Raw genomic sequence first — 133820 nt, 5'->3', positions numbered from 1 at the left:
AATTTCCTCCTTGATGGTGAGAATGCGTTTGGGAACCGTGTGGATGCTGATTGACAGCTGAGAATGTACTAAAGGCTACTGAAGCGTTCACTTCAAAGCTTCAAAATGCTTTCATTTCACAAGGATACAAATGCAAATCAGTGCAAATCCTGGGATAAATTTAAGGATGGGAGACAGATGAGAAGGAAATGTATGAAATAAATGCTCTGAGGAACTTTTTCCCCTTTCGCAAACATGATTTCTGTTTTTAGTTGTTGGAGACCAAAAAAGTTCCATTATGGAATATCTTAAGATCCAACCTCCAGTTTCAGGGAACAGGAGCACCCAGGAGCTCAGGCCTACAATTGTGTTGCTAATGCAAGCAAGTCTGCTATTGTATAGCATTGCCTCATTGTAGAATGCCTCCTAGTTTGCATCTCTACAGGACTAAGCATTTGAATAGGCCTGCACCTGGGAGGGAGATTATATGTGAGTAACAAGTGAGGAGAGTTAGGAGAGACCGGGGTCAGAAGGAGAGAAATGACCTCCTGGCCATGGAAGCATGGTTAGAAAACAGCCAAGAAAATGCTGAATAAACTAGAGACTCCAGTTTTGCAGCATGGAACTGAGAGCTCTCTAAAGATGACAACATGCTCATGTTTGGTCTTTATCAAATTGGGTTGCTAGGAGTTTCCAAGTCCACGCTCCCCCACTCAGGCAGAACCTCATGGCTACTGTGGCTTGGAGCTGAGACAGGCCGGGCCACGACATTTAGTGGTATTTCCCGTTATGTGAAAATTCAGTATGGGAAGGATTTCTGCAGAGGGAATAAAGCAGGTTTAGCCACCACAGGAGATCTTGTGTTATATAATAATCAGGAAGCTCAAGCATGGTCTGGATGCTCACCTGGTGTCAGCTGAGACATGGAGACAGAGTCGAGACAGTTCTTACACCTGCTACTCAGCTTCCCAGCAGGCTGGTGGTTTCATTCTTGTCCTCACTACTTCACTATGGAGCAGGGGCTGGACAACTCATAGCCCTCAGGTCGATAGATGTAGGATATTTGGCATTTCTTATCAAACTTGTTTTAAAAATAAGAGGAGGGGTAGATGTTCTCTAGATATAATATATGAACACACACACATACAACTGTAAGACCCCCGGAAGCTCAGGCCTCCAGGATCTCAGCCCAGGACCTCGGTCACCCCAATCACCAGGCAGATTCGAAAGCTTGATGCAAACTGCATGAGGCTTTATTGTTGTTTAAGGAGCTAACCCCATGTTAGCTCGGGTCTCTCACCCACACGCCATGGCGGATAGCTAGAAAGACAGCTCGATCTTATAGGGAGGGATAAGGGGAGTGTCTGGGGGTATGCATAGGCTCAGGATTGGTGTGGCTCCAGGCTTGGAGGGTTTGCCCTGTGTTGATTGGTCAACTGGTTGTTATAGCCCATAGGCCCTCTCAGGGTGGTTGCTATTCTCTGCGCGTCATTGCTGTGCGCTTGTCCATAAAGCACACTCAGAGCTGTAAAGCATAGCACCACCAGCTAACTTCTGATTGGTTCTGAGTGTCAACCAGGCTGGCCTTGAACTCACAAAGATCCACCTACCTCTGCCTCCCAAGTGCTGGGATTAAATGTGTGTGCCACCAACGCCCTAAACTTAACTTCTGAAAACATAAACTGTAACATCTCATAATAGATTAGCAGCTTTTATAAAACAAGAACTTTACATTGTCAGGCTTTGCTTAACAATGATTCTAAATTGAAGCTCTTTAAGTATAAACATTAATGAAAACATTTTTTTAAAAAAAGCATAAACATTTAGAAATCTGGTTTTAAAAAGAAATTTAAAATCCCTTAATGTCTTTCTGTAATATATAGAAGCATTAACATTTTAAATCTTAATTGAAAAACTTGTTTCTAAAATGGTACCTCTAATTTCCATGTGGTCTTTAGTCAAGATGGCAGTTTAAGTATCTTTTTTCAACTTCAGCAAAATGGCTACCAGTAAGCCATGTGACCAGTTTGCCATGCAGCTGGCTACAAAATGTCGGTGACCTGCACCATTTGTTTTAGCTGTATGCTTGTAACAGAACTTAGGTTATGCCAGGAAACAGAATATTTTTAAAACAAGCATACATAAATTACTTGAGAAATAAACAGGACTTTTAAAGCAGAATTAACTTAATATGGCTAAAATTTTAACATATTACCAATTTTTAAAATTTACTATTTGTAGACATGACAAACCATAGCAAACAGTTTACATTTTTCTCTGACTTTTAACAACCTTTCCTCTGACCTTCTACAACTTGCTTTAATCCTTTATAACTTTCTATATACCTTTAGTTCATTTCTCTGATTTTCTTAGACATTCTTAGACAAATTTCTCTTTCCCTTTCCCTCTTTATTACTTTAGTCTCCTACATTGTCTCTCATTTCTTAGTCAACATAAAAACTCTTATCAAAGTCCTTTTTATAGTTTTTAATAACTTCAAGGCCATTTCTTTAAAACGTCTGGATCAGGCCAGATAGTTCATCCGCCTCAGCTCCATGTGCTCAGGGCAGAGACCTGGGGCGGGGGGGGGGGGGGGGGGCTGCTGCTGGTAATCCCAGACCTTCTGCCAATGCAGGGGTGGGAAAAAGACCCCGGTGGTTTCCTTGCATACCACGTGTGTGGAGCACAGAGAAAGCCAGGCAGCCAGGCAGCCAGGCAGCCAGGCAGATGGTGGCCTTGCAGCCATGTGCTCAGGGCCGGGAAACTCGTGCCGTAAGCCAGGACCCATGGCAGGATGGCAGTTGTGGCAGAGACACCCCCACTTCGCATGCCTCATAGACCAGCAGGTGAGGATAGAAAAACAGACTCACCTACAATGGCCAGGCTCAGCTGTGAGGGCCGCAGCAATGGTTGGAGTTCAGAGTAGCAGCCTCAGGGGACTCTGCCGCAGCACACTCTAACCCATGGTGCATGGCAGAGGAACTCCGATCCCATGCCACATGCTCAGTGCAGCAAGAAAAGACCCCTGACCCATGCAAACCACATGTGTGGGCAGTAAGGACAGAAAGAGATGCTTAACAAACACACAGCACAAATGTGACAGACCTGAAAATACAGAAACAAAGACTGGAAAAGAAAGTTACCTAGTGTGGTGCCACATGACTCAATGAAAAGGGTGTCGTGGTGGATCCTGAATTGAAAACCAGCGATAAAAACACACAGAGACAGAATAGACAGAAAAGAACAGACGCCAACCCAATCCATCCCTGCCGCTTATAAGGCAAAGGCGTCGGGAAGACGGGTGGCAGAACCAGGTGGCTACTATCGCCGCTAACTGAGGAGGGTCTAAGCATCTTTGGCCCCTGTCCGCACCTCCTGGGTGTCCTCAGGGCAGCAGTCTGTGATCGGCAGAACACATCTGCCGATCACAGTTGAGGTGGAATCTGGAGATGGGGGTGATTAGTACAGAGACAGACACAAACAGCAAAAACAGAAGGACAGACACAACAGACAGGACAAACTGCACGGCGGACCAAATTACAGACACAGACATGACCAAACCAAAATTACAGAGCGGGAGGGAAGTGGAGTCTGGGGGGCCAGTTGCCCCTTGGAGAAGCGATGCTTTGCATCCTTCCCTTCCCCAGGCACCTCAGACTTTTGTCCAGGGCGGACTCAGAGTCTCAGGACACGTCTGTCTCCCCCTGAGGTCCAAATTACCAAACACAAGTCCTGCACAGGCACAGATCAAATCCAAGTTTGATTTGGCACCAACCCAACAAAACAGCAAGAGACATAACAAGCAAACATGGACATAACATTGAACATAGAAGTTTCGAGCTCGATTGGTCTTACTTCCAAGATCGAATCCACTCAGGTGAGGGGTGGTCACAAATCCAGGACTAGCCCCCAAATGTAAGACCCCCGGAAGCTCAGGCCTCCAGGATCTCAGTCATCCCAATCACCAGGCGGATTCGAAAGCTTGATGCAAACTGCACAAGGCTTTACTATAGTTATTTAATGAGATAACCCCATGTTAGCTCTGGCCTTTCATCCATCCATCATGGCGGATAGCTAGAAAGACAGCTTAAAGTGTCTGCATAGAGATCTTATAGGCGGCATAAGGGGAGTGTCTGGAAGTATGCACAGGCTCAGGATTGGTGTGCCTCCAGGCTTGGAGGGTTTGTCCTGTGCTGATTGGTCAACTGGTTGTTATGGCCCATAGGCCCTCCCAGGGTGATTGGTATGCTCTGCGCATCATTGCTGTGCACTTGTCTGTAAAGCACACCCAGGGTCGTAAAGCATAGCACCACCAGCTAACTTCTGATTGGTTCCTTGCCACAAGGCAGGAGCCTAACCTCCTAGTGACCAAGGCAAGGTCGTGGCAAGCACGTGTTACTGCCATGGCTGCCAAAATGGGGGAGCTTGTCCCTTCACAACCACTGTGACAAAGGTAAAACAGCAAGCAAGTTATTTAACGTCTTGGGGTTTTAATTTCTTCATCTATAAAATGGGAATAATAATAGTATCTCCTATGGAAGATGTAAGGGCTATGTGAAATGAAGATTTGAAAGTGCCCAGCATTAAGTGTCAATAATATCACAACCATTTATTATGGCTTGGATAGAAGTTCCCAGCAAACACCTATGTGTTGAAGACTTTTTTCCCAATGTGGTAGGACTACAGAGAAGTGACTGGATCAAAAAACTCTAATCCAATTGACAGATTAATTCACTGATAGTTCCTGCTGGATGTGCGGCTAGGAAGAAATGCTTAGCAGGAAGAAGTAGGTTTCTGGAGGCAAACAAAAACACTGAGTTCTCTATGGCCATGTGCTTATAGAAATAGCCGCGGTGGTAAGCCTTGAGGGGTGGCATTGTCCTTGGTCCCTCCATTGCTGCCCTGCCACATGCTCCTGTCACCATACTCTGCCTCACTAAGGAACCACATGACCTGGACTGACACCTCTGAAATTGTGAACCAAAATAAAATTTTTGTACTTTAAGTTTTTTTCTCAAATAATTTACCACAGCGGTAAATTGATCAATATGCCACTAAGTACTCTTGAGTATGCAGTGCTGTGGTGTGGACGTTTGTGTGTCCTTCCCCATTCATACGCTGTAGTCGTGACCCCTACCCCCCACCCAAAGTGATGGTTGGGGAAGTAAAGCCTTTGAATGGTGGCATAAAGACAGGGGTCATGAAGGATTAGTGACCTTGTAACAGACATCTAAGAAAGTTAGCTAGCCCCTATCACTATGTGGGGCACAGACAGACAGGAGCAGGCTGCAGTCAGTCTCACAAAAGAGAAGACCTGCTGGCATTCTCCTATGAAGGCTTACAAAGATAAGAAGGCTTTCTCAGATTAAAAAAAAAATTGATTTTTATGCCTCCTGAACAAAAGGGAGAGGAAATACCATGAACAAAATGAAATTATTACTCTGCATGAACAATGATGCTGCCTAACTCTTGCTCAGCCTCTGGCTCTGCTTATCTTGGAGACCTGGGGACCTGGAGGTACACCCTTCAATCCCCATATGTGGGAGGGAACAGAAGGGTCAAATTAAGGCCATATTTTGCTCCATTTTGAGTTTGTGATCAGTTTGAGGTATAGAGACCTTGTCTCACAAACAACAAGAAAGCTGTTCTTCTGTAGAAAGGAATCCACATCTACCAACATCTGTTAGATAAACAGCAACTGCAGCTTTGTTCTCTCGTGCTTTTATGCCCTGGGTTTCTGCCTTATTACATCCCAGAAGTAAAGGAATCAGTGGCTATGGACCCAAAACTCTGAAACTGAAGGGACCAGCTCCCCATTTCGGCAGCCATAACAGCTGAACACGTGCTTGTCTGACCTTGCCTTGGTCACTAGAGGTTAGGTGTCTGCTTCGTGGCAAGGAACCAATCAGAAGTTAGCTGGTGGTGCTATGCTTTACAGCTCTGGGTGTGCTTTACAGACAAGTGCACAGCAATGACATGAGGAGCATAGAAACCACCCTGGGAGGGCCTATGGGCCATAACAACCAGTTGACCAATAAACACAGGGCAAGCCCTCCAAGCCTGGAGGCACACCAATCCTGAGCCTGTGCATACCCCTAGACATTCCCCTTATACTGCCCAATAAGATCTCTATGCAGCTGCTTTGAGCTGTCTTTTCCAGCCATCCGCCATGGCGGGTGGATGAAAGACCCGAGCTAGCATGGGGTTAGCTTGTTAAACAACTATAATAAAGCCTCATGCAGTTTGCATCAAGTTTCCGACTTTGCATGGTGATTGGGGTGGCCGCAGTCCTAGGCTGAGATTCTGGAGGCCTGAGCTTCCAGGGGTCTTACAAAACCATGGGCCCAGATAACCCTTTGTTTCCTGAGGCTGTTTTTCTGGGTGTCTGTCTATCTAATGGCTACATACAATTGACTAACACGGTTATCTTAACCCCAGCTGGCTATCTGCTAGTACCCTAGCAAATCCCTATTCATGCCTAAATAGCCACTGCCTACCCTCCGGGACTGCCAAGGTTCCATTTGACCCATGACTTTCTTTTTCTTTTTTCCTGTCTCTCCCTCAAGAGAAACTGAGTAAACTAACACATTTCAACAACTTCTGCCAGTGAAATGAATCATTACAGCATAAATGCATTCTCCTGTTGCTTATTCAACCTGATTTTGCAACATGCAGGAAGGTGGACAGCACTGACATTTTGTAATTTACTGGCATTGCCTCACTGAGTTGAAAGCCATTCCAAAGCAACCCAAACCTCATTTGCTTCTACAGACTACATCTGGAGAGGACAGGTTTCATGTCAGAACATATCCTGAAAGTTCTGTTTTTAGCCACTGACCTGCCTGTCAGTCATTCCTGGTTCCCCATTCTCGTGCAACATCTAGTCCCAGCAGGCAAAGGCATTTTCTCTCCTAGACCTAATCCCAAATCCTGTACCCCCTGAAGGGCTAGCCTTGAGAAATGTTCTGATGCCACAGTGTTTTCAGCAAACTCACTTTCCTTTTGCTTCCAATAGATGTGAAGCTGGGGAATCCCAAGCTGGGGTTAATGGGCTATGAGCCTGCATAGGTACCAGGTTTATTTGTGTTTCAGTTTCAGCTTTGCTTCTAATTGGCCATATGCTGGATTGCTTTGACAACCTGTCTGTATCTATTTTCTCATTTGAGAATAGAGATAGACCATCATCTACACAGGGCCATGGGAGGGTTAAATGAAGCACAGCAAGTCAGTCCACTGTTCAGCCATGTTTATGGGGAGATCATACTGTGTAGATATTTGCTGTTAGCTAGTTATTGCCCCCCCCCCCAGGGATCAGACCCAGATAGAGCACTAGGCAGGTTCTCTACATTGAACTACAGCCCTGACTCGTGGTTTGTTTGTTTGTTTGTTTGTTTGTGGGGCCAAAAGGGGCTAGAGAGATAGCACAATGGTTAACACCTCTTCCAAAAGATCTGGGTTCAGTTCCTAGCACACGTATGGTAGTTTAAGACCATCTGCAACTCTAGTTGTAAGGGATCTGATGCCCTCTTCTAGCCCCCACAGGTACCGGGGACACACATGGTGCACAGACATGCATGCAGGAAAGACACTCATGAATATAAAGTTTTAAAAAATGGGGCCTCAATATGTAGCTCAGGCTGGGCTTGAATTTGAGATCCTCCTGCCTCAGGTTCTCAGGAGGCAGGATTACACCACCTAGGTCTCTTTACTTTCTCCTCCTTCTCACTGGCCCTTCATCCTTATTGTTAGGTTTTGCTTAAATTAGAAACAAAGAAGGGTCGCAAGATGAGGCATGAAACTAAGAAAGTACATTAACCAGTTTATTATATCATGGAGAGCGAGTAAGAGCAATAGAAGAGAGGAGAAGAGGCAGACAGAGAGGCAGAGAGAGAAGAGAAGCAAAGAGAAGAAAGGGAAGAGAGAGTAAGTGGGCAGGGGTCTGTCTTTTAAAGGGGTCCTCTACACCTGTATGCAGACTTAGTTCCCATGGAACCCTGGGCTGACCAGGGTACTGCCTGAGTGGATTCTGACAGGTAACAGGGGCAGGCCAGCATAATGCCTGAACCTTTCACTTATCCCCACCTGTACCTCACCCTCAACACCCATTCAGCTAGTTAGAAGTACTAGCTTAGCAAGCATAAAGCCCCAGGTTTGAGTCCCGGCCTCCATATGGGGAAAATACCAGGCTTGTTGCTTCAAGAGAGGAGAGGGACAAGGCAATTTTTTTTTCCTTCCTCAATTTTTATGTTTTGAAAAAGACATCATCCTTATGTGGGGGGAGGGGAGAAGAGAAATGAGAATATCTAGAGATTCTCTTAATCTAGAAGAATTCTAAAGCAAAATAAAGACAAGAGGGGTGTGTGCATGTGTATGTGTGTTGTGGGTGCGTGTGTGTCTCTCTTTCTCTGTTCTCTCTGTCTCTCTCTCTCTGTCTCTCTCTCTCTCTGGAGGTGGGGGGCAGTGGTTCCCCTAGTCTAGGTGATAACAAAAACAAAGATGATAGTGGGAAGCCACTAGGAGGCAGTAGAGAGGGCTGTGGACAGACTCAGAAATACCTCCTCTGCCTTAGCATGGAGTGTGTGTGTGTGTGTGTGTGTGTGTGTGTGTGTGTGTGTAAAAAAAGTGGCAAATAAGCTCTGTTCCAGTTGGGTTTTAATTTTTTTTGACATTTATTTTCTGTGTATGAGTGTTTTTGGCTACATGGATTTTTTTTGTACCACTCTCGCGCCTGGTGCTCTTAAAAGTAAGAAGAGGGCATCAGATTCCTTGGAACTGGATTTATTGATGGTTGTGAACTGTCATTCGGGTGTTGGGAATCCAACCTGGATCCTCTGCAAGAGCAATAAGTGCTCTTAACCAATGGGCCATCTCTCCAGGTTCCACAAAGAAGTTTGTAATACCTCACTTTGGGTCTATTTGCAAGGGAGCAAGGGAAGAGAAAATAAATTTTTCCTATGGATCTTGCATTGTTTAGGGCAGTAGATACATTAAAAACGTTTATAAATAATATATTTAAATTATTAAGGCATGATGGAACATCTTATAGAACATCTTTAGGTAACAATAGGGAAACCTAGTTGGAAAATGCCTTGGTCCTGAATTTATCACAAACCAAGTAAGTCCTAGGATTACTTGCATTCTTTTTAGGCTCTTGAAATATTAAAATTATAAAATATTAAAAAATATTAAAATTATAAAACACGGTATTTCAGTTTTTCAAGTGTTTGTGTGTGTGTGTTTGTGCTCACACTGCAAGGCAATAGGACAACTTTCAGGAGTGGTTTTCCTCTTCCATTGTGGGCTTTAGGGAACAAAGTCAGCAGGCTTGCTTGTACAGCAATCATTTTTACCTGCTGAGCCAGTTCACTGACTCTTCATGGTGTTTTTTTATATCTTACAGTGCAACAAGTCACCCCAATTTAGTAACTTAACACAGAGTCATTTATTTACTGGTCTTCACATTTATATACAGGGATAGCTGATCACCTCTCCCATGGGGCAGAAGGCTGGATTTATCTGGGAACTTTGCTGAGGCTGACATCCATGATGGCCTCTTCCTCTCCAGGGCCACATGGTGTCTCACCATTCAGTAGTCTAACCAAGCTTCTACCACAGTGGTCTGATCCCAAAGAAGGTAATGAAGGGAGCTGGTTCCTGTTGGGTCTGACAGCCTCAGAGCTATGTTGGCTCTGTTGCACTCTGCTGATGAAGGCAGGGGAAAATGCCAAACCAGCTTGCAGGGTGGGGGGAGGGGAGGTTAAACTACTTTCAGTGAGAGCAGCGTGGACCTTCAAAAAGAACAAGACAGATTGGCAGTGGCATTGGAAGCTCTGCAGGGTTATTTAAAAGTGTGCTATATCGCTGGGTGTAGCTCGGTGGTTGAATGCTTGTCTAGCCCATGTGAGGCCTTGGGTGTACAATAAATGTTTATAGAAAGTTATACAATGACTGTGTGATTGACCTCATGAGTGTGACACAATCTTCTAAACTTAAGGTGGAACCATGCAAGACACAAGGATCTTGAGCCCCAGGAAGGCCTGGGCTATCCAGCAAGTTCCTGACCAGTCTAGGCTACCAGTGATACCCTGCCCCCACAAATCAAAAAGTGATGTTAAGACAGCATTTGAAAGTGTTCTCTTCCTCTCCCACTCCCGCTCCTGCCCTGCAGCCCCAGAGAATTCTTCGTTTCTGGGTTCTGAATTGTGAGATATCAACAAGCAGCACTGATTACTCATCCCTGGGTGTCCTTGTTCTTCTTGGATGAAATATTCTGATTTTAATGGACAGAGAGTCCATCAGGACCTTCTGTTTCCTTTTCAGGGTATCAGCCTCTCAATTGTAGGGGTGCTGAGCTCGCCCAAGTACCTGCCTTTGCCAGGGCTATTTGACTGCATGCCTGGCAAGCCAGGGCCTCACTCTGGACTGGAGGGTGGCATTTCACCTGCAGATGAGATGATTCTATGGCAATTAAAATAATAGATCTGTATGTCTCATAGGCCAGAAATGAGGAAGTTCCAAAGGACATTGAGAAGCTGATCAGAATCAAGCCCAAACTTCATGAAAGTCACTGCCACATGGTAGAGAAGAAGGAACTGAATAAGAGGGCATTCAGGCCAGGTTGTGCCAGGCAACGGGGTAAGACAGAAATTACCATCGGATTATAGTGTGTTATTTTGAGAACACACATTGTTTTTTAAAAGCTGTTTTTATTTTCTGTAATTAGGGCATTCTTGTTCTGTCATTGTGTTTGGTCCGTTTTTAAAATCCTAGTCTGGTCAATTGTGCTAAAAGGAAGCAAAAGGTTTTTTTTTTTTTTTGGGTTTTGTTTTGTTTTGTTTTGTTTTTTTGTCCAGCCCAGGCCAGAGATTTAAAGGGGAAGCAGACATAGAAGAAATAGAAGAGTTCATTGGGAAGGTAAACTGAGGACATATGGACTGGAAACTCTTGTGCAGACACTGAGCCATGTTCTCACCTCTGGCTCTCTCTCTTTCCATCTTCACAGTCTATTACTATTGCAGTGACTCAGACAAAGACAGGAAGGGTGGACCTCACGTGCTTGACATTATGGTACATATCTGTGATCCTAACCCTGGGGAAACTGAGGCAAGAAAATCTTGAATCTGAGCTTGGGCTATACAGTGAGATCATCTCAAACAATAAACAAATGAAGCAAACTGGACCTTAATGTGCCAGGCATGGTGGCTCATGCCTGTAGTCCCAGCACCCAGGAGACTAAGATGGGGTGGAGTGGGTGGGATAGGGTAGTTGTAGTGAATTCAAAGCCACCAAATGACATGCCGACATGGATGGAGGAAATCTCAAAAGCTCCTACCCCTAGATGTAGAGCTAGAGACAATTAACGACGAATGAGAGAGAATCAGTCTTCTGCAGGGATAAAGCCACTGATTGGTTATCTAGTACCAAGCAGTTGGTCCTAATATATGCAACACTAAATGGAAACAGTGGGTTGTATTGATATAGTTATTTGAATATATACAATAGTAATTTAAAAGGCCATGATGGGTAGGGAGACAGGAGGGGTTGAGGGAGGAGAGTGAGAGAAATAATGTAATTTAGCACACATATATGACACTGAAGAAGGCGCCGTCCTGAAATTAGGGATCATGGCTGGAATGGCTGGTAGTTTGTTATCTATGGAGTTTGTGCTCCAGGATAAACCATCCAATAGAATCTGATTTAGAAATCAGAGGTGGGGATAGGAGTCCTGTGAACATGAACCTGGGAGAGATAAGCACTGAAGGCTACTTAGAAAAGCCTACTTTTTCCTAGTTAGGGAAAGAAAAGATACAGAGTTTGCAGCAAAATCCCAACCCATGCCTGAGAAAGGGGGAAAGTGAGGATCAGGGACCTAACAATGTCCCCTTAAACAAACTGGGGCACAGAGCAGAGCAGTTGGTGGGTAGAGACAGGAGGTTCCGTAGTTCAAGGCCATCCTCCTATATATAGAGTTCCAGGCAATCCATGTGACAGTCTCAAAAGTTTAGACAGCAGAAATCGGAAGCAGCTGCTCCCAGATGCAGTCATTCCTACTGTGTTCTATTGGTCTAACAAACCATGGTGTCTGCCATAAACCAAAAGGAGAAGGAAGCGTCAGTTCCTCTCAATAGAAGTGATAAAGAGCCTGTCACCATTCTTATGCCACTACTCCACCTCACCAACTCCTCAGCAAAGCCTCTTATCCCAGCCCTACTCTCAGCAGTCACAGAATAGAAATAGTAAGGGCTTTGGAAGCTAGTGGCCCTGCATCTTGCATCAGTCAGGAGCTGCTGCCACTCAGCAACTGGTTGGAGCTGTGAAGTGATTCACTGTTCTCCAGAATCCATAACAGATAGGGTCTAGGGCTTCTGTAGATGCCCCAATCCCTTAATAGACGATGGTATAATAGGGATAGGGGACATAACCCCCATAACTGCAGTAGGTAGAGTGCTTGCCTAGTGAGCCAGAAACCCTGGGTTTGATCCCCAGGACATCCTAAACCAGAACCAGTGAATACCTGTATTTGTATTCACAAGTGGTTTACAAGTAGAGGCAAGAAGATTAGTTCATCATTCTCCTGTGTAGCAAGATTGAGGCCAGGCTGGGATACATGAAATCCTTTCTTAAAATTGGAAAAAAAATAAACAAAAGAAACAAAAACAGCTTAGAAAAAGTAAAAGAATAAAAGGGAGAGAAACTGTAAGGTGTGTGCAAAAAACCTACACACATCTTTCCTTCTGCCTCAATTTTTAGGTCGCTTACAACCCTTAGTACAAAGCAATGCTGCAGAAATAGTTACACTATTGTTTAGGGAACTGTAACAAGAAAAGAAATCTGTGCAGGTGCAAAGGTCCTGAGTATGACTCACTGCATAGTCCATCGGCAACAGTGTGACTTTCATTTGAGTGCTTTGCATCCTGGTTGATTGAATTCTTAGTGATAAGGTGAACAGACTGGCAAAAAAGAAAAAAAAAAAAAAGAAAAAAAAATTCCTCCCGGATCTTCCCTGCAGATGGCATTAGTGACTGATGACAGTCTCAGTTGCTGGGCACTACTGAAATCTATCCCCTGGTATTTAGCTCCGGGTCGCTAATGACCTACTTCTCAAGGTTGCTCCCAGTCAGCCGACTAAGCACAACAGGGACATTTAAGGCAGGCCTGCATCTGTGATGTGTCAGAATTTTGGGACATGCCAATTTGGCTCAAGGACCACCCTCCTCCCATGGCTTTGCCAAACTTGCAGTACAGTGCCAGGCACTTCTTTCCACCCAGCCTTCCGTGCTGCCTCTTCTCATCATCGAAAATCACCGCGGCATCCCAGTTCCGGTTCCCCTTATAAACCTGTACAGCACTTTTCTCTGGCGTGGACTCTGGAGAACTGGGATAGCTAACCGCTTGTGTGTGTGTGTGTGTGTGTGTGTGTGTGTGTGTGTGTGTGTGTGTGTGTGTGTGTGTGTGTGTGTGTGTGTGTGTGTGTGTGTGTGTGTGTCTGTACTACTAAAGGCCAGGCACGGAACTAACCCTCATTCAACTAACATTTACTGAGCTCTTGTGCATGCCCTGGTCGCGGTACCTGGGCAAAATGGCAACCAAAGAAGATAATAAACACCTGTCAAACTTCCTTCTCTGCTAACGCCCTTCATTAGGACTCAGAGAGCCTTCCAAATCTGGTCTCTGAGGGCTTGGCACCAAATACCCAATACACATGAGCCTACTCAACAGGAAAGCACTTCTTGCCTTCCAGGGTTTTTTCTTTCACTCCTATTGCCTTTGCCCTCGGTCGTGAAACGCCTTCTCCCTTTCTTGGGGACACACTCATACGTTTTCTTGGAGACCAGGTTCAACCCAACGAGGGTAAATGTCCCTGCTGGCACAGATTAGCATGCAGCTTGCAAAAGCACTCGTTACACTGCGCTAAAATCTTCCAACGAACCCCGGAGCTCCCCTGGAGCAAGGCAAACGGCATGTCCATCCGAGTTACCCAAGCTTGGCCCATAGTAGGCCTGCAGCACGGATCCGCCCCATAAAGAAAGCAGATGAGCGAACCGGGAAGGGCGAGTCAGTTCCCGGGACGACCGCGCCGCCTGCAGGGAGAGGTTGCAGGCACAGCGCCCGCCGAATCGCTGGAGCCGCTGCAGGGCACATGACTGGTGGCCTCCGCCTGGCCCCGCCCGCTTCCCCAGCGCAGTCGCCCGCCGCTGCCGCTGCCGCTGCCGCCGCCACTGCTGCGGGTTACTGGCAAGCCCCACCGGTCCGCGTCACCGCTCTGCGCGCCCCCTGCACCTCCCAGGCGGCTTCACCTCAAGAAAGCAAAACGCAGGCGGCCCCGGCAGCCGCGATCCCGCCGGTCGGTGCTCCGAGGGCCGTGCCCACCCCGCGCTCGCCTGGCGCGCACTCCAGAGCTGGGCGCACCGCGCGGGCGGCGGCTGAACCGGCACCGGGAGGGCGCGGGAGCCGCAGGGCCTCGGGGCTTCTGGTGGCTACTGCGAGGCCTTGGCGGCCTCTCTTTCCCGCTCGCAGTTAGGTCGCGGGCCCGACCCGTGAGCCTCGCGCAGTATGGGCAGATGTTGCTTCTACACGGCGGGGACACTGTCCCTGCTGCTGCTGGTGGCTAGTGTCACGCTGCTGGTGGCTCGAGTCTTCCAGAAGGCGGTGGACCAGACGATCGAGAAGGTGAGGCAGGCACTGTGTGTGTGTGTGTGTGTGTGTGTGTGTGTGTGTGTGTGTTGTGTGTGTGTGTGTGTGTGTGTGTGTGTGTGTGTGTGTGTGTTCGTTCGCGCACGCGTGTCGTTCCGGGCCATCCTCCTACTGCGGACTCTTGTGTGGGGAGAGTCGTGCTGGTGCTGACCCTGCAGAACACAGCCCTTGTTTGGCCCTGTGTCCCAGGCTTGGCAGGATGCAGGAGGCTTGAGGTGACTGTTCCCTTTAAATAACCCGTAAGTTTTCAGATCTTGACTTTTAAGAAAGCCTTGCATTTCTCCCTACTCCTCTACGAGCCTAGTCTATGTTGAGCCCTGTTTTCCGTGCACTTCACGAAGAAACAGAAATGCATAAAAGCACCGCAGAAGAGGCAGGTTTTGCTGGCTGTCCGCCCGGCCTTTGAAGTGGAGTGGGGCTGATGATGAGAAACCGGTGAGAGGTCTATTGTGTTCTTGACTTCCTGGCCAGGGTAGGGCAAGGCAGTTGGCAAACAGGCTAGGGTGGGTGACATTTTACCCATCACAGTCGGCGCTTAGCGGCTTTGTGTCTAGCAGTCAGCCTTGTCTCCTTGTCTCTGTTTCATCCTTGCTCTTCTCAGACGTTAGTTGGGGGGGTGGGTGCCTTTAGGCTCCTTAAAGGATCTGGCCTGTCTCTCAGAGTAGATGATTGGGGCTGCAAAGCTGGTCATGTGGAAGACTCCATCCTGAGACCGCCCTGTCTTTTCTTATACCCTTTCACCCACATTCACCAAACACAGTGGAAAGAGGAACAGGAGAGAGTTACTAGGATCACTCTTGCCTTTAAAAATAATTAGATACACAAATAAATCACTAGAGTAGTGTTCTCATTGGCATACCTATACATAATGCTCTGCTGATCGGTATTGCTGTCACCCAGGTACAAAAGCTTAGGCTTGGTCTGCTGGAAACCAGAATACTCCAGTTATTCCAAATGGCCGTAGGTGAAGTCCCTAAACAGATTTCCACCAGTAACCAGTTACTTGGAATCTGGCAATAAAGACTTTCTTTTAAAGTATCAAGGCAAAGCTCCCTTCCAGTTTTAATTAGATGGCGTAGCCAAGAGAAGACCAGGCCCACTGTGTAAGCTTCTCAAAGACCGTCCGTGTCCCCCCCGTCCCCCCCCCCCGTCCCGCCCCCGCCCCCAGCGAGCCTGTGTGTTCAAGGGCAAAAACAAACCCTTTCTCTATGCTCCACATCCAAACTCATGGCTAGTCTTAGACTCTTGCTTTGGTGGCTTGAGCTAAAAGATACAAAAGTCAGGATATTTTTACAATTTTTTTTTGGGGGGGGGAGAAGGGTCTGACAGGATAAGTGGTTCTCTCAGCACCCCAGCTGTAACCACTCCTGATTCTTTTGAATTCGGTTTCATCCACGGAGGAGTATGTGGGAGGCAGCGACATAGGACCTGAGTTTCTGTCGGCCACAAGTGGGAAGCGACCTGACTGATAAGTTACAGTAGAGAAGACTTACAGACCTTCACGACAGACCACAGATACAGAGCAGTGTGCCCTGTGGTGTCTGGTGGGAAGGAAATGGGTTAGCTTCAGCAGATGGTTCTGAGGATGTCTTAAGTCAACTAGAGGTTACCAGTGTGCACTTGCCTAGGCAACCTATAGGGGCTCACCAGCTGGAGGGAAAGACCAGGAAGGATTGCACAGATAGATGAGAAGTGCAGGGAATGGATGTTGACTTTGTGTGGAACAGCTGAGTCATCGGGGACTACTTGTTGAATCTTTCTTGTAGTTTTTCCTTTTCCCACATTGTCTGACTATGTAGCTCAGGCTGGTCCTTGAGCACACAGCCCCTGTCTCAGACTCCCAGGTGCTGGGATCACAAGTATGTACTACCACACCTGGCTCTGTTAATCTTTATTTTTTTTTCTTTTGAGGGGAGGGAGCCTCATGTAGCCCAGGCTGGCCTCAAACTCACTACAGAGCTGAGAATGACCTTTGAACTCCTGACCCTCCTGCCTTCCTGTCCTGAGTGCTGGGGTGACAGGTGTGCTTTGCCACACCTGATTTATGCAATGCTATGATCATACCAGAGTTTCTTGCATGCTAGACAAACACTCTTCACCTCCAGCCTATAATATTTGTATTCATGTTTCCTTGTCTGTAGGCACTGACAATAATGACCGAGGTATGTGGAAACATTATAAGAGTTTCTAAGAAAAAGTATGCCCCTCCCATATAGTCAGTGTTTAAAGGAATGATAGCAGTTGTGTTTTTATTAGAAACCACACAGTGAAAATGTATGAAACTACAAATCGTACACCCTGTGTTCAAATCCTAAATGTGCTGCTCTTCACCTTTAACCTTGGGCAAGTCACTTAACTTCTCTAAGCCTCAATTTCATTCCTTGTGCAAACAGAGATGGGAAATGTAAGCCACCCTGAGCAGCCACATGCATGTGGACATGTGCACATGTAGTCATACATATAGCCCTGTACCCCTCCCCCCCAAAAAAAACCCAAAAAGCCAGATGTATTTCCATGAAGCTCATGAAGTATATATAAGCTTGGGTCCTTTGCTTGCTTACACAGGTCCTTCCAAAGCCTTCTGCTTCAGGCCTCATAAAACCTGGATCCTGCAGGCTAAGTATAGAGCGCTTAGACATCTCACAAGGACTGGGAGATCACTACGTGGCAGCCATCATTATTTCCAATAGTATTTCTATGGGGTGATTGACTCATAAGTTGACTTTAATGTAGTTGTAATATAAGCCACTCAGATATGCCAATTCTTAACTGTTTTCCTTTGAAAATGTTCTGTGCCCCAACTTGTATAACATGAAAAAGAGGAATGGAGAAAAGGTGGAAATTCAAACGCACCAGTTTAGCCAATTGAGGGAACTTAGTAAGATAATTGCTATACAAATTGATCGGAGATGTGGAGATGGCTTAGTAAAATAAAGTGTTTGCCACACAAGCACAGGGACCAGAGATCTGCATCCACATAAAAGGCTGAATAGGTAGCATGCACCTGTAACCCCAGCATTCTGAAGGCAGATCTCTGGGGCTTCTGGCCAGCAAGTCTGGCCAATCAGTGAGTTCTAGACTCAGTGAGAGACCCTGTCTCAATCAAACAGATAAAGAGACTTGGTTGAAGAAGAGATTCAACATTGACCTCCATCATCCCCATGTGTGTGGACGTGTACACAGTGTAGTCACACATATAGCCCCGTATATCCGGTTAGTGAATATAGTGGATAGAGTGGTTATTGGAACTAAATATCCCAGTTGCCTGCTGCTTGGCACGAGCAAAATTTAAACACAAGTGTTGGTTGGAAGTAATCAAGTTTATTCAAAGCCAGTCTTGAAGAAATTAGGATCAGCATCTCAGTGGTCCATCTTGGGGGTTTTTATGGGAGATAGAGGGGATGCAAGGGACAGTCAGGCTGCAGCTGAGCAGGGTCTTTGAAGGTAGAGCCTGTGTTTTATCCAGAACTTCACAATACATCTTGAAGCGTGTGTGTGTGTGTGTGTGTGTGTGTGTGTGTGTGTGTGTGTGAGAGAGAGAGAGAGAGAGGGGGGGGGTCTCATTATGTATCCCTGGATGGCCTGTGTCTTAGTTAGGGTTTCTCTTGTTGTGAGAGACACCATGATCATAGCAACTCTTACAGGAAAACATGTAATTGGGGCTGGCTTACCGTTTCAGAGGTTTAGTCCATTTTTATCATAGTGGGAAGCATGGCAGTGTGCAGGCAAACATGGTGCTGCAGAAGGAACTGTGAGTTCTACATCTTGATCCACTGGCAGCAGGGAGAGACTGTCCCACTGGGTGTGACTTGAACATATATGAAACCCCCAAAACCCTCTTCCACAGCTGACACTTCCTCCAACAAGGCCACACCTACTCCAACGGGGTCACACCTCCTAATATTGCCACTCCATATGCCTCAAACACATGAGTCTATGGGGGCCATACCTCTTCACACCACCTCAGCATACCAGTAAGCAGTGTTTCTGCATGCTCTCTGCTCTAGTTTCTGTTCCAGGTTCCTGCCTTGGGTTCTTCCCCCAACTTCCCTCAATGATGGACTGTGATATGGAAATATATGCCAAACAAATCCATTCCTTTTCGTCAGAGTCTTATCACAGCAACAGAAAAGTAACTAGAACAAAGAGTTTCTTCAACCAAAGGATTTCAGAGGGCTGAAAGGGCAAAAGTCAGGGTAGTTTCAAAGGAGCGACTGTTAAGGGACCCAGGCATGCCTTATCCTGGGACACCGTGTAGTCACTGGTTCAGTTCTTGTTTGCAGATGAGGTGTAGAAGCATCTTGCTCTTCTTCAGCCTCCATACACTCCCTGGGGGTGCTAAAGCATCAACAAATCCTTTGGCAAGCATTTGAGGCTTTCCGAAGACAGATCTGCAGAGACCTGCAGACTGTTTTCCTTGAGAATCAGGTGTCGTGATTGCACTGTCAAACCAGCACTTAGGAGGGGGAAGCAAGAAGATCAGAGTTTAAAGTTATCCTTAGCCATATAGGAAGGTCAAACCTGACCAGAGCTGAATGAGACTCTGTCTCAAAAAATAAACACAAATGAACAAACCACTTTTTTTCCCTCAGAGAGCCCAGAAGGACTTTACTTGACTTGTATTTATTCCATAGCCTAGTCCATCACTTTGATACCTAGCATAAAGCCTACTACATTGTTGGTGCATGATAAATTAATTTTCTTCCTTGCTGGGGTCCTAGAACACACTGAACAAGCTATCACTGCACTACACCTCCAGCAATTAATATAATCTCTAAGGACCTTTTCTTGCATATTGACCTCATTTCCCTAGTTACCACCATTCAAAGAACATGGAGCTGGGGCTATGACTCTGTAGTAGAATGCTTGATTGGCATGGTGAAGGTCCTAGATTCAAGTCCCATACCAGGAAGGAGGGATCAGTACTTAGTACTAAGAGCTCCAAGTATAACAGTAAATGAGACAGAGTCTCTGTCCAAAGTTGAGAAGACTTAGACTCTTAGTCTAAGTCTTTTGTTTTGGTTTTATTAAAAACAACAACAACAAACAAACAAACCACTGAGATCGCTTTGTTATTTCTCCTTCCGGGAGTCAAGTGGCTTGTCTAAAGCCCAGGGGAGAGGTAGGAGTGCCAGACATTGACTGTTTTCCCACATTCAGGATGACCACATTCCATTTCCTAGGATTGTCCAGCCTGGTTTATGAGTACTTGTTACTCTGGAATAAGGAAGCAGCCTCTTCCTCCGAAATACTGTGGATTGGATAATGAATGCTGTGACTACTTCTCACCTGGCCCCATGCTACACTGTTTTCCGATAATCCTGCTGTCTGCCACGTCTTGTTATGGGAGAAGGGGGCATACTTTAAGGAGCTGAGCCTTTCAAGCAAGAGGACTTCTGTTTTTCTTTCAATAAAGCTGCAAGGGGAAGCTCTTTGAAACTGGGGTTACAAATGGCCCTGTCAGGTGTCTTGAGAATATGATAGAAACTGGGAAGGCAGAAGGAATCCAGCTTCCTTTGCTTACTCATGGTGCCCAGGCTGTTTACTGACCTGGCTGGGGCTTCCCACACCTGGAGTGGCTTTCCAACTGCCGAACCTCCCAGGGGCATGAGCATTTCTCGGTTTCTTCTTTGCAAGTGATTGGCTGTCTACCCAGGGAGGACTCAGAGCTATAAACAGGCAGGGAGTTCTGACTGAGGACATTGCTACTAATACTGCCATTACCTGTCACATTTACATGAAAAGAAATAGAGTTGTAGGAGGGTTCTTAGCTGTGGGAGTCACTTTGCTTTACTGTTCAATAAAGTGCAAAGTTTCGTTCTGTCAGGCCACAGCCAAGGGGCCATCTGGTCTGCCAGACATTCACTGGCTTCATGGAGAAGAGTGAGCAGGTGGGAATTAGCTCATTAATGGAAACTTGGGATGTTGGCCAAGTGAGGAGGCATTTACAACCCATATCGTCAAATGGGTTACACACACACTCACGGTACGTAGAAAGGGCCTGTTTTTAGTCAATGCCAGTAATCCATCAGAAGCAACCGAAGGAAAACACACGCTGTCTTAGATTCTAACTCTTACACTCTTATTGTTTGCAGCAGGATATCATGTAGATCAGGCTGGCCTTCAATTCACTGTGTAGTTGAGGACAACCACAAACCCTGCCTGATCTTCCCACCTCTTTATCTCAAGTGCCGGCCACACCCAGCAGTTTGCTTTCTCTTTCTCAAAGTACTTTCAGTCTGCACTTGTTTAGCTAGTGTTAACTGAATGTGACCCATTTGTGAGGCAGAGTGCTGAGAGCTATGCATGTACACAATAAACAAGCTCTGCATGAAACAGTAAACAAGGTCCTTGCCGTTAGAAAATTGTCTTCCAATTCAAACTTCTGGTTCCTTTGTACTCTTAAAATCGTTAAGGACTTCAGAGAACTTGTATACTTTTGTTTCTGTGGGTCACGAGTACTGATGCTTACAATAGTAGAACTGAAACTAAAGATGCATAGATAACTCAGTGGATAAAGTGCTTGTTATGCATAGAGACCTGAGTTTGAATCCCTGGACTCATACAAGGTAGGCATGGTAGTGTACTCCTGTAATCCCGATGTTCCTACAGCAAAATAAGTGGTGGTGACCTGAGAGTCCATGGAGACTCAAAAGCCAGATAGCCTGGCACACGCAGCACAGCAACAAACAACAAAGAGACCCAGTCTCAAAGTAGGTGGAAGGCAAGGACTGACACTTAAGGTTGTCCTCTGACCACACACACACACACACACACACACACACACTATGGCATGTATTTGCCCATACCTAGACACATACACAATATATATATATATATATATATATATATATATATATATATATATATGTGTGTGTGTGTGTGTGTGTGTGTGTGTGTATTTATACAGAAAAAATAAAAGTTTAAAAAGTAGAGAAACTTTTAAAATGCAAGAATAGACCAAAACAACAAGATGTCAGGGCTGGGGTGTAGCTCAGTGGCCCTGGATTTAATCCCTAACACCAGAGAAAGAAGGAAGAAGGGGAGGGAGGGAAAAGAAGAAATGCAGAAATGAACAATATGCTTAATAAAGCTCTTGGATGGATGGTTAGATAAAGATTCTGTCTTTGGAAGGATCCTGCTTGCTTGTTGTGTGGTTTTACGTGCGATCCCACCCTGCAGCTCCATAGGAAGGTGGCCATATATTTACCCTTGAATGGTTTCTCCCTTTAAAGTCTGGACACTTGGGCTGGAGATATGGCTCAGAGAGTAAAGGTGTTTGTTGTGCAAGCTTGATGACCTGAATTTAACCCCCAGAGCAATGGAAAGGTGTGAGGTGAGAATCAACCCCATGAACTTGTCCTTTGACCTCCACATGGACATCATAGCATGTGCCGCCTGCCTCTTCATGCATACGCACCATAAACAAACAAACAAAGTAAAAATTGGAAACTTTATCTAGAGATGTGCTCTTCAGACACACCAGTGCTCCTCAGTGCAAGCCCCACCAAGCCCCATGTGGCAGCAAACCAGTGGCCAGCCCTGCCATCTTAGCCCACTGTTTCTTACACCACCATAGACTGGTGGCTTCTGAACAACAGAAATACATTTCTCATAGTTCTGGGGTTGGGAGAGCCAACACATTGATAGACTTAGGCACCTGGTAAAGAATTATAAGGGCGCAAGTGCTTATTTGGGGGTTGTAGTCTGAGGGTTCAGCCTCTAGGGGCAGGGAGGGCAAGGTAGCAGGACCAGCTCTGAGCTGTAGCCTGGGTGTGAGGACTGACCATGTTGCAGCCACAATCAGGAAGCAGAGAGAGATGAACCAAACATTCTCACATTCCCCTTTTCTCTAACCTGGAACTCCAGCCCCAGCATTGTTCCACCCACATTCAGTGTGGGCCTCCCCTTCTCACTTAAACTTTGAGCTCACAGACACACCCAGCAGTGCTCTTCCCAAAGGACTTAAAATCCAGTCCAGTTGATAATGAAGATTAGTCATCACAGGCATTCATCCTATTCATGAAGGCTATGCTCTGTGACAGTCGCTTTAAAGCCTCACTTCCTGACACTGTTACCTTGGGGTTGAGAATTTCAACATAGAGATTTTGAAGAGACAGGGCATTCAGCTCATACACCTGCTTTTCTCACCCCTCTCTTGACTCCCAATGCCTAGCAAATGTCCCTTGTCACCAGGCTTGCTCTCTTTCTTTCTTGGAAAACCCTAGCAAAACAAATGTGAGATGGCTTGGGAGACGTAGATTGTTTAATGAATGTGGGCAAAGGTTTATTTCTGTGCAGAAGGGAAGACTGTTCTGGCTTGACAGTGGCAGACCCACAGCCCGCTTCTCTCATAACTTCCCCCATTGCCCTTTCTGCACTGAGTTTTATACTTTCCCAGAGACAATGAATGCTAATGTCACCAGTCACCTCAAGTCCCAGTTTTTAAGATGCATTTTTAAAATCAACAATTCAAATTATATTTACTTATGGTACACAATGATTTGTATACAGTTTGGAAAGGAGAAATCAAGCTATTTAACACATGTATCACCTCATGTACTTAATTTGGGGGGGGGGATAGACTAGAACAGTTTAAAAACGTACTCAACTATTTTCAGGTAGAGCATACCTACAGTGTGTTGGCGTTAACTGCAGTCACTCTGTTGGACAATAGGTCTCTTGAAATTACTCGTCTTACCTGATTGAAATTTGTGTTTTTCGCCTTTCATCCCAGCACTTGGAAGGCAGAGGCAGGCGGATCTCTGTGAGTTCAAGACCAGCTGGCCTATAAGAGCTAGTTCCAGTACAGCTCCAAAGCCACAGAGAAACCCTATCTCAAAACAAACAAACAAACAAACAAACAAACAAACAAAAAAAGAGAAAAAGAAAAGAAATTTGTGTTTTGACACCATTTCTCCTCCATCCCAAAAGCCCCATTGAAAGGGACACTGCATGTCTGATAATTACCGGGAATGGGAGAGGAGACAGAGAGAAGTAAGCAAGTGAGGATCACATGGCTCATACATAAGATACAATCATAACCAAACAGGTTTGAAATAATGAGGTAGGCTGCCCAGGTTACACACAGGGCATGCTCTGTGTTCCCATGGCTGTCTTTCTTACTTAGTTCCATCTTAAAATCACCCACTCTCTGGCTCACCTCACCCCCTCCCTACACACATCCATGTTCCCGGCTTTGACTGTGAGGAACAATGGATACCATGGTCTGAATGCTCCTGTCTCTTCCAGAGTTCTGAGTTGACACCCTCACTTACTAGTTTTGTTTCCTTCTGACACCTACCCTTCTGGGTTTGGACCTGCTGTTTTTAACCTTGGTTGCAGTTTCTGATCACTCTTGACCTTTTTGGAAATACCTCAAGGAGTGTTTCCTAGCAGGAGTTTGCTTCAGTGTAACTGTTCTACCAGGATGACCACTGTGTAATTTAGAGACAGGGCAACACTTTGCTAGTGAGGTAACACTTGAAACTGAGCTGTCAGTTTTTATTAGCTAAAATTGTGACAGAAACAGTCACACCAGAATGAGTTAAATGATGACACAAAAATGGTGAATGCCAGAATATTTGTTTCCAATTTAAAGTCAGGAGTCAAGGGGAAAACATTAATGGCAGATTTTTTTTTTTTTTATCTTTTTGGTGGAAGTAGTGAAAATTATTTAAACTGCAGGAGTCTGTCTTGGGTTTGCTTAACTTAAGGGAACAATTTTTTCAAAACAAAACCAACTGGTGTTTTGGTATTTGGTAAGTTTTACTAATCTGGAATCCAAAGAAAGCCACACACACTTTTCAGCAAGGTTTTCAAAGCTGGTTGCATTAAATGTGGGTGAATGGCAATATGGATGCTCAAGTTGTGTTTAATTATTAAGGAGCCTTCTGTTGAACCTGCAGCATCACTGGTTGTGCTCTTGAGCCCAATGGTTTCCTTAAAAGTATTTCTGATTGCCGTCAAATCTGACGCAGTTCCCAAGTGCTTATTTTTATCATTTGGAAGTGGCTTGCCCTGGGACAGCTGGTTCAACAACTCTACTGCCATCTCTTTCCCAAAGGTCACTGCCTCACAGTGCTTGGTAGAGAAGCTAATCCAGCTACATCTGACCTATGTCAGACTTGGCCTGCCCAGTCAGGGCCCTGTGTCCCCAAGTTCAGGACAGGGTCGCTGTTCTCCTTCCTCTGACCAGATCTCCAACTTTCTGTGGATTCCAGGTTCTGCTGTTTGTGAATTCTGCCAGCTTCATTGGCAACTTTGTAAAACAAAATAAAAGTATACTTTTCTTGTAATCTAAGATGTTACTTTTCCACTATTAAACAAAATTTCAAACATCTTTAGGCTAGTATTGGAGAAATATGCTCAATGATGATGCTTCTGGAAGCAGCTGGCAACGTGAGGTCATGAAAATCTTGATCAAATAATTCCAAAGCTGGCAGCTGATTTGAAGAAATTAATAGGGTTAGTGAGGTGGCTCCGGCGGTAAAGGCACTTGCCTCACTTGCCTGCCTGTGTTTGATTCTGGAAGCTATGCAAGGGTGGATGGAGAGAGATGACTTCACAATGTTGTTCTCTGATCTCCATGTGTTTACTGTGACACATGCAACCTCCCTCCTAACCATGCACACACACACACACACACACACACACACACACACACACACACACACACACGCACACACAATATTGATTTAATTAAAAAGTAATTAGTCACTAACTTAGACAAAGATGGTCTAGAACATTCCATGTAGGACAGAAATGAATACAAGTCCAAAAGAGAATGACTAGATAAGCTGACTGACACTATATAACAGATAAGTACACAGACAAATATTGCTTCTAAAAGTCAATGAGGATAGTTTATAATTTTTTTCAAAATGCACATATGCATGTATGTGTAGATTTTAAAATATCAGAAGGAGGGACTAGAGAGATGCCTCATCAGGTAGGAGTAATGGCTGCTCTTCCAGGACCTGTTCCCAGCACCCACATGGCAGCTCACAGCCACCTGTAACTCAAGTTTCAGGGGATCCAAAGCATTCTTCTGGCTCTGCCGGCTCCAGTAACTCTCATGGTACAGGTGTATACAGACATGCAGGCAAAACATGAATACACATAAAATAAAGACAGTTTTCAAAAAGATTAATATTTTTAAGAAGAAATGCTAATAGTGAGAGGGTGAACTATAAGGGTGTTATTTTCCTGTTTTTCTTATTTATCTGTCTGTGCATACATGTGTGTGCATGGGCATGTGTGTGCCCTGAGGTGCACATGTGACATGTTCCTCTTGTTAGCTTAGAGGAGAATTCTTCAGGAGTTGGTCCTCTCCTGGCACACTGTTTTGAGGCAGTGTCTCTTTTCTTCCTATTGCTGTTCTGATGGCATCCAGCTTTGTATGTGGGTTCCTAGAATTGAGCTCAGGTCACCGGGCCTGTGCATTATAGCACCTTTGCTCACTAAGCTAGCTTCTTGGGTCTAGCTATGGTAACCAAGGCTGGTCTTGAACTCCTGATCCTCTTGCCTCTGCCTCCCAAGTGCTGAGATCATAGGTATGGGCCACCATGACTGATGAATTCCTGTTACTTTTATTTTTTTATCAAAATTTTATTATAAGAACTTTGCAAATGAAAACTTTTTCGTTAGCTAAAGTTTCTATGGCAGCAGGGTGTCCTGAGCAGGGAGAGAACAATGTACCATTTTTCTGATTTCAGGTAACAAGTGGCAGCCTCATTTGGGAGTTGAAGTTAGGAGCTCACACGATTCCTCCTTGCACATTTGTAGTAATTTGCTTGTTTGTTTGTTTTAATTTGCTGTGTCAAGTGTCTCTTATTTCTCTTCTAAATATGATGTGACCAGGCACATTGCTATGGCTGGATTGTTTTATGTTAGGCAAGAGTGAGTCTTGCTTACAATTCTGTGTGACATTTGTGTCCTTAAATTAAGTTTCATCTTGAGAACACGGTTTCTTCCTGTTGGGAACAGGAATGACTTCACTTTGTAGCTTTGATGAACCGAAAAGTAAGTTTTCCTGCCTTAATGGTTAATTTAGCTTTTGTTCTTTATTCAACACATAAGAAGGGATGCATCCCAATATTTCTTTTAGTGATAGTCCACAGTATTGTGTTTTGAGAAAACTAACCCATTCTACCTGGCTAAAATTAGCAAGCACTATCCAACATCATTATGCTGATTTTTCATTAAGTCTGACAGAGACAGCTCAACTAGTTGGAAGTTTTATCTGGTGCTGTCACTACCGTAGCAGAGTCTTCTGATGGGCAGCAGTTGTCTCCATGTATGGATTTGTGTATAGAATGGCACAGGGCAGCTGTGTCAGTGATACTGGTTCCTTGTATCTGGCAGGATGAATGACTTTCTGTGCTAGGCATTCTCTGGACTTGAGGTTGTTATTCATTCATTTGTCAGCACTGCTTTCCAGACCAAGCTCTTGGCATTGCACTGCCAATGCCTTGTATATCTGGTGCAAAACTAGAAGGTTGGATCAATGGGGATGCACTTTCTGTCCCATCTTGTGGTACAAGGTTCCCTTGCTTTCTCTGGATACATCAGTGTAGTGGGGCTGAGCAGCTATGGGGACTCTGAGCTTCAGTTCTTCTCTTAGGTCCTACACACCAGTGGAGTGCATGGAGTTCAGCATGACCTCTCACAGCCACCATACTTTCCTTTCGTAAGAACTCAGAGTGACTGCCTGAGAAACTCAAAGTCCAGTAGATTATGCTTTCTCTGTTGTTTTTATGGTTCCCTCTAGGGCAGGGTTGCTAAATACAAAACAAGATACCTAGTCTAGTTTACATTCCAGATAAACAAAATAATTGTTTCAGTATATATTTGCGTGATGATACCATTCCCTTCCAGGTATCAGTTGTTACTGCCTGGCCATATCTCTCTGAAACATTATTATTATTATTATTATTAATTATTAATAATATATTAATATTAATTTAATATTAATTATTATTATTATTATTATTATTATTATTATTATTATTATTATTATTGTAAATATTTCAGTGTAAGTTGCAGATATCACAATGCTTTGTCCATAGATCCTCCAGTATGCTTCTGTTAAGGCTAAACCATTTTCTGAGCTGGAGAAATGGCTCGGTGGTTAAGAGTACTGGCTGTTCTTTTAGAGGACCTGGCTTTGATTCCCAGCATCCACATGGTGGCTCACAACCATCTGTATCTCCAGTCCCACTGAATCCAATGTCCTTGTCTGACCTTCTTAAGTACCAGAGAGGCATGCAGTATAACAGATACACATGTAGGAAAAACATCAGTACAAATACAATTTTTAAAAATTAAAAAAAATTTCAAAGGTTACATTATTTTCTATGAAGCTTGTATAATATCTGGGACATAATTATACTTAAGAAATTGTTTCCGGCCGGGCATTGGTGGCGCACACCTTTAATCTCAGCACTCTGGAGGCAGAGGCAGGCGGATCGCTGTGAGTTCGAGGCCAGCCTGGTCTCCAGAGTGAGTGCCAGGATAGGCTCCAAAGCTACACAGAGAAACCCTGTCTCGAAAAACAAACAAACAAAAAAGACAACAACAACAAAAAGAAATTGTTTCCATGAAACTCAATTGCATTTGCTAAATCTGGTTATTCCACCAGAATGTGAGGTAGGCAAACACTGGCTTTGCCACATTGTAGCCCTGGGCTTGTCCAGGCTTGATTTAATGTACTAGCTTTGTAACTTGGGAACATCTGTGCTACTGTGCCCTTGTCTACAAAGTGTAGTTTCTTTTTGCTGCTTGACTCTGACACAAATCAGAAAACTGGACATTTTTATCTTGTAGGACTTACACTAAATCTTAGAAGCAATGAGGCCCCTAACACAGCCCCAGACTCTGGCAGGGGCACAGTAGTAGACAGCTGGCAGTGGTGGCTGTGCTGAGAGCTGAACTCAGGAAAGGATAAAAATAAAGGTGAAACTGTTTTAGAAACGTTGGCAGCTGCATTTCCAACTTCCCTCTGCTCTCTCATTCCCCCTTGGTCTCTCTCTCTCTCTCTCTCTCTCTCTCTCTCTCTCTCTCTCTCTCTCTCACACACACACACACACACACAGACACACACACACACACACACTCACACACACACACACACACAGATACACACACAGACACAGACAGACACACACAGATACACATACATCTACAGACAGACACACACAGAGAGACACATACACATACATACATAGACAGACAGACAGACACACACACACACACACACACACACACACACACACACACACAAGGCCCAGGGTCTGTTCTGGGATTTACAGAGGGCTCCTTGACAAGTATGCAGCTATGTGAGACTAAGGAAAGACACATGAACAGTGCAGAAAATGGGGGAAGATTTAAATGCAATAAAAGAAGATAGGACAGTGTGTTTGGGTGGCTTCAGTTCTCTGTTTTAGCCAGGCTGGCCGTAGGGAGAACACTAGGGTGTACCAGAGTCTGCTACCATCTGACCCAGGAAAGCTGGCAAGGACTGTTTCAATAGTTTCCAATTGCCTTGTTTTTGTTTTGTTTTGTTTTGACTATACATGAGTCTTTATAAGCCACAGTTACTTGAGGGGGATGAACCGGGAAGAGTGGGTGGCACCGATGTCAGGCCAGCCATGCTTCACGGCTTGTAGGTAATGGAGAACTCGCCCAGGTAGTGGACGATCATCTCTGGTTTGGTCTCCACCTGGTTGAAGGTCTTGCTGTTGTACACGCCCACCATGCTGCCCACCATCTCCGGCAGGATGATCATGTCCTAAAAATATGGAACGCTTCACAAATTTGCGTGTCATCCTTGTGCAGGGGCCATGCTAATCTTCTCTGTATTGTATCGTTCCAATTTTAGTATATGTGCTGCCGAAGGGAGCACCCAATTGCCTTTTTTAAGGAGACAAGTCTTGTAAATGTTTATTTTTATCCCGTAAGTCAGAGACATGTTTATAAATGCCCAAGTAAGCTGGCTTGCCCCTTTCTGGATGGAGTTCTTCCCCCTTTCTTTCTGGAAACCCCCACTTTCCTTTGTACTTTCGGTTGCCTGAGATTCATAAAACCAAGCAGGATAAGCCCAGCTGCTTACCCTTCTGTTCCGTTCTCACAGGTGGAGTCTCTGGGGTCTGTAACTTGTGGATGATCTTCTTTAACAGGTGAATGAGATAGATCCGGGGTCCTTTCTCTCTCACATTCTCCACACACCTTGGTGCTGGGCCACACATAGCTGGGCTCCAGGTGAGACCCCCCTGCTCACTGATTCTGTCACTCCTAAGCACCCTGCTTTGCCCAACACTGGTCTCTACCCTTGTACACTCCTCCTAGGAAAGCAAACTCTCTGCCTAACCCTTGAGACCCCACAAACATCACTACTAGCTTTTGCTGTTTGCAATAGTCCTTTCTATCCTTACAATAATGTTTTCATTACGGTCCTGACCCAAGTCAGATTTGTATTGTCTATCCCCTTCTCCAGCCCCACCGCCAACCCACCCTCATCCTTTGCAGGGAATTGAACTTAAGGCCTTCCACATGCTAGGCAAGGCAAAGGCTGCCATTGGGCTATATCCTCAGCCCCAGATTTATGTGTGTGTTTTGTTTTGTAGGTTTATGTAGTTTTATGTTTATGAGTATTTTGTCTGCATATGGATGTGTACCATGTGTGCATGCCTGGTGCTCACAGAGTCCAGAAGATCTCCTGGAACTGGAGTTACAGACTATTGTGAGCTTTCACGTGGGTGCTGGGAACTGAACCTGGGTCCTTTGGAAGAGCAACAGTGCACTTAACCACTGAGCCATATTTCTGGCTCCTCTACCTCTTTCCGTTTAACCCTCTTGACCACTGTGCTACACTGCCTATGTTGAACTGACATGTGAAATTTCTGGAGTGCATTTCTGTACTGTTTGTGTTTTGTTTTGCTTTTGTCTTGGAGATAGGCTCTCACTCTGTAGCCAGGCTAGCCTCAAACTTGAGACAATCTTCTTGTTCCACCCACCTCAGTACTTGGCTTATAGGCATGGGCCACGGGCCACAACACACAGATGCAGCCCTTTCTGTTTTTGTTTTTTAAATAAGATTAACTAATCTATTTTATTTTGTGTGTGGGGTGTGTGTGCCTGTATGGGCATTGGTGTGTGTGTGTGTGTGTGTGTGTGTGTGTGTGTGTGTGTGTGTGTGTGTGCGCGTGAGAGCATGTACACATGCCTATGTGCCCACCTGCAGGAGCTACAGTAGGACAAAGAAGCTACCAGGTGTCCTGTTTTTTCACTCTCTGATTTATTTCCATGAGATAGTCTTTCATTGAGCTGGAAGCTCACCATTTCATGTAGGCTGGGCCATCCAGCTCCTAGGATTGGACTGCGGGTGCTGGGGTGACAGGCACGTGCACCCATGCCTATGTTTTTGTTTTGTTTTTTTTCACCGTGGGACCTGGGGTTAAAAGTCAGGTCCTCATTCTTGCACAACAAGCCCTCTTAGTCACTGAGCTATCTCGGCAGACTCCCTTCCTCTATTCTTGGAAAAAGAGGGTGAGTCTGCATTGCTGAGGTCAGCTGACTCCTACACAGAGGCAGCCCTTACAGCCCCCACTCACACTGGGTGGGCTCTGTGAGGGAAAAGAAGGCCTGGTTAACCCCCACACTGAGTTTACCTTGTAGCCTTGAACTTGAACTTGTTCCACTGACCTTCAAGATACAGCAAACATTTAGTAGATTCAACTTCTTCACTAAACAAGCAGAGGAAAGACTACACACAGTAGGGATAAAAACACATGTAGCTCACATTCCTGGTAGGTTTTAGGTGTTGTATTCATACTTTCTAATAGATAGACTTCTAAAAATGTACATGAAAGATGTATAGGAAGAAACGCTCTTAAATGTATGCTGAGTTGAAATGGAAAAGTGGAGAGAAGTTGCTGGGTCCCAGATCCAGCTATGACATAGGTGGAGAAAGGCTTTTACCCTTCAGCTGTCCAAGCACACCTAGTCTGCCCCCAACTAGTTTAGGCTTGAGTTTAGGAGATAAGATAAAGACAGGCCTTAGCCAGCCATGTAATCCCAGGACTTGAGAAACTAAAGCCAGTCTGGACTTACTCAAGGCTAGCCTGGGTAACTTAGTGTTTGAAAATAACAACAATAATTAAGACTTTTTTTTTCTTAAGGGCTGGAGATATAGCTTAGTGGTAGAATGCTTACCCAGTATCTATGGGGTGCTGAATTCAATTCCTAATACCTCACGGGAGAGAGAAAAATAAATCACAAATCTCTTAGATAACTTCCTGCATCATGGGTAAGGCTGACCGAGTTCCTGCCTGGGGTGGGAGTGGTGGAGGATGTGGGAAAAAATAAAAAGAGTCACCAAGCAGTCTTCAGCTGGACCTTGGAAGGTGTCACATCGTTTATTTTTGAATGTTTCTAGTTCATCAATCTGATCTTGGCTCACTGACTTAGCAAGGTATCTGATAGAAATGGTGGTTGGACATTCTTTCATAGCATTTTCTGTGTCTTAGAGGATGTCTCATTTATGCCTGAGCGACCAAAGGTCACTTATTCTCATCACTTTGGCCAGGAGTAAATCTCAGCAGGTACTTCTGTCCACTGCAAGAAGATGCTTCTCTGACTACAGCTGATAGCAGCCTTATTTTCCAGGCATAGGCATAATTATTTAGAAGGCAACTGGACAAACATATCATGTCCATTAGCTAAAAACCACTGGTAGCTTCTGCAGTAGGACCCATGCCAGGCATGAGCTTTTGACAGATTTATAGTGCCAGATATGAATTCCCTCCTGTGGAGCAGGCCTCACATCCAAGCAGAAAGGAGTTGGTTACTCCCACAACAGACTTGCCACTATTGCACCAACAGGTGCATCTTACCTGGCCAGGCAATAGCATAGCATTCAGGGGCCACAGCTGAGTAATGCCGCTGGTGGTAGGTAATTCTTCCTCTGAAGTCTTCATTGCACCTTCTGGACCATCAGAGCCAGTTAGCAGTGGGGAAGCTTCCGGCTCCATTCCGTCTTGATTTCTTCATCCTGTGACCAAAGCACATGTTATCATTTAGTTCTGGTGGGCAACCAAGGGCAGTGGCAATTGCCTGAATTGCCTTGGGACCCTCAGAGACCTCCTAGACCAACAACTCATAGGGAGGTAGACCACCCTGACCCTGGGATTCTCATTTAATAACCTCTGGCTTCAGGGAGCAGCTTTATCTACCCGTGCAGGGTGCTTCTTTTCCTAGATTTTTGTTCTTAAGGACACCAGTTATATTGGGTCCCACTTTCATCACCTCATCTAACTTCAGTAACCTCTCTAAAAACCCACTCTTCAAATATGCTCACATGCTGAGGTATTGGGGGTTAGGACTTAGAAACATGAATCTGGATATTAGTAGTCCATGACACCTTGGTAAAATAGGAAGTAAAGGATTGTGGAGCAAAGAGGTTGTTTATAATAATCACCAACCTCAGTTTGAGTCTGAGCCAGAGACAGCCTTCTCTAGTTTATAGATTTGTGAGGGATTGGCTGGAAGATGGATGCAAACACTCCTGATGGTGGAGTTGCTGCATGGGTGTGGTTCCGTGACAGTGGAGGGACCAAAGCTGGTACTGACCTGTCTGTCGGATTCTTTCTCTGAGGCCAGCAGGGAGTGTATTGTGCTTTTCAGTGACTTCTAAAACTACACTCATTGCTATCAGTGAATCTTCAAAATACCATCCAGGAGCCCTGTCTTCACTATCTTTCCATTAGAGCAAATATTTCTGATGACCTGTGGCTTAATAGGGCAGTGGGCCCTATGAAGATATGGCCCAGTTCTTAAGAGATTGCAAGTGGATACCCAAGAATTAATTGAAATAAACAGGTGAAGAGAGCAGATCATGACAGGCATGTAGAACCTGCTTTTGCTAACAAGCATGGAGTCCTGATTTGGGCCCATGAGATAACTAGAAGCATGGTGAAAGCCTGGCCTCTCTGCCCTCCTTTTGTACCTGCTTTTTTTTTTTTTTTTTTTTTTCAGACCGGACTCCTGCTGAGGTCTACACAGGACAGACATAATCCCTGAGGAATGTCTGCCTGTCCTTCCTACCTCAATCCCCTCCAGGCTCACCTACCCGAAGCTGAGAACTATTGTGTAGGATGGAGTGGTTATATCTCAGAGTGGATCATTTGGTAGGAACCAGTTAATACTACAATAATTTATCAATGTACTGAAGCACCCGGCAGGGTCAGATCTGAGACAATGATGGGCAGAACCATGCTGTTTCTCCCTCTGTTCACCAGGCAGAATGGTGCATGTCTGTAATCACAAGAGGACTGGCTCAAAGGGCCAGCCTGGGCTACATAATGAATTTCAGGCCAGTGTAGACTTCAAAGTGAAACCCTGCCTTAAAGCCAAGCTAAACTCCACACTTGTAAAGCTCTCAAGACCCCAAAGATGAACTCTGAGTCACAAAGCTCCTTTATAAGTTCCTCTCAATACATTAATAACGTTTTCTCTGCTTTTCCTGTTTCTCTTCTCTTCAGTTCATGGATCAGGACAGGTTGCCATATGAGCTTCTTGTGGTTTCTGGAACCTGGGCATTTGCCCCCAAACCCCAGTTACAGGATAGGGAATGCCCCCTTTTCTGCCCCATGTTCAGAAGCAGTGGCCTAAGCTTTTTGTAAACCTGTTTTGTTTTTTCTCCCCAGAGTATGGTGTTAAGAAATGGTACTGAGGTCTTTGACTCCTGGGAGAAACCCCCTCTACCTGTGTACACCCAGTTCTACTTCTTCAATGTCACCAATCCAGAGGAGATCCTCCAAGGAGAAATTCCCATACTTCAAGAAGTGGGACCATACACATACAGGTGAGTGGGGGATACTTGAGGCTGTGCCAGCACAGCCCTGCTAGGACACGAGCCAGTGGGGACACATTTGGTTCTCTTCTGTCTGTGGCATTGCTGGTGTCTGGGGAGATTCCTCCACAGAGCTCTGTGGGCAGGGTCAAGTTGCTGCATGTCCTACTCAGGAATGCTACCCTGTCCTGTCCTTCATGGCTGCTCTCCACCTCTGGCCTTTTAGGGATCCCTCCGATTTCTTTCACACATACTTAGTTTTAAATCAGTTTCTAGAATTTACTGTGATTTGAAGTTTTTTGAAGATTTATTTATTTATTATGTGTACAGTGTTCTGCCTACATGTCTATCTGTAGGACAGAAGGGGGCACCAGGTCTCATTACAGATGGTTGTGAGCCATCATATGTTTACTGGGAATTGAACTCAGGACCTCTGGAAGAGCAGCCAGTGCTCTTAACTCCTGAGCCATCTCTCCAGCCTGAGGGTTGTTTTTTTCTTTTTTTTTCCCCTGTTTTTCATTCATTCAATTTTCTTTTTCTTTCTAATGAGACGAGATCTCTTGTAGCTCAGGGTGGCTTGAATTTGCTATGAATCAAAGGATGACCTTGAACTTCTTGATCCTCCTGCCTCCTAAACTGGGATTATAGCCTTTATTTCATGTTGGATATGAACCCAAGACTTCAAAACTCCTGAACAAAACTTCAGAAAGCAAGTGGGGTTTGGTGGCACACACTTATAACATCTACATGCTCTGAGGCAGGAGGATTATGAATTTAAGACCTAATCTTAAACAAATAAAACAACAAAACCAACAAACCTAAATCAACTAACAAACAAAATCGAACCAAAGCTATAGATTATAACCATAACTCAAAGAAAACCCAGCCTTCTGCTAAAACGACTCAGGCCACTGTATCTATTGGACAGATTTGCTTTTTAGATGTGGTCACGTTAATACCTCCTAGAGGTGAACCGTTACAGCCCTCTAGATACCGGTTTTGTAATGGTCTTACCCGATTGTTCTTGGGGAAAGCTCAGAAACATCTTACAGGTGCTTTTGACACTAAGGGCTCTCTAGATAAATTTCACAGTGCTCTCCTCTAGCCTGTCACTTACAGGCATTGTCCTTCACATATAAATATGTGCAACAAATTACAGCAATGTTAGTGTGCTCTGCATGTGCCCTAGTGTAGCTGTTTGAGTCATTGTTCCCTAACCTTTAAAATTACAGCAATTATCAAGCCAGCTGCTCCATCTTGCTTCAAGTACCAATAAAGAAGCCTGTATACTATTTCTAAACCATGGGGTCTTTTTTGTTTGGTGTGTGTGTGCACACACACGTGTGAAGGTTCCAGGACAAACTTGGTGCCAGTCTCTGTCTTTTACAGACAGGGACTCTTATTTGCCACTTATACACAAACTAGCTGGCCTCCAAGCTTCAGGAGCATCTCCTGTCTCCATCTCCCATCTCATTGTATGAGCACTGGAGTACAAGCCTGTTACAGGCTCTGTTTTTACCTGAGTTTAAGGATGCCAACTTAGAATTCCATTCTTTCTTGGCAAATGCATTACAATTAAGTCACCTTCCTCGTTTTGTTTGTTGTTTGTTTGAGACAAGTGCTTACTATATAGTCTAAGCTAGCCTCAAACTTCCAAACTTTCTGCTTTAGCCTTCCTAAGGCTAGAATTATAGGTGTGTACCACTGGCCTGATATTAAAGCTCAGATTGTTTTTTAAAGATTTTATTTATTATGTATACAATGTTCTGCCTGCATGTATGCCTGCAGACAGGAAGAGGGCACCAGATCTCATTATAGATGGTTGTGAGCCACCATGTGGTTGCTGGGTATTGAACTCAGGACCTCTGGAAGAGCAGTCAGTGCTCTTAACCTCTGAGCCTTCTCTCCAGCCCAAAGCTCAGATTTTTTAATCGATGATAACACTTTTGATTTTTTTTGTGAATTTCATTTATGATTTTTTTATTTGCATTATTCCCCCCAACTCCTACTGTGCCCCTCACTCCTTCTCAAATTCATGTCCTCTTTAATTATTGCTGTCACACACACACACACACACACACACACACACACACACACACACACACACACACACATATGAATACAACCTGCTGAGTTCATTTAGTGTTGCTCATATGCGTGTGTGTTTTAGGGTTGACCAGTTGGCACTGGACCACCTATCAGGGGTTCTCCTCTGGAAGAGACTGATTCCTCCTCCCTCAACAATCCATTAATTACCTGAATGTCCTCATCTAATGTTGAGACCCTCTGAATTTTGCCCATCTATGTTGGCATGGCAAATGTGTTGTCATTTTTTAGGTCTTGTTGAGATTTCATGAACACAGCTTCCCCGTCATATATAGAAGACACTAACTTGCAGCAAATACCCTGGTCCTCTGGCTATTACAAGCTTTCTACCCCCTCTTCTGCTGTTTTTCTGAGCCTTTGGTTGTGGGGGTTGTGCTGTAGATGTATCAGCTGGGGTTGATCAGTTGTTCTATGTGTTTTGACCAATCGTGACTTTCTGTGATGGTCTCTGCTGCAAAACAGATGAAGGATGAGAGTTGCACTTATTTGTGGTAGAAGGATAAGTGTAGAGTGCAGTTAGGAATTATGCTGGTTTAGGAAAGTGGCAGTAGTAGGTTCTCCTCTAGGGTCATCGACCTTACCAGCCACTGGTAGTGGATTAGGCTTACCGTGGAAGACATGAATTTCTTCCTGTTGGACTACCTGTTACGTTCAAATGGCTGTTGGTTACCCCCAAATATATTTCATCATTGAATAGAAAAAGAAAAGGAGGGAGCTAGAGAGATGGTTCAGCGGTTAAGAGCACTGGCTGTTCTTCCAAAGGTCCTGAGTTCAATTCCCAGCAACCATATGGTGGCTCACTACCATCCATAATGAGATCTGGTGCCCTTTTCTGGCCTGCAGGTTACATACAGGCAGAATACTTTACACATGATAAATAATCTTAGAAAGAAAGAAAGAAAGAAAGGAAGAAAAGGAAAGGAAAGGAAAGGAAAGGAAAGGAAAGGAAAGGAAAGGAAAGGAAAGGAAAGGACATGACTGCTCCTAGGTATGGTGGAGGAGAAAGTTTATTGTAGATAAAAGGAGAGCATAGGCAGAGGCAGGGACATCTGGGAGAGTTTAGAGTGAACATGACCAGGCTGAGCTGGGCCATATAGGGCGATGGGGGAGGGGCAGAGGGAGGGGAGAGGGGCACCCGGTACAACAGCCAGCAGGCCAAAGCTACAAAAGGAACAGGTAACCAAAATGTCTGGATTATATAGGAAAGAGCCTCCGGGGAGAAGGGTGGCCCAGAAGCTGGGCTGGAGAGGTGGGGTGTGTCAGCCATACCCTGTAACTGGTAGGGAATGAGGGATGCTGGGTGGAACTGGCAGCCAGGTCTGCTTTGGTATGTTAAATAGGCACCTTAGCAATTTGTCTTGGGTTTGAAACTTAACAAGCATGATGTCTTCGTTCAGAATTATCAATATTTCATGTCTTTCAAGTACTGTGTACATTTTTTTTTTTTTTGTGACTCCAGCCCTTACATGTTTCATTGTATTTTAAGCAGTGTGTCCTGCATTGGCCCCTTGTCACTACCCCACCTGTGAGAAATTGAGTTCCAGCCTGCTAGGCAAAGCTTTGCCCCTGAGATTCTCCCCTTCCCCCTCTAGCCACATTTTGAGTGTTTGCTGTTAGGACTGACAAGCAGGGAAAATCTCAACAGAGACAGTCTACAACTTTGGAATGTTAACATGTCGGTGTGCAGTCCTCAGCCGGCTTGACACTGCTCAGGTAAAGTGACCCAGAAGAGCAGGTGAGGGCCTTAGACAAGGCCACAAAGCTAAGGGGTTAACACCACTAAATATAATGAACTATTCTTCCTATGCCCAAGTTAACAAACTCTAAAAGATAAATGCCCTATCTTCCTGGCCTAAAGGTAACAAAAGCTAGAAGGTAATGTCAGGATGATAAATTCAGGTAGCTATCTTCTATGATAAGCACCCATCTGAGTCTTGGCCCTCATGTAACCGAGTGCAAAATTATAGCTAACAGCAATAGAACACATTTGTTTATTCGTGTTGGACTGGGAAGTAAAGTAAAATTCTTACACCCACTCATGTTATGCACTATGATGGTTTAAAAGAAAATGGCCCTCAAAGGAGGTGGCACTATTAGGAGGTGTGACTTTGTTGGAGTAGATGTGACCTTTTTGGAGGAAGTGTGTCACTGTGGGGGTGGACCTTGAGGTCTCCTATGTTCAAGCTACTCCTAGTGTCTCAGACCATTTCCTGTTGCCTGTGAGTCAAGATATAGCACTCTCAGCTCCAGCACCATGTCTGCCTGCATGCTGCCTTGCTTCCTGCCATGATGATAATGGACTAGACCTCTGAAGTGTAAGTGAGCCACCACAATGAAATGTTTTCCTTTATAAAAGTGGCCATGGTCATGGTGCCTCTTCACAGCAACAGAAACCCTAAGACAAGTGCAGAACACAATTTTCAAGCTCATCCCAGTTAAGGCTTCAGTGAACAGACTTGAGATACAACTCAAGGCAGATGGTTCTTTCCAGAGTCACCCCCTACCCTGCAGCACCCCGCCTCCCGTTCATCCCCTTTGCAATGCTATCCAAACTCCCTTGGACTGGATGCGGTGGTTCACCCTTGTGATCACAACACATGGGAAACTGAGACAGGAGGACAGTTGTTAAGTTCAAGCCAATCTGTGATGCATAGCAGGACCCTGTCTCAAAAAACTAGACAACAAAAGGATTAAATAGCGGCTAGAGGGATGGCTCAGTGTCTAAATGCATTTGTTGCTCTTGCAGAGGACCCATGTTTGATTCCCAGCATCCACATGGGGGCTCACAACCATCTGTAACCCTACTCCTAAGGGGATCCAGCATCCTCTTCTGACCCAACAAGCACGGCTCATGGTACACAGACACACATGCAGACAAAACACAGACACATAAAATAAAAATAAATGAAGTATTTGAAAAAAAAATCTAAAGGGCTAAATACAAGCCCCCTGAACCTTTCCTCTAGTTTCTAGTTCTTTGTTTGGGAAAGTGCTTTATAAGAAACCCCAGGCCACCCCACTCAAGGACAGAGTTGATTTTTTCCTATTCTCTGGGAGAACAATAAATGTCTCAATAGCTGCCAAATCACAGCTGAGTTCTCATCATGCTTCAGTTATCTGGAACCCCACCCCACCCCCCAACACTGTCGTATGCTGACAAACTGAGATGTCTCAGTTGGGACTCCAGGAAAACACACACACACACTCACACACACACACTATACATTTCTGATTTTTTGATATACTGGAAGGCCTGTGAAGAACACAGCATCTGTGAATACACATGGGAGAAGTGAATGAAACATTCTCAACTGTGGTTTAGAATCCATGGGACACAAGTGGAGAAACTGATTCAGACTGGAGAATATGAGTAGCTCAGCTGGAACCACAGGATCCAGTTGGGGATGGTCAAGGGTAGATTTGGGCAGGACCAGGTGCTGAGAATGAATGGCTGTTATGAGCAGACTGCAAATGCAGGTTGACGAATGCCCTGAGAGCTGGGTGTGGGGATAAACATGGCTTTTGAGGGAGTCATCAGACTTCTTGGTGGAGCCTGCTTGCCTGGGTTTGCTTCGTGGCGCCTTCAATGGGTCCGATGCCACTTGTGACTTGATGGTGCTGTTGTTTGGGCTGACAGACTGAGCATGCCACAGCACCTGCAGCAGCATTTGGCAGTTCAGTGAGTTCCATTCTTACAGGTCGGCTGGTACTTTTTGCTTTGTTTTTTCAAAATAAGAGTCTTACTGAGTGGCCCTGGCTGTCCTGGAACTCATTGTGTAGACCAGGCTGGCCTCTAACTCACAGAGATCTGGCTGCTTCTGTCTCCCAAGTGTTGGGATTAATGGCCTGAGCAACTCCTCCCAGCCAGGTCAGCTGACTCTTGCCCTCCTTGTGCCAGGAGGCCTGGGGCGCAGTGGGGGAGGACGGGGTGATGCCACCACTGTTTACTGTGGAGGGAATAGTGCTGGGAACTCTGAAAGGAGGGGTGGCTTCTGGGGCCCGCAGAGGCCTGGCTCATAAGTTTGCAGTTAGTTGAGTTAGCAAGTTATTGCTCGTTCAGTTTGAATATTCTTGGGAGACATGGCAGGTATGCACATGAAGAACCAGTCTGTCCAGTTTAAGGGATGTGGTGCCTCATTGGTGTTTTCTGAAGCTGGAGGTCTAGTGGCCAGAATCAAGTTGCCCCAGGAGCCTTCTGCTCAATGACACCTTCGCTTGTAATTTCTACAGATTTGTGGTAGCCGGTGGCTTTCTCAGCCTTTGGCAGACTTAACTGTTTTATCAAATATTTTTCCTATTTCTGACTGTTTCAAGAATCAAAGACAATTTGTCTAAGACCTGCTCAGTTGATCTTCATATTTTTGTTAAGTATTTGTTAAACATACAGTATCCCATTGTAAGCTGTCTTTTAGTGTTCCTTAGATTTTCCTTCATATTGCTCCTTTTTGTTTGAGGCTTATATGTAGGGAGTCACCCTAGCCCCGCCCAATAATCCTGGGGCAGGTACCAGGTGGACCTGGGGACTCGCCCATAAGGGCGGGGTGAAGGAAAGCCGGGATGACGTAAAGGGGGCTTCTTAAAGGACTGCACGTGGGGACGGGGCTCTCTCTCTTTGTTCTGGCTGCGCTGGCTGGGTTCTTAACCTAGCTCTGGCCTGTGTTTCACCCGGCTGTGCTTGGAAATAAAGAGACCTTAATCCAATACTTATATGACTGCTTTAACAGCAATTAAAAAAATTGTGTGTGCTAAATCTGAAGTGGGTTTGTTTTTTTTGAGAGAGGGTCTCTCACTTGACCCACTAGTTAGGCAAGGCTCTTTGGTCAGTGAACCCCAGGGATCTACTGTGTCTGTCTCCTCAGCATTGGGGTTACAAATGGGTGTCTCTATGATCTGCCTTTTTACGTGGGTTCAGGAGATTGAAATGGGGTCACCATTCTTACAAGGCAAGCACTTTCCCAACTGAACTATCTCTCCAGAACTTTTACCTTTTTTTTTTTAAAGATTTATTTTTATTTATGTGTGTCTCTGTGAGTGTATGCCATGGTGGCCGCAGAGGCCAGAAGAGGACGTCAAATCCCCTGGAGGTGGAGATACAGGTAGCTGTGTGCCACCTGATAGGGATTCTGGGAGCCAAAACAGGCATACCACTGAGCCAGCTCCCCCCCCCCCCCCCCCCCGCCGCCGCCCCCCCCACCCGCATCAAAGTTTACCTTAAAAGTCTCACTCTTCCTTTCCTACTTTTGGGGGAATGTGAATTAATAGTTATTATGGAAAGCATATGGAGGCCCCTCTAAAAAGTAAAAAGAGCTACACCATGTGATTTATCCATACAAAGAAAACAAGACCAGCAGGTTGAAGACATATCTGCACTTAAATGTTTATCTTAGAACCCTTCACAGTATCTCTTCTTGAATGGTGGTCTCTGGTGCTTCTCTGTGGATTCTTTGAGACAGATGACAAGGTATAAAAGCCCCTTTCTCAAGAGCTTAATGCAATGCCGCATGGTAAGGACTAATTAATGTTCCTAGGGACTTCGTGTGTGCTGGAGTGCTTTAGCTAAACCTTACATTTCTACTGTTTAATTCTCACAGCAATTCCATGAGACAGGCAGGTTGTCTTCACCACTTCACAGGTGAGGAAATAAAACAGACACTGCATGCCAAGGCATTGGTGGCGCATACCTTTAATCCCAACACTCGGGAGGCAAAGGCAGGTGGATCTCTGAGTTCGAGGCCAGCCTGGTCGACAGAGCAAGTCTACAGGACAGCCTCCAAAGCAATACAGAGAAACCCTGTCTTGAAAAATCAATCAATCAATCAATCAATCAATCAATCAATCAATAATAAAAACAGATGTCACAAGGAATAGGCTTAGGGGCTTACAGAGTGGGTCTTGGGCAACTTGGTAAGGCCTTGCCTTCAAAAGATAAAACGAAGCCAAAGAAACCAGGAGTGGCTTCTTAGTCCCACAACCAAGTGTCGGTGTAGACAAGACCGAGCAGAGCTCACCCTACATACCTATCCAGTGAACTGTCACTGATACCAGATCATGGTGAATTTCGGTAAAGAATTGGATGGGTGGATGAACCCGAATGGTTAACATGTGCTGCTTGCTTGCTTTCCTTGTGGTGTGTGGAGGCCTCGGGCAGGCTAGGAAAGTGCTCTTACAACATTGATCTGTGTTGTGTCCCCATCCCTAACTAACAATTTCCAAACAGCATTGCACAACCTAATCCGCCCAACATCGCAGAGGTGCTGGATACACAAGTGTTGATCTTTCCAGGGAATTAAAATTGCTCTTTCTTCCTGTGTGATCGGATAGTTTACAGCGTATACCTCAAACATTTCCTTCTTTTGTTTATGTTAGAGACAGTCTCGCTCTGCAGCCTGGGCTGACCTGGACTTGCCTACGTGTTCTAGGAAATTTTACAGCAATCCTGATTCTGTCTCTTGAGCCAGAGACTACAAGTGCTGTGGTCTTCTTTCTGTCCTTTCCTCCTCCTTTCTTTGTTTGGTTTTTGATGTTGTTTTTAACAGAGCTTTGGAATATGTAAACTGTGTAGCCCTGGCTATTCTGAAATTTCTGGATTCTTGGGTTCAATAATCCTCCTGCCACAGCCTCCCCAAGGTTAAAATTACATGCAAGAATCATCGCATCAGGCTTTTCATCCACTTTCTTTCTCTTCCCTCCCTCTCCCCCCTCTCCTTCCTTTCTTTCAGTCTCATCATAGCCCAGGTTGTCTTTAAACTTCAAATCTTACTGTCTCAGCCTCCCCAGAACAGGGACTACAGATGTGGCCCCACTCTTGGTGTTCTCTCTCTCTCTCTCTCTCTCTCTCTCTCTCTCTCTCTCTCTCTCATGACTAGATCCACCATGGTGATTAACAAACATTAAAGTATAGTCTGAGATTACTATTGTCTACTGAAAAACAGGGCGATCATACCAGGCAATTGGAAATACAATTCCTTGATTTGTTTTCTAGGCCCAAGATTGCTTTTGTTTCTGTTCTAAGCTGTTGTCTGTGTTTCTAGGTAGTTCTTTGGTCTTCTCTACTGTGGTTGGCAGTAATCTGATCCCTTCTTGCTGTCAGTCTGCAGTGTGCCAGCAATTTCACTGTTTCACATTGGCTTGCTGGTCTGCTGGTGACTGATGTATGTATGTGTATGTACACCCACATGTGTGTTGCTAAGCAGGTTTGTTGGTATTGTCAAAATCCCCTTTTCGTGTCTGTCTGAGCATTGCCAGAGCAAAAATTTTGGCTTCTTTGGCCTATCACATGCTGTTTTGAGAGGAAAGCTTCAGGCCCCCTCTTCCTCTCTCTCTCAGCAGAATGGAAGTCACATCTTTTTTGCATATACAGCATTCTGTAAAGGCCATGAGTCAGTGATGTCATAGCATGGTGGGTGGAGGACTCCACCCAGCTAAGGGAAGTCATGAGGTTGCCCTGAGTCGGCTGACCAAGTCAGTGTCCCACAGGAATAAAACTGGAAAGCCTTGGCTTTGACCTGTTGAACTTTATTAAGAAACCTAGTCAGGTTACAGGCTGAAATTGATTGGCATCTTTGTCCTCAGTTGCCCCTTAAACATCAGATTTCCACAGGGTAAACTATAAAGGCAACATGTTATATACATAAACATAAGTGAAGCAGACCTTAGCCTTGAGATTATTTAGGCCTTTAGGTTCATGAACTGGGATTTGAGAGCAGATGACAAATAAGCAAAATATGCTTAGCAAAGACCTTGATTTTAACATTAGGCAATGACTGAGTTGGCCCCTGGAGTTCTGGGACTATCTGAGTGACAGTTTCACTGGACCAGCTTCCTTTGCTTTCAACGAACTGATAATGTTTGGTCACTGTTCTGCTTCCTCAGTGGGATGTGGATCAGTGTGGGTACCTAGCAACCATCATCACCAAGTCCCCTGCAGATGGTCTGTCCTTGACCTTCACCTAGGGACACTCAGGAGGGAACCCTTCTGTGTGGGAACCATCTTTGGCTGAACAAGAGCTTGGCTTGGAAATCTCTTCTTTCTCCATCTTCTAACAATCACTTTGAATTATCTCCTGCAGATACGAGGTCAGATGACCAAGATTTTAAACCTGCTTGGTCCCCATGTTCTTTTCTCAGCCACAATGACCAGGTTGTGATTTTCAGAGGAGGAGTGTTTGCTCTCAAGCAAGGTCGGAACTGCTCCTTGGGAGTCAGGAGAACCTGTTGAAGGCTGTGAAGTAAGCTAACAGAGGGAACAACTTAGGAGGCAGGGCAGGCTTAAGGATCCAGGCTACAAGGCCTGGTGGGATACCCCTGGAATCCCAGTACTTAGAAGGCTGAGGCAAGATTGCTGGTTCAAGGACAGCCCGGCCTATGTAGGGAACCCCTGCCTTAAAATACAAAACCAAACAACCCCCAAAACAAGCTAAAGTTCTAAGTCATAGGAGTGGCCTTATCAGATCTCACAGGCCCCACCAGGAGGATGCTGGGCCTCCAGGATGTGTGTGTGTTGAAACACTGTGGTCCAGATGGAGAGGCCAGAGCTATACTGAGGCCCTCAGCACCCTGAGTGGTCCAGGACATCGAGGAATGGAAATCAGGCTGCCACCAGAAGAAAGGGGCTGTAACTCAGATAACAACAAAAGTCACTGCAGACCTCTGAACTTCAGACTATAAGTATGTTTGAAACAGCCATCTCCATCTGATGCATTATATATTCCTAGAAGACATGTGATTGTTTTCTCTCTCGTAATTATTTAAATTTGGCCTGTGTTTCAGCATTGGTTACATCCCACTGACATTTGTTAGTCACCACTCATCATCATTTGGATTCTCTCCAATCCTGTGAAGGGCCTAGTAAAGGTCCTTCATGGCTACTGTGTATAGTGCAGGGCTTAGCACTATGGGACATTCAAAGACTTGTCTATTCTTCTATTCTTGTGTATGCCCATTTATTACATGTGTTATGTTTTTGAAGAAAAAGAGGAGAAGAGGCGTATGAGACATGTTAACTAGTTTATTATAAGGCCCGGCAGAATAAGGGGACTAGGAGAGAAGAGGAACAGGGGTAATGGCTGACTGCCATGGCCGGTCGCCATAGAGAGGCAGAGAGGGCACGTAGGTGAGAGAGAGCGAAGAAGAAACAGAGAGAGAGTAGAGAGTAAAGAATAAAAGAGTAAAGAGAGAGCAGCAGGGAAGTTGGAACTTTTAAAGGGAAGACTGCACTTGCGCACTGAGGTTCCACGCATGCCCAGAGTCCTCACGCAGGCCGTAATGCGTGGTGGGTGATGTGATGGCACGTCCCTGTGCGTGCCCTGACTGTTGTCAGGGGGCGGGTTCTGCCTCTTAAAGAGATAGAGGCAGAGCCGATCAGCATCAAAGCCTGAACCTTTCAACATGTGCCTTTATTATTTTCTTATCTAGTCTTATTTTTTTGTTTGTTTTTTGTTGTTTTTCGAGACAGGGTTTCTCTGTGTAGCTTTGGAGCCTTTCCTGAAACTTGCTCTGCAGACCAGGCAAGAGCCTTAAACTCACAGAGATCCACCTGCCTCTGCCTCCCAACTGCTGGGATTAAAGGCTTGTGCCACCACTGTCCAGCCATTCTTATCTATTCTTATTTTAAATCTAGAAAGTATCAGACACAGGGGTGCATAGCTGTAATCTGAGTTCTCAGAAGGCAGAGGCAGGAGAGTTGCTATAAATTTGAGGACAGCCTGATCTGTATTGCGAGTTCCAGGTCAGCCAGAATTACATGGCAGGACTGTTGTTTTGTTTTTTAAATGTCATCAGCTGGCTTGCCATTTTATTGTTGACTACAAGGTAATTCCTTCACAATCTACACGACTTCACTCAGGTTTATAACCGAGTGCCTAAAGCAAGTACAATTAGCAAACTCTACAAATAGCAGATGGGTGAAAAAAAAAATCCCCAAGAACTGCCGAGGTCAGAAAGGGCCAGTGGAGGGAGGGGTCATGGCCCAGCTGCTAGGGGTCTTCTAATCTGTATGTGATTATAGAGTTTTAGATGACATTTTGTTAACTACATATGTAACTAAAGATTTTCTAAATAGATGTAGTGGCACATGCCTGTAATCTTAGCACTTGGAAGGCTGACACAGGAGGATTGCCCCAGTTGGAGGCCAACAAGGGCTACAGAGTAAAAGCCTATCTCAAACAAAACAAAAAGCTCCACCAAATTTAGAAAAAAAATATTGCATTAAAATAATATTTTATTTGGATTACCTTAGATACATCTTGCATTTCATACCTTCAGTGAATTCTTCCTCAAATTCACTCTAGGCCATATACCAAGCCCTGCCCCCTCCCTTTTTTAGACAAACTCTCACACTGTAGCCTGGAACTCACTACAGAGTCTGGACTGGCCGCTAACTCTCGGTCCATCAGCCTCCAGAGAGCTGGGATCACAGGCACAAGAAGTCATACCCACCCAGCCCAAGCACTTTGAGAGATGTGCTTTTAAATTGACGAAGTAATTTATAGTGTGTAAATATTTAATGATTAGCATAAATATTTAATGATTAGCTCTGACTAAATGGTATATTCATCATCTCAGATACTTGTCATTTCTTTATATTGGGAGCATTGAACAAACTTCTCATCTAGCTCCTTAGAAGTAATTATCAATGTCAACGATTGTTACCTATTATACTATACACCAACATCTTTCTAAGAGATTTTGTAATTTTGTAATTTTTGTAATTCAGGAAAGAGTTCATTGTTTGACTGTTATATCTCCCTGATTCTGGGAGGAAAAGAAAGTGGAACAATAGATTTTGAGAAGCGTTTCCTAGACCCTATCCCCTTTCAGCGTCTTGGCTCTAATCTGTAGTTTTTAAGAACTGAGTATCAACAGCCTACGTACATAGTCATTTTATTAGAAATGTTATATAGAAAAAATGTAACTTTAATACTGAACAGAGGGCTGGTTTGTTAATGTGGTATCTGTTTTCAAACAATGTGTTTGTTTGTTTGTTTGTTTAGGGAAATCAGGAACAAGGCAAACATCCAATTTGGAGAGAATGGAACAACCATATCGGCTGTTAGCAATAAGGCATATGTTTTTGAACGAAACCAATCTGTTGGCGACACTAATGTTGACTTGATTAGAACGATAAATATTCCTCTGTTGGTAAGTGGACCTCAAAGTATGGTTATCATGGGTTTGTGGAAGGAAAATGGCAAGCCTTATAGGTTCTATGTAATTTAAAAGCTATTATTTTATGATAAAATATAGATATGGGGGGCTTGTCTTGCTTAATGTGGTGAGTCCCTGAATTTAATCCTAGAACCACCATAAAAACAAACAAACAAGCATAAAATATGGACGTGCACAAAGACTTTATTTGTATGTGTTGGGGTGTGGGGGTGGGGTTGCTCCTGGCCTCCAGCTGGCTGTGTCAATCTCCTTTCCTTTGTCTTCCTAATCTTGAATTATAGGCATGCTCCAGTGGCAATGCCTAGCAAGCCTTTCATGTACATGTACTTTTATTAAGTATATAGATATAGACTTTTTCTGAGGTCAGTAAAACAAGGTCATTACAAAAGTTATTCAAAGATTAGGTCTCTGGGATTTTTCCTTTGGGTTCAGGATTAGCATTTATGCAAATAAGTAAGGAATTTTTTTTTTTTTTTTTTTTTTTTTTTGGTACTTATGCCATCCTGAGACTCAGGGTCTTTCTTTCTTGAAACTGGATCTCTTTTAGCCCAGGCTAGCCTTTGTTTTAGTGTGGTACTAGGGATCAAACTCTGGGCTTCCTGAGTAGTCCAGAAGGGGGTCAGGGGCTGCTTTACCCAGTGAGCCATATCCCTAGTCCTAATCCTCTGCACCAACTTCCTCTGAGGCTTCCACACTCTAGGAACCCAGTACCTTAAAGAGCACAGATGCTAAGTCTTGCCTTGCCCTGCTGCTAAAGATGTGGAGATTCAGTCACCAGTCTGCTCCAGGAGAAGTGGAGCCACCTGGTGGCTAAAGGTCCCTTTGCACTTATGGGATCTCTGTGATGTTGGGCATCATTCAGAACCCGCTAACAGGAATTCTAAAATCACAGTTACATTAAGGTGGATATGATCTGGTGGTCCAGGTCTGTAATCCCAGCTCCTTTCTGAGGTAAAAACTGAACAATTAAAAAGCTCAGACTGGGTTTCAGAGTCAGTTCAAGGTTAGTCTGGGCAACTTAGTGAGACCCTGTCTCAAAATTTACAAAAGGGGGCTGGGGCTTAGGATAGAGATCAGTGGTAGAGGGTTTGTCTACCATGCGCAAGGCCATGAAGTCCACACACACACACACACACACACACACACACACACACACACACACACACACACACACACAGAAAGGGCCATGGCTGAAATCTTACTTCACACACAGACAGGGAGGTCACTGGTTGGATTTTCTGTTTAGTTTCTGGCCCATTCTGCAGAGGGGCAGGCAGAGAGCTGGGTGGACATTTTGGAGGGGACACTGATTAATCTGCCTCTGCTCTGCAGACTGTTGTGGAACTGACCCAGCTGCCCCTGCTTAAGGAAATCATTGAGGCCATGCTGAAAACCTACCAGCAGAAGCTGTTTGTGACTCACACAGTGCACGAGCTGCTCTGGGGCTATAAAGATGAGATCTTGTCCCTCGTCCATGTTTTCAAGCCTGGAATCTCCCCTAACTTTGGCCTGTTCTACGAAGTAAGTTTTCTTCCTAGAACCTCTCCCCAGTTCACAAGCGGAAGAAAGCACACAAGACCAACAAGTGCATCTTGAGAATGGTTTTCTTCTAGGCAAAGACCAGCATTGCCTGGAGATCTAACTATGTTTAAAAGTCTGTGAAAAGTAAGACAGTGGTTTTGGAGGGGGGGTGGGCAGGGAAAGAAACAACAGTAAAACGTATAGTTGGAGATATATAAAATTGACCCCAGGAATTAAGTTAGGGGTAGGGCAGTCTGCTCATCTTCTGGCGTGTTACTGCCCAAGGTCTCACTCTCAAAGCATAATGCAATAGCATTTCACTTCCTCTCTTTTAGAGGGCAAGCCCTAAGGGTTAACAAAGTTAGAGGCTGTTCAAACACAATTATAAGCAAGCTTTAAATACAACTTCTGTGAGGGCATGGGTCCTGAAAGTCGAGTCTCACCAGCATTGCTTCCTTTGTTCTGGGAGAGCAGCCTGGATACGTGTTCCCTAGAATGTCCCACCTCACAGGAACACGGCTTTCACGGGGTAACTTAAGTATCATAGTATTTCAAAAGTGGTTTTTGTTTTAATGCTCATACTTTATCATTTTTTTAAATTGTAATGTTCACTTATTTTCAGAAAAATGGAACTAATGATGGAGATTATGTTTTCCTAACTGGAGAAGACAATTACCTCAACTTTACAAAAATTGTGGAGTGGAATGGTAAAACGTAAGTATAATAAGATTTTCTAGTGTAAGTTTTTCAATTTTCCATTTAAATAGAATATGCCTTTTCCCCCCTAATTTAATTTGGAGACATTGCCTGATGGTAGAGCATCTACCTACCAAGGATAATGTCTAAATAGGATCCCAGCAATGAAAAAGAAGTTTGTGTTTATCTTTTAGATAAAAATGTAAATGTTGTTAAAATTACTTTAAAAATCAAGATGAGGGGGCTGGAGAGATGGCTCAGGGGTTAAGAGCACTGCCTGCTCTTCCAGAGGTTCTGAGTTCAATTCCCAGCAACCACATGGTGGCTCACAACCATCTATAATGAGATCTGATGCCCTCTTCTGGCCTGAGGGCATGCATGCAGGCAGAACACAGTATACATAGTAAATAAATATATCTTAAAAAAAAAATAAACAAAATGAGGCACCAGGTGTTGGTGGTGCACGCCTTTAATCCCAGCATTCAGGAGGCAGAGGCAGGAGGATCTCTCTGAGTTCAAGACCAGCCTGGTCTACAGATGAGTTCCAGGATAGGTTCCAAAGCCACAGAGAAATTCTGTCTCAAAAAAACCAAAATAAATAAATAAAATATAATCAAGATGAGGGTAAAAATACCTTGAGAATTAAGTACTGACGATTTGTAGGCTTATCACAACCAGATATGAATAAGAAGCCATGAAGTAGCCGGTTTTCCTTGGTGGTTGTGGAATAATGTGTGGTAGCCGCAGTTAAACACTTTAAAATCAGTGTCCTTGGGTGGGAGGGGACAGCCCACCTCTCTTTTAACTTCCTGAGTGTGAATTGTTTATATTTCTTTTCCTAAAGGTGAAATTCATTTGAGTTCAGTAGTATATTTCAAATTAATACATTTTATTATTGCCTAATTTTTGTTTTATACCTACTTTTTAAAAATTCTTTTTACAGTAATAAGATGGTTTAGCCTTTTATATTCATGATGTAATTACAGATACATTTGTGATATATTATTTGACATGTTTGAACTTATTTTTACATTCTTTACTATGCTTAGATTTTCATGATTAATCTTTTTCATTTTTCTCACTTTTCCTTCCAAATAAGACAATAATTTTACTAGTTTTTTAGCATCCATCTCTTTGCACCTTGAGTTTATTTTACTTTTGAGACACAGTCTAACTATGTAGCCCTAGCTGGCCTGGAACTCCATATGTAGACCACAAGGATCCACCTGCCTCTGCCTCCTGAATACTGGGATTAAAAGATATATGCTGCCATGGTTATTTATTTATTTATTCATTTTTAAAATTTTGGTGGTATTGGTCTTTAAACTCAGGCTTTGTGTGTGCTAAAGCCTCTACCACTGAGGTATAGCCATGGCTTCTTTGTTTTATTTTTGGGATGAATCAAGCTCTCACTTTGTGTTCCAGCCTGGCCTGCAGCTTTTGCCCTCTCTGCCTGGCTCCTCGAATGCTGGAATTGTCACAGTGAGCCACCACAGAGGCTCTCCATTGACCTCTAGCATTTGTCTTGCCTTTGATCATCTGCAGTGCATCCAGATTTGGTTTATGATTCTGTTTGACCCTGGGGCACAATTGTAATCTAAGGCCTCTGGTCTTTCTGATTTGGGGAAACTTTCAACACTTAGCTATTTCACTGACTGGCATACACGAGTCTTGCTACAGGTGAAACTATCTATTCACTGACTGGTATATGCCGGAGTCTTGCTACAGGTGGTTGGGGCTTAGGTTCTTGGTATCTTAATCAAAGCATTGGAATAAGCACATGTAGATTTGCAAACAGCAAGGAGACTTTATTCAAAGCAAAATGATAGTAAAGATCAACATGAAATGATATTGCTGAGAAGCCCAGCAGGGCCACAGGAGAGGAGGCACTCAGGTGATTATTGCTTGCCAGTTTCTTTTTAGGTTCAAGAAGTTGTATGATTGCTAAGGATCATAGTGCATGTGTTTTTTTTTTTTTTAATCTTGATCGACAGATTGTTTTATGATCTCTTTTCTTCTCTCATGTTCCATCCCATAATGTGTCTAATTGTAATTATATGTAAGCCCAACTCTACCTAGGCATAAGATAATAAATAGGGGATTCTCCCTAAATTGTACTTAGATGGCCCCCCTCCCCAGGGTTCAGGATATGTTGGAATGGAAACAAGGTATTATTAATGGGTTGCTAAGGAAGTAACTTATTCCATTGCTTAATGGGATGCAAGTCTGGGGTCCAAGGTTGCCAACAGGTTGCTTGGCGATTGTGTGGAGGTGTGTGTGTGTGTGTGTGTGTGTGTGTGTGTGTGTGTGTGTGTGTGTGTGTATGTGTGTGTAGCCCAGCCAAGAAGAGTCCAGGTTACTCAACTAGTCACTATGCTTGTCTGCCTCAGCCCCATTTCCTCACCTCCTAGCCCCTGAATTCCTTGTAATCCAGTCTCTGTGTCTTGATTATTACATTTTTCATTTTCTGATCTTGAATTTATGTAAATTCCCTAGAACGAGTTTCTAATTCATGGGTTTTCTCTTCAGCTACACAGTCTAGAGTTTTACCCCTGTTGATTTTTTCTATTTTTGTATCCAAGCTTTCTATATTTTCAATTTTTTTATTTTGTTTCATTTTTTTCTTCTTTTAATACTGTTATAATATTTCCACCCACTTACCTCCTTTTTTCTTTTGATGGTATTGGAGATCAAACTCAGAGTCTCACAAACATCAGTCAGGAGATATACAGTAAGCTGCAATATCAAGCTCCATTGTTTTTTATGTAAAAAAAAAAGTTATTTATTTTATACATATGACTGCTTTGTCTGCATGTGAGCCTGTACACTATGTGTGTGTCTGATACCCACAAGGCCCCAGGGTATTAGATTCCTTGAAATTAAATGAGCCACCATTTGGATGCTGGGAACCTAACCTGGATCCTCCAAAGAGCAGCAAGTCTTCTTAAATTCCAAGCCATCTCTCTAGCCCCTAGCTTCCACTGTTTTTAAGAATGTGACTGTTTTACTTTGCAATACTAAACACACATTTATGGAATTTTTACCTGAGTCCACTTCCTTATGACATTGTTTTGTAACTTTTAAGTTTCAACTGAAAAATGATTTGCACAATTGTTTCATTTGGGAAGCTAGTCTGGTGTGTGTGTGTGTGTGTGCGCGCGCGCGCATGCCTGCCTGCCTGCCTGCCTGCCTGCCTGTCTTTCAATCTCTCCCCTCATCTCTCATTATGTACAAGTTGGCCTCCTTGTAGTCTGGAACCAGTGTATAAGGTGTGCCTCCCACCATGACAGCTTAGTTCACATTTTACTGTGAGGCTGTTTCTGAATATTCCTACTCCCAAGCCACCAGCTTTGGACAACAGTGAAACCCGAATAGTAGGTAGATGCTATTTTCTTTGGCCTCTTTTGGTGAGCAGGGAATCTCTGCTCCTTGGACCCTGACTCAAGCCCCTGGTGGAACACTCTCTGTCCTTATTAATGCTGAAACTGACCTCTGCTTCTTTCTTCTTCTTTTCTTGGCTTCGAGCGTGCAGAACAGCATCATTTTAGCTCTACTTACTGCTGTATACTTACTGTCTTTATGTCTAGGGAGATGTTCGCTTGTGATTTGAATGTGCTATGGGCTGTCTGAATGTTTTCCTTCCATGTTTTATCAAGTTTTATTTCCTGTTTTCACTTTGCAAATGCCTTCAGTGCAGGAACTTAGAGTACCATTTGGACCTAAAATTGGGAGAATTGCTATTTATTCCCCTCTTATGACCTGATCACTTGACAGAGGCAAGATGTTACCACAAGGGCCTGGAGGGAGATAGTATGCTTGAATTGTGCTTTCAATATGTGACACCAACTCAATATTAGCATTTCTTGTTGTCCTAGGCAAGTCTGTTATTTTTGGAAGCTAGAACTATTGAGAGAGTAGTCAGTGGTCTTCCATGAATATTAAAAAATGGGATATGTCTATCCAAAGCCCATCTGCCCCTGGCCTAGCTATGAGCAAGGCTGTTATTAATGCCTACTTGGGTTACTGCTTTAAGTAAATCAGTATTTCTATTGCTGTTGCTGTGTTTGTGTATGATGTGGGATGGGGGGCAAGTGTGCCCCAGTGTACAGGCAGAGGTCAAAGGACAACCTTGTGGCCTTGGTTTTTCTCCTCCACCTTAACATAGGTTCCAGAGATTGAACTCTGGTTGTGAGCCTTACAGAACCCCAGGTCTTTATCCACTGAGCCATCTTGTTGGTCCCTAAATCAGTATTTTTTTAAATCAAGTGCTCTTTTTTTATTTTCAAAGATTTTATTTATTTATTATGTATTCAACATTCTGCCTCCATGTATGCCTGCATACCAGAAGAGGATACCAGATTTCATTATGGATGGTTATAAGCCACCATGTGGTTGCTGGGAATTGAACTCAGGACCTCTGGAAGAGCAGCCAGTGCTCTTAACCTCTGAGCCTTCTCTCCAGCCCTAAATCAATATTTCTAAACACCTGTGTAGGATATACTTTTTTTGGAAGAGGAAACAGGAATTTGTGGCTTTTATCTTTTGGTTTGGAGCCTACTTTTTTCCCCTCTATTCTGGTTCCTAGCACATTTGTGCCTGCTTATGAATAAGATGCTCACATAGCCAGCCTCAGTTATACCTGGGAAGGTACTGACCATTAAGAGATCCTACAATCCAACTTGATCATCTTTATTCTTTCTTGTACTTATCAACTCCAGGTCACTGGACTGGTGGACCACAGACGAATGCAATATGATTAACGGGACAGATGGAGATTCTTTTCATCCACTGATAACCAAGGATGAAGTCCTCTATGTGTTCCCGTCTGACTTCTGCAGGTAGGAACTTTAAACTGCAGGAGTGTGAGAAATCTAGGCAGATGCACTCACCATGCACGGGAATTCACAGGTACTGGTAACATGCTGGAGGCACACTGAGAGTGAATGGACTCCACAGGGTAGCGGTTGATGATTTGGTCTTAACATTGTTACTTGCAGCTATGTATATAAATGTCAGGGACCTGATGCAGCTTCTCATCCTTCTCCCTCCACCTCCCTAGTACTACAATTACAGTACGACAATTACAATTACACCCTGTTTATGCAGTGCTGGGATTTGAACCCAGGGCTTCACAGGTGCTAGGCAACCATTCTACCAGTAAACTACATTCCTACATTGACTTAGTATTCTTCTCTCCTATCAGGTCAGTACATATAACTTTCAGTGGTTTTGAGACTGTGGAGGGTTTGCCTGCTTTTCGGTATAAGGTGCCTGCAGAAATACTAGCCAACACCTCTGAAAATGCAGGCTTCTGCATCCCTGAAGGAAACTGCATGGACTCGGGAGTGTTGAATGTCAGCATCTGCAAGAACGGTAAGAACTTCTAGAACTGCTATGGCTGCAGGGGTCTAGAATGCAGACAGGGGCATGCAACAAAGAATTTGTCACCAACCTAATATAGAGTGCAAGCCCAACATTTCAAGAATAATATTTTGGCATGTGCCTGCAATCCCAGCACCGGGTGGCAGAAACAGGAAGATAGTAGCCCAAGGCCAGCCTGGGCTACATAGCTATCACCTGTGTGGTTGGTGACAACAATGACAATGAGGATGACGATACCTATGAAAAATTTAAAACTTACTAGTTTTAGTAGCACATACCTTGGCTAAGATTCCCAATGATTCTGAAGCAGATTTAGTTTGAAGCTCTTATCATGAGTGTCCCAGTGTTTCTTTTCTTTTTAATTTAATGTTACTGCTGTGGGTATAATGGGTGAGCTTACATGTCATGGTGCACATGTGGCTTCATAGGATACACAGTGGAGTCAGCTCTTTCTTCCCACCTTTATGTGGGCTTCCAAAATCTACCTCGGGTTTTCAGGCTTGTATCTACCCTCTGAACATCTCGCACTCTCCCTCTCTGATTCCTGATGTCTCAGCTCTCTGTTCCTTTCTGTGAGTGAGAATCATCAACCCTGCAGCTGACAGAAGGTGTCTTTTTTTTGTCTTGAAGGTTAACTTTTATATAATGTATTATAATATATATATATGTATACTTATATGTAATTTTATATGCATTGGTGATTTTAGCCTTCATGTATGCCTGTGTGAGAATGTCAGACCCCCTGGAACTAGGGTCATAGACAGTTGTAAGCCACTATGTGGATGCTAGGAATTAAACCCTGGTTCTCTGGAAGAGCAGCCAGTGCTCTTAACCACTGAGCCATCTCCCCAGCCCTGAAGGTTAATTTCAACAGTCAGATGTCACAGCAGAATTACCCACAGGGCCTTATCTGACAGGTGTGCCTTGTCCTCTTTTTCTGGTTTTTGTTCTTGGTTTTGTTTGCTTTGAGGCAGGGTCTTGTTGTGTGACTCAGGCTAGCATCCCTCTCCATCCTTTTGTCTTAGCCTCCTGGGTCCTGGGATGATGTGCCTAGCTTAATATCTCTATCTTATCACCATGGAAACAGAGCAAAGAGAAAGGATGTGCTTTTATGAAACTTCTCTAAGTACTTCTTTGCTAGTACTTCTTTTTTTGTTTTGTCTTTGTTCTTGTTTCTTTTTCAAGACAGGGTCTCACTATGTAGTTCTGGCTGTCTTGTAACTCAATTATACAGTCCAGCTGTCCCTGGGATTTCTAATGTTTGTGCAGGATCCCTAGTTAGAATAGAATTCCTCGCTAAAGTAGTGTGGGATGGTTGTTGTTGTTTTGAGACAAATTTTCACCATATAGTCCTGGAGGCTGGCCTCAAATTCAATATGTAGCCCAGGATATCCTTAAACTCAGTGATCCTTCTGCCTCAGCCTCCCCCAATGCCCGGCTTACCATGCCTGGCCCTTTAAAGTTCCTCTGGAGAAGTTGCCTGCATGGCAACCCTCTCTCCTGAATTACAGTACTCCTTTCTCGAAAATAAAGTGGTACACTAACTTGGTTCTCTTGTTAATTGGCATTAAAATCTCCTTTGGAACAAGTCTGAGGACAGCAGCTTACCCTCCTTGTCCTTTTCACAGCAGCCCACAAACCTCACAACAGGGTTCTCTGGAGAGATATTAAAACAGACACATAAGGATGCAACAGCCTGTACGTCTTACATTAACTCGTTCTGAGGATGGGTCGCATGAGATGGTGAGCACTGTGCAGAGGAGCCCAGTGCTCTAACAGTGAATGGGGACACGTTCCATCTTCTAATCTCTCCTGTTGTTGGCTCAGTGCAAGATCCCGAAGCAATGCACTTGATGTCTTACCCAGATGGAGGCATAGTTTTCTGGCTGTATGCTTCTTTCTGAAGGAGTTGATGCCAGAGTCAAAGAAAGACCGAGTTTTGCAGCCCTCAGACCTCTTAGCACAGTGTTTTCCTCTTCGCTTTTTGGAACTCCCAAATGTGGACAGGTTTTGTCAAAGCAGTCTGTCATAGGCGGACAGTTTTCCTTCACAGATGAAATTTGGGAAGTGTGCGGATTTCTGATTGGTGTCAGCATTGTTTGTGAATACGTTTCCAGTGTCCTGTTTGGGCTTAACTCACCTTCACCAGGAATTAAGGGTGGAACTCTTAGTCTTCTAAGTAAGGAAGCACACAAAAGTTAACAGAACATGGAGGTGGTCTTGCTTCTGTAACAGTCACACAATCTTTTTATTTTTTTTTTCTTTTTGAGGCAGGTTTTCATTTAACCCAAGTTGGCCTTGCTCACCATGTGACCACAGCTGGCCTTGAACTGTTAAACCTCCTGTTCAGTGCTGAGCTGACAGGCATGTGCCACTGTGAAGAACAAGACTCTTAAACTTTTTTTTACATTATGCTATGCAGGAGAGCAAGGTCCACTGGTGTAAAACAGTTTGTTTTTCTTTCTTCAAAATCAGAAGCCAGGCATGATAGTGTATGCTTGTAATCCTAGCACTTGGAAAGCAGAAACAGGGGGGAATTCTGAGAGTTCTTGGCCAGCCTGGTCTATGGAGTGAGTTCTAGGCTAGCCTGAGCTACAGAATAAGACCCTGTATCAAACAGCAAAAAACCAAACCAAACAACAACAGCAAAAACTTCATTGTCAGTCAAGTGTGCTCCAAAGTGGGACTTTCTCATCCAGTTAGAACACTTACTCCACAGTTACAACCCCCTGGGAAATTCTGGTGAATTTTGGGAACCTCAGCTTCTTCAAATACAAAATGAGGATAAGGACTTTAGTTTTATAGTGTGTCTTGGAGTATTATTTAACCCAGACAAATAGATAAAAAGTATACTTAAAGCTTCAGTAACTGTGTGTTTAAGTATAAATGTGGCCAGGACTTCAATATAAGATGTCCATTAAAATAATGTGGGATACACAGAGGGCAGAAAATGCAATGTAAATATTGAACTAGGAACTACAGAGAAGTAGTGAGCCTGGCTAAGCTCACTTGGGTGTGGCTTGTCCTTTTCCTTTAAGAATCAATCTTGTGGTCAGGAACTGTATATTCATCTGAGATTTTTAAAAACAGCCTTATTCATTTCTATGTCCCTTACCTCGCAGGTGTACCGATTATCATGTCTTTCCCACACTTTTACCAAGCTGATGAAAAGTTCGTTTCTGCCATAAAAGGCATGCACCCAAACAAGGAAGAGCATGAGACATTTGTGGACATTAATCCTGTGAGTACACACTTTCTCATGTCTTATTGTGTATGTGCAGGTTCTTCTCTTAGTCCAAAGCATTAAGAGATACACTGTCTTCTGTGGATATTTAAGTGGGCAGAAGAAGATCAGGATGCATTGTGGTCTGTAGCCTATAATGGGAAATCCCAACTCCCTGGATCAAACCTGATTTAGAGAAGATAAAGCAAAGAAAAACCAAGGGACCAAGGCTATATAGCTCAGCGGTGGAGTACTTACCTAGCTTGCATGAGGCCCTAGGTTCAATCCAGCATAACAAAATGAAATGAAAACAATGGTACAAATTCAGTCACCAAAGACAGCTGAGACCGGACCCATGTAACCTGGTCAGTCTGCTGCTGGACAGGACACAAATGCATTTCGCATTCAGAATTATAGCTTAATTGTGTATTCTCTGCTTAGAATGCACAGATCTAAATGGGAATATTATCTTCATTCGCTTTTGGCAAACCTTATATAGGTACTGAGTGTCGTATGTATTATTAATGTCAACAGTACCAGATATGTATCTATACTTTGAGTTCACAGAGAAGAATGTTAAGGTGATGGGGGTCCCTTCAAATGTAAGAGTCTCTCACTGTAGAAGCTAAATGAAAAGATCAAAGATCTTGCTGAACCTGGCAGCAAAGACCCATGATCCTAGCTACCTAGGAGATTGAGGCAGGAGGATCACAAGTTCAAGGCTAGCTTGGGCTATAGTGTGTTCCACTCATGCTACACAAGCACCGTGCCAACCAAGCTGCAGCCCCAGCACTCAGATGTGACTATACTTCTTCTATTAGCCATCTAGTACCCTTTCATCAGCCAAACAGAGCAGGGCTTGTCACCAAGGGATAGGTGAAGTCTTGTACCCTCAGCACTCATCTGGGGCTGCTGCCTCCTGCACTTTGGCATCAGGAGCCCTGAACTTGGAAGTCATCTTCCTCTTAGCTCTGGACAACTGCTCAGGTGTCCATACCCAACATGGAATTTATGGCCTCTGATGAAGTGTTCTACTCTTTTCTCTACCAGGTGGCAATATACTGGGAACATGCTAGAAATGCTTTGTTTCATGTTCTACCCTGATCTACTAATCAGAATCTGCATTTTAGCAGATTCCCAGAGATTCGCATCCCCCACAAAGCCCAGTCCACCCAGCACAATTAGTGGCTCCATTGGGGGACCGGTTTTTCCTTGTTTACTCTGCCTGCCAAACATGGTGAATAGGTCCCTGTGGGTCAGAACCACACAGTTACAGTCTGTTGAAAATGTGGCTGGAAAAAAAAATACTAACTTTTTCTCTCTTTTTATCTGCAGTTGACTGGAATTATTTTAAGAGCAGCCAAGAGATTCCAAATCAACACTTATGTTAAAAAAATAGATGGCTTTGTGTAAGTGTTGCTTCTTCCTACAGAGGTAGAGGTGGGGTTTGCCAGGTAGGCATGGTATCAGGGTGGGGAAAGCCTACTTCTAACTGTTCGACTTGTCTGTCCCCAATGGGGTATGGTCTCAATTTTCATGGTACCTTGGCCTTGGCCTTGTACAAATCCCTCTCTATGCAGTACTGTCCATGGATCAGGTGATGCAATCAACACTTTACATGCATCAGCTTTCAGCTTTACATTGACCTAATTTTAGACAAGAGAGAACTAAGACACAGCACTTAAGTGACTTTCTGGGACTCACACGTTCGGTGAGGCTGTGTGGCTCCAGAATGGCTTTTATCCACTCACCTAGCAATGCCTTCCATGCCTGACCCTGGTTTCCATATCTTTTCTTTGTACTCCCTCTGCTTGCGCTTAGGCTCAACCACTACAAGCTCTCATCTGGACAGTTGCAGTAGGCTGAATCCAGCCTTTGTCTCTCACATTTCATCGTAAGCAACTCGTTAGTCAGAATTCCCAAGTATAGCATCCTTCCCAGACTTGCCAGTGGGATTTCTCTTAGCTCTGAAAAAAATACCTACCAAATACATAATTTTGGCAAACCTTCTATAGGTACTGAGTTTCCTATATATTATTAATGTAGACAGCATCAGATATGTATATATACTTTGCACTCGAGTTCACAGAAAAAAAAACAAAACATTAAGGTGATAGGGGATCTCTTCAGCCCTTCAGTGTAAGAATCTTTAACTGTTTTGAAAGGTCAAAAATCTTACTGAGCCTGACAGCACAGACCTGTGATCCCAGCTACCCAGGAGGTTTTGGCAGGAGGATCACAAGTTCAAGGACATAAAACAACACGTGTGTTGTCTGTCTGTGTCCCTCCATCTGTCTACTATCTAATCCATCCATCCATCCATCCATCCATCCATCCATCCATAATGATGTATTTCCCCAATGAAGTCTCCAGATTTAATTCCATGTTATGGGTTCCTTCTAAGAAGCAAACATGGTTTACAGTGATGTCTTCTGGCACCTGTCTCTGTATTTTTGAGGCAGTATGTTATAGTAGTTAAGAGCTAGACCCTTAGACTCAAAATGGAATTACAATCTTGGTTCCACTGCTCACTCATGGTGATCTTGGGCATACTACTTCATCTTTATTAGTAGGCTTCCCCTCTCTCCACCCTGTACATGAGAGTCCCATGGCATGTGACTGCTGTAAAAATTGAGTAAAATAAAGCCCACAAAATACTGAGTACAGAGTGGGCAAACAGTGACCAGTAGGCTCTTGTTGCAGAGATAGGTGTGGGTGGCCTAGAAACTTTCAAAGTGGCAGCTTGTGTCATCCTCTCTGAACAGTGCTCCTTGGATGGTTGCATTCTGTGTTTTATGCTTTGATAAAATACCACATAGATGTGCAGTTTTGCATGGCTGGATGATAATATTGTAGTCTTGATTTCTGATTTATATGTCTTCAAAGATAACTAACAAGTCCACAGTCAATTCTAGGTAACTGTGTGAATTAAGTGTACTGTAATTTTTGTGTGAACATGTCTCTCCAGGTGAGAGATGCTTACATGAGGATGTCTATGAAATAACGCCATCCTTTGTCTTTGTAGTGAAATGGGAAACATTAGGACTATGGTTTTCCCAGTGATGTATCTCAATGAGGTAAGTCCTGAAAGAGAGGAGGAAGCATGTTTTACTGGCCCAAGGTTGGGGTACTTCCATTATGATGTCTACTGTTGTAGTGGTGTGCCATTTACATTATGAAAAGAGGAACAGGTAGCTTTTAAGAAACAGATTTATTATAATAATAATTATTATTACTATTATTTTGGTTTTTTGAAATAGAGTTTCTCTGTGTAACATCTCTGGCTGTCCTAGAATTCACTTTGTAGACCAGGCTGGCCTTGAACTCACAGAGATCCACCTGCCTCTGCCTCCCAAGTGCTGAGATTAAAGGCATGTGCCACCACTGTCCAGCCAAGATTTATTTTTACTTATGTGTGTTCATGTGTCTATCATGTGTGAGTACAAATGTAGGTGCTCACAGAGTCCAGAGGAGGACACTGTGATCTGACCCCCTGAAGCAGAGTTATAGGGGGTTGTGAGCTGCTCCATGTGGGCTGTCTGACCTGAGCCCAGGTCCTCTGCAAGAGCAGTGACACTCTTAATTGCAGAGCCATCTCTCCAGCCTCAATGGTGACTTTTTAAAATATAAACTACCCCCAGAAAAGCTCTCTCTAATACTTGTGGAAGGGACCTGTGCCTGAAAGTTTGTTTGGGTATTTTCTGTCTCAAGAGCACCAGTTGAGCAACACCCTTCTGAAGTGCTGCTTATGTGGGAAACAAGCTGAAGAGGTGACAAAAGCTCTCCAAGCTCTGTCCCATGAAGCCTTTGCCTCCACTGAAGCCCTGATGGTTGAAGACACCTGTAACAGTCAAGTGTCAGGCACAAATGAGATGGCTCAGCAGATAACGGGTGCCTGCTGCTAAAGCAAAGAATTTTGAGTTTGGTCTCCAGAATCCACAGGGTAGATAAGGGAATCAACTCTGAAAACTGTCTTTTTACTACACACACACACACACACACACCACACACACACACACACACACACACACCACATGCTGCAACAGCCACACAACAACAACAAACAAACAAATAAAATGTTCTTAAAATTACATACCAAGGTCAGGCATAGTGACATGTGTATTACTGTGAGAAGAGGCAGGGGCTGGTGGATCTCTGTGAGTTCCAACCAGGGCTACCTAGTGAGATCCTGTCTTAAAAAAGAAGGAAGGAGAGAAGGGGAGGGGGAGAGGAGAGAAAGAGGGAGAGGGAGGGGGAGAAAGGAAGACACTAGGCCTGGAAGTGACACTGGAGACTGCTGTCAGGAGGAAGTCCTGATTCTGACAAGCCTGGGACAGTTACAGGAAGATCTGACACAGAACCCTCCCTCCCCCCTCCCCCCTTCCCTGGTCAGTGCAAACTAGGCAGGATTGTTTATCATCCTTAGGGACTTGTGCTCTTTTGATGCCTCACCCATCATACTGAGTGATGGAACCTCTGTTCTCATACTAAAATGCTGTTCTAGAGTGTTTTCCTCAGTTAGGAATTCTCCCTTCAATTCTTGTTAGCACCACGACTCACCTGAACCATTTTTGTGGAGACTGGTGACCGTGATGTGGTCTCACGGCAGAAATGACATCATCTGGGTTCCACTTTTTGCAGGGTTTTGCCCATTCATTCAGTCAGCCAGTATTAATTAAGCACCTATTATGTACTGAGTGTTCTTCCCAGGGTGGAGGTGGCTGAGATGTCTTCCCTTCAAGGAACTCACATAAACAGGTAAACAGTTATGTTGGCTACAAGGACAATAGATTAGGCTCTGGGGAGAGTAACAAAAGCTCCTCTGTCAGGCCTGAGGTAGCAGAGACACTTCTAGAATGAAGTAATGCTGACATGAATCTTGAAGTAACCATCTGAAGTCAAGCAAAGGATATCATGTTACTTATTATTGTGTCACTGTGACAGAAACAACTTAGGGAGAAAGATTTATTGTGGTTTATGATTTCAGAAGGACTTGGGGGCAAGGAGGCCATATTGATGGGCATGGTTGGCAGCAGGGGCATGTGACTGAATTCCTCACATTACAGTAGACAGGAAGCTACTTCTCCAGACAAGTCTCCCTCTCCTAAAGGTCCCATGACTTTCAAAAGCAGTGTATCATGGCAGCACACAACTGTAACCCCAGAGTTCCAGAGGTAGTGCCACAAGTTAGAGGCCATCCTGGTCTACATAGTGAGTTCCTGGCAAGCCAGGTATACAGAGTGAGACCCTATCTCAAAGTAAAATCCAAACAAACAAACAGACAAAAACAGCACTACAAGATAGTGATCAACATTTAAAACATTAGCCTGTGGAGACATTTCATATTTTACCCATAACATGTATTATTTCAATGTTTCTTAATATCTTTTCTCTCTGTTCCAATCTATATTAAGAGTTACAATTGTCTTCAAGATATAAGACATAGCTAGTTCTCAAATAATACTATTTCTTCCGTCTCTAGAGTGTTCTCATTGACAAAGAGACTGCAAGTCGATTGAAGTCCGTGACTAACACGACTTTGATAGTCACCAACATACCCTACATCATCATGGCATTGGGAGTGTTCTTTGGCTTGGTTTTCACATGGCTTGCATGCCGAGGACAGGGGCCCATGGATGAGGTAAGTGCTGGCTGGGGAAATTTCTCTCTTGCTGATAAGTTTACCCTAAGAATTCCTCTATAATCTTTACTGAAGGGCTGTCAGCTGACTCCTTTGAATAGATTTGAGGGTTTTATGGAGGAGGGGAACACTTGATTTTTGTGGTTGTATTACCAATAGACCAATGGTGTGTGTTGAGAAAGGCAGGGTGATAGAATGGTGCCATTTGGTATTTGAGGCTCTCTTGGTGGGTTTGGAATTCCTGGACATATCCCATAGGAAGTAACTTCACATCTTTGAAAACAATAATTTGAAAGAAGAATAAAACCTTTAAGCTCCTATGCTTTGGTGCTTGCTGGACTGCCTGGGTTCAAATCCCAGTTCTGCCATTAAACGTCTATATGACACTTGAATGGCCTCAATTTCATCGTCTGTAAATCCCCCTTTTGAGTTTCCGGAGAGGATTGGATGATATAGAAAGCACAGAGAACTTGGCCCAGTCTTACTCAATAAGCTTAGTTATTACATATGATAAAATGATTCCAGTATTGTAGAGCAAAGGGGCAGAGGCATGCTTGGTAAGAATCCCTGTGTATCTGAAGGTGCTATGGTTGTGATCCCATGGCAACAGTAACATGAGGATCATTAACTTCCAGAAGGAATGGGATAAACTGTCTCAGATCAGCCTCTCAAATGACCAAGAGTTTGAATACCTCATGATGCCCTTCTTTTCTGTGGAAACAGAGGTTGAGGCAAGGGCCTGATATACACCAGGCAAGCACACTAGCATTGAGACTTATGCCCAGTCCTAAAACACAAACACATTTATGAGATGAGGTCTCTCTGAGATGTTGAGGCTGATCTTGAACTTGCTCTGTGGTCCAGCCAGGCTTTGAATTTGCGAATCTCATGCTTCTGTCTCTTTGGTGACTGGAATTACAGACCTGAACCACCTGGCCTGGCCTTAGGCACCCTTCTTGAATGCTCAGCTGACTCTGCTTTTATAGCGTTTTTCTCCCTTCTGTTATCCTGCTACACTGAGCTATGTGAAATAGGAGATGAAACTAGTTGAAACCATATGAGTGATACTGGCTTGGATGACTCTGATGGTGTGTCGCTTTCACTCATGCTAGTCACACAAACCCGCATTAGCAGTAAGGCAAACTAAACTGTCTTACCATTGCCATCTATGGATCTGCCGGGGAATTTTCCTAGGTATAAACAGACCTCCTAGGAATGCTCGTAAGTACCCATCATCAGCCATCTTCAGGTCTTCCACAAGTGTTAGTGAGCATCTCTGGCTTCTGAGACACTGCTCCTAGGTAAGTAACTAATCAGGAAGGAGCTGTCTCAGTCCAGGATGCTAAGGGTTAAGGGTTATAGTCCTGAGCAGAGGTCCGGTATTGGGGGCTGGAGAGCAAGAGCTGTCCGCTGACAGGGTCAGGTTAGAGTCTTGAAGAGCGAAGGCAGCTGAGAGTGAAGGGAAATACCTCCAACCCACTTCCCTTCCTTCCACCTTCTCCATCCCCACCTGGCCTCAACTTTTGACATCAGAAGTTTTAACCCTTCATCTTCCATTGTCTGTCTCAGGGAACGGCAGATGAAAGAGCACCCCTCATACGAACCTAATCAAACTTACCTGTTGCCTGAGCTTGGTGAGAGAATGTGTGAACTGACCTGATCTGGACCAGGACAGGGGAATCCCTGAGTCCTCACAGGCTCCTGGCCTGTCAAGAAGAGGGAGAAGTCACAGTGCCGGCAAGTGAGGAACGCTTCCTGGACAGAGGGTAATGAGCAGGGTGACATGGCTGGCCATTATGCTTTATAAAATCATGTCTCTGAAATTGTTCTAATGTGTCTAGGAAGTATCTAATAAACTTGTGTAGAAACTTTGGGTTGGGCTCTGGGAGCTGTGGGATTTCTGTGACCCCCATTGTAGATACAAAGTCTGCATCACTTGTTAACGTTAGTTGACCTGACCTGATTCAGTATGCCTCATTCTCCAAACTGTGTCTAATATATATATGTATGTATGTATGTATGTATGTATGTATGTATGTATGTATGGCTCTCCATTCAACTTCTTACACAAGAGGAAGAGTGTGGCAGCCAGGGTAAAATGACAGCTTTGTATGATGCACCCACACAGAAGTGTCTGCTTTCTTTGAGACATTACATCCTGCATTTCACTCTCACCTCCAGCTTGTAATTCCTTCAGGAAGATAACTTAGTCTTTTGACTATTTTATGTGGGTAGGAGTCACATGGGAAAGGGGTAGGGTGGAGTGGTGTCTGTACGTAGATAGCTTTGAGCTCCTGAGGATTTTAAAGTTGTGCTTTTGTGGAGCAAGATGATGTTGGGGAGGGTGAGACAGACAGTGTAGAATACAATTCAGTGAGCTATGGCATTCATGGGCTGTTGTTTTTAGTCAAAGCTATCTTGATGTAGAAATATGCTTCTGGGAGGAGGGAACCAATGACATATCCCCCAGGCATCTTTGCCAAATAGGATGGTGATATGAATGATGGTGACTGCCAGATATTGAATGATTACTTGTAAAATTACAAACATTGGAAATCCATCTGCCCATAGCTTACATCACATATAGAATCCAAGTATTGAATGATTATTATAAAATTACAAACATTGGAAAGTCCATCTGCCCATAGCTTATATCACATATAGGCCCAGGGAGGCATTTCATTTGGACTAGACTTTGAAAAGAAAATTTTAAATTCATTCCTTAGGTTTAGTCCCAGCCAGTGTTTTGTGGTTCACTGTCACTTAAGTGCTCTCTGCTTCCTGTGACAATCATTTTCCAACAGAATGGCAAGTGTTTAGTGACAGGTAGAAAGTACTTAAGATGAGGGGGTCTGAAAAGGAGCCGGCTACACAGCAGGTCACAGCTGTTAGACCTCAGTCGTCATGGAGGGTATCATCTTTGCTTCTCAGAGCCCATCATTGATTTTCAATGAGGAACCCTACCTTTATATTACCTGGTCAAACTCTCATATAATTTCATGAAAACTGAATTTTGTTATTTAAAACTGAATTTCAATGTAAACAAAAAAATTTAAAAACTGAGATTTCACATATGTACTTGTAGGTAAAATGTTGCTTTAATCTACAAGCCCAAATTTTCCTCTTTTGACTCTAAAGCAATATGTGACATTTTCCTTCTTTTTTATCTTGGTGTTTTGAGACGGTCTCTCCATGTAGGCCTGGCTGTTCTGGAACTCACTGTGTAGACCAGGATGGCATTGAACTCACAGAGCTCCACCTGCTTCTGCCTCCTGAGTTCTGGGATCAGTGAGTCACCATGTTTGGCTGCTGTGTCTCTTCTTGAAGGGACAAGTTCATTAAATTTTCACCTTTCCTACAAATCAAGGTAGGAATATTAGATTCCCCAAACAACCAAAATGTGAAGACTAATTGAAAATACTTGATCTTTAAAAATGACAAATATCTTTAGACTTTATCAATAATTAACTAGGCAATTAGCTTAACTTGGTCTTCATGCATTGAGACAGGGTCTCACTCTGTAGCTCAGGCTGATTCAAAACTCACTATGTAGCATAGGTTGACCTTGAACTTCTGGGAAGCCCCTTGTCTCATCCTCTCAAGAGCTAGGGTTACAGGTTTGTACTACACCTGACTGTCTTTATGCAAATGCTTATCCACACTAATAAATTGATAAGCTAGTGCATACTAATTGGTTCATTCCTATTTTCAGGATATAGTCATCTCTGAGGAGATTTAAAAAAAAAACAAACAGTAATTACAGCAGTTAATGGTGTACATAGTAGGCTAAATCTCACATAGAAAGAGACCAAAAACAGATTAATTCTTTATTAGTGTCATGGTTATTAATAGTGATGGCTCAAAATCACATTTGATATTTTCCTTCTAAGAGGCTGGTGGCAGACCCATAAGCCACAGTCGGAATTATAAGTTGACTAACAACAAATGTACCCATTTTGTGTGGGGTTGAAAGTAGCAAGCTGTTCTCTGGGTTAACTCTTCTGAGACCATTATTATCCTGGGAAGGTCCCAAAGGCTGTGGGGCCATCAGCATTCTCACACCATAGGATAGCAGGGAACTGGGAAGGCACAGGGTAAGGTGTGGGCATTTCTAGGTAGGCTCCAGGTTCTTCCCAGTTGACTTTACAGAGATCACTAATGATCAGATGGAATGAGCACTGCACAGCTAACCCCTATGGGGGTTTTCACTTAAGGGGGCTACTCTTTAACTTGTTTGCAGTGTGAACTCCCCAAAAGGCCCTCTGGGCATTTGTTACTGGTGTAAATTACTTGTGCCTGATCTCTATGTTCTTCATGTACTTTACACAGTTGGTTTATTTCTTGTGATTCTTGACCTGGTTTTATTTCTACCCATAATGTAATGAAGTGTTTCACTAATTAAAAAAAAAAAAAGAGTTTACATGAAGTTGTTGTGTGAACTGTCTTTCATTGGATGGAGTTCCATTTGAGAAATTTGCCTCTGCTGATACATCCCCAATTCACACTCTTGGAGTCACTTATAATTTCAACTCAACTGTAAAAGGCAGGCCACTTCATGTAGACTCTGTGGTTGCTTTTCTGTTGCAGGGTTTTCTTCTGACTTGGAAGCCCCTGATAATGTAGGGAGAATAAATACCAAACACCAAGGCAACCCTTAACTGTAGGGCTGGCAGTTTTCTGATCAGTGTCCCAGCCTCAGGGTCATATCAGGCTCCTTAGTCTAGAACTGCTCTCTAGCAGGACCTAAGAGGGTCTCTCTCTCTCTCTCTCTCTCTCTCTCTCTCTCTCTCTCTCTCTCTCTCTCTCTCTCTCCCCCCTCCCTCCCTCCTCTCCCTCCCCCTCTCTCTCCCCTCTCCCTCCCTCTCTCACTCCCTTCCCCACTCCATCCCCTTCCCTCCCTCCCACTCTCCTTCCTCATCTGGGAACTGCTTTCTATTCATGTTAACTCATTTCCTGGTCTTTCCTGACAGTTCTCCAGTGCCGTTTCTTCCCAAGTCATACCATATACCTGCACTGATGTCCTTACTTTGGGCTGCCCCCAACCATACCAAGTGAAATCCCACAGCCCACGGAAAAGGGGCTAGGAGATCAGACACCATTGGGGATCTGGGGCTTTTGATTCTGGGAACACTTAGATTGAAGCTAATTGTCCTAAAATTCAGAATACCTTTCAAACTTCCCATCTGAATATTACACCTTCCTCCTGAAATCAGAGTACAGCCAGGGCATCAGAAAGTCCCCTGGTTAGTGTTACAGATGTTCTTATGTGAAAGACCTTGGTCCCTAGTATATGTCCTTTCTAGGAACTCCAAACCCAACAGCTTGCATCACAAGGGAAGCTCCTTGTATTGACTTCTTACCTAAAGCTATGCAGAGACAAGTACACCTATGTACCACACCTAGCCCAAATGTTTCAAATCTAAGATTAGAAGAACCCAGAAAATATACTCAAAAGACCAGTAAGGTGTTAAAAATATGCCTAGGAATAATATTTAAAGAACAATCTAGAATAGGAACCACAAAATACAGAGTATAGAAACATGTACATAGATTTAACAGAAAACAAAAGTCTCATTTCCAGTAATAACTTCATTTCTTCACTCATCAAATATAAAAAAGATTTTAAATACATTTAAGGTATATTATATACACTATGTGACCCGTCCCGCAGGTCCAGTCATTCAGGGTTCCGAAGGGGGGCTGCCTGAAAGAGTCATGGGCGAGAGAAAGAAAGGAGACCAAGCGGCGCAAGAAAGGACAAGAGTCCATCTGTGCAATGTCAAGGTCTTGATTTATTGGGGCTTAGAGTGGGCTTAAATAGCCCTGCAACAATAGAATTGGGGGGGAATAACAGAAGGAACATCTGGCATTTGCTAGGGCTGGAACATTCTTCTTATCAGCCGGAACATCTAGTGGTCTTCCTTGGAACAGCGAACAGAAAAGCCCCAGACCCTTTCTCCGAACAGAAGCAGTTAGCAGTTCCACTTGGCCAAACCGTGTCTAATTACAGGTTACAGAAGGCTCATAGAGCTGGCTTTAAGCCGCAAACTTAAAGGTCATTAAAAGGCTTACAAAGGTGGGCTTTAAGCCACATAGTTTTGGGCCCATGACCCCTTACAACTATGAAATTTAATCCCTTGACATGTACAGTGCAATGATTCTAGTAAACTCACTGAACTGTACATTCTTATCATATCAAAGAAATCTAGGCTAGTGTGTAGACACCCCACCTATCGTCATAGCAACTACTAATCTACCTTCTATGTGTAGAGATTTGCTTTGCCAGACATTTTATATACTAGTGACCTAGGTCCTTCATATTCACACACACATTAAAAATGTTTGAGATACTTCCACTGTGTATCCTAGGCTGGCCCCCAACTCAATCCTCCTGCCCATGTCTCCTGAATGCTGAGATCATAGGTATAACTCAGTCCCTGTGATATATATAGGCTTTCCCAGACAGGGTTTCTCTGTATTGCTTTGGAGCCTGTCCCGGAACTTGCTCTGTAGACCAGGATGACCTGGAACTCAACAGAGATCCGCCTGCCTCTGCCTCCCGACTGCTGGGATTAAAGGTATGCACCATTAACGCCAGGCGCAATATATATATTTGGTTTTTCGAGACAGGGTTTTTCTGTGTAGCTTTGGAGCCTATCCTGGTACTCTCTCTGGAGACCAGGCTGGCCTCGAACTCACAGAGATCCGCCTGTCTCTGCCTCCCGAGTGCTGGGATTAAAGGCGTGCGCCCCCAACGCCCGGCTTCGCAATAAATATTTTTAAAAGGAAAAGAAAAAAGAAAAAGAGCCAAGCATTGGTGGCACACACCAGGGCCGGAGAGATGGCTCAGAGGTTAGGAGCACTGTTCTTCCAGAGATCCTGAGTTTAATTCCCAGCAACCACATGATGGCTCACAACCATCTGCTGGCACGCAGGCCGAAGACTGTATACATAATAAATAAATAAATAAATAAATAAATAAATAAATAAGAATTGAGTCAAGAAAAATCTTGTTCCAAACTAGATTCCAGGATAAACCAGCGAAATGACTTTGGGAACGCTCCCATCTCACCTGTGCAAAGTAGTCAATTAGAATCTTCTCTGTGGGGTTGAGGATTAAGTGTTCCCGAGAAATGTGATGCAGGGCACAGACGTTAGCATTTAAAGGGCTCATTTGCTTCATCCGGGTCAGCCCTCCGTTTTGTTCAGCGACGACAGTGGTAAACTATGCAGAGACGAGTACTGGAGAGCGTGCCACACAGCACACACACGTGTCACTGCTAGCCCCATTATCTCTCCATCACTCCTAAACGCCCCTTTCCCAGCTGCTTCATCTCCTCCATCCTCATGTCCTACCGGAAGGCCCCCTGCTGGGTGGTCCGGGCGGCACGGTTACACCCTGAAGCACGCAATCTCCGCAGCCGCTCACCTCGCTAAGGTGGCTTCTAAGAGCCAGCTGGCAACCCTCCACACCTACTTCCCCCTGATCTCCCCTTTGTTGTGACGCCCCAAACCACTTGAAGCCACAACACACCCCCGGAAGTGAGCAGAACGGGGGGGGGGGCGTTCCCGTCCGGCCAGAGAGGAGGCGGAACTAATGATACAGCCCGCGTTTCCCGACCGGGCGGGAGAGCCGTGAGCACTGAGCGTCCGGGTGCGCCGCGGGAGCCCGGGAGCTCGGGACAACCTAAGCGCTGCTCCCGCGACATGGCTTTCAATTTTGGGGCTCCTTCGGGCACTTCTGGCACCTCTGCAGCTACCGCCGCACCCGCGGGTGAGTCAGCCCCTGGACCACCTTCTTCCGAGGAACGGAAGCCTTGGGCCCGCCCCCTCGGTCCGATACCGTCCGGCTGGGGGTCCGTGGTGGCCCTGGCACGCGAGACACCGTGAGGACATTTGGAAAGGGCGGGCGGCGAAGGTGGGAGGGCCGCGGGCTGCTCAGGCTGGGCCTGGGGCTCGCAGGGCGCGCGCATCCCGCGTGGCCGGGCCGCCGTGTCGCTTCCCGCCACCGGGGACTCCGCCCGGGAGGCTACGCCCCTCTTCCCTTCCTGGGGCCCCGCGACCCCTCGGCCGCCTCGGCCGCCTCGGCCTCCCGGCCCAGAGGGCCAAGGCTGGAGCCAGGCTACCCGCAGCGCCCTCCGTTCCCTCCCCAGCCTGGGGGATGCTGACCCCGGCCCCTGGTGCCCTTGCTCCTCTGTGTGTCCCCGCCTCCTTGGCTCTCTTAACCGGTTCCGGCGCCGCTCAGGTTTATTCACGCTGTGAAACCTCTTGCTGATTCTTGTTAATTCTTATCTTGCTTTCTTTTCCTTTTCTCTTCCCCTCCTCTCACGTTTTCAAATTTTCTCTGCCTCCACGTCTATCAGGATTTGGTGGGCTTGAGACTGCCAACTCCACCGCCAGTGGGTTTAATTTTGGGGGTTTCGGATTAACTGCTAACCCTGCAGTGAACTTTAATATTGGGAATTTCGGTGTTTCTACCACCTCGGCGACTCCATTCAATTTTGGTAACAGTCTGACGAGTGCAGGTAGATACTGCGGGTCATGTGTGTAACGAGGGTTGGGGGCTGGAGTCCAAGAATGTTCCGATGTTCCTAGAGTTTGAGGGAAAAAAATGGCACTTGTCTGCTAAGGGAAGGGTTCGTTTCCTGAGGTCAAATTGAGTGTATGTCAAGTTTTGACTTGTCTTAAAAGATGTGGTTTTTTTTGGACAGCCTTGAGAATTAAAATGCTCCTTTGTTGGGTTTGCATTTAATCATACGGAGTACAGCTTCAAAATGATAAGAATTTGCAATGGAGTTTATTTTGGATAGAATGTTTTTCAAATTATTAGCTGCGGTATAAGCTCAGCGTTTCCCTGGGATTCTTGGACTCCTGCAGTCGTTTTTCATTTTTTATACATATTCCATCGGGATTTCATCTTATTGTCCTTGTGTTTCCAAGAGAAACAAGTCTTATACGAACAGCGGTGACCTGTCTTGTTTTTCAATCTGTATAATGACGTTTTTCTTCCATCAACACGTTAGTATGTATTCCTGTAAGAGATGGAATCATAGAAAGAATCTCCAATTCTTTGCTGCCATTTTTTGGGAAAGTCTCTATGAGCAGTGTAATTTACGAGATGACATTGAGTTCTAAAACTCAAGCTAGACATCTCTGCATTTGAAAAGAATTACGAAGATTTTTTTTTAATCTACGGGTTTGAAGAATACTAAAAGATTTCAGAACACAAATATGATGGGTGTGTATGTCCCAATTTAAAGTAGGCTTATGAAAGCTCAGCATAAATGACCCTTGAAAAAATCGTGACCCTCAGCTGCTCGTATATGAATTTACTGTCCATAGTCTATGTTATGCCACTTCTGCCCATGCCAATTATTTGCATTTGGTAAACATCTCTTCCTGAACTTACTTGGAGAGCCAGATATTGTGTCAATTCAATGAGTTGAAAATAATGTGAAATACACTTGAAAATTTCAAAGATAAAGTGACTCATTAAGATACATTAGAAGTGTTTGCATATCACTGCCCTTGCTGTGTTTGCTTTTCCTATTTTGCTTAAAATTGGCACTGGGCAAACCTTATTTTGAAATTTATGTTTCAGAATAAAGCAAACCACATAGTTCAACAGCAACAAATAAACCTGTTTGTATTTGCTTGATTTCATGTCCGTTTGAAGTTGTCACTGTTAAAGTTTTGAGTTGTATGAATATAATTGTTTTGATTGCTTTCAAATATGTTAATTTAGCCTCAGCAAAGAGCTTTAAAACAACATTTTTTGTATCCATACTGGTCTACTATTACTAATAAAGCATTTTTGGTATTTTAAAATGTGGTAAGTTACTAACTAGTGTTTTTGTTGTGTGGTCAATAACAGTTACTCTTTGAATGCAGGGAGTTAAAAGGGAACTAAAGACAGTACTTATTTTAGGTGTTTCATCAAAATGTTTAACTGGCAGCATTGCAGTAGACTCCACTGAGTTACGTGTGTGCAATAGCCTATGCACTAATTTTCTAAATCTGAATTGTATTGTTAAGGGTCAGAGAGTGTAGCCTAATGATAGAGTATTTGCCTGCCTACTATATGCAAGGTCCTGGATTTAATACCCAGAACCACAAAATTGATTAAAACTAGTTAAATTTTTTTGAAACAGCTTTTTACTGTGTAGCCTAGGCTCATTTAGAAGTTCTAATCTTGCTTTAGCTCCTTTAATGGGATTGCAGGCACATACCATCACACCTGTTCTATGTTGCAATCTTTATGAGGCTATCCATTTACAAGAAATATATGAGGTTCAAGTTAGAATCTCAGAAAACCTGGAGTATAACTCAGCATTTATGGTTCAAATGTTTGTTTTCAAAGTCTTTTGCAGCATATTTATGAATAGGTAACTACTGCCATACTCTTTTTAAAAATTGGGTTAGCATTTCATTCTATTCATATATTGCTAGATACGTTAAGATTAATTTTGTTTCTAGACTTTCTTAAAAATAAAATCTATCAGAGTTGCCACGATGTGCTACCAAGGTGCATGGTAGTCTTGGCTACCTTTTGTTTTTCTTCCTTTACCTCCTTTCTGAAAGACACTTATTTTACAGAGGTAAGCCTACTGGTATGTTTCCTTTGAAAAGTTGCTTCCCACCGACTAAGGAGAAATGTGAGTTAATGTAGATGCAATTTAATTCATGACAATTAAGGTTGCAAGCTGGCAAAGCCATCTGCTGCCATAACATGCTTGGTGATACTGTTTTTTCTTTTTGTTTTTTGTTTGTTTGTTTGTTTGTTTGTTTTCCAGAACCTTGAACTCACAGAGATCCACCTGCCTCTGCCTCCTGAGTGCTGGGATTAAAGGCCACCACCTCTCAACTCAGAGCTACTTTTTAAACAGCTTCACTGTCAGTAAACACTTAGTTGTATTAATTTTATTAGTCTAAATCATATACACACTTGAATTTGTAGTAGATAGTCTAAAAGTACCTATTTATCATTTTAGAGTTATGGCAAAAGCTAATGTATTTTTCAGTCATGTTACTCATTTAGTTAAAGGAATGTGTATTGCATTGTGTTATTTCTGTTTAAAATACTTTATCATTTATTTCTTGCAGTGTGTATTAGTAATAGTGTAGGGTTTTTTAATGATATTGAAAATCAGAGAAAATTAAGCCCGGTGTTGGTGGCGCATGCCTTTAATCCCAGCACTCGGGAGGCAGAGGCAAGCGGATCTCTATGAGTTCCAGGCCAGCCTGGTCTCCAGAATGATGCCAGGATAGGCTCCAAAGCAATACAGTGACACCCTGCCTCGAAAAAACCAAAAAAAAGAAAGAAAGAAAGAACGAAAGAAAGAAAGAAAGAAAGAAAGAAAGAAAGAAAGAAAGAAAGGAAGACAGACAGACAGACAGACAGGGAAAATTTAGATCAATATGTTTTTTGTATTTAGCAACTGCTTACAAAACCATTTGAAGATGAAATTCCCTCTATGTACATAAAGGAACCTCTATGTTTTATCCTTTTTTTTTCCGTTTTTAATTAGGTGGGTTTGGAGGATTTGGAACAACAACTACAACTGCAGGCTCTGCATTCAGCTTTTCTGCCCCAACAAACACAGGCACTACAGGTAAGAGGCTGTCCTAAGTCATCAGGAAAAGGAAATATGATAGACACTAAGAACTGTGTTCGGAGCTTACTCAATTCTGATTTTTCATTTAAAGGCCTTCTTGGTGGCACTCAGAACAAAGGTTTTGGCTTCGGTACTGGTTTTGGCACAGCGACAGGAACTGGCACTGGTTTAGGTACTGGTTTGGGCACCGGCCTGGGATTTGGAGGATTTAATACACAGCCCCAGCAGCAGCAGCAAACTAGTAAGTGGGATTTTATCTTCAGATGTAAACTGTAGCAGTAAGAGCCATTGCTTCAGATGCTGATTGTCTTAGTTTTAAATAGACTGTAAATAGGTTCCAAAGATTTCCAAAAGCTGCTTTTCATAATAACATTTGTTATTGGGAGTTAGGGAAAAGCCCAAATGGCATGATTAGGACTGTAACGACACTGTGTTTGAGGTCATTCCATTAAAAGTTTGTTATTTCTAAGAGTAATACAAGTAGAGAAATCTGTATAAAGTATAATTTATTACATTATGTATATGGGCACACCCTTGTGATGTCCAGGCAGACCCTGAGAAGGTTACAGACACTGGTGTATTGGAAGATCTGTTGTCCCATCTTTTACAACTTTTTATGTTTCTTTGTAGTTCTATCACTCGAGTGTGTGACATATCTCTTTAATTTTGCCATTCTTCGATCTCTGCGGGCTTTCTTTTATATCATCCATTCATGGAAGAAATCCTATCTTTTGTCTTTCAGAAGATTTCAGTCAGTTCTTTACTGGTCATTCTTACACAGTTTAACATAGTGTTTGTCATTTATATCTCTTAATTGTTGAGTGGGATCTAGGGGCTTATTTATGTCGTAGGGTATCCTTTATCAAAAGGTGTGTAATATCTAATTGTTTGTAATGATGCTAGCAGCCATTGGTAACCATTACTTAGATCAGTTTATTTATTACGGGTTAAGAATTAATGTTGTTCATCTAGATTCTTCATTTGTTGGGATTCTTCATCAGACTCAGCCTTCCTGTTTCCCTGTTTTTTTAAGATTAGGCTGCTAAGCATGTAAACTTAGTTTGTTTATTTATGTGTTTGTTTATTTACTTACTTACTTTGGTCCATTGTGAGTCAAATGTGAGCCCTCTGGAAAAGCAACAGGCACTCTTGACTGCCGAGAACTGTTTGAGTTCACTCATTGATTGATTGAATTATTGATTTTTATTTCATGTTACAAGGGTTTTGTTTTTTTTGTATGTTTTTGGATGTGAATCCTTTATTGGATCAGTTGTCACAGATTTTGTCCTATTCTGTAGCTTATCTTCTTCATTCCTGTAATATTATTTTTGCTATACAGAAGCTTCTTAATGTCTCACAGTCTCACTCGTCTTTGTGTGTGTGTTCACGTGTGCACATACATGTGGAGGGTGGAGGTCAACCTCAGTTGTTCTGTACCTTTGTTTTTGATGTGAGTCTCTTACTGGAGCTGGAATGTGCTGATTTGTTTAGAGCTACTGGTCAGCTGGCTCCTTGGGTGCCCCCCCCCCCCCCGCCGCCCGCCCCCAGCACTGGAATCACCAGTTTGTGCTGCTCCTGCCTACGTCCTCAAGTCTCTGCTCTCTTGGCAGCATGCTTTGTATGCATCTGCATTGAAGAGATGGAAAAGACTGCTTACACGTATGTCCTCAGTGACAGTTACATAGGAATTTTTCCCATGTCAGACATTGGCTAAGTACTGTTTGCTAAATGTTTAATTGTTCCTAATTCTCATTAATCTATTCTAGCAAGATTTCCTGAGCAAAGATTTCTTTGCCTTTCAGTGAACACTTTTGACTCTTGCTTTAAGTGAAGTTTGGTCATTCCCTGAACATAGTGTTTTTTATTTGCTTATTTTTCTTTTCTTTTTCCTTTTTGAAAGCCAGGATCTTACTCTGTAGCCTATCTTGTCCTGGAATTCATTGTGTAGCCTAGGCTGGTCACACACTCCTGGCAGTCCTTCCACCACCTGTTTTTCAAGTGTTGGTATTACAGGTGTGAGCTGCCACACATGATTGAACATGCTGTTTTCTGTTTAGCCCTCTCAGGTATAACCTGAAGAGAAAATTTCCAGAGCAGTAAGGGTCTTTAATTGCTGTTTTAAGGCGTTTGAATTAATTTTGTGGATTGTGGTACTATTGTTTTATTCTTATTTATTTTGATTGTTTTGTCCCCCTCCTCCCCAGGCAGGGTTTCTCTGTGTAGCTAGCCTCAAACTCCTAGAGATCTGCCTGTTTCTGCCTCCAGAGTGCTAGGACTAAAGAAAGGTGGGTGTTACCACTGCTGGCTTGTTTTATTTTTAAAGCTTGTCTGAGATGCTGTTAGCTGCCCAGTCTCTGAAGTATCTGGTCTCAACAGTCTGGCCTTTTTTCGAACTGTGCCACCAGTTTGGGTTATGATAGCATCTGTAGAGCTGCTTACTCAGCCATGTCCTCTGCTCTCCCTCCAGAGGGGCCCATGGTGCTCCAGACCTTGACAGCCCACAAGCTATTGCTCATTTAGTCTGCATTTCAGCCATTATCCAGTCTGGTCCTCTTCGACATCCTCAGGCTTTGGACAGCTTATTTGTTTTACCTCTTGGTTCTTTCCTGTCTTGGCTGCATATACTCTCACCCATATGTAGGATAATACATAAATTGGTTCCTTAGTTAGAATATGGATAGCTGGGAAGAGATTTGCTTACCATACCTTGAATCTAAGTTTTCTGGGCTTGTTTTTTTTGTTGTTTGCTTTGTTTTCCTTTTTAAGCTCTAGGCGGTCTCTTCAGTCAGCCTACACAGGCTCCTGCCCAGTCCAACCAGCTGATCAATACTGCCAGTGCCCTTTCTGCTCCAACGTTATTGGGAGATGAGAGAGATGCCATTTTGGCAAAGTGGAACCAGCTTCAGGCTTTCTGGGGAACAGGAAAAGGCTATTTCAACAATAATATTCCTCCCGTGGAGTTTACACAGGAAAACCCCTTTTGCCGATTTAAGGTATCAATTGTCTTTGATCTTCATTTAAAGAGTGACTATAAAAGAGATAGTAACTTTTAGATTAAAATGACATTTAAAAGTGTTTTCTTGAGAACAATATGATTATACTTTTTATTTTAAACAAAAATTATAAAATTAAAGTGATTTTGAAAAAGTATTATATATGGTTCAGAGTGGCCACATAGTCACCAGAATAGGACTGAGAAAAAGGGTGTTGACAGAACAATGGCAAGCTAGCTGTGGTGGTGCACGCCTGAATCCCAGCTCAAGCATGGACATAGAGGGACCAGAAGTCAGTCACCCTCCGCTACAGAGCAAGTTGGAAGCCTATCTCAAAACAAACAAACAAACAAACAAACAAAAACCCAGGGCCAGCAAGGTGACTCAGTGGATGAAGGTGCTTGCCACCGAGCCTAATGATCTGAGTTTGACTCTGCCCAAAGCACATGGTAGAAGACTGACTCCTGAAAGTTGTCTTCTGACCTTTCTGTGTGTGCCATGGCATACCCCTTTAAATAAATAAATAAAAACAAAAACAAAAGAAGGCATGGTCTGCTTGCCACTTTTAAAGGGTACTAGACTTAGGTTGTTTTCATTTAACTAGTCAAGGAAGTGCCTCCTGGCCAGTGCACAGAATTCTCCTTGGCATGTAGAACCCTGTTACTATTATTAGAGTTCGATGCTAAAGACAATAAAAGAACATTGGCCACTTTCTTTGTTCTGCCTCATTGTCTATAAACAACCATCTCATTGAAACTTGACTTCAGGTAGTCTGCTCTTTAGACAGTGGTAGTGTTTTACTTTACCATTTATTTTTCTTTGTTTTTGCTTTTTGTATATGTGTGGTCTCTCTCTCTTTTTTTTTTTTTTTTCATCAAAGAAAAGCTCACAGAAGAGAGGTACTTGCTGTAATGCAGTAATAGTCCAGGCTGACCTTGAACTCATTATGTAGCCATGGTTGGCCTCAAACTTATGATCCTCTTGGCTCAGCCTCTTGAGTGTTGGGATGGTAGGGCTGCATGACCACATCCAGCTGGCAATGTGTTTCCTACATAACAAATTACATATTACAATTAAGTTTATACTTCACCCTGCATTTTTGGGGGAGGGCTGTGGTGCTTGGGAATCAAATCCAGAGCTTCATGTATGCTAGTCACATGCTTTGCACTGCACTTAACTCCAGCACTATGGGGTCATTAAATATCTAATGACATACCTTGGGGAACTCTTCTAAATAGGAAATTAATTAATGTAGCTTCAGCTTGTACATGCAGCCTAACTGTAATTTTATACGGTATTTTTTAGTGTGTTTGTGTACTATGACCCGTCATACAAGGTCGGGTGTAGAATTCTTATACTTGGGCCATCATACTGACAGCATAAAGTTTCAGTATTTGGAGCACTTTGCTTTAGTAATAGCTTTGTACACTAGGGTTATTAATTTCTATATCATCTGAGTGTATTAGTTGAAATTTTTAATGTTATTGTTTAGCAATAAGATATACAATAGGTTGAAGCATCAGTTTAAATGTTTTAACTTTTCTTAAAAGTTGCTATGTAATATACATATAAAATGAATGAACTTAAAATAATTTTATTAAAGTTGCATATAATGGTAACAAAGGACAAATGTTACTATATAAAGCTATTTTTAGCAATGTGTGATTCCTCATTGATGGGGGAGGTCCTGTGTATATTATTGTCTTATTGGTTGATAAATAAAGTACTGTTGGCCAATAAGAAAACAAGATAGGTGGGACTAGGAGTCAAGGAAGAAAGGTAGGAGAAAGCGCAGAGTCACCATGTGAGTCTGGGGAAGATAGGACGCTTGCTACTGGCGTCCGATAAGATAAGTCTTATAAAATATATAGATTTATGGTAATTAAGACTGAGCTAGCAGATGAGAAATCCTAGTCATTGGCCAAGCAACATTTGTACTTAATATAAGTCTCTGTGTGTTACTTGGGACCTTAACGTGGTGGCGGGCAGAACTCGGGCGGCCTGGCGGAAAGCGCCCATGTGGCAGCAGGGCTTGGTGAAAAGACTTATTGTTAACCTCATATTTAATACTATATAGTATAACTTATTCATTTAATATTACACCAATAACCTGTTTCATAGTTTTATTACATATACTCATAAGATAGACATTCTCCATGTCATTAGTATCTTGACAGTGTCATTGTACTTTAAACTTATTTTATTTGTAAATTGTTTCTTTAAAATTTAATTCAAGATTCACGAGTCAGATGAGTTGTTCCAGTGTATAAGAAATGTCCAAAAATGAATGACTATTAAGATCTTCAAGAGAAAATTCTTTAGTTCCTATGTTGGAGAGAAAATTTGAATTTCACTGTTTATGTTAGAGAAATGAAGTTTGTTTACAATATGTGATGTCCCACAGAATGGTTACCATTTCCATCATTTTAGCAGATGCTAAGCTATCTATTAAACATTTGATATAAAGTCTGCATGTATTTTTGATACTTTTGTTTATTTCACAGGCTGTAGGTTATAGTTGTATGCCCAATAATAAAGATGAAGATGGACTGGTGGTCTTAGTTTTCAACAAAAAAGAAGCAGACATTAGAAGCCAGCAACAACAGTTGGTAGAATCATTACATAAGGTTTTGGGAGGAAACCAGACCCTTACTGTCAATGTGGAGGGCATTAAGACACTGCCAGATGATCAGTAAGTATACATGCATACATACATGCATGCATGAATACAGGTTCTGTTGTGGGGTTTGTTGCTGAAACATAAATCTCCAGTTGGTGATTATTAATGTATTTACAGAAATGGTGAAAAGCTTTTTTTCTTTTTTGGATTTCTTAGACGCTAGCATGTAGATTTCATTCAGGAGCCGCAGGGCACATTATGGCTGTGCACAGATTGAATGAAACTTTACTGGACCATTTAGATAACTGGCTCCTTTTGCCTGTTTTGGGTTTTGTTGTTCTTTTTTTGGTGAGTTTGAGAGAGTCTTGCTGTGTAGTGCTGGTTATCCAGAAATGCATTCTGTAGCCCAGGCTAGCCTTGTGCTAGTGTTGCAGAAGTGCAGTGCCATGTCTAGCCTGATTACCCTGCTCATTCATGAAGAGCGGGACTGCTCTAGTTCCCTTGTCCTTCTGCCATTTTCTTCTTGGTGGTGGTGGCTTTAAGGTTAGGCGAATTATATTGTTGCTGTTTCTAGCACTATCTGGTGACTGACTCAGGTTATACTTCTTGGGTCTTGCTTGCAGAAAGTAGCCCATAAATTTGGCAGAACCATGAGAGTAAATAGTTCTGGGGGTGTGGGGGTGGGGAATAGTAAGAAATATTTGGTATAGAAATATATCACTGAGCAAATTGTCTCAAAAAACAAATTCTATCACATTCATCTACCTCGTTTTGGTTTTTGTCATTTAAGTTGATTTACAAATGAGCCTAACATAGAGGTTTACTTTCAAAATTAAAAAAAAAAAAAACAAAAAAACTTTTCTCCTATGAAAACTATTTCCAACTTCAGCCAGCAGTCTTAAAACATTTGTGACTGTCGGTTATAAATCATTGTGCTGTGTTGGTATTTGTCGCTGTATGTCATAAAGTCAGTGTGTTTTAAATTGGCTGTTTTCCTCTAGGACAGAAGTTGTCATTTATGTTGTTGAGCGTTCTCCAAATGGCACCTCGAGAAGGGTCCCAGCAACAACACTGTATGCTCACTTTGAGCAAGCTAACATTAAGACACAGCTGCAGCAGCTTGGGGTGACACTTTCTATGACCAGAACAGAACTGTCCCCTGCTCAGATCAAACAGCTCTTGCAGAACCCTCCTGCAGGTATGTGCTGGAGCTGGCTAGTTGGTTATTAATGCTAGAGCTTGTCACATGTCTGCTTACTTGGAATGTATTCTTGAATACTGTGTTTTAGTCAGTTGAGTTTAAATTATGTAGCTAATACATTAGAAATTTTGGGAAGTGATAATAATTCATAATCTATCTGCGTGTAGGTAATTCACTTGAAATGTGTTGGGTTTCTTTAATCTTTGTTTTAACTATTTAAGTAAAACTTAAATGTGTTTGCTCTTTTAAAAAAGTCTAGGTATCCCAATTAAGTAGACTGATATTCTAGCTTGTCTCTCTTTCCTAGAGGTAACTATTAGTAGCGCTGGACTCTGCCGATCCTGTGTCTGTGTTGTTAAATAAAGGCATACATACTGGCTGCAGCCTGCCTTTTCACTTACAGTATTTCTTAGTATTTCTCGTGTTAGTACATGAAGATGAACTTTATTCTATTTAAACACTATATAGTATTTTATAGATATACTTTACTTAGTATTGTTTCTATGCATTAACCATTCCAAACTAAGCAGCCGTTGATATCTGTAGAAATTTATCTTAGAACACATGCACATTTAAGTTTTTTTTAGAATAAGATGCCTGGTACCTGTACTCTCAGCCTTTGTGAGATGGAATGCAGAAGATCATGAGTTTGAGGTCACAACCTGGACTACATAGTGAGGTTGAGGGCAGCCTAAGCAACATAGTATGGCACCAATACTCCCCTCTACACCAAGAAGTCCACTAGAATAAAATTCTGGTAGTGAGACTTGAATCACTGTGTTATGTTTGTTAGGTATACTGGCAAATTGCCCTTCAAAGAACTTTCTACCAATTATATTTGCAATTGTAATATATTCGCTTTCTCTCTTTCTCTTCCTCCCTTCCACCCTCTCCCTCCCATAAATTAGTTAAAAAGAGTAGTGTATTTTCCTGATGACCAGGTTGACTATCTTTTCATATTTGAGAATAGACTTTTGATGTCCTTTGCTCATTTCCTGTTCAGTTCATGGTGCTTTTGTTTTTGTGGACTCTTTCTGTGTTCTAGAGTTAGTTGTATTATACCGTATGTTGCAGATACTTCTTTCAATCCATCTTTATAAGATTATTTTTGTAATGATCATTTTTTTAAAGTAATTCCTCATGGCTCCTGAAGTCGGTGTCTAATTTTTAGAAAGCATTTCCCATACAAATATAAACGCAGAAAATCATATGTTTTAAAAGAATATCTGAATATTTTTGTTTGTGGTAGGTGTTGATCCTATTATTTGGGAACAAGCTAAGGTGGATAACCCCGATTCTGAAAAGTAAGTGTATCACCATCTTATTTTATATACAAACTGATACTTGCCAGAAAGAAAGCAAACAAATATGGGCTATTAGTTGTATTCTCGAATTTAAAGAGTTATTTTCATTGCTTTTTAAAACAGTTCTACCATGGTAAGGCAGTAAGATGAGGTGAAACTAGGTAGGAATGGAGAAACCTGAATCCTAGCCACTTACTGCATTTTCATTTATAATGCAAGTTTTTGACTGACCTGTATTTCTTCATAAAATAGGGAGGTTGAAATAGCATAGTAATTGTTGGTCTCAATGCCACAGATTAGAAATTCATTATAAAATTATATGAGGTCTATTATGAAATACATCTTCATGGTTTTCGTAATAAGTTCTGAAAAGTGACCTTGCATTTTAGATTAATTCCTGTACCGATGGTGGGTTTCAAAGAACTGCTTCGAAGACTGAAGGTTCAAGACCAGATGACTAAGCAGCATCAGACCAGATTAGATGTAAGCATATACCTTGCATTCTCTATCCTGAGATGTTTTTACCATGTGTGTGCTGTTTTTTCTTACAGGAAACTAGCACACTGCAGATCAACAGCAACAGCTTTATGCACCTGCTTTCTTTATGGTATAGCCCCTACACATAGACTTTTTTTTTTCCTTTAATTTTATGTGTATGACTGTTACCTATATGGTCTATATATCACATATCATGCCAGAGAGGGCATTGGATCCCCTGGAACTGGAATTACAGACTAGTTTGAGTGTGAAATTGAACCTGGGTCCTCTGAAAGACCAGCCAGTGCTCTTAACATCTGAACCAACTCTCTAGCCTCATGAATTTGATTTGATGTATTTTATGAGTTTAGATTTATAGCCTAGATTTATTCAAAGTCTGCTTTATTTTATTTTTTTAATGCAAGGACTTAGCAGACCCAACCCTGATTAACTTCTAAAATCAAACAAGATCTCATGCACTGTTGGTTTTCTGACTACAGATCTACTTCCACATTCTCTTTCGATTCCAATTTCATTAGACATGAGTAAGCTTACTGTTTGTAAAGCAATCCCTTTCATTGCCAGCCATTTCTGTGAATGCAGTTCTTCTTTTACACTGATTTAGCATTTCTGTATGCATAGCCACTGTTTCCCGTAAAGCCTTACAAATATTTACACATAATTGTTTTTTCTTCTTAGTGTTTCTCTGACCAAAAATTCTAGCATGATCTCTTGTGGCCTAATTTCCAGGCTCTATTATGTTAGTCTGCACACACTGAATTCATGAGTATCACCTTTAAAATAAATTGTTAGCTTCAAATTCACTTGTAGTCAAGGATGACCTTGAACTTCTGATTCCCCTCCCCTACCTCCCTAGTCCTGAGATTTCAGGTGTGTGCGCATCACTCCACCTGGTGAAAATTGACTCTTCATATTAAATCATTTCATTCTTGAATACAGTACATCCTTTAAAATTGAGGCTTGTCTGTGACCTTTAAGTTAGTTTTCAGATAGTTTCGTCAAAAATCTTACACATTCTTTTTTGGCTGATTCCCAAATTTTTAATATATTTGGATGATAAACACAGCAACCTAATTTTCTTCTTTGTCCCTTCATAATATCCTGGTGTTTCATTAAAAGTAATGGAGACCACACCTGGTGGTACAGGCCTGTAATTGAAGCTGCTCGGGAGACTTAGGCAGGAACATCAAAAGTTCAAGGCCATGATAGGCTACAGAGTTCATTCAAGGCCCACCTGAGCAATGTAGTGAGCTCTTGTCTCAAAATAAAATGTGAAAAGGGGTCTGATGGATGCAGTTGGTGGTAGAGTGCTTATGCCCCATATGCTAGGCCTTAGGCTCAGTTCCCAGGTATGTCCCCATCTCCCACTCCAAAGGTGATCTACCTAGGCGGGCATAGTAAAATAGCTCATACAACTCTTTTGTCCTCTTTAACACTCCAGTGGCACAGAAATTAATTATGGCAGGGACAACTATAGAATGGACTGGATTGGAATGCTTTAATGTAATGGAGAGATTGTAATATGGTTTTGGGCTGAGGGATAGTGTCATTCTTAAAGTGCTGATCATTATGACCTGATTCAGTCCCCAGAGCCCATGTGAATAGCCAGGCATGATAGTTCATGCTTGTAACCCCAGTGCATGCCAGGCAGAGACAGGCATGATAGCACATGCTTTTGTAATACCAGTGCATGCCAGGCAGAGACAGGCATGATAGCCCATGCTTTTGTAATACCGGTGCATGCCAGGCAGAGACAGGTGGGTCTGTGAAGCTCACTGCCCAGCCAGCTCTGCTTCCTTGACAAACTCCAAAAGACTCTCCATCTCAAGAAAAGGACACCTGAGGTTGTCCTCTGGCTTCCACACAAGCACATGCATTGTATTCTCAGAACACATCCATGTACACACACAAATTAAGCCTACCCTGTTAAGATTAAGATAGCGTAGAGCAAAGTATTGGGATTTTAGGCCAGACAGAAAACATTACTAGCCAAAGACAAGAAAAGTTATTCACTTTTTGGATTTATAGCATTCCTTTTTCTCTCCTCTATGATTACCCCCTCCCAGTATTCCAGGCCAGGATATGGAGTATACTGGTCTTCCCAGCTCTACCAACTGCAGACTGGTTGTCTGTGAGCCCTAAGTCTGACAGTGTCTCACAGGTTTTAACTTTATCCATTCAGGCCTGGTTGTTGGGTCTATTCCAAAGTACTTTTTAAAATTCCTTATTTCTGAAAAGTTACTTGGAATAGTACTTTTTAATTTGTAGATATGTAAAGGAAGGAAACAAAAATACAGAATCATGGGGCTGGATGATAGCTCAGCAGTTAAGAACTCAAGCACCATAATCAGGCAGCTGCCTGTAACTAACTCTACCTCTCAGGGATCCAGTTCCCTCTCTGGACTCTAATGCACCTCCACAGACATACACACATCTACACAGAAAAAGAAATTTAGAAATAGTAAATGTAGAGTTAAAGATAGTTAATGTTTTGAGAGATGGCTCTCAAGGTTATCTGAGAATGGGGGCTGTCCATGTTGGCATGCCTGTTAGATAGCTGCTGTGCCCTACTTGATTCATCCATAAAACATTTCTTTCAACAGATCATATCTGAAGATATTAGTGAACTACAAAAGAATCAAACTACAACTATGGCCAAAATAGCACAATACAAGAGGAAGCTCATGGATCTCTCCCACAGAACCTTACAGGTAATAGTTTAGAATTTCCCCAGTGCTTATAAGGGTTATATGTGAAATATAAACTAAATAAGGAAATTTTTTTAAAATAGGATAAACACCCAAAAGTTGGAGGATTCTAGAGGGTAGGAGATAAGAGAAAAAATAGTCTAAAGTTCACCTTAGTGACAAGGTGACAGAAACAATTTTGATACAAGGGAAGGTATAAAATTGATGATTCCTACTTCCATGAAATAGAAAACATTTTTCAGTGCCAGGAAGAGGAATGTGGTCATGTATTAATGATTAAAACCAATTACCAGTTTAACAGACAGAATGGAACAGCAACCAAAGGTGAAGTCATAAATTGTCATGAGAACAAGTGCTCCATATCCGATTCGATGGGACACAAGCAAAAGCCCTCATCAAAAATACCAAATAAAAATATATGAGCTCAACGTTAAGAAATTTGAGAAATATCAAAGTAAGCTTGAAACCTGTAAGATAAAGGTGAGAAACCAGGGATATATTCAGAATGGCAGTGGACAGACCTGCAAAGCTGTCCTGTGGAAGACAATCAGAACAGAACCAACTCAAAGAGATAGAAACAGCCAATCAGAGAAACAGTGCTACACACATAGGCCTAAGTCATAAAAGATGATAGCATTTTTCAGATTTGAAACCTAGGGAGACAGGTGATTTTCTAACAAATAAAATTTACCAAAAGTAGTGTATAGCAAAATGAAGAAAATGGTAACTGCAGAAAGCAGAGGGGAAGAGTTCTAAAGTCCATGTGGAAAACCCCCAAATATAGCTGATTTCATTGTTGAATTTTGTCTAATAAAAAGCTAATTTTTGTGTTAACTCAAATCTTTCTAAATCAAGGAAAAATATTGATGTCTTCTTTTTCCTTTTGAACACTTTGATTAAGATATAATTCATTATATCATATACTTAACTCACTTAAAGGATAAACAGTCTGTGAGTGTGTTTTCAGTATGTTCACATTCCTGTGCAACCATTTCAGAGATGAGTTTTAGGATATTTTATTATTCTGTGGAGAATTCCCATGCATGCCTCTCAGGAGCCACTCTCCATTTAGTCTACATCTGCTCATGCTGGGCAGCCTCGTGCCAGCACTTGGCTCCCTGTATAACTACTCATTAATTGGTGAGATGCTCACTTGCCCAGACAGCTGGAAACTTTACAGTGAACTTGACTAAATCTGGATATTGTGTTGAATGCCTGTAATCCTAGCACTTTGGATAAGACAGGAGGATTAGTTCAAGGTGACCCTGAGCCACATGTCTCAAAACACAAAAATGAGTTTTATCTGTTTTTCAGTAGTCTTTGAGTAAAAAACAAAATTTACAAACAGCATTGATTTTAGCTGTGTTATGTTTTATACAATTTTTTTAAAAAAAGATTTATTTATTATGTATGCAGCCTTTTGCCTGCACATGTATTCCTGCACACCAGAAGAGGGCACCATATCTCATTACAGATGGTTGTAAACCACCATGTGGTTGCTGGGAATTGAACTCAGGACCTCTGGAAAAGCAGCCACTCTTAACCTCTGAGCTATCTCTCCAGCCCCACCCCCCCAGATATTTTCTTTAATAAGAAAATCAGCCAGGCGTTGGTGGCGCATGCCTTTAATCCCAGCACTTGGGAGGCAGAGGCAGGTGGATTCAAGGCCAGCCTGGTCTACAGAGAGAGTTCCAAAACAACCTCCAAAGCAATACAGAGAAACCCTGTCTTGAAAAAAAAAGGGGGGGGGCTGGAGAGATGGCTCAGAGGTTAAGAGCACCGACTGCTCTTCCAGAGGTCCTGAGTTCAATTCCCAGCAACCACATGGTGGATCACAACCATCTGTTATGAGATGTGGTGCCCTCTTCTGGTGTGCAGATATACATGGAAGCAGAATGTTGTATACATAATAAATAAAATCTAAAAAAAGAAAGAAAGAAAGGAAATCTAATTGGATATAAAAGCGCTTCAGAGTAAAAATATAAAGGATTTGGATTTTTTGCCCCCCTTTTTTAATGTTTTTGGTTTTTACTGTTTATTTGAGGCAGGGTCTCAGCTATGCAGCCTAGACTTGTCCTAGAACTCTCCTTGTTCCTCAGGCCAGCCTCAGACTTGTCCTCATGTCTTAGCCTCCCAAGTACTAGGATTTCAAAGCACCCCCCCCCCCCAACATATTAATTCTCAGCTAGTTTTTGCCAGCAAGTCCATAATTGTTCGTAAAAAGTATTCTACTGGCTGGTACTGATCTTGTCTTTTACAGGTCCTAATCAAACAGGAGATTCAAAGGAAGAGCGGCTACGCCATCCAGGCTGACGAAGAGCAACTGCGGGTTCAGCTGGACACTATCCAGGGGGAACTAAATGCACCTACTCAGTTCAAAGTAAGCACTTGGAAGCCTATCTGGCTCGAGGCTGTTTGAGGTAGAGCTGAATAGGGATAAGTAGTCATCACACAGAAACCTGTAATGTTGTGTGTCTTAAGCATTTGTTTCCACTAATTAAACTTTCTAAAAGAAATTCTCAGTCATGGTACTTTTGGCTTGCATTAGTGCTTCAAGACCCGGGAGTTTTAACTGATGGTTTCAAGGCTATCTTATCAAAAACAGCCACCGTCTTTAGGAGTTGCTGTGATTGTTAGCGCTTGTTTCTAACTCATTTTTAGGGTCGACTAAATGAACTGATGTCCCAGATCCGGATGCAGAATCACTTTGGAGCTGTGAAATCTGAAGAAAGGTATTACATAGATGCAGACCTGTTACGGGAGATCAAGCAGGTGAGTGTTAGCTTACAACTACATATCTGTCAGGGTGGCTGCTGTTCAACAACAGAGTTACTCACCCATTAGAATGTGGAGAAATTGTAACCTCAATTTCTCCTCAAATTGGCACCTTTAAGTAACATGAAATATAAAAAAAAAACATCAGTAGTGGCACCAGCATTTAATCCCAGTACTTGGGAGACGGAGACAGGTGGAGCTCTATGAATTCGAGGCCAGCTTGGTCTAGATAGCTAGTTCCAGGACAGCTAGGGCTACAGAGAAACCCTGTCTCAAACAAACAAACAAAAAGCTAAATAAAAAGTAGAATTAACATCTCATCTGGCAGTTCTCCATCTGTTTGTTTTTGACAGACAAGGTCTCAGTATGTAACCCTGGTTGGTCTTAACTAAGGGATCTGTCTGCCTCTGCCACTTGAGTGCTTAGATTCAAGGTATTACCACCACGCCCAGCCAGTTCTATTTCTGGATATATGTACCCCAGGAAGTTGAAAGCAGGGATCTGCACAAACTTTTATATACCTGTGTACATACACATATAGTGGAGTATTACTCCTAAAGAGGAGGAAATTCTGACACATGCCACAACATGGATAGACCTTGAAATATGTGGTCATACAAAGACAAATGTATGATTCCCCCTCTGTGAAGCAGAGTAACCCATGACCAACTTTGATGTGAACATACACAACATCCCTGTACACATAAAATGGTCCACATGTTATGGCACAGTAAAGAGCCAAATGTATCAACCTCCCCCTACCCCCCCCCCCCGATATTATTTAGATAGTAGAAGTGTCAAAGGGTAGGCAATAGCAGTACTCAGGTCAGCGGGGAGGTAAATCTCAGGCTTCCTCCAAATCCTCTCGCTGCATTTTATCTAGAATGATCTGTATGTATATCAAATTGAGAAGCTGGGATCAGGGATGTAGCTCAGTTAGTAGAGTGCTTGCCTACTGTGTCTGGAGCCCTGGCTCCAATCCCCAGCACCATGGAAACTGTGATAGTGCATACCCACAGTCACAGACAGCATTTGGGAGGCAGGAGCATTGGTTCAAGGCCCTAAAAATACAGAAAACACATTTTAAAGATATTGTCGATGAATGCTTGTCTGGGTTTCCCTGGTTTTAGAGTGTCTTGTACTGATGATAGTTGTCTCACTGTGCATGCTTGTTGTGTTTAGTCAATGAGTGCTGTATTGTAAGTACTTAATGGATAGCTTTCAGTTTAACAGAACAGTACACTCACGTTTTATTTTCTTCCAAATTCATTCTAGCATTTGAAACAACAACAGGAAGGCCTCAGCCACCTGATTAGCATCATAAAAGATGACCTAGAAGATATAAAACTGGTAGAACATGGATTGAATGAAACCATCCATACTAGAGGCGGTGTCTTTTGCTGACCATTTACAGACTCTGTCAGAGGTTCATAAAGTCATCTTGCTACTTCAGGCCTTACGATGACCACGTGGATGGGAAAAAGTCCTTTCCTCATTGGCGGGTTTGAGGTTCCTGAGAAACTACTGGACATTAAATCTGAAATGGACACCACAAAGCTCTTCAAAGAGAATCTGAAAATTTATACCTAAAAGTATACTTAAGAAAAAACTACACAATTATCCAAAGTATATGCACTGCTGTACATTTTACAGCAGCATTAAGCATAGACAGTGTTTAATGGTTATTCTCCATTCTTTTTCCATAGCACAAAATCCTAACAAAATAAACTGTAATTATGTGGCTGTTGACTATGCTTCAGAGTGTGAATGTATTTCAGCTTTTATATCTGTGAGGTCATCAGTGGAGAGTAAAAAAAATCCTAAAGTATTTAATGATTTGTGTGGTTTTCCTTTTGTTCTATGAAGACGTGAAGATATATTTTTATATTATTTTACTTATTTGGAACTGACAGAACATGCCTAACCAATTAGGATTTAGCAAAATCACTGTTTTGGCAAACTTTTTTCTTAACTTTTTATTTCTAAACATGAAATCTATAAAATAAATTGTTAATTTGCAATTTTATGTAATTCTTTCCTCTGGTGTTTTATTTAAGGACTTATCAGTATTGACATGTTTTGACTAGAATATAACAAATGGAATCATCTAGGATGAAGAGGTCCCTCATAAATTAGCATCTGAAAACAGTGATTGAATACTACATAATCTGATTCTTCTATAGACCACCGTTTTTGAATACAACTTCAGACTGCAGGACAGACCTGGGCCGCAGCTTGTTGACACCTCTCCAAATGCTGTAACTATGCTTCACTCCTGTGTGGTGCTTTGGCTTACATTGGGGGATGTTATGAGAGAGAACACTGTGAATCTTGCTGTTGTACTAACGTGTGGTGATGGGAAAGCGCCATGTCTAGAATCCTACTGAAGCAGAGGTTACACTGTAAAGACGAGAGACTAAAACTTTCCAGTTTGGCTGCAACAATTTTGTAGTTGTTGATGCTGGGTGTGGAACATACAAACATAACACCACTCTCCCATTTTTTTTTTCTTCTGTCTTAATTTCATGCTTATTGCAATGCCAGTGGCTTTGGGAGGGTTTTCTTTGCATGTGATCATTGTCACTTTGGCTCAGGAGATAGATAGGTCCTGATGGCCATCTAGGAGACTGGTGAGAAAGAAAGACAAGGAGAAATATATAGCAGCAAAGTAACAGCTCCCTGTGGGAAGGCAGGGATCCCAGAGCTGCTTGTGTTACAGGGTCCCCAAGCGGCCTCTCCTGCCTGCAGTTCTCTGCTTTGTCTCCTGGCAACAGAAGGCTGCCATCTTAGCAGCTCACTCTCATTTTCCTGTCTACCTGTTTATTGTTTCAGAGAGAAAACTATCATTCACATTTTGATTCTGGCATTAAATTCATGTTGGTCACAGTAGTAATGGCCTTTTAATATTTGGAAATCCTACAGGAAAACATTTAATAAACTTAAAAGTTTTATTGAATACAATCAAAAGTATACAGCTTTGGGATTTTTGCAATCCTAAAATTAAACAGAAATGAAAAGTTAATTCTTCGACACTATCTGTAACAGCTTTTTAAATTGTAAAACAGGGAACAAATATACAGTTCTTATTCTATACAGTGAGCCTGTGCAAGTGAGAAAGACCTCTTTTCTCTTGACTTCCTGTGGCATCTCCATAGCGTCTTTCAAATGAACGATAGGATGCTGTTTCAAACTATAGAGCAGTGGAGATGCTTACAGCAGAAGTGACGATCAATGCGATGGATGCTGTGACTGGTGGAAGGAGCATTCTGCCAGAGGATGCAGAAGGATGGGATTTGGGACCTGGAACTGGAACTGGGCCCAGGGCTGTTAAAGAGAACACAGTCATGTCACTCTGTGGTACTAAGTATCCTCCACCTATAACAGATAGCACAACTGTGTGAAACAGCAGCAGGCTAAGGTAAGAGCCTGCTGAAATACCATCAGTCAGGCGCTTGTTGCACATACATGCAGCCTCGAAGTTTCAGGCTAGATTTCTAGATGTATCATCAGGGCATACTGTTCTAGGTTTTTTGTTTTTGTTTTTTTTTCTCAGATTCCACAGTGTTTTTTAATCTATGTAGTCAACCAAGACAATTATTTCTTGTTCAAGTGCACCAGAATTTCTTAGCAATTTTCTCTTCCCATTTGCTTTAGATCATACATTGTAAAGTTTACCTCAAGTGTCTCATTTCAAACAAGATAGTACATGTGCACATTCACACAGGTATCAGTTTTGGTTGGATATAACTGCATTTTTTAAAACACTGAGCCTACAAACTGGCAAAAAGAGTTTATTTCCTCCAAATGTACATGGCTTTGAAGAAAACCAGCTTGTTTTTACTCTTGCTTTAAACCTGCATAGCTGACACCTTTGTTTAAGCAGATTGCATAGGGGAAGAGAGAGTGCTCTCCGAGTTTCTCCAACTAGGATATGTATGAGAGCAGTCAGGTTTCATACATGAAGCCAAGAGAAACAGTGGTTTACTAGGACTTTGTGTCAGCTGTAGACATGGCAGTCATGTGGCTAGAGATGAAATGGCTGGCAGGTCATTGGTGCGTTAGGATGCTGCTGCTGCAGACAGGCAGTTCACAAGTGGGCAGTACTGTACCTGAGGAGCAATCTAGCTGTCCAGGGTGGAATGGGGATACTGATGACTGAACCTGGGCCTCACACGTGCTAGCTCTGCCACTGCAGAAAACTTTTTTTTTTTTTTTTTTTTTTTAACTGTCAGGAACTAGATCTAAAATGCTCAGGATAGCCTTCCACAGTGAAACATGGACCTACCCTCTGCAGTTTTCAAGTGTACTGCCAGTCACGTGTAAATAAAAAATTGCTTCCAGTGGTCACACAACCTGAAGCAGCTTCCCATATAAATCAAGTATTTTCTAATTGGTTTCTCTGTGTATCTCTGCCCAGGAACTCACTCTGTGTAGACCATGCTGGCCTTGAACTCAGAGATCTACCTGCCTCTGCCTCCTGAGTGCTGGGGTTAAAGGCATGGACCACCACCGCCTGCTGTTCTGATCGTTTTAATTTAGCGTAAAACAGTTCATCTACTGTCTGCTGTTGCTTCACTTTGATCTTATATGGAATAGCTTCCAGTATGCCCCAACCCAAATTTTGATGTAGGATATGTCCATTTTATGGATTGGGACATATAACTACAAAATATAGTCAGAACATGCCGATTATTTTACAGGTAAGGTACATCTTGCTGTGAATATTATTTTGGGATACTATGAAGACCTTATGAAATACTGGTTGTCTTGAAAAAGGATGGCTTGAGAGAACTGAGAATTAACTGTCTCTAGACAGTTATTTAAAGGAAACATGGGTTGGGGAGGGGCATTTACACATGCAACTTTGTCACCTTTCAATGAGAAAAAAATTAACATTTTTACATTTTAAAGCATGTATCATCCAAAGAAAAGGAGGTATTTCTTACTAGGATTGACAGCATTTCCTTGGCTTTTGTCTTCTAGAACATAAAGAGAAACTGAGTTACTGAATTATACATTTTCTCCAGACATGAAGATCTCAAAGTTGGAGCAGGCTTATTCTCCCCTTGAAAGTGGGCCTGCAGCATATGTGAGGTTAGAGAAAGAAGGCTTTAATTTGACCCATCTGTTCTCTGAAAAATTTCCCCCATGAATGTGTTTTCATTAAAATGAATGTGAAGTTTGTTTACCAAAAATAATCTTTTTCTGTATATTGAACTCAGATTGCCAAGTACAAGCCACCTACTCTTCCACTTACTGAGTGCCAGCGCATCACCAGAGCACCACATTATCATCCTACTAGGCAGGGTATCAAGGACACTCCAGTCATCTGCACTGTCTGAGGTACATTGTGCATGGAGTCAAAGCTAATGCATCCATGGCACCAATGTTTGACCTCTGCTCCCAGTTGCTGTGCCGTACCACCACCAAGTGTGTGGCTGTCTTTTCTGCTCTCACCAGATTCCTAACCTTGCTGTGCAAGGACAGTTATCTACCTTGCAGGATTAGATGAGCCAGCCTTAAAAAGCCTGCACGATACACAGCTTTCCAAGAGGGGCACAATAGTTCATCTCCTCCCAAAATCTGTCTGGCTGAGGAAAAGAAGGCATGCAGACACAATGGCTGGTCCTGCATGGGTGTGCTGTGAGGTTCTCATTCCCACTTTCCATAGTGTATTCTTTTATGTACAGACACACTACAGTTCCTGACTCACTCTGGAATAAAAGTACAGCTGGACACTGCTGCCCAGTATAAGGTCACCTACCCTTTTCTAGGCTTTAGCAACCTGCTCACACAGGGGAGGGAGGGAGGACGGGGTGAGAGAGAGAGGAAGGGGGGCAGAGAGTGGGAGGGGACAGAGAGAAAGAGCACATCACACTCCAGGGGCTGAGTGAGAGGCTGAAGCATCAACAGCAGCAGCTCCCTGAAACTATGTAAAGAAGTGCCTTTGGGCACGTTGGGAGACAGTGACAACTGGCAGAAACTATCCAAGCACTGGATGGAGCCTCAGCCCCACCTGCACCTAGAGGAGTGGCCACCAGAGTCATGGCCCCACTTACAGCAAGAGCAGAGGGCATCTGAGCCTTGGGCTCATCTACACCTGGAGGAGAAATCACCAGAAGCTCATCCCTGCCTGCACCTAAAGGAGCATTCAACGGAGGAAGAGGGACCCCCTGAAGCACAGGCTCCACCTGTACCGAATGGAGGAAGAGATGGGTAGACAACAAGGTAAGAACACACACAAGACCTGAACATCCCAATACTGATGAAGCAGAAGAAAATGCCATTAAAAACTTTATGAAGATGATTGAGGCCCTTAAAGAGGAAATGAAAAATTCCCTTAAAGAAATGGAAGAAAAGACAAAAAATTAGAAGAGATTAATAAATCCCTTAAAGAAAACCAAGAAGAAACAGTTAAAACAGGTGAAGGAAATGGTTCAAGACTTGAAAACTAAAATAGAGGCAATAAAGAAATCATACCATAAAAAAAACAGAAAAAAAGAAAAAAAAGAAAAAAAGAAAAGAAACCAAGGGAACTCTAGAAATGGAAAATCTGGGTAAGAAGTCAGGAACTACAGATGCATCATAAACAACAGACTACAAGAGATGGGAGAAAGAATTTCAGGTGGTGAAGATACGATAGAGGAAATGAATTCATTGGTCAAAGAAAATTTTAAATCCAACAAATTCTTAACACAAAATATCCAAGTCTCAGACACCATGAAAAGACCAAACCTTAAGAATAATAGGGGTAGAAGAAGTCCAGCTCAAAAGCACAGAAAATATATTCAACAAAATCATAGAAGAGCTGGACGTTGGTGGCACATGCCTTTAATCCCAGCACTCGGGAGGCAGAGGCAGGTGGATTGCTGTGAGTTTGAGGCCAGCCTGGTCTCCAGAGTGAGTTCCAGGACAACCTCCAAAGCAATACAGAGAAACCCTGTCTCGAAAAAAGGAAAAAAAGAAAAATTTCCCAACCTAAAGAAGGACATACCTATGAAAGTACAAGAAGCTTACAGAACACCATATAGACTGGAACAAAAAAAAGTTCCCTCGACACATAATAATCAAAATACTAAACATAAAGAAGAAAGAAAGAATATTAAAAGCTGCAAAGGAAAAAGGCCAAGTAACATATAAAGGCAGGCCTATCAGAATTACACCCCACCTCTCAGTGGAAACAATGAAAGCCAGAAGGTCCTGGTCAAGTGTTATGCAGACACTAAGGGACCTGGATTTCAGAGAACACAAGATATTTTTGACAAAACAAGATTTAAACAATACCTATCCATAAATCTGGTCCTACAGAAAGTACTAGAAGGAAAACTCCAACCCAAGGAAGTTAGCTACATCCACAAAAACTCAGGCAATAGATAATCCCACGACAGCAAATTTCTAAAAAGGGAAACACAATACCACCAACAAAAACAAAAATAACAGGAACTAGCAGTCAGTCATCATTATTATCCCTTAATATCAATGAACTGAATTTGCCTATAAAAAGATTGGATATGAAAACATAATTCATCCTGCTGCATACAAGAAACACCTCAACCTCAAAGACACATTACCTCAGAGTAAAGGGTTAGGAAAAGATTTTCCAATCAAATGGACCTAAGAAATAAGCTGGTGTAGCTACCCTAATAGCTAACAAAATAGACTTCAAACTAAAATTAGTCAAAAGAGATGAAGGTAATTTCATATCTGTCACAGAAAAAAATCCATCAGGATGAATTCTCAATTGTGAACATCTCTGCCCCAAATACAAGGGCACCCTCATTTGTGAAAGAAACATTACTAAAGTTTAAATCATACATCAAGCCCCTTACACTAATAGTGGGTGACTTCAACACTCCACTCTCATCACTGGACAAGTCTCCCAGATAGAAACTTAACAGAAATAAAGGAACTAACAGATGTTATGACTCAAATGGACCTAAGAGGGATGTATAGAACGTTCACCCAAACACAAAAGAATATACCTTCTTCGCAGCACCTATGGTGCTTTGTCTCTCAACTTGTCTCTCAACTTGACCACATACTTGGTAACAAAGCAAACCTCAACAGATACCAAAAAAAAAAAAAAAAAAAAAAAAAAAAAAAAAAAAAAAAAAAAAAAAAAGGAAATAACCCCCTGTATCTTATCAGATCACCATGGCTTAAAGTTAGAATTCAACAACAATACTAGTTGCAGAAAGCCCATAAACTCATAGAAATTGAACAATGCTCAACTGAATCACCACTGGGTCAAGGAAGAAATAACAAAATTAAAGGCTTCCTAAAATTCAATGAAAATGACAGCACAACATACGCAAACTTATGGGACACAATAAAAGCAGTGCTGAGAGGAAAGTTCATAGTACTAAGTGCCTACATAAAGAAGCTAGAAAAGTCCCAAACTAGTGAATTAACAGAACAATTGAAGTTCTAGAACAAAAAGAAGAAAACTCACTCAGGAGACATAGACGACTGGAAATAATCAAATTGAGGGCTGAAATCAATAAAATAGAAACAGAAATGAGACAAAGAGCTGGTTCTTTGAGAAAATCAACAAGACAGACAAACTTATCCAAACTAACAAAAAGACAGAGAGAATATCCAAATTAACAAAATCTGAAATGAAAAGGGTGACATAACCACAGACACTCAGGAAACCCAGAGAATCATCAAAAACCTGTATTCCACTAAATTGGAAACTAAAAGAAAAAAGAAAAACATATGATCATCTCATTAGACGCTGAAAAAGCCTTGAACAAAATTCAACACCCCTTCATGATAAAGGTCTTGGAGAGAGCAAGGATAAAAAGAACATCTGAAACATAATAAAGGCAAGCCAACATCAAACTAAATGGAGAGAAACTCAAAGAGATCGCACTGAAATCAGAACAAGACAAGGCTGTCCACTCTCTCCATATCCAATATACTACTCAAAGTTCTAGCTAGAGCAATAAGACAACAAAAGGGGATACAAATTGGAAAAGAACAAGTCAAACTTTTGCTATTTGATAGTATAGGTAAGTGACCTCAAAAATTCTCCCAGGGAACTCCTACAACTGATAAACACCTTCAGTAATGTAGCAGGATACAAGATTAACTCAAAAAATTCAGTAGCCCTCTTATACAGATGATAAATGGGCTGAGAAAGAAATCAGAGAAACATCACCCTTCACAATAGCCATAAAATGTCTTGGGGTAACTAACCAAACAAGGTCTTTCGACCTGTGTGACAAGAACTTTAAGTCTTTGAAGAAAGAAATTGAAGAAGACAGCAGAAATCTCCCATGCTCTTGGATAGGTAGGATTAACATACTAAAAACGGCAATCTTAACCAAAAGAATCTACAGATTCGATGCAATACCCGTGAAAATACCAGCAATATTTTTCACAGAGCTTGAAAGGAAAATACTCAACTTCATATAGAAAACCAAAAAACCCAGATAGTCAAAACAATTCTGTACAATAAAGGAACTTATGGAGACATCACCATTCTTCAAACTCTACTATAGATGTACAGTAATGAAAACAGCTTGGTATTGGCATAAAAACAAACAGATCAATAAGAATTGAATTGAAGACCCTGATATTAACCCACACACCTATGAGCACCTTATTTTTGATAAAAAAGCTAAAACTATAAAATGGAAAAAAAAAAAGAGCATCTTCAACAAATGGTGCTGGCATAACTAGATGTTGACATGTAGAAGACTGCAAATAGATCCATATCTATCGCCATGCACAAAACAAGTCCAAAAGGATCAAAGACCCCAACATAAAACCAACCACACTGGACCTCATAGAAGAGAAAGTGGGAAGTAGCCTTGAACACATTGGCACAGGAGATTGCTTCTTAAATACATCAGTAGCACAGACACTGAGAGTAACAATGAATTAATGGGACCTCCTAAAACTGAAAAGCTTCTGTAAGGCAAAGGACACCATCAACAAGACAAAATGGCAGCCCACCGATTGGAAAAAGATGTTCACCAATCCTACATCTGACAGAGGACTGATCTCCAAAATAGACAAAAACTCAAGAATCTAGACATTGAATACAGAATAATCCAATTGAAAAATGGGGTGCAGATCTAAAAGAGGAACTCTCACCTGAGGGATGGCCAAAAGACATTTAATGAAACATCCTTAACCATCAGAGAAATGCAAATCAAAACAACTCTGAGATACCATCTTACACCTGTCAGAATGGCCAAGATCAAAAACTCTGATGACAGCTTACACTGGAGAGGATGTGGAGTAAAGGAACACTCCTCCTTTGCTGGTGGGAGTGCAAACTCCCACTTTGGACATTGGTATGGCAGTTTCTCAGAAAATTGGGTATCAATCTACCTCAAGACCCAGCAATACCACTTTAGGCATATACCCAAAGGATGCACAATAATGCCACAAGGACACTTGCTCAACTGTGTTTATAGCAGCATTATTAGTAATAGCCAGAACCTGGGATCAACCTAGATGCTGCTCAACTGAAGAACAGATAAGAAAAATGTAGTACATTTACACAGTGGAGTAATAATGGGGGGGTAGACATCTTGAAATTTGCAGGTAAATGGGCAGAACTAGAGAAAGCCATCCTGAGTGTGGTAAGCCAGATCCAGAAAGACAAATATAGTATGTACTCAACTCATAAGTGGATATTAGACATAAAACAAAGGGCAACCAGCCTACAGGACACAACCCCCAAAGAAACTAGGCAATAAATACATGGATCTGCCTAAGAAGGGGAAAAAGATAAGACCTCATGAGTAAATTGGGAATGTGGGGGACAGAGGGAAGGGAAGGGGAGTGGAGAAAAAAATGTATAGCTCAATTTATTTATTTTTTTGGTTTTTCGAGACAGGGTTTCTCTGTGTAGCTTTGGAGCCTATCCTGGCACTCGCTCTGTAGACCAGGCTGGCCTCGAACTCACAGAGATCCACCTGCCTCCGCCTCCCGAGTGCTGGGATTAAAGGCGTGAGCCACCAACGCCAGGCTGTATAGCTCAATTTAAATGTCAAAAAAGAAATGAGGGGGCTGGAGAGATGGCTCAGAGGTTAAGAGCACCGACTGCTCTTCCAGAGGTCCTGAGTTCAATTCCCAGCAACCACATGGTGGCTCACAACCATCTGGTATGAGATGTGGTGCCCTCTTCTGGTGTGCAGATATACATGGAAGCAGAATGTTGTATACATAATAAATAAATAAAATCTTTTTTTTAAAAAAAAAAGAAGAAATGAGTTCTCGGCACTTCCCCGCTTCCAACTAACATCAGGGTGTATGTCAGAAACCGTATAGCTCAGATGTCCTCCCCCAGACCCTGAGTTATCTGAATGATGACGGTAGAGAACTTAGAATTTCATGGGGTTCCCCGTCACAGAGAATTACCAGGTTTTTTATCTTGCATGAAAGGATTTTCATCTTGTTGTAGCACTTTAATTCCTACATGGAAAAAAAAAAAGACTTTCAATAAAAATGGAAATGGCAGCTTCTATTTACTGTTTTACTACTGTCAGGTACTACTGTTGGGTACTGTAGAGTACTCACCTAGCATGTTTTACTACTGTGACGTCAGACCCTCGGCCCTGAAAGGTGGAATCATCCGTACCTTACAGTGGAGGATGACCAGAGGCAGGTGACAGAGGGGGACTTAATGCCTGGTCTGTCTACACAGCTCACGCCTGTTCTTCACACTCAGCTTAGAAGCTGCCTCTTGGATGGCCAGAGGTTAGAATGTGAAGACCCCTCCGACAGCACTGTGCAAACTCAGGCCCAAAGACGGGAAGGGATGTAGGGGAACAAGGTGCACCCACTATTACAATGCTGATCTGGATTGGCAAAAAAAGTTGCTGGCCCTGCTTTCTGTGTTATGGTCTACTGTTTAAAACAGACAGCAGTGTCCAGCCATGGTCAGACCAGGGATGTGATTTAGTGCATGCTCAATGTGCTGGGACTGTAGTCTCAGTGGTAGAGTACTCACCTAGCATGCATAAGCCCTGGGTTCAATCTCTCTAGATAAGTGAATAATTCAGGATTTTTACAGATGATTGTGCCTATAACTATCGGAATCTGTAGAAAAAAAATCTTTCAAATCACTGCATGAACCCAGGGGAAAGGATATTAAGCATTGGTTGTGGTCTTATACTCCTTTCCAATATCCCTGTGAAGTTGCTATGATAAGGTGGTCACATTTGAAAGGTGGCGGTTCTGAGGCACAGAGGCATCATGACTGTTTAGCACTGTGGATAAAATATGCCCTCTTGTTTTTTCACACACACACACACCTGCCCCCATCAGCATAAGATGCCGAGGGACTTCTGAGGAACCTTACTGGAATCACAGCTTCATTTCTCTGATCACAGTAGCTCAGCTCCTCGGTGCTTGCCCAGGCTACCCTCCACCCAGTATGTTTCAAAATATACTTTTTCATGGTTGCTGTGAAAGGCAGGTAACATCTGTCATGGTAAATATAGTGGAAAACACAGGAAATGCAAGCATTGTGGAAGAAAGAGTAAAAGACCTGGGTCCTTCACTCACATGTGACTGTGTGCAGTTATTAGACTTCCTGGCACCTGTGATGATGACACTTATATCTGTACCCCTGTGCTGGTATATTTTTTGCCCTCTTCTGTGTCTACTGTTGCTTGCCAGGAAGTAGGAAAGGTCCTGCAATTTTCTTTCCTAAATAAGAACTTAAGTGGCCTCTGGTTGCTCCTGAGTAGTTTCCAACTGTATCAGGAGCACTGGACATGACCTCCAGGTCCCACTGCACTATGGCTTCAGGCTTTTGATGGCACAGCTCTGGCTCCATGAGCCTTCACTGTGCACATCCACACCAGACTTGAGGAGTTTGTGAATAACACCTCACTGAGCTGTGCCTATACCAGCAGAGTACTGTGTTTTGTTACTTGCAGGTCCCAGAGAACAGCTGTGAGCCTGGATGCTGAGTTGGTCCAAGAAACAGAGTTCTACAGAGCTTCAGGAAGGCCTGGACCCTCTGCAACCAGGTCCCAGCAAGCTGGCCCTGAACCATGTTCCAAACAGCTAGCTGTCCTGCTCAGAGCCAGCGCCCCAGGAGCCTGGGAAGACTGGGTGGGTACAGTCTCCTCCAGAGAAAGCTGTAGAGACAGCATACACATGTAATGCTCTGAGTAAAGAGAAAATGACCTTACCTGGTATTCCTGTGGATTCCAGTCTTTTCCTACCTGAAGGCAGAAATAAATGCTGTTGGTGTTTTTCAGGTAGTGGCACTGCTAACATCCCCCTTTGTCTCCCATCTCAAAACTTCAAATAGGTAAGTCATAAATGTAAGAGCAACAGTGATATGAATTCAAGTCCATTAAGCCAGATTTCAGGAGCATCTATGATTTAGTTCTCATTGCTCCAAGCTCATTTCTAGCATGGTCCATCCATTTTTTAAAATGAACAGTACTGGGCTCAAGTCTCTGCTTAACTTAGTCCAACTCTCACTGTAGATATTGCCTCTGACTTTGAAGTCTTTGAGTATCCAGAAGAAATGGCTTGCATATTAAAAGAAGTAAGGATTAATGGGAAAATATGGCATCAAATGCTTAGTGTACTGCACAGAGCATTAAAAAGAAACCTCAAAAGTGATACCTGTCCCACCTATAGTGGCTTAATTCATAACCTGGTAGCTAGTCTGACAGAATAAGAAAAAGACAATTCATTTACCAGGTTAGCCCCTGGCTTTTATTTCTAAGGCTAAGCAGAAGAGTTTTCATGTGTGTGTGCAGGGGGAGAGGGAGAGTCAGTGTGGGAGCCAGTGCCTGGAATCCCAGACTTAAGAGGTGGAAACAGGAAGATGAGGAGTTCAGGATTTTCTCTACTACATAGCAGGTTGGAGGCCAGTCTGGGCTACATGAGATACAGTTACAAAGTGAGACAAAGTACTTAGCCTCCAAATTAACTTAGGTTTATATTGGGGTCTTGGTAGTGAAAAGCTCAGAAAGCTTTCAGAGACAACAGGGGACAAAATGACAAGAAGGGGAGAATTGCTAACCTACTGACGCTTAATTTATGGTGAGAATCGTCACTTGGGAGAGCGTTTCAGCTAAGCAGACAATTCTTCATTAAAGATAAATAAGTCAATCTAGGGCCAGCAAGATGGCTCAGTGGGTAGAGATGCTTGCTACCCAGCTTGCCAACCTTAGTCTCATCTCTGGAACCCACCTAGTAAAAAGAGAGAACCAGCTTCTGCAAGTCATCCTCTGACCTCCTCAAGTGTATTACAGCATCTGGGTACCCCAATAACTTACACACATACACAGAAATGGTAATGTGAAAATCTATCCAAAGTCTCTGACACAGTTTTCATTTTGTATTGTATATGTGTATGTATATTATGTGTGTTATATACATTATATAATATCTTATATGATGTTTTCTGCTCATATACATAATAGATGATAATTGCTGGAAGGAAAAATATGGAAAATTATTGAGGATTAAAATTAATTAAAAAGCTCAGATCTCAGATACCTGTAACATTTTTTGGTATATTTACTTTGAATCTTTTTGCATATATATATATGCATATATACACATATACACATTTTAGTTATAGATCCTTTATGTTATTTTATATCTTTTTGTTTGGTTGGTGTTTTTTTTTGTTGTTTGTTTTTTTGAGACAGGGTTTCTCTGTGCAGTCCTTGCTGTCCTGGAACTTGCTCTGTAGACCAGGCTGGCCTCAAACTCAGAGATCTGTCTGCCCATGACCTGGATTTGTGAAACCTGGGATAAAATCCAAGTATTTTGTTTTCCTATTTTGAGACAGGGTCTTTCTGTGTATCCCAGGTTACTCTCAAACTTGCCATCCTCCTGCCTCAACTTCCCAAGTGCTAGGGTTATAAGTTGTACCACCACACTTTGTTTTTTTATACTGATTGTACAAAATAATGAGTTTTGGCTAACAAGATGGCTTAGTTGGTAAAGGTTCTTGCCACCTGAGTTCAGTCCTGGGTAAGCCACTTTGTGGAAGTTGTCATCTGACTTCCACACATGTGCTGTGACACATACAAAATAATGTAATAAAAAATAGGTTTCAAGTATGATCTTCTTATACATGCATGTGATATACTTTGATCATATGCATCTCCCATTACTCTTATCTCCCTTCCACGTGCTCGCACACGTGTGTGTGTGTGTGTGTGTGTGTGTGTGTGTGTGTGTGTGTGTGTAGAACTGCATGCATGCTAATCCAGAACTTATTGAGCTAGACCATCAGCTCTTACAATTTATATCATATTATAAGTGCTTTCTTGGATATTTTAATGCTTTTTGAAGCTTAATTTCTAGGTTTTTATAATAATATAAAATAATATAATAATATAAAAATAATAAAACACCTAGGTTTTTCTAGGTGTTTATAATAATAATATTATTTAATAGTACCCAACCTACATGAGCAGTGTGTGTAGGAATGTGTACTGGGGTGCTACATAATACCTTGTGTCTTTGGTCGCTGGTCAGTCAGCAGGACCTGGCCAAAGCTTACCTGAGCTCAGCCAGCCACTGGGCAGAGCCACTGAGTCATGGCTTATCCACGACTGGGAATCTTTCTGACTCTGCGGAGCCTCTTTTAAAGAAATGTAGGATTGGTTGGGGCCTGTGATATAGGCCTGCAAATCCCAGCTACTCAGAAAGCAGAGGCCAGTGGATTGAACGTTGAAGGCTTGAACTGCAAAGTGAGTTCAAGCCCAGCCAATCTGTCTGGGGTTTGTTTTACAGTCCTTGTCTTTTTTGTTGTTTTTGTTTTAAGACTGTGTAATGTTATATGGCCTGAAACTCACTGTATAAACCAGGCTGGCTTCAAACTCATAGTAGACATCTGCCTGTCACTGCTGGGGTTGAAGGTGTGCACCATCATGCCCAGCTCAGACTCTGTCTTAAAATTAAGAAATAAAGTAAAAAAGAGAACTGAGATAGCTCAGTGCTAAGTCTATGTTCGGGGCTTAGTCCCAAAAAATAAAACACCTGCTGGCACTACTGTCCTTTCTAAATATGCTGCTGAGACTATGAGGCAACAGATTTACACTTACATTGTCCTAGTTTCCAAGTCATAACTGGGTTAAAAGTATAGTTATATTAAGATACATACTCTTGGATCAACCATTAGAAAATTTGTTCCAGGGACGGGGGTATATCTCAGCAATAGTGTGCTTACCTAGCTTGCAGGGAGCCCAAGGTTTGATTCCAGGCACCATGGGGAAAAAAGAAAATAGAGAAGTGTTCCAATAATTCCTCTGATAACTTGAGAACTTTTCTACCCTAGCACTTGAAGGCAATAACATCTTTAAAAAATAGAAACTCTGAAGCTGGGGAGATGGCTTGGTGGATACAGTACTTGCTATGCAAGGCTGGGCACCACAGCTTGGATCCCCAGAACCCACATAAGAGCCAGGTCAGCCTATAATCTGTGTGTGGGGGAGGTGAAAACAGGGGAGCCCTGAAACATTGCTAGCCAAACTAGCAGAATCAGAGAGCTTCATGCTCACAGTGAGAGATCCTGTCTCAGTATACAGAGCTTTGGGTTTATAGTGGGAGATCCTGCTTCAGTATACAGAGAGCTTATGTTCACAGTGAGAGATCCTGCCTCAGTACACAGAGTGATCTAGGAAGTCATCTGGTATCAACCTCTGGCACCCACAGGCAACATGCATGCACCCACTCACATACATATGTGCCCACATTCATGCAAAGAAGCTTATACACACATGCACACATACACAAAAAAAAATTACTTCTATGTGTATATGCATGTGTGCCTGAGTGAGTATATGTTGTCCACTTGTTCACAGGTGCCTGTGGAGGCCAGAAGGTATCAGATTCCCTGGACTGGAATTATGGACAGTAATTGTGAGCCACTTGCTGTGGGTGCTGGGACCTGAACCTGGGTCCTCTAAAAGAGCAGCAAACCATCTCTCCATCTCACGTTTCTTTTCTTTTTTTCTATGTAAAAACTTGGGAGTCAGTTATACTTTGGAATGTACTCATCAAATGGGCATGAGTACATGTTACTCAGATACACATACAAAGAATTGTCATTTTAATTTAGGAAAAATAAATGCTATTTGTTTGTCAACAACTTTGGGTCACAAGTTTACAGAATAATTAGTCACACTGTCCTTGTGTTTTTAGGATGACTACAGGCATGGGTGCTGCATTGTTTTTTATAAAGATTTCCATCTGATAGATAAACTAGTAAGCTAAGATAGGCTCTGGCTTCTCTCCTCCTCTCCCCACCCCCTCATGGCTTGCAAATGTGACGTCCCAGAGTTTACAAGAGTGTCTTACCAGAGTCTTCAAGCTTCTGACTTTCCAGATCTATATCACAAACAAGCAAAATGCATCAGTTTTACCAAGAGATCAAAAGAATTGTAAAGGACCAGGAGGCACATCACTGAATGCAAGTGCCAATCAGAATCTCCACATAGGTAGGCAATGGGCTGGACACTTCTCTGGCATCTCCCCTGAGATAAACCACACAGCTAGTCTCCTGGCAGTGTCAAGGAGACAGGGAAAAAAAAGGCTGATTTGAATAACTGGTCCTGTGCAAAGGTCAGAATTTGTGAAGGCAAAGGGCCAGTAAGAGGGAGCTGTAGGCAAGTCCTCAGGGTGTCTCTGTGAGGACAGGAGGCATCTTCCCCAACAGAAAGAAAGTGGCATACTTAAAAGGCAAGTTTTTTCTCTTCAATAAAGAAATAATCCCAATGCAAAACCAAGAAATTGAATACAGACAATGAGTTCTGAGACTCCACATGTGGAAACAGAAATCTAATCCCCCTGTTAGTCAAACGATACTGGACAAAATAGCCCACAGAGAAGCACTGTTTAGGGTGCTGATGGGGAATGTACTGTGTATGTTTATCTTATTGATTGTTAAATAAAATACTGTTTGGCCAATGGCAAGCAAGGACTAGGAGTCAAAGAGGATTCTGGGAAATGTAGTAGAGAAGTGCTGATCCGGGCAGGAAGTGACATAGCAAGGAGACTCATATTTAAGCGAAGGAGAAACAGGAAGGGTCCTCTTTTCCCCTCCGCTCCTGCTCCAGTGGCACGATGTGATCCACCGGCAAGGAGGGACGCCAATAAGGCGTCTGATAAGATAAGTCATATGAAATATATAGGTTTATAATAATTGAGACTGAGCTAACAGATGAGAATCCTAGTCATTGGCAAGCAGCTTTGAACTTAGTACAAGTTTCTGTGTATTCATTTGGGCCTAACTCGGGCAGGCGGCTGGTGTAAAGCTCACAGGTGGCAGTGGGGCTCAGGCGGCTTTTGGCGGAAAGATTTATTGTAACAGGGTGCCCCCCATATCTTCTGCTGGACTTTTGTTCAACAGATCCCTTCTCCCACACCACCCAGAGGGTGAGGCTGTACAGCTTAACTGTTGCCAACACTGTTCCTAATTTCTCATCAACGGGGCTGAAAGCTATAATAAACCAAGCTTCCATGTTGTAAAGTCTCAGAGCACACTTTCAATATGGCTTGAACTTGTGTTTTCCTATAGTGGTAATCCTGATTAGCGCAAAATAAGTGTAATTTACTATGTTCCCAACTAGGTGGTTTATGCCGTGTGGACACATCAAACATATGCCGAGAATTCTAATTTACACTTGAATGTGGGTGTCGCCTACCTATGCTAATCCCAGCAGTGGATTATAGAGCTGCAAAGGCCCCAGGACTGGCCTTGAGTGAGCTCTGTGGTGCCCCAGAACATTTGCCTCTTGGAGGGCCACAGAGTGACCGCAGGGGAGGAGGGCATTTCCCAGAATGCATTGTTTCTCTTGTCTTTTGGATCTTCACTCAAATAGGAAGTACATTTGCCCCACAGGGAAGAGCTATTAAGGATGCTTGCTGGACCATTTGTAAACACACATACTCACCAGGGTTGTAGACATACACTGGTTCAATATATTCTAAAATACAAACATTTAAATCCATGTTACTGTGCCCAGATGCCATGAATACTAATAAGGATTTGAGCTGCCCTACTTTCAAGAAATACACAAAGCATGGTTACAAGAAACATGACATTTCAATTCAAAGACATGGAGATACACATTTCTTTTTTTTTTTTTTTTTTTAAATCTGAAGAGTAATGCATAGAAAAGCCAGCCAGGAAGACAGAAATGGACTGTTGTTTTCTAACATTTAAACGAGGAAACCTTCCAAACAGTTCCCTGACAGCTTGCATTAATTGAAGGCATCTTTGGCCCTCTGACAGCATGCGACCCCTCCTTGACTCTGCTGAGCCTCCTTACATTTAGAGTTTCAGGGTGTTACCTCCTCAACCCTCCCACCCTCTCCTAGTAGATGTTATTTTTTTTGCTACACCTTCCCACCACCACTCCCCACCCCCCCAAGGGAGCTGAAGCAGACCCATCACAGTTCCACCAGGCTTCTTTCTCCTTTATGCCTCATTGGCTCTGTTCCTCTCCCAAATGTTATTTCCTGAGATGCCAAGACACAGGAATTGGCGTCTAGCTCTTTCCACGTGAGCCAAGTGGGGAATGGCTAAAGCTGAAAGGGACTTCCTTCACCAGTCCTGTACGCACTGTGGGACAAAGTCAGAGTGGCATGAACCCGGCCTGCCTGGGACAAGAAGTATATGAGAAGAATAGCCACAGGCGAAGACCAGAATGGGCAGAGGCCGTTCTCCCCAGGAAAATAGCAATGACAGTGTGACAGCAGATCTGGCTGTGCCATGTGTCTTTAACTACCTTGTTCCAGACTGACTCACTTTGCAAAGTGCTCTGTATAAGGCTGTTCTGTAATTCCCCTCTACCCAGCATTGTAAATTCTCAAGAAAACTGCCTTTAAACAGCCTCACCTTCCTGTAAAATCCCCTCCTATACCTGAGATGGGCCCCAAAACAACCGTTCTCGATCTTCTCAGGGTGCTGACATTTTTGTATAGACCTGGTTTTCTCCGTACTAACTCTCAATTCCTGAGTGTTAGTTTCTGAGTGTACAGCAAATGGACTTAGAGCCACCAACAAAAGAAAACTTTAGCCTTAAGGGATGCTGGCCGACAGTATGACACTGCAGTGGTATGATGTGGTGAGAGTGTGGCAATAGTGATGTTTGATCCATACTCTCGCGTGATACAGATGATTGTTTAGACATGTCTTACCTGGATTTGCAATGCAATTTTCAGTTTTTAGACCTGAAACACAAAGATGAAACATTTTAGATACAACCTACCCAAATAAGTTTCAAATGGTCTATGATTATTGGCAATGTAATCTCTAAACTCCTAGTTTACCAGACCCATACTTTAGTGGGGTGCAAAATTTCAGGAAAAGAGTTTTTGTATTTGCAGAACAGGCATGAACCAATAGTATAAACTTCAACAAAATGCATACCTTCTAGGGTTCACAATTTTACTAGGAAATTACACATAACAACTGTGGAGGGCCCTTACAGGTCTAACACTTTACATTCTAGTCTATACCTATGTCGAGTTACAAAAGTTAGAGAGAAATGCACTTGTCTAACTTATTCTTTCTGCAGATAACAAACATTTCCCAATCTTCTACATGACAATTCCTACCCTTTGGAGAAAGGGGATCTCAATCGTATTTCCACGATCTTTAACATATGAGTAAAGATTCTCCTCATATCAAAAGACAGTTGGTATTTTCCCAAACACACTTCTGTATGTGAGAAAATCTACAGTCTTGGGAGAATAGGAGATTGGCATTTAACAGTCAGTGCTTCTAATGACTCTAGACACTTGCGCTGGTGACATCACAGGAAATTATCACCAGTGCTCCAGTGCTTTCCCGAGGTAAGACAGACAGGACTCTGTCCGTCTACCTAAGAGCCATAGGTCATCAAGAAAATAGGAAGACTGGAAGGCTGCCCAGGTGCCCTGTGAACATGTATCTGTCTGTGTAAGCCATGGAGGGATGCCCAGGTACTTCATGGAGATCTGAATGTCTTGGTCTCTCTGTATCTGAATCACTGACATAATGTTGGAAGTCTAGTTATCCAAGGCTAAGCCCCTGAGAGACCTGCTCCACGATGACTGATGTACCCTTCTACAATCTACTCTCAAATCCCATATCATGTTTCAGAATTTGAACCAGAAATATAGGTAACTTGGTCTAGTTTCCACTTGTCCAGGAAATAATGGGTCTGTTAGAATCAGGCTGATGCCCATGATGGTGCTGTCAACTTCACTGAGCCAAACTTCACTGAACCAGAACAACCTGCTCCCTCCCCCCCTACTCTGGTCTGTAGTGGGTTATCTTAACTGTACCAAGTGAGATGCGAAGCCCCACCCACCATGAGTGGCACCATTCCCTGGCTAACATCTTGGGCTGTATAAATGGGGAAAACAATCTACAGTAACAAACCTTCATGTCTCTGCTTTGTGACTGAGGATGCAACCTGGTGACCAGCTGCCTCAAGCACCAGCTGCCCTCAATTCCTCTCACCATGATGGGGGCAGCCTGGACTGTGAGTTAAAATGAGCCCCTCCTGCTTAGACGGCTTTTGTCAGAGCATTTTATCACAGGAACAGGGAAAGAACACAAAGCACACTCCCTTGTCTAAGACAGGGAGAACTAACACAAAGCTAAAAACGGTTCTGGAGACAACTGCCCCATCTGGACTCAGGCAGGAGGTGCTAAGCAACACCTCACCTGGGGTTAGTTGAGAATTAGGAAAATGCAGATGGTAAGATTCTAGACTTTCTAAGCCGATGGGTGAAGCTGGAAACAGGAAAAGGCTGACAGGGTTATGGAAAGGGAGAGAGATTCTCATCCTCGCCTACATGGACTCCCCTTATATCTTCTGTTTACTGAGTCAAAGGTTTCAGCACCATGACTAGATCATACCCTACACAGAAACTACGATAACCTATCATGAACAAGACTATTAAGACAGCTAGCTGGCTAGACACATGGCTCATAGGGTAAAGGTACTTGACACTGAGGTCTGAGATAATCTCTGGAACCCATGTAAAGATGGAAGAAGAGAGGCCACTCTAGAAGTTGTCTTCTGTTCTCCTTGGCACAGCTGTGACATGCATGCCCACCCCCCTCAATCATGCACAGACACACAACCTTTAACAGGTGCCTAATGATCATGCTCACGATAAAAAAAACACACCTTCCTATGACCAATGCATTATCTTTTCAAATAATTACTCAAATGTTAGGCACATCTGATCTGTCTGGTAGTACTTAAAATAAAACTACCAGGTACTTCTTTCAGCCTAGGAGTCCCTGTGAATAAACTTAAGACAGGAAGGGTCATTACAACCTGAGGATCCCTGAGATACCAGACATCGAAGCAGCCTTACCTCCCATCTCACCCAACAACCAGCCCAAAGGGAGCCCTGCTACAAAGCTTGACATCTGAAAAAAATAACTCAGTTCGATGGACGATAAAACAGCCAGTCTTCAGAGTGAGTAAAAATAACCCTGAAGCCATGTGTTGCAATGGTGTGTGCTGGGCTGAACTACAAATGTTGAACCTGGAGGGAAATACACCATGAAACTGACTCATCTGGCAACATGGGTGACCTCGCTATATGATCAGTCTACTGAGACACCCAGAACTGCGTTCCTGAAAAGAAATCCCATTTAGTATTTCTCTATGGACACATGCAGCAGACACAGCTTGTGAGCTCAGTCCTTATATATATGTGGGTATGTGTGTGCATCTTGGAGACTGATGAAGCACATGAAGTGTGAGTGATGTTGTCTCTACTACACCTGGTGGACCTATAAGCAAATCCACGGGAGGAAACCATTTGTAAAGGACCAGGCTGCCAAATGAAAATTCCTCCTAGTGTCACCCACCTGGCTGGATCTGGGGACATACATGTAACCCCAGCATGAAGGAGAATGCCTCCTCCTCACTCCTTACATAATGAGACCCTATCTCAAAACAAAACAAACACACAAAACAAAAACCACTAAAAGAAACTCAATTGTACCAATCTCCCATGGACTCTCCAGAGCTGAAGGCTATCTTTAGCTGTTTGTAACCTAAATTCACCCAAGCTAATTTCTGCCTTGGCTGAGTCCCCAGGCTCTTGGGAGTCAGGATTTGGATGGTGAGGGCAACTGGAGGAAGAACACACCACTGTGGGCATACTTGCTTAGTGACCATTAGTGTGCAGTGGCCATTCAGATAATGGCTTTTAATTCAGTGAATCAAAACACATTTTACATGACCACAGACAGTCACAGTAACCAGACCAGAAACACCTGCTCATAAAAAGGACACATGATAGTTCTATGGCAAATACTCTTGTGGTAGTTTGAAAGTAATTGGCCCCCATAAGATTTTAGAGGGTGATACTATTAGGAGGTTGGTTCCTGAGAGGCCCATGTGGCTAGGAACCAAGGGGGTCCTGCGTCTAGCTGCTGACTAGGAACTGTGCCTTAGTTGGATAACTCAGGAAGGAGTATATCCCACCCAAAGCCATGCGATGAGCTGAGCAACAGATCTCTTCCAGTCAAACCTGACTAAAGTGCTAAGAGACATTTATTCAAAGGACTGAGACAAGCTGTATCTGGACAGCCAACCCCACAGCGACTGCAAGGCAAGCTGTGGTTCTCAACCTGGGGGTCACCTAAGAACATCAGAAAACACATCTACATCATAATTTATAACAGCAGCAAAATTACAGTTATGAAGTAGCTGCAAAAATAATTTTACGGTTGGGTGTCACCACAACATGAGGAACTGTCTTAAAGGGTCACAGCATTAGGAAGGTTGAGAACCACTGCCTCAGAGTAACTTGCTATGTGATAAAGATGGCTGACACAGGTTCAAGGTTGGATTTTGGTCAACATGTCTAGGACCCAGTCAGTCCTCAGCTAGTCAATGAAACACTCATCTACCTACTGCTATGAAGTTATACTTTATGGACAAGATCAAAGTCTATATGCAGCTAACTGTCAGTAATGGAAACTATCCAAAACATTCCAGGCAGCCTGACTTAATCAACAGGAGACCTAAGAGAGGAGCCAGGGCTTCCGGAAAGGAATTCTGCCCATGAAGGGCAGCTTACGTCCATGTTCAGAGCTCCGGCAGCTGTGCTTTCTTGGACCCATGGATTCCAGACCAGCCTGGCCAGAGCCCTGACAGGGCATGCCGGCTCCTGCAGTATCATCCAAATATGCATTTCCTTCCAGCTCCCATCTCTGATTCTTCACCTCAATGGAGGCGGCAGTAATTGCCAAATCCAGTGGGTGATGGTTTGGGAGGACTCAGCGCACAGGGCTTGTTTCTTCCAAACTCTTCTGGGTGTTAACTCATAATGGTGAGTTGAGAGTCACTTCTCACGTGTCCTCAGTATTCAAACTGAGGCCCAATTCCAGATCATTTCAAACAACACAGAAACTTCCATATCCCCTGGAAATTCTACCATGTATCAGTTAGAAACAATAAAACACATACATTTAATAGCCACTTTGGTCTGGGTAGAATCGTGCATTTTCTCAGTGCAGAAGGAACGCAGAGCCTTAGGCATGCCAGGCAAGCCCCTCTGCCTATATCCCCAGCCTCAGGTGGATGTATAAGAAGTCTGGACAGCCTAATAAACTCATCTTCTCTATCCCTTTTGATGGCTTGGCAGGGGTCTGGCTCTCCATGCCTCAGTGCGTGCAAAAATAGGCTTTTGCCAACTACCAGAGTCCAGGAGCTCCTTTTGCCTAACAAGACACATTTTCCACCAGGAAACACTTGTTAAGTCCTGATCCCCTGATTCTGTAAGTAGGCAAAGCATTACATAGACCTCTCCTGCCCCATCAGAAACATGGCTGAAACCCAGGCCACCTACACCCAGGGTATTCGTTAAGATGACGAGGTTCGGGGACGGCACATGCTGTTTCTCTGTTAGTCTTTTGTAGACTTGTTGCATTTGCACTACAGGGCAACGAGGAATCCTACGCTGGGGCTTTCTCTTAGGAATTCATACCTGGCTCACAACCCTCCAAATTCAGTTACAATTATCCAGTGGTGTCACTTTTAACAACAAGGCGTTTAGTCTGATTACACAGCTGATATTCCATTGTTATCCAAAAAAGCATCTAAGCTGGTTGACCTGCTATAGCCTTTCTTCAGGAAGGAGGAAGGTTTTATTCTTTCCTTGGATTGACAGCAAGAATATCCAGGAACTATCCTCTTTATTTCCTAATGAATGGAACTGGGTTTTTTGTTTGTTTGGCTAGCCAGTTTTTGTAATATCCACACTCTTATTTTCATGTTTAGAAACCACAGGTAAGTTCTCAACAGTAACAAAGGACTGTGCTAGCACAATAAGTGTAGTAAATTTCAATACCTTTTAGAAACATTGCCTTTTCCCATCCAGAACCATAGTTTTTTGTTTGTTTGTTTGTTTATCTGTCTCTCCCTCCAGTGCAGGAGGATGGTTGGTACAAAAGGGCCTCTGGCTTGCTAGCAAGTGTTCTACCATTCAGCCACACCTAAAGCGGGCCTTAGGAAGTTTTTGACCTTGCATTCCCATTGGTTATCTCTAGGTGGCAGCAGAGAACTCCAGTTTATGGTCAAACCCTGAACTCAGCCTTGCTTTCAATCAACTCGTGCAAAAGCAGTAGCTGACTGGGTCAGAGCTCTGCGAACACAGCACATGTGAGTCCCCACAAACACCTCCTTTGTGGCTGGGCTGAACATTAACCTGTGAAATGGTCCTCCCTACATCCTCCTCCTCCTCCTATACAGACAGGTTCACAACGGGCCATGAGAGCCTCGAGCCCCTGACTCACTCACAATCAATCCACCAGCTCACCTTTCATCATATCTTTTGCTATATCACAATTCAAACTCACAAACATGGAATCTGTGGGTTTCCCTGCCCACCACAGCCCATCTGCTAGGTACTTGTGCTAACCATGGTTGGTATCCACAGCTTTTATGTAACCACGGCCTCCATAAATGGCATTTGCCTGAATGCATCAGGGGCACCAAAATAGGTATGATTTCTACAGTGCAGCTGCGACTGGGACTCTGACTGTGATGTTCTAGAGACATTAAACACACCCAGGGTGGGGAGGAAGGGAGGCATGGTTTATAGTTTGCTCATCTGCATGTTCCCTCTTTCTCCACAGCTTAACCTTCTATGGTCTCAGTTACCAGTGGTCAACTGAAGTCAGCAAATATTCCTTCAAGAGCGATGGCATTTGCAGAATTCCTAATACACAGCTGTAATTATTCTACTATTATTAAACTCTTACTGCACCTAATTTATAAACTTTCTCATGCATATGTATGTATAGAAAAATACACAGGACATACAGGGTTTGATATCCATGGGTTCAGGCAACCACTGGGGGTCTTGGAATTCATTACCCCCATGGATAAGGGAGAAATAACAAATAACTCAATTGTGACATAGGAGGAACAAGAATAAGATGCATCTCTGGTATTAGCTGGCTCTGGCTGTTCTGGCTTGGGGTCATGGCCAATAGAGAGAGGGTGAATGGGGATGGATGCTTTTTAACATGATCTGTTGTTCGTGTTGCTGTCAGTGAGAAGAACAAGGCTTGGAATCACACTCCAGTGCAGGTCAGGAAAGTGGCAAACAGGTGCCTAGAGTGACAAAGGAATCATTCACTCTCAGCAGCAAGGAAGTGCAGGAGGGAAAATGTAAGCCCCAGGAACACTTCCTGAAAGCCTGCAACTGGGGCTCGGGGCTGGGCCAAGGGCCACAGGGCATCCCCCAGTCAACTTCAAGTATGCCAGCATCCCGACTGAGGGTCTTCTCCTCAGCACCGTCCTACCCACCCGTTTATCTCTGTACACTGGGCACACAGTGTCAAGGTCTAAAGTTTTCCCTATGTCTGAGGCCAACTGTTGTTAATTCACGGTTAGACCCAGCAGCAGTGGGTTTGGGTTCAGCTAGTAGTCACACAGACCCAAAGGCCAGCTCCTCGCTGTGTCTTGCAGGAGAATGCAAGGCGATGCACACAGCAGGCAAGCAGGCAATGGCTTCTCAAGTGAAGTCTCTAAGTGGTCTTTAGCCCTACCCTCCTTAATTATAGGTGAGACACAATAACTCCTGAACAGACCACTGTGGGGCAGACCAGTACCAGAGTCCAGTGCTGCTTCCAGCCTTCACACCCAGAGAACGTGGATATGTTGCATCACTTTCAGATAGTTTAAAACTATGGCATTCTGCCCCAGGAACTTAGGTCCCTTCCTAATCTCCTCCTCACATATGCTTCACCATCTAGGGCTCTGTTTACCGAAGGCAGTGTTGGGTACAGCTCCGCTGTCATTCTGCCCTTAGCACAGGACAAAGAAACAGCTACAAAGGAATCCGGTCACTTTCATAGGAGGAAGGAGAACGGGTTTTTATTAACCCTGTATTCACACACAGCAAGGCACAAAGCCTCAGCATTTCAGAATGCTGCAAATAAAGAGAATATCTTCCCTAAGACTTGAAGAATAAAGCGATCGGCTCTCAGGCTGGGATGGATGGATAGATGGATGGATGGATGGATAGATAGATAGATAGATAGATAGATAGATAGATAGATAGATAGATAGATAGAGATGCAGCTCAGTGCTGAAGGACTTGCCTAGTATGATCTGGCTTCTAGGCTTCATCCCCCACAGCATAAAACAAAAACAAAAATAACAACAGCAAAAACCAAAACATGGAAAAACCCACACCGGGATTCATCCTAAGATCAGAGTGGTTCTACATCGCCCTGTCAAGGACCCCCACAGCCTCAGCTGGAGGGGGTGGCAAAGCCTTCCTGAGGACCAAGTGTGAGTGTTGACAGTGTGCAGAAAATGGCCATCATAGCTTTCTCTCCTCAGATGTCTATAGCCTGAGGACTACCTTCCCTACGGAGACTGCTTCCTCTGAGATGAGCGAGGCTCGCCCCCTTGATCCAGTTATACACCATAAACCCGGATCCTTGTTTATCAGTATGTAATAACTCCACCTCCTGGTTCAGCTGTATGCAGTACCCCCTCCTCTGTTCAACTCTATATAATAAACATGCCGAGTTTCTGGGGTGCTGGGGTTTCTCCACTGAGAGCCAGATCACTCGATTCTAGCTACTATCTGTGTCTGTCTGTCTGTCTGCCTGCCTGCCTGCCTGCCTGCCTGCCTCTAGTTAGGTCCAAGTCCCTAGAACCAACCATGCAAGAATGTGGCAAGCTACAAATACTATTATTTGAGATTAAAGGCTGATCTTTCACATGCTAGGTCTTAGAAAAATTGCCTCAAAAAACCATTTTTCAGAAAATGGCGGTCAACACTTGGCATCATCCCAAACAAAGGAATAACTTGGGGAAGACATGCAAATCCAGAACAGGATTGTGTGAGGAGAGGCACAGCCTCAGACTGGAGGTACAGGTGGTGTGGAGACACCACAGGACCTTCAGAGAACCTAGGAGCACAGTCCAGAGCAGGATGAGGGAATCCAGGAGAGTATGTCCAGGGGTTGGGAAGATGAATGTACAGAGAGATTGCTAATTCTGTTAAAGGAACTGGGATGAAATATTAATAAGATATTTAAAAATGAAGTCATAAAGTCACCCCAGCAAAGGAAGTACTACAGGGGTTTAAAAAAAACCAAAACCACCACCACCAACAAAAAAAGCCACCAATCTACTGGACCAAGAGAACACATGAAGGAAGACATCTAAAAACAATGTAAATCCAGAAATAATAAAAGTATGCATGATGGTGTATGCCTGAAAAAAATAGCTAAAATGATTTAGAATGGATGCCAGTGAGGCTTGGAGATGGGATAGGGCTGTTTTTACTGCATGACTTGTAATGGGATTTCTCAACACCAGGAGTACTGACATTTTACACTAGATAATGCTTTGTTTTGACAGGGTCCCAAGCATTGTTTGGCCATTCCTGGCCAATAACAACCCCACCTCTTTCTGAGTTGTGACAACCAAAAAACGTTTCTGACCATTGCCAAACCCTGTAGGGCAAAATGGGTTCTGCTTCACAGTACTGTTTTGTTGTTTAACAGTTATGTGCATTTGACCACACCTGAGTTGTAGATATAGAGACAGAGAGTGTGAGACTGGAAACTGCTGATGTCATCTCTCCTTGCAAACCCACTCCATTTTCCCAGACACCTCTCGGGGCCTGCACCCTACTCCTCTCCTCCCAGACACCTCTCGGGGCCTGCACCCCACCCCACTCCTCTCAGACAAACCCAGATCATGGCTGAGACACTTACCCCCGAGGAACGCACAATCATAGTAGCTGCAGGTCTTGTTTATGCTGTGCAGAGTAAGGCCCTTGTCAGTTCCTTCCTGCGACACGTGAAAAACCTCACTCAGAGGTATTAAAACCACTCTCTCACTTTCGTTACCAAAAAACCTTTCCACAGGAACCCCAAAGCAGGTGTGGATGGTTAGCACTGGTTGGTTGTTATCTATGGGGGGTTTGGCTGAATATGCCAGTGTGAAATTGCCCAGCCGGGCGAGGTTTTTCTCTCCAAAATTGAAGGAAATGCCTGGACTTGTGAGGTACACCACGTCTTTGTAGCTGTCACCGCAAGGCCTTCTCAGCAGGTGCAGGGCTCTTGTCAGGTAAAAATGAAAAGCTTTGAAGGGAAAGTCATAGATGTAACTTTTCCGGGAATGGCCAGCCATCTTCACAGCTCTGTTGAACGTGTGGTAAAAAGGAGTCTGCTCTCGAGCCTCGGTCACGAACGCCATCAGGGCTATTCCATAGGAGTTCTTGAAGGTCAGGGGGACGGGGATCTGAGCCTTCCGAGCATCCCACAAGATCCCGGCATTGTCCCACACAGTCTCCAGGAGCCTATGGCTGGCGCTTTCCTCCTTGAACAGCTGCTGAATGTACTTCATTTCCATCCTGTTGCTGCACTTTAGGTATTCATCATCAAACGAATTCTCTGCCATGTCTAACACTTCTGCCTTCACCTTCAAAGCAAAAGGAAAGGAACACGCTTGAGGTCACAATTTCATTTGGTGTAATTTTCTCTCACAGTGCTATGCCCACTGTCTCATCCACTTTTTAACTATGAAGTCCACCCCACGGCAATGGGTAGCTTCTCTCAGCTTTCATGTTTATATGAGAGAGTAAGGTATGGGTAGGAATATTGCCTGCAACTCATTCACGTGAGCTCTGTGGTGCGCAAGGGACTAAAGACTTCTGTGGCAGTTCCGGTTCAACCTTCATTCCCTCAAATGCTCAAGACTGTTTTGTAGAGTCTGAAGTATCACGTACAAAATACTGCGCAGGGTAGAAAATACATGGTGACAAATATTACCTCTCCCTTCAGCCACGCTCCCTCATTCAGATGGCATGTGCGGGACTGGTTTTACACTTCCAGCCCCAAGTAAAGGCAGATCACCCCTCTCCAAAATCCCCACCTCTTTTCCTTTAAAACTGTAAGCGTCGGGCTACTTACTGTTGGTTTAGGAACTCCAACAGCCATGCTTGTAATCCCATAGGGGAATAAAGAAAATTAATGGCACTTGAAAGGGAGATGAGGCTGTAAGGCTGAGAATGTCAACTGCCTACTTGATTCCTTTGGATGCCCAAAGACCTGTCATCCATGTCTAAGACCATACACATATAAACATATAAACTTCCGGCCTAGAATCAGTAGTATGAACCATCTGCTCATACAACCGTTTGCGGAGTCTTCCAAGACACCGCCATCTCAGGATGTCTCATTTCCAGGCCTCACAAACATCTCCTTCCCATGTGCTGGCACTAAATGCTTCCTTTGAAGCATTACCTCACATGATACTCAGAGTAACCCATGAGATAGGTACCATCACGAACATCCTTCTGTTTCATTTTACCTTAAAGGTTTATTTTTATTTTATGTGCATTAGTGTTTGTGTGCACACATGTAAATCACCACCAGGGTGCCTGGCACCCAAGGAAGTCAAAAGACAGTGTAACTTGCATTATAGGTGGTTTATGAGCCACGTGGGTGCAACCTATCCCAGATTCTCTGCAACCGTGGGTGCTCATAGCCACCAAGTCACCTCTCCAGCTCCAAGCCTTCCTTCCACCTTTTTCTTTAAAGATAAGGAAATGAATATACTGAGACATGGTATTGGTATTTGACCCCAGACACTCTGGTTCCAGAGTTCTACCTTCTTAACCAAAACGTTCTGTTGCTTCTAAAACATTAGAATGGTCCCATGATGAAGCCCACTGACACTTACATAACACTTTTTTTTTGTTTTGTTTTTCGAGACAGGGTTTCTCTGTGTAGCTTTGGAGCCTATCCTGGCACTCGCTCTGGAGACCGGGCTGGCCTCGAACTCACAGAGATCCACCTGCCTCTGCCTCCCGAGTGCTGGGATTAAAGGCGTGAGCCACCAAAGCCCGGCTTACATAATACTTTTAAAAGAGTTTCATTTTGCTAAACAAGAGAAAGCATTTTACCAATAAGACAACTAAGTGGGCCCTAGACCAGCAACAGAAATTGATTGCTAACCATAGTGTTTTCCCATGGTGACACTGAGACCCTTGCTCTCCTGGGTCTGTAGGTCAGTTTCTTGACATGGGGATCAGGGCTTCAGAGATCAAGTCCCTTGGGTCTCACAGTTAAGAAACGCATTTTGCTCTGTAGCACAGAATGTACCAGAGCTCAGCCTGAGCACCAAGCGTGATTTATCTTGAAGACTGCAACATAAGACATCAGCCCCGAAACCGCCGCCCACATTCCTCACACCGTATCAGAGTTGATCCAATATGTTCCTGTCTTTTCCCTATGCCTCAGAGAGGGCTTCACATGTCTAATTTTAGACAGCAAGACTTCCTGGCCAGACACCACAGCTGATTGTGTGTTCCGAACAGTGCGTGCCTTGCAGTGGCAAAGCTCCTAAATGCCATCGCCATTCAGGACAGATGAATGAACACTAAGGAGCAGGTACAGAAGATTCGGTGAATGAGCTGCTAATGTCTTCTTCCTCTGAGGTATCCACCTAAACAAAAGCTTGTAGTGATAAAATTCATCCACCAAAAATTCATTTCAAATATGTAGAAATGACCTAGGTGTTTCAGAAGAGAAACCAATTAGATGGAAAAACACTAAAAGATGTTAAAATGATGTGTTGCGAACTAAAATTTTAATTTGAAAGGCAAATTAAAACCACAAAAGGCAGCACTTTATACCCACTAGAATGGAAATAATGAAAAAAACAAAAACAAGAGCAGAAGAGGAAAATCACACGTAAATAGGAGACAGCCGAATTGGAGCCCTAGTCCATGCTGGAGGGAGCGCTGTGGAGTACAGCCAGTGTGGATGGTACTTCAGCAGAACCTCAAGGAGCTAAACAGGAAGTTATGATATGACCCAGTGACCCTCATCTAGATACCCCCAAGTGAAGTATGTTCACAATAATGCACAATTCTGCCATGCAGTGTAGCACAGCCTAATTTATGGCTAATTTATGTTCACTTACATAAGTAAAACTAGGTATTCACGTAAATACTGTATAAGGCTAGCAACAGTGCTTGGATAGGTCCCTACCTAGAGAGGAATAATTATCTGAAGAATTGAAAACATTCAAACAGAAACCCATACACAGATGTTCTTGGCAATACTATTCCTAGTTACCATAAAGTGGAACGACCCAAATGCCTGATTGATAAACAAAATGTGGCTAGCCATGTAGTGGCACTAGTATTCCTAAATGAAAAGAATGAGATACTAATATATGACACAACATGAAAAGGCTTTGAAAACAGTATGCTAGGCAAAAGAATCCATGCACAAAAGACTGTATTATGCAAGATTCCAGTCTGCTGAACTGTCCATAAATCTCACTGGCTGCCGGAGAATAGCGGAGAAGGAGGGAACTGACTTCCAATAAGCAAAGTGCTTCTGAGAGGGCTGCAAATGCTATGCAGCTCCACAGTTAATGTTGGTCAACATCGTAAGGACACCAGTGGAGGGTGTGGTCTAAAATGTTTTTAAGGGTATCTCAATTCTATGTCTTAGTTAGGGTTTCTATTGCTGTGAAGAGACACCATGACCATGGCAACTCTTATAAAGAAAACTATTGGATTAAGGTCTCTTTATTTCCAAGCACAGCCGGGTGAAACACAGGCCAGAGCTAGGTTAAGAACCCAGCCAGCGCGGCCAGAACAAAGAGAGACCCCCGTCCCCACGTGCAGTCCTTTAAGAAGCCCCCTTTACGTCATCCCGGCTTTCCTTCACCCCGCCCTTATGGGCGAGTCCCCAGGTCCACCTGGTACCTGCCCCAGGACTATTGGGCGGGGCTAGGGTGACTCCCTACAGAAAACATTTAATGGAGGTGGCATCTTACAGCTTGAGAGGTTCAGTTCATTATCATAATTATGGGATGGGGGAGGGGGACATGGCAGATCTGGTGCTGGAGAAGGAGCTGCTACATGTTGACAAGCAGGCAACAAAAAGTAGGCCTCACTGGGTGTGGCTTAAGCATCCATGAGACCTCAAAGCCTGCCTCCACACTGACACTTTCCTCTAACAAGGCCATATCTACTCCAACAAGGCCACACCTCCCATTAGTGCCACTCCCTTTGGGGGCCATTTCCTTTCAAACCATTACATTCCACTCCCTGACCCCCCCACAAAGGCTTGTAGCCATATCATAATGTAAAAATGCATTCAGTCCAATTTCAAAGTCCCCATAGTCTATCACAGTCTCAAACTTATTTAAAAGTGTGAAGTTCAAAGTCTCTTCTGAGAGTCATGCAGTCTCTTAACTGTAATCCCTTGTAAAATCAAAATCAAAAAAACAGATCACATACTTCCAACATATAGTGGCGCAGGGTATACATTACTGTTCCAAAACGTAGGGAAGGGAGCATAATGAGGAAATATTGGAGCAAAGCAAGACCAAAATCCAGCTGAGCAAACTCCAATCCCTGTATGTCTGATGTCAAAACAATCTTCAGCTCTCCAACTCCTTTCAACTTTGTTGACCACAACACACTTCCTCTTGGTCTGGTTCCACTCACTCCCTGTTAGCAGCTCTCCTTAGCAGGTATCCAATGGCTCTGGCATCTCCAACATCTTGGGTTCTCCAAGGCGATTCAGGCTTCAACTTCACAGCTTCACACAATGACCTATCGAGGCCTCCATTCAGGGACACCCCTGACACATGCCTGGCCTCGGGGGTTTTTCTTAGTCAGGCAGGAAGGTTCCATAATGCCTTTCTTCTATCCTTAACTTAGAGCCAGAAACACAAGGCTGAAGCTGCCACCAAGCTGCTGCTTGCTGGGGCTAGAACATGGCCCCCTCATTCAATTATATCTTCACCAGCTATCTGTCCTTCATTGCCTAAGCCTGGCTGTCCTTAGACTGGATCTATAGAATGGCTGGCCTCAAACTCAGAGATCTACCCTTCTCTACCTTCCAAGTGCTGGAATTAAAATTGTTCATGGCCACACCCGGCTCTAAGCTTTTCTTTAATTCCTTTTCACAAGTTGGAACTTTAGCTGGGTGGGATCTTGCCCTGAGGTCACCATTCCTTTATTTCATTTCTTACTCTGTTTATCTCCTGGAATACAGGACTTAGCTCCATGCTACTTTCATGTGTTCTTTTCTCCTCAAATATTCGTCCTTGCTCAGCTTGCTCCTTTTCATTATATACACTCATTAGAGTTAACACTAATAACCACACAACACAGTCTATACTAGGTTGTTTTGAGATTTCTTCTGCCAATGGAATTAATAAAAAAAAATTCTTCACTTTACCCTAAGGCAAACTTTTCCAGCAAGGGCAAAAAGCAGCCACATTTCCCACTAAAATATCACAAGAAGGATTTCTAGGCAACATACTAAAATCCTTCCCCTCTGAAACCCCCAGCCCCTGCATAGTTCAAATCATACTCAGCACCGCTACCCTCCAAGTTTCTACTAGGATGGCCCATTAAGCAGCACTTAAGCTTTTCTAATCCACAGTCCCAAGGTCCATATTCCTCCAAATAAAAGCGTGGTCAGGCTTACCACAGCAATATCCCAGTCCCTGGTACCAACTTCTATCTTAGTTAGGGTTTCTATTGCAGTGAAGAGACACCATGACCGCAACTCTTTTTTTTTTAAAGTTTTTATTTAAATTAGAAACAAGATTGTTTTACATGTCAATCCCCATTCCCTCTCCCTCCCCTCCTCCCCTGCTCCCCACTAACACCCTACCTATCCAATACCATTTCTGCTCCCCAGGGAGAGTGAGGCCTTCCATGGGGGAGTCTTCAGAGTCTGTCATATCCTTTGGGAGAGGGCTTAGGCCCTCCCCGTTGTGTCTAGGCTGAGGGAGTCTCCTTCTGTGTGAAATGGGATCCCAAAGTCCATTCCTACACTAGGGATAAGTACTGATCTACTACAATAGGCCCCATATATTATCGAGGCCTCCTCACTGACACCCACATTTATGGGGTCTGGATCAGTTCCATGCTGGTTTCCCAGTGATCAATCTAGGGGCCAAAAGTTCCCTCTTGTTCAGGTCAGCTATTTCTGTGGATTTCCCCAGAGTGGTCTTGACCCCTTCTCTCATCACTCCTCCTTCTCTGCAACTGGATTCCAGTTCAGTTCGACCACAGCAACTCTTACAAAGGAAACATTTAATTGAGGTGGCAGCTTACAGTTTCAGAGGTTCAGTCCATTATCATGGCGGGGAGCATGGTAGCATGTAGGCAGGCATGGTACTGGAGGAGGAGCTGCTACAAGTTGATATGCAGGCAACAGGAAGTGGACTGTCTCACTGGAGTGGCTTGAGGTTATATGAGACTTCTAAGCCTGCCTCCACACTGACTCACTTCCTCTAACAAGACCACACCTACTCCAACAAGGCCACACCTCCTAATAGTGCCACTCTCTTTGGAGGCCATTTTCTTGCAAACTTTATCTCAAGTTAAACAATGTGCGGGCAACAGAACATACTAATGCTCTAGAAACTGGATTAAAGCTTTAAAAATGGATACAATTTTTAAATTTTATGGTATCTTAAAGAAGACAAGTGAGATGCCTGTCTCATACAATACATACAAAAAGTATATTCGTTTTTAAATATTGAATGGCAAATAAAATCATAAAATTTCTATTGGTAAAAAGCCAACAAGGAAATAGTCACTATGTAGTTTAATGACAAACATGGAAATCAAACACCGTGGCACTATTTGGAGAACACACGATATTTCCAGAATATTTATTTACATGCGAATTCTGTGCAGTATGACTTGAAGACAAGGTTAAAAGTACTCTGTACAGTGTTAACCTACTTTTTAAAATAAATTATACACACAGAGACAGGAACCACATACACTATCCACATGATCCCTAAGAGTCTCTTCCTCCAAGTGGGAGAGTTTATGGCTGAATTTTTCTGTCCTCTTCATTTAATTTTAATTTCTCAACTTTCTACACTTAGCAGATGTGTCACCTGCAAAATGAAGGAAGAGCTGCTTACAACAAACCAATTTGCCTACTCTGGCTTCTCTCAGTCCACAGAGATTCCTCAGGCAATGTTACAGGCTGCCATCCCAGTGAGCACATTCCCAACATTACCTGGAAGATGTCCATTAGAGTCATGGCTGCCAGCAGCGTGGTGACCATTTCAAAATGTCCCATCTTCACTTTTCTCTTCTAAATTAGAATGAAAAAGATTTAATTCAGTAGGGTTAACCAAGAGCTTTAGGAAAAGAGAGCAAGAAAACATGCTACATATATTTTCATTGTGGGCAGACATTGTGATGGTACAAGAGATTACCCCAAGGGCTGCAAGAGCCATTCGATTTTATCTAGAGATCGAACAAAACCTTAGGGAACTTCAGTGCTTCCAAGAGCAAACCCATCCACCTCCACACAACTCTAGACATGGCTCTCCCATCAGGGTCACTTAGGCACAAGTTTCCCCATCTCTAAATCTCCCCTGAGCATACACAGGAAACAGCACACCAAAACCATCCTGCTCTCAAACTGCTCCACTAGCTCCCAGTTTCTAAGAACTGTCTAGAAATTTCCCCATGCACAGCTTCCATCCTTCCACTGGCCAGGCAAGTTAGAGCATGCCCGCCCGCCCGTTAGGGTGGGAGGGGATGGATGAGGTCAGCAGCAGGATGGAGTGGAGTACCTCAGGTGACCTCCTTCCTCCAACTCCTCACAACCACCAGAGGCCAGAGGTTGAACAAGTGTGTAATGTTCTGGAGTCGACTGACAAGCCCTGGGAAGGCAGGGATTCTAACTAGATCCTGGCAGTCTACTGGCTGATCGTCCAGTATCCGTTCCGGTACTTGTGACAGCATAAGGGCTAGCCAGGAGGGCAAGGATCCTCACGGGCCAAAGCTATCCAGAGCCATTAGCCAGCTCAATTAAGAGATACAGGCTGCTGGCCTCCAGTCTCTCACATACATGTGCTTAACAGCGCTGGCACCCCTGTAACTCAAGGGAAACCTCCATTTCCCTCTATTTTGCCAATCGTCTTAGTCTAGATTCTGAAAGAGGAAATGAATGGCACAGGGGAAGGAAGGATAGCCTTTCTCCTTGTAACTCTTTTTGGCCCCGGGTTCCTGTCTTTCTTCAAAAGCAGTTCTTTTGTCTAGCACTTTTAAAATATCTGTAGTTATTTTAAAATGCTATGCAGTGTCAAACTTCCCTCTCAAAAAGTAAAAGGAATGCAACCCAGGCAGCGTGTGCCAAGCCAGCTGTGGGCCAGGGTTCTCCTGGTCTTCAATTCAGTAGTCTGGATGCAGATAAATCAAAATGCTTACCTGGTATTTGTGCCTTTGCAGGGAGTTTAAATGATGCCCCGGCCACACTGATTCCTACTCTCAGCTGTGGTGAGAGTCCCTCCAGGATGGGATGTTGTTGACAGTGAGAGCTGCCTGGGAATGCTTTTCTTTTTATAACACCCCTAGCGGTAGCTTGGCAGTGGCGCATTACCCCACTTGTGTTCTGCTATTTATATCTGGTCCCCACTCTCCTGCCCTGGAACCACTGCTGCTTTAAATCTCCAAGAGGCCCCAGACTCCACAACAACACCCCTGCCATGTTCAGTTTTGAGGCTGGCGATGGACTCGTTTCTGAAAGAGTCACTTCCCAACACTCACGTGTCTGAGGGAAGGCCTGACTGACCTCTATTAGATGACACATGAAATGAAGAGGGCTTGTTTGTTAAACACTGTCACAGTGGTCGCTGTCACCACTCAACTGGCTGACTGTATCTCAGGTCCCGAACCAGGTATTGAGGTATGCAAACAAGCAAAGTTCGGAAGGGCATTCACAAGCTAATAAAGTAAACCAACATGTGTGTGTATGCACCAGGGAAGAACTGTTCAGAATAAACAAAATCCAAAGACGGTCCAACGGGAATGCTGAGGAGGAAGGGAGCTGGGAGTGCTGGGAATGCCTGCATCTAGAACTCTTGACTAAGGCACAGGTGCTGGCTAGATTTCTGTCAATTTGACACAAGCTAGGGCCATCTGAGAGGAGGAGGTCTCAGTTAAGAAAAAACTAGTGTAAGATCCAGTTGTAGGCAAGCCTGTAGGGCATTTACTTAATTAGTGATTAAGGGGGGAGGGCCCAGACCATTGTGGGTGGAGCTATCCCTGGGCTAGTGGTCCTGGGTTCTACTTCTGTAGCAGGCTGGGTAACCCATGGGAGCAAGCCAGTAAGCAGCACCCTCCATAGACTCTACATCAGTTCCTGGCTCCAGGATCCTATGCTGTTTGAGTTCTTGCCCTAAATTCCCTCAATGATGGGCTGTTGCTGCAAGTATGAGATGAAATAAACCCTTTCCTCCCCAGGTTGCTTTTGGTCATGGTGTTTTATCACAGCAACAGAAACCCAAACTAACACAGCACTCAGGGCAAAGTCAACAAGGCTGAAGAACATGTACAACCTTCAGGGATGACAGATAAAAACAACCCTGAGATGTTGTCCTAGCTAGATGTTGTCTTGGGATGAAACACCATGATCAAAAGCAACCTGGGGAGGAAAGGGTTTGTTTATGTGTCTTACACTTTCACATCACTCATTGTTCACTGCTAGAAGTCAGGATAGGAACCCAACCTGGAGGCAGGAGCTGATGCAGAGGCCACGGAGGGTGCTGCTTACTGGCTTGTTCCTCATGGTTTGCTCAGCCTGCTTTCTTATAGAACCCAGGACCACCACCAGCCCAGAGTGGCATCACCTCCACTGGGCTGGTCTCTCCCCCATGGATCACTAATTAAGAAAATGTCCTACAGGCTTGACTATAATGGGATTTGTCCTCCCCCCCCCCCCCCCCGAGACAGGGTTTCTCTGTATTGCTTTGGAGGCTGTCCTGGAACTTGCTCTGTAGACCAGGCTGGTCCCAAACTCACAGAGATCTGTCAGCCTCTGCCTCCTGAGTGCTGGGATAAAAGGTGTGCGCCACCAGTGCCCAGCCACAGTGGGATCTTATACAGGCATTTTTCAGTTGAGGCTCCCTCCTCTCACACGACTGGCTTGTGTCAAGCTGACAGAATTCTAGCCAGCACAGACATCGTATCAAGTGACATGAATAGAAAGCTAATAATGACTACTCAGAATATCTCCAAGTGGAATAAACTGTGAAATACATTTATGTACTGAAATTTTACATAGTATTCAATGAATCAACTCTAACAAAAATATCTATGAAAGTAAATCTCACAAACAAAATTTGACATGACATACAAGCATGTACACATTACATGACCTATATGGAGTTCAAAAGTCAGGGACAACAAGTCTGAAAAGATTGCTCCATGGTTAGGGGTTCTGACTGCTCTTGCAGACAACTCAGGTTCAATTCCCAGCACCATATGGTAGCTCAAAACTGCCTGTACTAAATTAGTTCCAGGGGGTCTAATGCCTTCTTCTGACTTCTGTGGGTTCCTGTATGCATGTGGTGCACAGATACTGGGTTGCTCACACATATACATAAAAAAATAACAAAAAAAGAATCAGTGCAATTTCACATTGGCTGTGAAGACTGCAGATGTAGAGACAAAATTCCCTCTCCCTCCCTCCCCCTTCCTTCCTTTGTTTTTTGAGACAGGATTTCTCTGTGGAGTCCTAGCTGTCCTGGAACTCACTCTGTAGACCAGGCTGGCCTCAAATTCAGAGATCCACCTGTTTCTATGCTGAAATTTAAAGGTGTGTGCCACCACAACACAGATAGAGAACATTTTTTAGTTTAAAGAATCTAAGAAAACATCTGACTTCTAATGACATAGATGTCTTCTGGTATGATAGCTAGGCTTTGGGTTTAGTTCTAGATGCCAATAACACTGTAGTATTATCCAGTTTGTGAAAATGCACCAAGTTATATGCTTACATGTATTTTTCTATAATATGCATGCTACTTAGATGAAGCACTAAGAGTTATCATGACACACTCTTCAAGTGCTTGCTTAGAAAATATGTCTCATAGAGCCAGGCAGTGGTGGTGCACGCCTTTAATCCCAGCACTCGGGAGGCAGAGGCAGGAGGATCTCTGTGAGTTCAAGACCAGCCTGGTCTACAAGAGCTAGTTCCAGGACAGTCTCCAAAGCCATAGAGAAACCCTGTCTCAAAAAACAAAAAAACAAGAGAATATGTCTCAGGCTGGAGAGATGCCTCAGCGGTTAAGAGCAGTGGCTGCTCTTCCAGAGGACCCAGGTTCAACTCCCAGCACCCACATGGCAGCTCACAAATGTCTGTAACTCCAGTTCCAAGAGATCTGATACCCTCCCACAGACACACAGACAGGTGACACACCAATACACATAAAAAATAAAATTAAAAACAGAAAATATGTCTCTGTAGCAGAAAATTTGCCCACTTCTATGCCAACATCACCTGCAATGCAGTGTTACTGTGACTACTGCTGGGAAAACATACATTTCTATGCTTGGGAGAATTTCCACAAACTGTTGAGGAAGAAGGGAGGTGACCATCTTCGTCACATCCTGTCCTGTTCCCGTGAAGCTGAGTCCAGGGCTGATGCAGCCACAAGATGTAGTGTGGGTAGCAATGGAGGGGGAAGAACAACTCTGGCTCAAAGAGCACAGCATGTTTGAAAATCTGTACATGAGTCTCAATTCACACATGTGATCATGGGGGCGTATATGTGTGTGTGCTCATATGGGCAAATGTGTAGATTTGTGTGAGGCTGGGCAAGAGCCCTGAGTTCATCATTGGGGCTCATCCTCAATCAGTCTCCGTTTCATTTCTTCAGACAGGATTCCTCACTGAACCTGGAAATGATCTGGCCAGGTTGGCTGGTCATTGGGCTCCAGGGACCCTCTTGTCTCTGCCTTCCCGGTGCCGGGATTTACAGGTGCATATCACCACTCCTGGGTTTCTATGAGGAAACTCGGGTCTTCAAACTCACAAATCCTGCCTGACCCTCTCTCATTTTTTTTAAAAGAAGAAACTGGTTATTGGGCTACGGAGATGGCTCAGCAGTTAAGAGCACTGGCTGCTCTTCCAGAGGATGTGGGTTTGATTCCCAGAACCCACATGGCAGCTGTTGGTGGTCTGATTGAGAACGGCTGCAATAGGCTCATACATTTGAAAGCTTGGTCCCAAGTTGGTGGAACTGTTTGAAAACGACTAGGAGGTGTGGCCTTATTGGAGGAGAGGTGTCACTGGGGATAGGCTTTGGGATTTCAAAAGCCCACACCAGGCCCAGCCATCTTCTCTCCAGCCCTGCTAGCAAATATTTTTAAAGCAAATTTCTAGTGGCAGATGAAGTATCTGTTATGGACAGTTATACACTATCTAATTTATTTCATATTGTAAAATGCATGTCTGACTCTGATCAAATTTAACCAATGGACGTCTCTGTATCTGTCATTAATGAGATGATCATTCACAAGTGGTATATCATTAAAAAACATATGAACTCTGGTTTATAACCATAGGTGCTGTCACCATTTGGTATAACTTCAGACCTTGTCCAGAAACCAAAGGGCTCACCTTCAGTTTGCAAACACTAAGAATATTACAACCATATGCTTCCAGATCCCAAATGAGGCATACTGGAAAGATAACTGTGAGAATGATGCTAAAGAAACACCTGTACAAATATGATGAGTCACCGTGCCCAGGTGGGAGGGAGCTTTATTGTAAACTACAGTACACATTCAGACTCTCCAACAGACAAGTTGCTGAAACTCAATAAAATCTCTCTCTCTCTCTCTCTCTCTCTCTCTCTCTCTCTCTCTCTCTCTCTCTCCCTCTCTCTCTCTCTCCTCCCCACAAACCAGTTGAACTTTTCTTAGTGGGCTTTATACAAAATCTAGGGGGCGGGTGGTAACAGGTTACACAGGCTTTAAAAAATGTTCAGGATATTTTAGTAGCTATGTGAACTATGCAAGACAGCTGGCTTCACTATGACACTTTCATAAGTGTATATAATATACCTCATTCATATTCACCCCATTCCCCTCTCTTAACAAGTTATTGATGATAAATGCTATTTATCATAATATTTATACATATTATTAGTAATAGTTATAATTCTGTATTTCAGTTCCACATCCATCCTCTAGTGAATGGATAAACAGAATATTATTTAGTGCTGATGTTTCCACTGTATGTCTGCAGTAACCAAGCACAGGGACGGGGAGACAATGTTTCTGAAGGAGTAAGAGGGAAACAAGCAAGACCGCTAATGAGTGGTTTCCTCTGCAGAGCAATGGAAGCGGATGGAAGGAGCTTCCTTAGGAAGCCTGCATCCCCCTCCTCCCTCCACCAAAGGCCCTGCGCCAATCACTTCTCTACCCCCTGGCATCACAGCATCACCTTGCTCTGTGTCACTTAATATTACCATAGACTCAGTGTATCATCTTTGCTGAGTGGCTTTCTAACACACCTAATGCCTTGAAATACACACTTTACATGTGTCAGTAGCTCTAAAAATGACAGCAACGACAGGCTCAAATGCACTATGTAGCCCAAGCTGGCTTCAAATTCCTAATCCTTCCACCTCCATGCCAAGTGATGAGTTTACAGGCATTTGCCACTATGCCCAGCTAAGATCTGTGCATTCTAACTAGGTAAATTTTATGGTATGGTAGCTCAGATAAAAAGCTGTTTAAAACAACTTTGTATTTATTTCATTTACTATCATTGTGTGAGTGCACACATATGGTATGCCATGGCATGTACATATGTCAGTTCAAGGACAACTCTGGGGAGTTGCTGAGGTAGGAACTTGTTTCTGCTGCTGTCCGCATTCTCCCGGCTGACTGGCTCTCCTGTCTCTACCTCTAATCTTACCGTAGAAATTTGAGGACTACAGATACACCCATCACTTCTGGATTCTTCTGTGGATTCTGGGGACTGAACTTGGGGTGTCAGACTTACCCACCAAGTACTTTACCTACTAACCCATCTCCCTGGCATGGTTTTATTTTTAAGGACTGGATTGCTGGTAAGGAGAGAAGCACTAGGCTCCCTCCGCCATGTTTAAATCATAACCCCTGGGGCAGACAAACACGCATTTGTCGTAGAGCTTACAATCAAATTATGAATTTTACTGATACAGAGCAAGTCCAAATTCTGATCATTTTAAACAGACAGCAAGAACAACAAAATCAAGATATTGGTCAGGTACCCCTTGAAGTTCCTTTGGGATCCACACAGATACACAAAACACCACCCCAGCCGGGCACTTGCAATACTGCAGTAGCCCAGAAAAGAGCCTGAGAGCTGGGAATCTAGGGAACCCTGTGATTATGATGAGGTGACAGAACACACCCACCTAAGTGACAGGCAGGACCCTGTGGTGAAGAAAGGAAGCTCCTGTGAAGAGACTGCCAGACCGAAGGACGCCATGAAGACCAGTGACCACCAGAGGGCAGCACCAGAACACACTCTCCACTCCAATGGCTGGAC

The 133820-nt window shown here is 43.3% G+C and overlaps 3 protein-coding genes and 1 non-coding gene across 7 annotated transcripts; 2 read left to right on the top strand and 2 right to left on the bottom strand.

Moving 5' to 3' along the window:
- Window positions 1–14500: 14500 nt before the first annotated feature.
- Window positions 14501–68686, top strand: Scarb2 (scavenger receptor class B member 2). 2 transcript variants are annotated; one of them, XM_027388426.2, is made up of 12 exons: window positions 14501–14649; window positions 34380–34537; window positions 47623–47770; window positions 49130–49318; window positions 49941–50032; window positions 54733–54852; window positions 55218–55387; window positions 58519–58637; window positions 59955–60028; window positions 61645–61696; window positions 64102–64260; window positions 65830–68686. In XM_027388426.2, exons 1-12 carry the CDS (start codon window positions 14533–14535, stop codon window positions 65866–65868), a joined length of 1437 nt encoding a protein of 478 aa, XP_027244227.1. In that variant the 5' UTR covers window positions 14501–14532; the 3' UTR covers window positions 65869–68686. The 2 variants fall into 2 exon arrangements, with proteins under 2 accessions (XP_027244227.1, XP_027244228.1); XM_027388427.2 differs by lacking the exon at window positions 14501–14649 and adding an exon at window positions 33746–33860.
- LOC113831062 lies at window positions 29467–29578 on the bottom strand. Its single transcript, XR_003479738.1, has one exon. It is a non-coding gene; the product is annotated as a U6 spliceosomal RNA (small nuclear RNA).
- Window positions 68687–71875: 3189 nt separating the features above from the next.
- On the top strand, window positions 71876–92000 carry Nup54 (nucleoporin 54). Of its 3 annotated transcripts, XM_027388415.2 has the most exons (13): window positions 71876–72034; window positions 72624–72785; window positions 75789–75872; window positions 75967–76116; window positions 78642–78868; window positions 81373–81560; window positions 82490–82686; window positions 83939–83993; window positions 84383–84476; window positions 87095–87202; window positions 89460–89579; window positions 89861–89971; window positions 91250–92000. In XM_027388415.2, exons 1-13 carry the CDS (start codon window positions 71968–71970, stop codon window positions 91376–91378), a joined length of 1692 nt encoding a protein of 563 aa, XP_027244216.1. In that variant the 5' UTR covers window positions 71876–71967; the 3' UTR covers window positions 91379–92000. The 3 variants fall into 3 exon arrangements, with proteins under 3 accessions (XP_027244216.1, XP_027244215.1, XP_035309112.1); XM_027388414.2 differs by lacking the exon at window positions 72624–72785 and having other exon boundaries at window positions 71878–72034; XM_035453221.1 differs by lacking the exons at window positions 71876–72034; window positions 72624–72785 and adding an exon at window positions 74858–74915.
- Window positions 92001–92468: 468 nt separating this feature from the next.
- On the bottom strand, window positions 92469–130873 carry Art3 (ADP-ribosyltransferase 3). The gene is made up of 11 exons (XM_035453053.1): window positions 130793–130873; window positions 127703–127756; window positions 126501–126578; window positions 119193–119901; window positions 110126–110158; window positions 108877–108909; window positions 107282–107311; window positions 103138–103170; window positions 101354–101407; window positions 94921–94953; window positions 92469–93298 (listed from the first exon to the last, which is right to left on the bottom strand). Exons 1-11 carry the CDS (start codon window positions 130871–130873, stop codon window positions 93165–93167), a joined length of 1272 nt encoding a protein of 423 aa, XP_035308944.1. The 3' UTR covers window positions 92469–93164.
- Between the last annotated feature and the right edge of the window lie 2947 nt (window positions 130874–133820).

Source organism: Cricetulus griseus (assembly GCF_003668045.3).
Source record: "Cricetulus griseus strain 17A/GY chromosome 1 unlocalized genomic scaffold, alternate assembly CriGri-PICRH-1.0 chr1_1, whole genome shotgun sequence".
Lineage (NCBI taxonomy): Eukaryota > Metazoa > Chordata > Mammalia > Rodentia > Cricetidae > Cricetulus > Cricetulus griseus.
The sequence above is the reverse complement of the archived record's forward strand: the minus strand, read 5'-3'. Positions and strand labels throughout refer to the sequence as shown.

What these genes read in the sequence shown, in the direction of transcription:
- Scarb2 (XM_027388426.2), top strand. Translation starts at nt 14,533, where the DNA reads ATGGGCAGATGTTGCTTCTACACGGCGGGGACACTGTCCCTGCTGCTG. An exon ending in AAAAAAATAGATGGCTTTGT is followed by an intron (nt 60,029 to 61,644) that starts GTAAGTGTTGCT and finishes TTGTCTTTGTAG; the next exon opens with TGAAATGGGAAACATTAGGA. An exon ending in GACAGGGGCCCATGGATGAG is followed by an intron (nt 64,261 to 65,829) that starts GTAAGTGCTGGC and finishes TGTCTGTCTCAG; the next exon opens with GGAACGGCAGATGAAAGAGC.
- Nup54 (XM_027388415.2), top strand. Translation starts at nt 71,968, where the DNA reads ATGGCTTTCAATTTTGGGGCTCCTTCGGGCACTTCTGGCACCTCTGCA. An exon ending in CCAGCAGCAGCAGCAAACTA is followed by an intron (nt 76,117 to 78,641) that starts GTAAGTGGGATT and finishes TTCCTTTTTAAG; the next exon opens with CTCTAGGCGGTCTCTTCAGT. An exon ending in TGTTACGGGAGATCAAGCAG is followed by an intron (nt 89,972 to 91,249) that starts GTGAGTGTTAGC and finishes AATTCATTCTAG; the next exon opens with CATTTGAAACAACAACAGGA.
- Art3 (XM_035453053.1), bottom strand. Translation starts at nt 130,873, where the DNA reads ATGGTCACCTCCCTTCTTCCTCAACAGTTTGTGGAAATTCTCCCAAGC. An exon ending in TTTTCCCAGCAGTAGTCACA is followed by an intron (nt 127,757 to 130,792) that starts GTAACACTGCAT and finishes AGCTGAGAGTAG; the next exon opens with GAATCAGTGTGGCCGGGGCA. An exon ending in CATGCAAGATAAAAAACCTG is followed by an intron (nt 94,954 to 101,353) that starts GTAATTCTCTGT and finishes TTTATGTTCTAG; the next exon opens with AAGACAAAAGCCAAGGAAAT.